This window comes from Agelaius phoeniceus, chromosome 5, assembly GCF_051311805.1.
Source record: "Agelaius phoeniceus isolate bAgePho1 chromosome 5, bAgePho1.hap1, whole genome shotgun sequence".
Classification (NCBI taxonomy): Eukaryota; Metazoa; Chordata; class Aves; order Passeriformes; family Icteridae; genus Agelaius; species Agelaius phoeniceus.
In genome coordinates this window covers 15889198-16030114 of record NC_135269.1, presented here as the reverse complement: position 1 = coordinate 16030114, position 140917 = coordinate 15889198, and the positions used below count along the sequence as shown (strand labels likewise).

The window sequence follows — 140917 nt, the reverse complement described above, 5'->3', positions numbered from 1 at the left end:
AGAGCAGAGGTGTGGCTGTGCCCGGGGCAGCTCAGGAGGTTTGCAGAGCCATGTGGGCCCAAGGGCTTTGCTGAGTTCATCTCCATGCAGCCCAGCCTCTGTCAGGTGCACAGCCCTGCCTTACACAGCACCTGCTCCCAGAACAAGCCCACTTATCACTGCAGGGCCAACCAGCTTCAGAGGCTGTGGAGGGGGAACTGAGGGAGGACATCAGCACAATCCATGCCTCACATGTGTCCTCAGTCCACAGACCAAGGTAAATCTGCCTCTGGCTGGCCACACCAGAATCCTACACATGGAATCCCAGCTCCTCACTTGGCACTGCCCACATCTGAAGCTGCAGCTTTGCCACTTATCTCAGCCCACGTCTGCCTCTGAAACCGGCTCTCCCTCATTCCCCTGGCACTGGGTGCTGCTTCCAGGTCAGTGTGTAAAATCACCTTCCCTCGTGGCATGATGATTCCTAATGGTGTTAAATGGAATGCACACCTGTGGCTGCTGTGGTGCAAACCAGGTTACTATGGTGCTGATCCTCCCAATTATTTTTGTACACTTGGCAGGCTTCACCATCCACCTGCAACTGGCACAGCAGCATCAAAATTTAATGGAGTAAAGATAAAGCCTCTAGAGGCAAATATGAATTACTAACAAGCTTTTCACAATGCTAGTGTGTGCCAGCCAGACATATTAAAGAAAGAGCTCAGGTTGCTTCTGCTCCTTCCTCTCCTGTGCCACTTAGGGATTTCTTCCACCACAGGCCATCATGGATATGATTTCACCTCACTAAACTTCACCATGCCCAAGGGCAGCTACTTTTTTTCAATTTACTTCTGAAAGGGAATCTATCTTAGAGCTGCATGAGGGATAGAAAATCTGCTTATCCAGTGCACACAGACAGATGGCACAGGATGCTGGTCAGAATTCACCTTGCTAAATATATGTTCATGCTGGAGGCCCTCACATTCAGGCTCAGGTCCATCAGGCACTCCAGTTGTTCTGGCATCCTGACCTCCTAAACAGGATTGGGGGTTTTCAACATCAGAGTGCTCCAAGTGTTTTCTTGTCCATACAGAAACTGCAGGGTACTGCAAGCTTGAGTTCTCCATACCTGTCACAGCCCAGGGTAACAGCCCTGTGTGACCACCTCTGCATCCATACCTGCACATACACGGCCTGCATGGAAAAAACAGCTGCCACAGGAGCCACAGGCTGGGAGAAAGGCTGACATTGCTGTGGTCACTGTGCTTGGGTCCTGGCCCCATCAGGCAACTCCAGATGTGCACCCCTGCACGTCCTGTCTTCGGCAGAGCCCTCTCTCATACCCTAACAAAAGAGATGCCTCAGAGGGCTCAGTGAAATGCAAATGTAGCTGGTTCAAAAAGAAAATGAAATTCTAAGGGTTTGCACAGGAAACAGCCTGGGGGCAGAGAAAGGGCTGAATGCTTTTCTTTGAAATGCAGAGAGGAAATTTTCTTTCTCAGGAAGAGCAAAAACCCCCCTCGGGGTGATAGTTTTGTTAAGGTAGCAGGAGAGTAACTGGTAGCAAAACCTATTCTAAACTGGTCCTGAGAAACCGTATGAGTTAAATCATCCCCAGTGTTTTCCACTGCATGACACTTTCTACTTTTTTCATCACTGCTGTCTTGAAATACCCAGGAGGAGAAAAATTTAAATGCACAGGGGAAGAAAAAGTCTATCAAGTCTTAATGAGAGCAGAAATGATGCAAACAGAAACCCCTCCAACATGATCCCAACGTGTCCAAGCACATTGAGTAAACTACCATCTGCCAATGTTCCCTCTTAGCTGGAGTCATTCATCTCTTCAGCTGCCTGTGCTGTGCTCCTTCTTGGTGGGTGAACCTCTTGCATACAAAACCATCAGACTGCAGAGCTGTCTGCTGTCTTCACAGACAACCATTCTGCCATCCTTAAAACTTTTTTAGCTTTGCCAGGCTGTCCTTGAGTGGATTCATCATACCCAGTACATGAGGAAAAAAATGGGAATGGGTTTGGTAACAGAAACTAAAGATTTGGCTTAGTCTGAAAAAGAGAGGCGCTGATCCAACCCGTGGGGAGCGTTTGCTGGCAGAGGGAGCAGCCAAGAGGAATATGCCTTGGAGGGGGCGCTGAATTCAGCAGGGACCAATGCCAGGGAGCCATGGGCTGTCCTGGCACATGGGGTGTCCCGGCACGTGTGCCAGCAGGGAAGCACAGCCCCTGTGCCCGGCTCCTTCACTCGGCACGGGGCACTCGCACTTCCCTCTCAGGCTCACTCGGTCTCCGAGCACCGCTGCTGGGGCGCTAATCGGGGACAGAGCCTCACACATCAGCCACACCTCCTGCTCTCATCCTCCAGGTTCCACCCCCACCGACCCCCTGACACTGCACATCCGCCCGTCCCCGTGTCACCAGAGCCCTGCTCCGGCTGAAGAACAAACAGACAAGCTGTGTCTGGCTTTTTTACTAATCAACAGACTAGTAAACATTTTTCCCCTATGTTTTTTTTCCTCCTTTGTACTCCCCAGACACCCAGTTTATACCACATGCTTCTGCCTGTGTACGTGTGTGCCAGCCCAAACCTTCCCCGTTCCATCCCTGCAATGTCTCTGTTGCTGTCCTGTGATGACAGGAGTGACAAATTCTGCCTATTCTTTCTTTCCAGCTTGTTCTGAGGACCATGCATGCTGAAAAATGCTGCAGAAGGAATGGAGTCTGTTTTATGAAATATCTCTATCATATGGACTCTTTGATAGCCATGAAGAAAGCAAACTCATAACTTTACACACAGGACGAAAGCATGAAAGATTCCCATCTCTTCTGGTGCTTTTTCACTGAGTGTGTGAACAGCCAGTGGTTTTGAGAACCCAACTCCTCCCTCATCTGCTACTGAACTGCCCAGGAGTTACTGGTAGTTTTCCAGAGATAACAGAGTGACAGTCACCCACAGGCAGGGCCTGTAAAAATGGTCATATTTGGAGCTGTGATATCTTTTAGGAGGCAGGGTAGAAAATAAAACAAGCAGCCTTGGAGAGGGGGATATGAGAACTGAAGCTTTTTTCCCTCCCAGCTTTAGTCCAGAGTGCAGAAGGAAGAGCTTGGTGCCCTGCTCTGTTTGCTGGAGGAGACAGGGCTTGGGGCAAACAACTTCAGGCTGGTGTTCTGTTGACTCCAACAAGCAGAGCAATTACAGCCATCCTCTGAAGTGTGGGAGATAAAGGTTATCTCCAGTAAAAAGAATGCTGATGTTTCTGGGTAGCCCTAGTTCACAGAGAGGAGTAGCTAAGCAAATTCCCTGTGGACTTTGGGAAACACAAAGGCTCTTCAGAATTTATGTGCTGATAAGGCTCCTGGGAAAATTTTAACTTAACATTTCTCCAGCTCTTTGCTTTCACAGAAAACTCTTGTGTATCTATGTGAAGAAATCTCAAGAAGAAAATTTAAAATACATACATATAGAATTTAAAATACATATATATTTCTTTTGTTTTTTACCCAAGTTTCACTTTCTACATGGGAAAAAAAGATCCAACTCCACCAGGTCAACACCAGGGAGATGACCTGAGTGACTGGGGAAATTAAAATATGATGACATGCCACTTTCCTTTTTTTTCTCTGCTGTATTTCATGTGTACTTTAGGCTCTCATTCTACCCTGTAGAAACTGCAGTTACAAAAGACTGAGTCTACTCACAATTCTCATGTGGCTGTGTATGTGGAACCATCTATTGAAAAGAGAAGTCAGTTGTAAGCACTTAATAATTGGATTTACATATTTCTGGATTACTAATACTTTTGGATATTCTATCATACTAACAAAATACATGAATAGACAGTGGTGTCTTCTAAGCACTGTTGATAATTTCTATTTCTTTTTGAGATGCTGCTTTGAAATCCTTTTCTGGATTCATCAAACCCTGGCTCCGAAGAGGAAGTGCACTGCTTTCTGCAGTTACTTTTTCCTCTTGAATTTTCTGGTTTAAATTCCTAGGAGCATATTTCTGCCTGACTGGCAGAATATCTAAATGAATAGCTCCTGGCAAAATGTAATCACTGACACATTAGGGGACAAGTTACTTTAATTGTGAAAACTAGCAGATATTTGTCTAAACAACACTATAATTGTTTTAAGGAAGTAAATACAAGACTGACTAGCTATGAAAGGCTTTTCATCTGCTGAAGGAATTTCTTGTATTCATTTCAGGCAAAGGCTACAGCAAGGATTCCCATTGAGGTAAATGACCTAAATAAGGCTAAGTACTACCCAAAGTAAAGAAGTTTACAAGCCCCTTAGACAACAAGGTTGCAGAAATGGGATCTTTGTCTTTGTGAGGGGTCATGTGAGCCAAGGAACATGGATTTACCTCCCAGAAGGGCTGGAAGCTACACAAGCACTGGAATTGCTTGTTTGTGTCAGTGAGCAGTTCCAAGTGCCTGTGGTGATCACATCCCTTCAGTTACTGTACTACAGCAGGGCTTTTGGGTTTGCCTAATGGTTACTTCCAAAGGTGTGTTAGTGGAGATGCCTTGTTAAGAAAATTTAAAACAAGTTGTTTTATATGCCTCTCTTTACCTGTACTGTAAAACGAATACAAAGCAGATGTGGACATGAGATGAGATTTTTCCTTCTGAGGAATAAGCTTGAATTGAATGTTCCAGGCACTTTCCATGCTGGGATAGCAGAACTGAAGTGATCCAAATTTATCTGCTTTATATCTGGAGCTCATTCTGAAACAACGTGGTCAGATCTTCCCAAGGTTTAACCACTGTCCCATCCTACAGCTGGTATTGCTTTGGAGACTCCTTGTCAGAGAATCTTTAGGAATTCAGCCCTGTGAATTCCAGCAAATGACAGATTTAGCAGCAAACTCCATCCCTAAGCTACTGACTGCTGGAGGCTTTTCTGTGCTCTGATTCTATGATTACCACCCTTCTCTTACTTATCTCTCTTGCTAGACCATGAAACACAGCGGAAATAAATAGTAACAGAGGCTGTCATGCACAATGCTAATTGTGCATTCAGTGCTTCAGAGGTCCTGAGGGATTTTTGCTTCATGATAACAATCTGCTTTCTTCCTCATTTGGCAGCAAATTCAATTACATATAAATGATCAACCTCTAAACCTTGACACAACCTTTTATACTGATCCTTGGTCCTGCTGTCTCGCAGATGGCCAAGCCTATCTGGAGCCATTTATTTGCTGTTGGTTTATATGTCTGCTGTAAAATGCTCTATTCCCTTTTTAAGAAACCTCAAGCTCCAAATCTTTGTGCTTTTGGACCATAGAGTCTATAAAACATCCTGGGTTTATGTTCTTCTGCACCTAGTGGATAGACACAATTCAAGATTAAAAAAAAAAATACACTTTCAGATAAGAAAAATAGTTGAAGCGTGAGGGAAAAGAAAGAGCAGTCAGTGCTTAGGTAAGGTTTCCAAAGGCTTTTTCAGACAGAAAAGTGATGAGCTTGAAGGGTGAACCAAAGGGAACTTAAATCTGGAGTTTATAAGAATAATTAAATATGGCAGGCCTTTCATATACATTAGTGACACTGTGAGTGAAATAAAAATCTGCTCCATGGTCAAAAGAGTAACTGGATGACAGAAATCATCAGTAGAGTTGTGATCATTACAAATACTTTGGAGCTGGGTATGCACAGCATACAAATATTACCCTGACGCAGAATTCAGGACAGGGTAGATTTCTCTGAGAACAGGGCAAAGCATAACTTAGGAGGAGGAGAAGATGGGCAGGGTGCAGATGGATGTAACAGTGAGACACCATTATGTAACATTGCTTGTGCCATGATTGTGCCTGGAAACCTGAGTCATATCCTGTGATCCCACAGCATAAAATGCCATGTCAATTTCTCAGAGGCATTCCCCCTAAAAAACTTTAAATCTCCATCAGCAGTAACACTTCCTGTTCCAGTCTGAGTTTCCACTGGCTTTTAGGTTGAAGCTACAAGTAGAGCAAAGAGTAAAAAACACCAGTTGGGAGAATAAACATTACCCTGGCACACTCTGAGCTGGCCAGCTAAAGAATTTATCGTACCAGAGCATAAATATGAGGATGAAAGTTCTCATAAAAACAGATTCCAAGAAAGCCATCCAACTGTATGGCTCTGATCTTCATTTTCTATCTGAAGGAAATCATAGATAAGTGCAAGCTAGGCATCTCCACTGTGGTTTTCAATCTTCATACCAGCTGCAAAGGGATAAGAATAATCAGGAGGCTCTGCATGCTCTGAGGAGGAGTGGCAGCAAAGGAGGGCTTATATGAAAGCACCCTTTATTTCCTGACCCAGATAGCTGCAATAGGTGTCGGTTATCCCAGAGCCAGTGAGGGCAGCACAATGTAAACATCAGAGACACACATAATTAATCACATAACTGAACGGCCTCAGTGGTAAAGGTACTTCACAATTACTTTTATAAGGGATGTTGCTGTTATTTCCTGCTTAAGATAGAAATATCTAGAACCTTTTGCAACACCAAATCACACCTAATAAGACATTTCACCAGTGAAGAAGCACCCTGGTCTAAATAAAACTCCCAGAGCCACTGTCTGAGGCCCTGAACAGCCAGAAGCACTTGGAATTTCTCTTTTCTCATTTCACTAGTGTCGTTTTGCAGCCTGAGGTGCCATCAGTTCCTTAAGGACTGGCCAACCCCAGCATTACAGAGCAGTCTTCGCAAGGATCACTGAGTCCCATTGATATGGTAACCTGACCTGATTCAATTTTTCACATCTGCTAAGGAGATCATGACAGAATTCATCCCAACAGCAGACCAGACATGCAGCAGGCGGGCAGCAGAGGGAACCTGAGCTGGAGGTGGCACTCCTAGCCCAGCTCCCTTTCCTTTGTTAGCCTGGGCACTCGGTGCTGCTATAAATATACAGCAGTCACTGACCTTGGCAGTTGTTTTGGCTGCAGAAATTCTCCTTTGCAGCTGGCAGGGGTTCAAGAGGAGCACATGCCTGCTGCCCCTGCTGCTCAGCTGGAAGGAATGACCTTCCTCTTGCTCTGAAGGTGCAGATCTGGGGCTGCCTTATGCTCAGCTAAGAAGGACTAATCCCAAGACAGTGACCCCACCTTCTTTTTCCCCCACCTTCTTTTTCCCCCTGCTACACATTCCTCCTCACTTTTCTGACTGAATCAGACTGAAAATCAATCGAATTTCTTTTCCCTCCAACAATTCACTTTCAGAGTGAAGGGAAAGAAAATGCACTTTTAGGAATCAACACATTTTTCCTCCATGGCAGACGTGTGGATTAGAACAGATGAGTCGAAATAACTTGTCTTTTTTCTTTCACTTAAGATGACCAGACAACTATAAATGTATGCTTTGTTTATCTAAAGGTAGATGAGAAAAATCCCATCATCAAAGTGTATATCCATCTTTTCTTTTCATAATTCCCTATTGAAAAGTTTCCTAAGCCAGCTGACCAGAACCCTCTAAAATTCTACTGGGAGGTGAGCAGCCCTGCAATCACTTTGTCCTCTCAGCCTGTATTTTAGGATTAGTCATATTGCCCTCAGATCACATGTCAGGTGCTGATATTCTGCCACTGAATGGCAGATGTCTGTGAGGTGCTGTGTTTTCTCCAGCTAAATTCCTGGATCAACAGTTCACTGCTGAGCAAGCTCTGGACGGCTTCTGTCACATGAGGTTTCAGAATCACAGCCTCATGCCTGGCAGGTCTTTCAATGAAGTGTTTTCCTTTGCCAAGGAACCATCCATGGGAGCAAAGGCTGCCCAAGGCCAGTGCCCACAGGCATTTTTCATGGCAAAAACAAACAGAAGAGGGCAGGGCTCTTTCTGCATTCCTTTAATAGCCAACATATTATACTGGGTATTTAGATAATATTACAGTTCACAAATGCTACAGTAAAAGGCAACTGAGATCTTCCCAGAAGTCACAACTGTATTTTTTTGTCATTTACTAAAAATGAAACAGAGCCCTACTGATTCTTAGAAGTGCTGCTGCTACAGCTAAAATCAATTTGAATTTTGTCAGAATACCACACTGTTATCAGTGACACTTAATATATGGAGCAATGTAATGATACCATAGTGGAACAGTTCCCTTAGACACATGTCAGGTGTCCAAGGTGGCTGGGCTGATCTCAGCAGGTTTTCTATGCTGAGGAGACATAAACTGTCCCAGAAAGAGGAGCTTGCTCTAAAAGACCAGCCTTCCTGGCTGAAACTCTTTTCAAAGTCTAACTGCACTGTCAAATCCTTTCTAGCACTGAGGGAGTTCTAGCATGGGCAGAATTAGAGGGAGAGAGACAGAGAGAAAGTGCAAAGAGAACAGGAATAAGCACTTGATGAGCATAAATCATCCATGCTCGTGCAGCTCATTCACTTGCTCTCTGGAAGTCAGGAGAGCAAAGACTTGTTTATTTCATTAAAGGTTATTAAAATTACCTTGTACAAACAGGGACAGATGTCAAGTTCTTTCATTCCATGAAGGATGTAGGGCTGTAGATGCCCTCTAAGTGTATCTCCTATCATAGGGCAAGACAGTCTAATGATGTTTGTGCAGCAATGGAACAACTGGAAAGAGAGTGGAATGTAATTACTTTTGTGGGTTTATTTGATTTGAAAGGTGAGCGCCACGTCCCCAAGCAGTTCCAGCAGCTGCAGTGGTATTGAACATCACTTGTGATATAATGTAGGCAGGCACAATATAATTTGAAATGTATTAAGCAGCATCACACTTCCAACAATTTAATTGAGGAATAGGTTTGCAGAAGTGAATGACTACAGGATGCATCAGCAAAAGTAAACAATAAGTTTAGGAAATCTCATCATTTTAAAGGGCTTTTAATCTACTCACTGATGAAGAAATACATGAGTGTGATGATCAGTGAAGGCAGCGATGAGAAGAGCACCAATCTGTAACTACAGGGATGACTTGGGAAAAAATGGGGGGTTTTACACCTATCCCATAATGTTTATTAATTGTGTGTCTTCAGTTCTCTGAAATTTTCAAAATAGCTCAGATAAGGGCCCCTATTTTTCAGGCAGAGATCCAGCCCAACCAGGCAGAGAAGCCACAGTGAAGTTATAAAATAATAAGACAATTCATGATCACACAAAATGCAGGTTTTTTCTGCTTACAGGATAGTTTTCATGCAAAATGCTTTACTATTTTTTAGAACTTTTAAAATAAACCACTTCTTGTTGCACTTTTGGAAGCTGGAAGCCCCTGCAATCCAACATGCATCCTTTCAAATGTATTAATTTTAATTACTAGTCCAAGTACTAATCAATAAAACTAAAATCCAGGCAGGAAAAATTTTTACCTACTTTCCTTAATGTGCTAAAAAGCAAATCAACAAACTGCAGGAAGCCTGTGACTTTCTGAATATGTCTCAGCATTAGCCTGCAAGTTTACAATGACATGGAGATTATGGGAGTACAATTTACACAGTAAATCTCTGGCACACGTCAAGGAAAAAAATTGTGGTGCTTATCTAGCCAGTGTAGCTCATATCAGTGCTGGGGCTGATTCAGGGCAATTTACAACATGCTACTTGCATGGGTTACTATTAATAAGAAGTGTCGGAATTACAGTGTCGGGCACAGAAGAGGAATTCACGGACACTAAATTGAGCTGAGTGAAGCCAATTCACAACCCCCACTACTTCTGCAGTCTGTGGAAATGTAAGCTTCTCTAGAAGGCAGCTCAGAGCACAAGCTTAATTTAGACTCACGTTACAGGAGAGGCAGAGAACTGATTTAGTGTTTCCCAGCCATCTCACAGGAAAAGGACTCTCCGTGCTTCTTTGTCCTGGACCATCCTGAGCTGTGTCTGGTATTTGCTGGGCACTTCACCAAGCCCAGTCAGTTGGCTAATGAACAAAAACACTGCTTCAAGGAAATAAAAGTGATAGTTTCCTGCTGATTTAATGAGCTGAAATGGCTCAGGAAAGCTTAGAGAAGCTTGTGGATCTGAGGGATAAGCAGGGGTGGAGGGCAGCCCTTTGAGGCTTGCCTGATCCCGCAGAGCTCAGCTTTGGACTCAGCTCTGCTGGGAAACATCACCCTTGGCTGCTCTCTTTGTGGAGAGAAATTTTATGTGGGCACCTGTTAGATCCAAATCAAAGATATTTGTTGCAGTAATCCTAAAGTTCCTGCCTCAGTTGGCTTTGCCTACAGCATTATAAACCAAAGCGGAAGCTTGGTTGGTTGAATGACTAAGCTATGTGTTATAGTTGGAAGGAGGAGATACAAAATGTGTCCACAGATATATTCCCTCACCTTTTGTGCATCACCCTCTAGGACCACTGCTGGAAAACATAACTCTCATTACTTCACAGAGAATTTTCACCTGTCCCTACTTCCAGCAATGATTTCTCCCCTTTAAGTCCCTCTAACCAGAGGAACAGATTTGCAGGGTCAGGTGAAACAAGCTGTGACTGAGGACACTCCAGGAGCCTCCCAGCATTCGGATGGAGATTGACACTGCGTTTGCCAACAGTTCACTTCCCCCTCCCCAGGAATCCAACACCATCAAGGGTAGGATGTTCCCCCACACCACCTGATTAAAGGAATTCTGCCAGATTCCATCAAGGAATCCCTGCCACTACAAGTCCCTTCTGTGTACAGTGCAAAGCTTGTCCCTAGACGCAGGACTCAGATGCATCAGTGGAGACAAACCTCCCTCATTACTGGGAAATGTTAAATAATAATGCTTTCTGGAAGCTCAGCTGTGTCCACAGCTCTTTCCACAGAGCTTGTGCTCTGTGAATGGCAGTGCTAAGGGTCCAGAGTGCAATATGGCAAAGGTTCTTCAGATAGCACTGGATGCTTCCCAAACAGGAGGGCGGTCAGTCAGCCTTGACCCTTAACATCAGCAATCTGCTTCAAAGGCAGTGGCTGCAAGGCTGTGACTGCTCTGGAGAGGTTTATGTAAACCACAGACAGGTTTCTGTGTAACAGGCAAAAATGTATTCAGTCTGCCTCCAGAATTACTTTTAACAAGGTAAATTGTGGGATCATGTAAGTAAAAGTCTAGGTGGGAGTGGGAGTGGTGAATCTGTTCTCCAGCAAAATTCACTGTAAGCAATATCCAGACATAGGTGTTCAAATAACATAACTTGGGAGTTCCTTCTCCCACTACAACACACATACAAGGAAACCTGGAATCAGCTCCTAAAGAGATAGCAAGTATACAGCTGTGGAACTGCTTCAGAAGTCATTAAAGGCCCAAGATCTGTTTCTATGTGAAGCACTACTGAAAAATCTACTTTAATACCATGTACTATTGTATTACAGGAAGCAACTCTTACTTATTACCTCACTGCTATTACACTAGTGCTGTACAGGACTACTACAAAAATCTTTGTACAAAGATCAATTGAAGTGCTACATACCAGATATGCCCCATTCTGTGTGTGGTTACAGGGGGTGATTGCACTGATGTAAAAAACTCTCCAGTATGAACACGACCTTGCGTCTGTGTCTGGAGAGGTGTTAGTCTGACAAGGTCATATTCATTCCTTCAGACATACAGGTAAAGCCACAAAATCCATACATAAAAATCTTAGGACTACTAAGTTTTCTGAACAGTTAACCAGTTCAGAGGAAGAAAACCCCATCCTTATTGTATGGAAATTCATCTATTGATAAAAAAATCATTGTCTGTCTGTAATTTCAGTTTCATATATTTTTGCTTGCATATGCACTGTTTGCCCCGTTTCTGTCTTGTCACTTTGTTTAGCAGCTGTAGGTTCTCCTGAACCTTTTAATGAGCCAGAGCTCATTAAATAAACAAAGTTTAGTTCTTACAAACTGAGTGCTATTACTAACCTAATTGTAAAACTTATCACCATTTATTTCCTCTGGCATCAAAAATATTCATTAAATGAGATAATCACATTTCACTCCTTTTGCACTATAGCCCTCAAGCTCATGATGTGTTTGCTTGGTTTTTTTTTAACTAACTCCATTCTAAAGCACTTATTATGAGTGTGTTATCTGTTTGCACTGTCTAATCTTTAAACAAAAATTAAACAGAAAGTTGGCTCACTGCCAAAAATAAGGAACCGTTCCTTCAAACTAAACCAGGGCAAAAGAAGCTTGCAAAGCTGCCACTCCAAGATAATTTTTCTTTATTGTGTGATGTATTTTTCCTCCAAATGGCAAATCCAGGTGAAGAAGCACAGAATTAACATAGGTGGACCAGAATTTTAATTCAGCATCTGCCAGCATTGCATGTGACAGCACTTAACAATTTCCAGCAGATTAAATCAATTCTCTGTAACTGCAAAGCTGAACATCTAATGCTTTTCCCTCCATGACATCCACGTGCAATAATGCTTAGAAAACATTCGTCCTGTAGGGCAAGGATCAGATCCACCAGGTCTAACACAGTGAGAAAATCTTCACATTGCCATCAGCCCTACATCCCATCCTGTGGTGTAAGGGTTCCTTCCCTTCCTAGGTTAAACTCTTCATGACTTAGGGCTACAGCCATCATCAGACCATGGCCATCAGAACATCAGCATCCTGCTGTGTGAAACAGTACCATGAACAGAGATTTTCGATTGAGATCTCTCTTTTTTTAAATCAGGTTTAAGGGTAGTTTTGGGGGGGAAAAAAAAAGCAGGGAAATCCTATCTACTTTCATTTTGGGAAGGTGATGGGACAGATGGAAGTAGTGAAGTATCTCAGACTTATCTATTGACATACTTTGTATACCACCCAAAAGTTGAAGTGATTAAAAGGTATGCACAAAATATATGTTGTAATTGTATGAAGGTTACCAGGCAAATTTATTTACACCGTGTCCCTTAACATTAGGGTTTGTTTTTCTGGAGAACTGCGCTGCATCAAAAATGCCAATGTTGCCAAACTGGAGCTGAACTTTGAAACTGTGACCTGTCACCAGGAGATTTTCCATGTGACCTTGGGGAGATCTTTTCACCTCTCTGTGCCTCAATCCTCCATCATCTGGAACAATAAGTAAGTAAATATTTAAAAGCAGGAAAAGGGAACAAGCTTCTTTCTTCTACCCACAGTCTTGCTCCTACCTTGTCTATTTCGATTGAAAGGACTTCAGGTAGGGGATTAAATACCCTGTGCTTTTAGCACTGCATGCAAAATGAAGCCTGATCATAAGAAGAGCTCTTGTAACCTGTGGTAAACAGACTGTCTGCCTTTTAAAGCTTTAATATCTTGCAAATAGGAATGGTACATTTCCCTCTCTAATTCCAAATGCTACTGTGATAACTGATTGTTGAAAGGTCATAAGGAGAGAGAAGGATCCTGCCCAAAGAAGACAAAATGCAGTGGTGAATGTTCCTCACAACAGGCACGGGCAGGACAAGGACCTTGGTTATGGTTCAGGAATTAAAAACTTTCCTCTGGTCCTTCCCTAATATCTCCAGAATCTTTTTATCTCCTTTCCTCCCTATTTCCTTAAATTTGAGCTGTGTATGTTCCTGTTGTGATTATAGAAGACAGCTTTTCTGACCCTTACATTTCATTGTGTAGTTATTATTTACCTCCAGCTCCCAGTGCAGCTGTAATTTCAAAGTCTTGAATTGATTTTCTTACAGCAAGCTGCTACCTGAAGTGTCATGTGGATGGCTTAACCCATTTCTTTCCCTGCAGGGGACCTTTTGCAAAAAAATGCGTAGAAGCAAAGCAGGCCACGGTTACACAGTGATTTAAAGCCAGCATGGATCTGTACTGATCTGTTGCCCAGAAAAGCATGTTTCATCCTTTGCTCACCACCATGCTCCCACCATCATTTGTTTGGCTGCTTGGTGAGCCATGGGGAATTAATCCAGTTATTACTAAACCTGGCAAAATATCTGGAAAAAAAAATCGATACAACTTTAAACCAGACGCAGCAACAGAATAAAAAAAGGGCAGCCATAGTCATAGGCAGGCAGGGCTAGGCTCTCTGCCTAGTCCCATTTAACCCAGTGACTTATTTGGGAGGACTCTGGAATCCACTGTTCTGTTTTCCCTCCTGTGAGAGAGACTAAATCATGTGTGATGGGGAACCTAAAGCTTTCTGGTTTCTTCCCCACTGGAACTAATTGCATACCATTCAGTGTTGTGCTTCTACTTTCTTCCTTTACGGCTAGGAAGATGTAATGTTAGATCACTAGATGAAACAAACTCTGTTTGCTGTTATCCTGTATTTTGCTTGCTTTGGTCCTGGAGGAATTCCAAGAAATCCCTTCCTTCTCTGCTCAGCAGCAGTGGCCGATTGTACACCCAGATTTTCAGTCTGTGTGTTCTGCGTGTATGAGGAAAAGGAAAATATCATCTGACTCTTATTGCTACTTACAGTGTCGGATTTGCTTCCTACTTTAACAAGGCATTGAACTACATTCACGCTTATTACCATCTTTAAGGGATGCCCTACTAGGATTTCGCGAAAGAGTGTGCTGGGTCTGGCCGAGACCGAGGGAGAGGGAGGAGGCGCAGTGGCGGTGGCTCTGCTCAGATTACACTCTTTGTTGGCCTGCCTCGGGTTACCTCCCTTATTCCTGCCGGGGCATCGCTCCGTGTCTCCAGGCAGGATTCGTCCAACCACCAAAAATCCAACCGGAGTCAGGCCCGGGGCAGAAATCAGCGGGCGCAAAAATCAGATACCCCTGACTGAGGAGACATCCCCAACTTGAGCAAGTTCTCCCCGAAAGATCAGGTAAAATGCTTTACTTTTGCATATGTTATATCGACTGCAGCGATTCTGGCCAAGCCTGCGGCTCTGTGACACCAGGGACCAACAGCCCCGTTGTTCCCTGTGGAAGAGGAGCTGCCGAGGCCACCAGTGTCGCACGGCCACCCCTGGCCCCGGCAGCATCGCTGCTCCCGGCGGCGCGCCCAGCGGTGTCCCGGGGACACAGCTCCAGGGACGAGCCACCAGCGCCGGCCCTGCACCACTGCGGGACCGGGGCGGAGCAGCGACATCCTTGAGGCTCCGTCCTTGGCGGGGATTGAGCGCGGCCGCCGCCTCCCCCCAGCCGCGCCGCCGGGCCCGCCCCTTCCGCTGCGGAGCGGTCTTTGCCTGAGCCCCGAGCCCTGAGCCCCGCTCTCCCCGAGCTGCTCCGGCTCGCCTTCTGTTGCGGAGCGCTCGTTGCTTGAGCCCCGCGCCCCTTCCGTTCCGGAGCGCTCCCTGCCTGAGCTCCGCGCTCCCCTCGCCGCTTCTGCGCTGCTCCCGCTGACCGGTGCGTACGGGGAGACCCCGCTCCGGGACACGGGGTGCTGGGTGGCCGCCCAGCCGGCCCATCACTTGATCCCGCCGGGGTTCGGCCTTGCCGCGCGCCGAGCATCCCTGCGTGGCCAGCGGGTGATGCCTGAGGTGGCCGGAGCCGGGCCGGGCTCCCGAGGGTTCAGGTTGGGGTCTGGAATGGCCGGAGCCGGGCGGCGGTTCCCGGGGGTTTGGGTTTGGGTTGGCCGGAGCCGGGCTGCGGGCTCTGAGTGTTGGGGTCTGGGATGGCCCGATGGCCCGAGCTGGGCTGCGGCTCCCGCAGGTTTGGGGTGGCCGGGGCCGGGCGGTGGCTCGGGGCTGGTCCCCGGCTGTGCTCAGGGCGCCCCGGTGCCGCCGTGGCCCCTGACTGCCCTGGCGCGGCCCTGGGCCTCGGGCAGCCTCGGGGGCCCGAGGAGAGGAGCCGGGGAAATCCCAGCCCGCTCCCTGCGGCCCGGCTGGCTCGTGGAGTCCCGTCCCGGAGCCCCGGTGTGCCGAGAGGTGAATGCCCAGGGCTCGGCAGCGCTGATGGAATTTCACCTCTGGCGGGCGGCTCTGGGAACGGCGGTAGCGGGGTGTGCTGCCAGCCCCTGGCCGGGCACAGGGAGGGCAGGCACCTAGAGCTGTGTGGGTGGTGAGGGGTGACTCGTGGCTTGGAAGGAGCCCCGCGAGCAAGGGCAGCGTGCCCGGAGCTGCTTTACGTAGGCTGTGGCAGGTGACTCCTCCCTTCAGAAAATGCCTTCAGCTCCCTCTGGCCTGCTCTGATCCACATCTTTCCGTCTCTCCTCACAGAAGACTATGGCCACCGTCAAGGACCAGCTGATCAGCCCCATTGCTGAGGGAGCCAAGGTCCCCAACAACAAGATCACGGTTGTGGGGGTGGGCCAGGTTGGGATGGCCGCTGCTATCAGCGTCCTTGGAAAGGTACGGCTCAAGGACAGCGTGCTCCCCAAGCCTGCGTGCTGTCGTGCTCTGCACTGCCTGTCTTAGGAAAAGGTGGGACATTTGGGAGGTTGGCACAGGAATGAATCATTAGCAGCTCGGGTAAGCTAGCAGTGACCTACAAGCCTGACCTCCACATTCAACCTCTCCTTGTTCTCTCACTTTTCTGTCTTTGTTTAGCAGTAAATGTCTCATTAGGCAGAATGATTTTCCAGGCTGCTGGGAAAATGTAGGTAGGAATGACTCCGCAGCCCCTACCAAACTTCTCATTCTCTTCTTAATTTTTTATTCTTCCCCAACAAAGCTGGAGTTTGCTTGGTGAGGGAGCTCTGCTGGGCAAAGAATGGGGACAGAGCAAAAATCTGGGTGAAATATAGGATAGCAATCAAGAGTGTATGCTTTTATTCTTTTAAAGAATATGTGCTCTAGTAGCTGAAAATACTGCTATCCCCTTCAGCAGCTTCTTGATTTCTCTTAAGCCCTTTTTCCTTGTTTATATGACTTTATTTTTTTTTTCCAGAGATGTGTTAGCTAGTTTTTAAATAACTAAAAACAGAGGGCTGAACTTGGAGGTTATTATGACTTTTCCTGCTGCTGGTTTGTGGGATATGTTTGTCAAATCTCATGGTGCAGTCTTTGAGCAAAGTAAAGACTTATTAATCAATGAGGATGTCTTGTACTTTGCACTTTGTTTTTAGAGAATATTGTGAATTCATTAAATTTGAAAAGACAGGTAGAAACTGCAGACTTTTTTTTTTTTTTAAAGAAGGCACCAACAGATATGCCCTGCACCCTTGCAGGGGCAGATCTTAAATCAGATAGTTCACAGTCCGATGAAAAATCTTGCTTGTATGAATAAACCAACTGTAATTTGTTTGTAGATGACCCTCCAGTGTATTACCCTGAGGATGCATGTTTTAATGCATGTTTAATTATATTAAAAAAAAAAAAGTAAGGCCTTTCACTTGCTGATATTCATGAACCCTGTGAGCAAAGAAAAACTGACAGAAGGAACAGGGCACAATGAAACTAAGTGCGAAACTGATGTGAAAGTGGCAAATAGTTTTTAAAACAAATAAGTAAAGAAGAAATTTAATGGAAAAACAGTGATAGCTCCATGTGGGTTTTTATATATAACGATTTTTAAGCACATGGTTGCCTGTCATGGTCTGAAATCAGTTGTTTTTGATGTAACCTGTGGGGGAGCCAGGTGATGTTACCACAAATTGAACCACAATTCAGCATTCATTTAATGCACTTCTCTAAGCAGGGTCAAACTGCCTTGTCAGATAGCTAGGCACAAAGTTTTACTGTTAATGAAAAGTATGCACCAAACCTAGAATAAGAACTGGTTTTAAATTCTTCAAGCATGGATGATGACATGGAGTTTATTTCTGTCAGGCTTCTGCTTTTACTCTTTCACAACTATAAGCTGCAGTATAAAATGTTTTCATAATAAAACCATCTGGTTCTTGTAACTGAATTATAATAATGTAATAGAATCATTTGGGCTGGAAAAGATCTCTTATGATCATTGAGACCAACCATTAACCCAGAGCGTGTCTCCAAGTGCCACATCTAAAAGTTTTATAAACACATCAAGGGATTGTGACCCAACAGCTTCTCTGGGCAGCCTTACCACCCTTCTGGTGATGAATTTTTTCCTCCTATCCAATCTAAACCTCTCCTGGCACAGGGTGTATCCTGTCCCTTGTTCCTTGGGAGCAGAGCCCAACCCCACCTGGCTGCCCCCTCCTGTCAGAGGGTTGTGGAGAGCAGTAGGGCTCCCCTGAGCCTCCTTTTCTCCAGGCTGAGGCCCCCAGCTCCCTCAGCCTCTCCTGATGCTCCAGCTCCATTCTCCAGCTCCATTCCCTTCTCTGGACACGCTCCAGTCCCTCAATATGTTTGTAGTGAGGGAATACAGGATTTGAGGTGTAGCCTCACCAGTGCCAAGCCCAGGGGGACAGTCACCGCTCTGGTCCTGCTGGCCACTCTGTTTCTGATACAGCCAGAATGCCTTTGGCCTTTTTGGCCAGCTGGGCTGGCTCGTGTTCAGCCACTGCCAACCAGTATGATGTGGGTTTGACTTGTGCAAAATGCTTGGCTCTAATACTGATTTCAGTTTGTTGGTGTGGTATTAACTGTATAAATTTGCTTGACGCTAAAACTTCCACATTAGTTATTTAGTTCCTGCTCAGTTAGAGACAAGTCATTGATGTTACCATACTGATTTAGAAATGGGAGCTAAATCTGTTCTGCAACATAAATATGACACAGTAGCTCCTGTAGAGAAAAATAGCTAAAGAATCCTTTTTCTCTCAATTTCAGTGTTGAGAAGGTTTGTTCTCATTGTATATTTTTGTGAAATGAATTGACTGATGGCATGTTGAAAGAGAACACTTATTTGATAATTAGACAATGTGTTCTTTCAGATATTTAAATATTTAAAACAGGCCCGTTAGCTGGATAGATTTAGAGGGTTTGCCACAACTCTGAAAGATGCAACTTTTTTCCAAAGATAATAACTAAATTAAGAAGTGCTTTTCTAGCAAAGGGTTGGCTGTGCACTCAAAGTCTCCACAAATGATACCTTTTTTGGAAAGTCTGAGTGGGTTTTGTGAATCTGTGCTATAGTAGCCTCTGACTTCATGAGATGCATCAGAACACCAAGATAGTGCTGGTTTATTTGGAGAAGAGATGCTTTCAGATGGGGGAAACATTTTACTTTAAAATGTAGTTTAGCTCTGCTCTGGGTTAACTTTAAAATGCATGTGAACTGCTTCATTGACTCCACATTTTGTTGTTTTTAGGGTCTTTGTGATGAGCTTGCTCTGGTTGATGTTATGGAAGACAGACTAAAAGGAGAAATGATGGACCTGCAGCATGGGAGCGTGTTCCTTCACACTCACAAGATCGTGGCAGACAAAGGTGCACTTCAGTTTCTTTGGTTTAATACTCATATTTTGTGACTTTGCTTAATAGTGGAGAATTAGTTGTGCAGTCCTAAAGAATTCTTAGGATTTGGCATTGAATAAGGTGAAGTGTGTGAGTTGGGGTGAGTTCAGATGAATACCATAATGGGAGTGGCTCTTAAGCTGGGCTCTCTTACATCTCTTAACAATTTGGGGCTTGTTTAGTAAAATTGATTTTAGTGAAACTCTATGTAGAAGAAATAGTAATTTTTTCATAGTGGAAATGAGAGTCAGAATGGCTAAATGGACTCTCAACACCCAGGTATTGATATATCAGGTCAATGTTAGGAGATGTTGCTGGCTTTCAAACTGATGCTTTGGGTTTTGGGTTTGAATGCAGAAGCTCCCTCTAACTCCTGTATTAACACAATGCTACTGGAATTAGTAGAGTTATTTTAAACACACTCTTGTATCTTCTCCCCTGTGCTCTGGTTAGACTATGCTGTCACTGCCAACTCCAAGATCGTGGTGCTGACTGCAGGAGTCCGTCAGCAGGAGGGAGAGAGTCGCCTCAACCTGGTGCAGAGGAATGTGAATGTCTTCAAAAACATCGTTCCTCAGGTTGTCAAGTACAGCCCCAACTGCATCATCCTGGTGGTTTCCAACCCAGGTAATGCACTCTTCTCCTAATGACATACAGATTTGGTTTGACAAGATAAAACATTAGTTGGTTCTCAGAAAATCTCTTCAAATACAAATTGTTGGAACTTAATAGCTTTTTGTGGACATCTGACAGTACAGACAAATACTCTGTACTTTCTGATGCTCTTTTTATTCAGAACTTGTCGTGTCCATTTTAGAAGAGTGCTTCGTGATAAATACTTAAGTTCTTTGCATACTTTGGCTTAAGCAGTAGGAAGTTTAAATTTTTTCTCTCTAATGGAAGCTTTTGTGTCTGGATAGGATAGGGCTGTTTTTCAGCATGAAGAACTTGCCCTATCGTTGTGGCTATATTTTCAGAAAAAAGCATTTGCATGCTGAAGCCTATGGTGAAACAAGGGCTGTCTGTACTCCACAGTTCAATTAAAACAGGAAAAAGAGTTAATTATGCATATTTGTCTGTTCACTTGCAAGTATCTCATTGCACTGAGACAGCTTGGATATTTGGCTGTCTAAAGGTAACTGTAAATATTCTGGTGTGCTTTGTTGGGTGTCCCTGTAGGGTTGTCTTTGCTTAATTCAACATCTGAAACCTCTACTGAAGAACTGTGGTGATGAAGTGACACTGCTTTTAAAGAAAACCTGGCAAAGTGGAACCATTGCATGCTCTGTTGGGGGATGAGTGATGATCTGGTGTACAGTCAGCCAGTATTCTGAGCAAATAGAGTGACTTGCAGCAGTTCTAAGCACTTACCTGAAAACCAAACTGAGACAAAGATCAGGCTGTTCTTGTTCTAGCAAAGCTGAATTCAGCCTGTTGACTTCTCTCCAGCACAGCAGCTGCAGGAGGAGAATTGCATGTTGCTTTTTCAGAATTATTTTTATAATCCTTTGTTTTCTCAGTGTGTGGAGTTTTGTCCACTAGTCTTACATAGTGAAGGTCGTTGTGAGCCCATGAGAAGGAGCTTTGGGTGTGTAACCTTGATGCCCTTCCCTGCCCCAGCTTAGGCTGTAGGGAACATGCCACTGGTGAGGTGTGAGCTGTGCTTGGTGCCTGAGCAGAGCAAATGATGCATTTCAGATGTGGGCACACAAATGTGTTCCCTCCTGAGAACTGCCTGGCTCCTCAGAGTTGGAGTCAATTCCTGCAGCATGGTTATTGCTGTTGCTTTGAGCTGTGAATTAGAGCTCTCTGCTCACATCCTTCTGTCTGCCCTACCTAGCTCTGGGTTTTTTCCTAAAACTGTATTTTTAGAAACACATGCAGCTAAAGCACATTGCTCATCTGGCTTTTCATGCTGCAGAGGTGGTAGATGTAGAAAGTGCTTAGTGCACAAATCAAGAAATGAAACTGAAGGAATTACCAGCTACAAAGGGTATGTAAATCTCAGACTTTTGGTTGTAAATTGTTTAACCTGTTGTTGTGGTGGTGAACTAGAAGGGAGCATTATTCAGGAAATTGCTGGAATGTTTTAGCCATATGAGATCAGTCCCAGTTCTGAATGCCCTAGGGCTTTAACTGTGATCAAAAAAAGTGTGTCCAACTTTAGCTGGTAGGAATCTAATCTCTAAAGACTTTCCTCAAATTTTCTTAGGACCCATCAAGATACTGTTTAAAATTTCAAGCACTGCATCCATTCCATCCCCCAAATTGCCAGATCCAAACTTCCTTGATCAGTGAGCATGACTGTGTTTTGAGTCCTCCTGATTGCCCTGCTATGCTCAGTAAGGAAATTTTGGGAGCATTTTTGGTGTGAGTGGAGTTTCATTTGCCCTGCATGTTTTTCCTTTCAGTGGATATATTAACCTATATCACATGGAAGCTGAGTGGGCTGCCAAAAAACCGTGTGATTGGAAGTGGCTGCAATCTGGACACGGCCAGATTCCGTTATCTGATGTCCGAGAGACTTGGGATCCATCCAAGCAGCTGCCATGGCTGGATCTTGGGAGAGCACGGTGATTCCAGTGGTAAGGAGCAGTTCTGATCTCCCTGGGAATGAGCCAAACCATAGCAGAGGTTGAGGCCTGAGGTTTCTTACAGGATTCTGAAGGAACAGCTGCAGCTGAGCTCAAGTAATTGGTACTTTGCTGTATTTTTATGAAGATTAGAGTTGAGAGAAGTACAGGAAATCCACCTATATTTAATAAATATGATTGTGGCTGTACGATTGAAGCCTGAGCTGAAAAGGCCAGTTTTGTGAGGCTGTGTTGTGAAGGCTGCAGCTTGCTTCTCTTTATCCTCAGTTTTTGGAGTACGATTCCATAGCCTTTGGCACAGTTCTCTGAAAGCAGTATCAGCACTTGCTAGGTCATTAGCTGAGCTTGTTATTCTAGCAGTCCATATCCAGGCTAACAAAATTATCCCTTACCTTATTTTGTGACTTTTCTCCTTGCTGTTTAAAGCAAAGATAGTTTTAAAATGAGAAATCAAAGAAATTTATCTGTCCTAATTCAGTTCATGTATTCCAAATCCGAAATGCTGCAGCAGAACATCTATGTACATTGTTACTACTTTATATTTTCATGCTGTGTATTTCTAAGGGAGCCACCTCTTCATTGTCCCATTGCATTTGATCTAAGTACAGTGTCTGATCAACAGCAGCAATTATTGTAGCCAGCTCTATACCAATGAAAGCAGAGTTTGGCTGAGCACATGCAGAGCTTATCCTTTGTCATTGTCACAGCTGCTTTTGCTTTGAAGTAACTCCACATTCCTGCTTACTTCCCAAAAACGGAGACTCAGCCTGCCTCTGAGCTTCCAGGATGCAGGGAGAGGTGCATATTCCTGTCTTGATAGTCTAAGTTTGCATATTGCTGCCCTCTTATTTGTGTAAATAAGAATAGACTTCTTGAAGGCTAATCCTACTGATTAGTGAAACTGCAAATGCTGCCATTTTGAGTAAAATCAATTCTAAAAGGCCAGGTAGCTAAAATATGCCTTTTTACTAGAATTTGATGTTTCTGACTTCAGAAACTTCCAGGCTCTGACTTGTCACATGTTACAAGTGACTTGTTTAAGTGCCAGTACTAAAACAGTCTCACGTTTGACTCCCAGAGTTCTGAGATTTAACTGTAGCTAAATAAAAATGTAAAACCTGCCTCAGCCATTGCTGTAGTTCTGGCTGCTCCTCCTTTGTTTCCAATTATTTTGGCTAGGAAAGGTGGAGGGGGAGTTGCCAGGTGCTGTTGGCACTGATGTCCTGCCTCTGTTGCAGTGGCTGTTTGGAGTGGAGTGAACGTGGCAGGGGTTTCCCTCCAGGAGCTGAACCCCGCCATGGGAACTGACAAAGATCCTGAGAACTGGAAGGAGATCCACAAGCAAGTGGTTGCAAGGTATGATGATCTGAGGGATAATGTGGATGGATGCCATGCTGACAACAGTTTGTCTGCACTCTGTCTCTTCTGGTGCAGCTTTCATGCCCTCTTAGGTAGAGGGTTGCTTGAGTGACTGGGGCTGCTTTTTTAAACACAGAAATGCAGGATTTCAGCTGGTAAGATTTGTTACCCTGCAGGGAAACAGGTTATTGCATAAAAAACCCACTTAAGTGCTGGAGCACTTGAGCTGTGAGTGCTTGTTTTCCCACATGGAGCTTCTTCAACAGGTAACTTTGTTCAAAGGGCACAAGCCCAAGAAAAGGTAGCATGTTTCTGTGAGCAGAGTGTTGGAATTGGGGAAAATGTTCATGGATGCAGGAGAGTTTGCATACAGCTGACTACATGTTGCTAAGTCTCTTGTGAAATGAGTATACACTCACTAGGATAAAGTATGTGCAGATGCTGGCTAAAAACCTCAGGATGTAGTGGTGCTTTGACTCTAAATGTTTGCCTATTCCATTGTGCCCCTGACTGAAACAGAGCTTGTCAGGTATAGGTGCCATTTTCTACTTAACGCTAGGATCTCTTCCTAGGTGGGAGCTAATTTTGTTTGCAGCTAATCCTATGAGAACAACAGGATTCTTATGCATAGGGGATAATACAGATTTTATGCTTTATCCTCTAATGTTGAAACACATAACTTGGACATTTTAATTCCAAAACGTACAGTGTGTTTCAGGAGTTTGAAAATTTTTAAATGGCTTACATTGACTGGTTTTAAGACTTGTAATGTGCAGTGACTTGCTTGAAGACATCTTAATGAAGTTGTATTTCAATGTTTCCTAGTGCCTACGAGGTGATCAAACTAAAGGGATACACAAACTGGGCTATTGGCTTTAGTGTGGCTGACCTCTGCGAGACCATCCTGAAGAACCTATACCAGGTTCATTCAGTTGCTACTCTGGTGAAGGTAAGAACTGGGGGCTGATTGGACACTCTGGCTCTTTTTTGTTCTGGACAGGCTAAATAGCCTCTATTAGCAAGGTGCTGAATGAAGGAAGCTTTGTAAAATACTACTTTAAATTTCAAATGGCAGCTTACTATTGCCCTTTCTTCTAGGCTGACCTCTTGTCACAAGTATGGAGCTGAAAAGGAAGTTCTCTGTGCAGAACTACCTTTGTGTGAAGCTTTGCTATGTGTAGCATATGCAGATTCCTTGAAAGGAAGTTATCAGTGTAAAAGTGGAAGAGTTCTTGGAGCCCCAGCTGTGATTGCAGGAGCCACTGTCCTTTTATAGCTGGTGTAACCTGCTGTATGTGGTCTGTACCAGCTCCACAACCTCTGCTGCAGCAAGGGTTCTGAGCTCCCTCTGTTGGCCTGTCCTAATCCTAATCCTAATCCTGTGTCTGAATCTTTTCAGCTCCTTGCTGTATAGAATTAAAGTGAGAGCGAGGTTTGAAAGTGGGGTTTCTGCCATCAGCTGTTTGGTATTGCCAGGCATTTGTTCTGAAACAGCTCTATACTATTTATTTTCTTGAATTCATTGTGGCTGAAATTTTTTCTGCAGGTTGTAAAACGATGGTTTTTGAGTTCTGCAACATAAACCAACCACAGATCTGTGATGACAGGCCTGTGTCTGATCTCTTCTGTTTGTGACAGGGCATGTATGGCATTCAGAATGAGGTCTTCTTGAGCCTTCCTTCTGTCCTAAGTTCCTCTGGCCTGACGAGTGTCATCAACCAAAAGCTGAAGGACGATGAGGTGAGCCAGCTGAGGAAGAGCGCGGACACACTGTGGGACGTCCAGAAGGATATCAAGGATCTGTAACTCCTGAATGTTAGGTTTCAGCAGTGTTGTAGAAAAACAGCATGTTGTTTGCAGACAGGGGTTCTACTCACTGTGTATCTCAATGGTCAACATGAAATGTTCTTCCAGACTTTTGTCCATGGTAGCTAAGCTTATGCTTGCTGTAACGCACAACCTTGCAAACAAATAAAGCGATTTTCAGGCGTCTTTGGTTCTCTTAGTGACTCTTTCAGTATGTAAATTATCTGCCTTACTCTGGCATTTTCCTTTAGTGTTTGTCATGGACTGCATGGAAGTGTAGACTTGATGTGTCCTTCTAAAGATTGGAAACAAAGTAGTAGGAGTGAATTGGTGGGATTTCGCTAGCACCACCTTGCTGTGAGCAAGCTACCACCACTGGCTTTTCTCAGTCCAGGTGCTGAGTAAGTGGAGTTCATTCCCAGACCTGTTTCTGATAGGGAACTTCATAGTTTTACTGATGAGTAGAGGAAATGGAATGAGCATTTGGCTCTGTGCCACCAGCCAAAAATATGCCAGCAATAAGGTTCTGTATGCCACTGGCATAGAAAGAGTCCCATAGATCCTTCCCTCTTCGGGACTAAATTCTTTGCTTGTTACTGGTGCCTAGTTCTTATAATTCAAAAAACAATATTATTTTCTATTTGATTATCCAAAATTCAAGGGTTTTTTCTGGACCTAGACTCGAATGTTGTGATTTTGGTTTTGTTTATTAGACAAACCAAGTTGGGTCTTAAATCTCTAAATTTCAGCATGATTGTTAAAGGCTTTATATACTTGGAGGGGGAGCAGATTAAAAAAAAAATCGTAGTTTATTTCTTAATCACTTACTGTTATGGAGTAAACATTAACCATAAAATAGAACTGCGGAATCTAAATGTCCAGGGGACAGACAGCATCAAATCCATGTGTCTTGTGGGGCCTGTTAGTTTTGTTTCATTACAAATGGTCTGAGACTATGCTGGAGCAATTTAAAGCTCTTTTCTATCTGCATTAAAATGCTTTGGATATTGGACTAAAACACTTTCACAAGCAGGTAGCTTAATTTTTGTAGTTCCTTTTAAAAGGGAAGATCATGCAAGTGTTGTTACATTGCAGGTTAACTTTGTGTGATTCAGTAAGGATCGAGTAGTTACTGAAATATGCATGGCATGCTGCTGGCAGCATTATTTACAAAGGGTATCCCAGAGACCTCGGGAGATGTTTTATTCTTAGTTACAGGCTGAATTCCAGCCTCCTTTGCCAAGAGGGGGAAGGAAATTATATTCTTTGCTTTCCTAGCTTGGTGTGGAGATCTTACTGGAAAGCTTTCCACGCCTGGATGGATTAAAGTTCCTGCTAGAAACTGTTCATGATCAGCTGGATTTAGGAGGTAAATGGCACAAGGTGCTACTCTTTTCAGGACACACCCATTAGGAAAATTCACCTGAGCACTTTTAGTACAGGAACGTTGCACAGTTCCTTCCTGGCTTTGTTCTTACGGTCTTCTCAGCAATGAAGTAATTCAAAGTTGTGTTGTGGGACCTTGCAGGATTCTTGAGTGATGTGCATGAAGAGGCATCAGCTGTCTCAAGGAACAGGGAGTGCTCCCTTTGCCCTTCTGGTGGTGTTACATATTGATTTTTGAAGGTCACCTGGCTACAGTAAACGGGATTTTTCACTGACTGCATCCTCACACATTACAATGTAGGGTCAGACCTTGTTCTGTGGTTGGCAAACAGATCCAAAGGGACATTTTGAGCATCCATGGTCCTGGTGCTTGAGCTGAGGGATTCTGTCACCTGCTGTCTGTCAGCCGCTTCAATCCCCTCCAGGTGCACCGGGGAGGCTTTTTTTGTTAGTGATCACAGACTTAACAAGATCCTTAGTGCCTAGACATTAAGCAAACAGAGAACTCATGAAAAAATCTGTTCTGTTTAAAGATGAAGTGGATACAGGTGAAGGAGGAAACTGAAGGAATGAAGAAAAAATTGGTTTGTGTGGTGAGAAGTTTTCTTGCACATCAGCAATTTCACTGTACTACCCTTTTTTCTTTCTACTTTCCTTTTTTTCAACTACTTTTGGGGATATGACATCATGAAGAAACATTCTAAAAAATTTAGGCAGCAGTGAATAGCCATCCTGGGTGTTATGCAGGATTAGTTCCAAATTGTTAAATAGGAATGAATATCCTGGGTTAGTGCATTTTAAGCTTTTACAAATAGGCTCTTCAGCTGTTACTTGCATCCACTGATGCTTGTAAGACCTATGCAAGTGCCACAATGATATTGTGATTATTTTCTCTTAGGAATCTTAGCACACACAATCTTTTATTTTCATTGCAGCTGCGTGGCTGTAGAATAGCTTCCCTGTGTGTGTTTATACAATACCAGCCTATCACCTCCTGTTACTTGGAGTCTATCCACAATTTAGTATTATATCAACTATATAAATTCCTAAATAACAATATTGCTATAGGACATCTGTGGGTTTTGATCCAAATATAATAGGTTTATGTTTTCTTCTGTATGCTTTGTTTGTTCAAGCCATTGATACACAAATGTTGCTTGTTTTATGTGGTTTTTAGCCACATTCCTGTGTCTCAAGAGGTACCTTGGTCACTCCTTGGCCCAGCAGAGACCATGGTGGTGCTGTTGGGCAGAGCAGTGCAGCTAGCAAGAAGAAATGCTTCAAAACACTTCAGAAAAGTGAGGACAGCCTCCTCTGTTCACTCACACAGGGTAAGATCAGTAATGTTATTTTAATTGCCATAAGGCTCTGGACCCCCTTGCATTTGCAGGTGCACAAATACTGGAGAGCAGAAAGTCAGTCTGATTACACCGCAAATGTGCATATTGACAGACAACAAGGGACTTTACTGACTTTTAGTGTTAAATCATGTATTTTTTTATTAGTCAAATGATAAAATTGGGACAGGAACTTGAAGGCATATTTAAACAGTGAGTGTTAAAACTAATACATAGCTGCAGAGGGATGAAAATGTTTCATAAATGTATTTTTAAGACTTGCAGTGCTGACGTGACTTTTATACCAGCTAACTTAGGACTGTGGTTTATGGTAATTAGGTGACTTCAGTTGCTCACTGAGTTCCTCTTACCTTGTGTTTACAAACTTCATGTTAGCCTTGTGCTGCAAAGAAATGCTATTTGCCCTGATTTACAGGTATAAGTCAGACCAATTAAGCCACAAACTCTCAGTGGATTGTGGATGCTGAAGTCCTTGCTGTCCGTGTGACAAGTAGCCCAGAAATACTAGGAGTCAGATCCTTATATTGTGCTCCTGTGGCCTCCCAGGGCAATGTCTAATTTTGGGCATTTCTTCTATAAACAATTCTCCCCTAATGCATGTGTGTGAATCCAGCCTTATGCAAGGCAAAACTTCCAAAGCCTTTCAGACTACAGTAGCCAGGGCCTTCCTAAAATCCACACCTGTGGTCCCTGTGGTGTACTACATTTTTATAAACTGCTCCTGACATACCATTGCTGTGTGAGCTGTTATTCTGTGCCAGCAAGGGAGCTGTGCCAATCATTAACTTAGAATGGTCTGTTGGAGAGGTCAGGTTCAGGAGGGCCGGATTTGCTCAATATCTGAAATGAATAATTTACCTGCAAACATAAGCAACAAGGACCAGGCAGTGGCTATGCAAAGTAAGATTTCTGAGTAAATACGTTCTTCTTTATGGTCTTAGCTTTAATAACTCTTCACCATTGTTAGGTATATTTACACATTCAATACCTGAGGTAAAAAATCCACAAAATCTGTCAAAATAGCATGAAGGTGGATTCCTACCAACACTGATTTTTGGAAGGAAATATTGATAATTCTTGTTTTGTGAGATACATTAAATGAATATACAAAGGGAAGCAAAAAAAAAAAGACCAACCAGTTTTGCTTGAGATACAGCTTTCTCTGTGATGCTAATTCTGTATCTTAGGCAATAAGACAGAAATTCAATGATTTCCAAAGCCTCTGTTCGCTCAGCAGCCTCCACCAGTACCAGATACTGGAATACTCTCCCAGTATCACCGGGAATCAGTCTAAGAACCACATCAAACTTGATTTTCCTACCCACAGCAGTGGAGTCCCTGATACTCTGACTGAAGATCAGTCTAGAAGAGTATTTGTTGAACTTCTGTTCATTTTTCTGAGCTTGTTTTTCCCACAGCAAATTGCTATGCAGAAGGAAATAACTTTAATGTTACTTCTGTACTAGTTTGATTCTGTGTGTTGCAGGGCTTGTTTGTTTGGTTGGGTTTTTTAAAGATAAAAGACAGAAGAATAAGGAGAAATATCTTATTTTTATATATTTCAAGTGCATTCAAGTCAGTAGAGTGGCTCTCAAGGAGGCAGAAAAGATGTTAAGACCACACTGACCTTAGCTCAAAAGCCTCTATTGCACAGAGTAGGATTTATGCTTAAGTGTTTTGTTGAAGGGATTAAATTTCAGTAGGTTAAATTTTAATTTTAAGGGTTATCATGGCATAACCTGTTTTTTATAAAGTCCTGACTATACTTCCACAGCTGAATGAATGGAAATGCCTCTTTCAGCACTGCACCTCTGTTTGCAGCAGTCTTTCAAAGCATAGGAACCTTGGTTTGCAGCCAGAGAGGTAAAATGATGCAGTGGTCATTTGCTGCCAGCCCTGACAACAATTCCTCCAAGGTCACTCAAGATAATAGCTGTAATAAGAATTCATACCTAGCCTGAGCATTTTAACATGAGAAAAAATGCCAACCCAACAAAAATAATAACCCCAAAAATCACAACAAGAAACAAACCTGGGAAGAGTTGACTTTGATGTAACAGAAAGGAAAAAGAACTATTGGAAGCAAAGGAGTCAGGACAAAAACAGAAACTTCCAGAGCATATGTTTACAAGAGCAAATAGTGACAGGACAAGGAGCAATGGCTTCACACTGACAGAGAGGAAATTTAGATTGGATATTGGGAAGAAATTGTTTCTTTGAGGGTGCTGAGGCCCTGGCAAGGTTGCCCAGAGAAGCTGTGGCTGCCCCTGGATTGCTGGAAGTGTCCAAGGCCAGGCTGGATGGGACTTGGAGCACCCTGGGATAGTGGAAGGTGCCCCTACCCATGGCATTGGGGTTGGAACTGGGTGATTGTTAAGGTCCCTTCCAACCCAAACCATTCTGTGATTTTATGGCATATTTAGTAAGTCAGGCTTCTGTCTCTCTGTGATCAACTTTTAGTCAAGGAGAAGATACCACAAGTTACACCAACATACTGACAAATTCCTATGCTAAATATGATAGAAGCACTGTGTTGACCTCAGGAAATGAATAATTACCAAAGCAAATACATGTGTGTATATCTTTGAAAGTGTTTGTGTCTTTGTACATGAGTGTGAATTATAGGTGGGGGCTTGGCACCAAACAGTAGAAAAGAGGCAAAACAGTGTGTTAGTCTTACATTTTATTTTTCAAGTTACAGCCATGTCAGACATCACACAGAAAATCTTGGTGTCTCTCAGAAATTGTTTGCATGTGCCTGTGCATTTATTTCCCAGTAGAATTAGCAGGATGTTTTTAGTCTCTAATGCCTAGTGCCCACCTGGAGATACAGACAGGGACACTGTTCCCTCTCTAAGAATGTGAGCTGTATGTCCTTCCTTTGTCAGGAGATCACTTCAGGTACCTGGGGTGAGGTGACTTCAAAAGGGAACATTCCCAAATCTCTGCTCACATGGGAAAATGGCACACATGAATTGTAGCATAGATTATACATTGAGCAGTGCTGTCCCTCAGAGGGATATCTGCTCATCACTGCATTTATTTTAAACTTTAAATAGGATGGTGGTATTCTCCTCTATATCCAAGTTGCAGGATCCAGCTTAGTGGCCAAGCTACTCTGGCATAATTTTCCAAAGCCAGTTCCAAAAATATTAACCTTAAACTTGCCCATGACATGCTGATATTTGCAGGATGGCTCTCATTGTCACTTCTGGATGAAACAGTAGAGACCAAAATATTCTGCAGGGCTGGGAATGTCAGCCTCTCAGACCAGCTGATAGGAATGTCTTTGGTTTGGTGTGTCCTGAAGTTCATGCACTCCCAAATTCCTAATTTAGGACAACACATACCGAGTGTCACTGAGAAAAACCCATTGTGTCCCATCAAATGTTTTGTAGCCCTTTCTGCCTCCTGGCTATTTCACAGGATTATTCTACATGCCTGTCCTCTAACTGGAAGAAAAATTGTCCATTTGTGGGAGATTTGGATCATTTTTTGGCCTTGCACAGCCAGGGCAGGAGTGAAGGCCATCACTTCTCAGCTGGAATGAGATGAAGTTGCTGCCAGGCAGGCAATGAGGGCTGTCCTAGAGCACTTCTGGGCCCCTCCCTGATCTCCCCTGGACTCTGCAATGACAAAACAACAGGGACACTGGAGAACTCATGTGAATGCCATCAGTGCCACCTACTGCTCTGTGTCACAAGTACAGTGTGTGTGCAGCAGTGACTGCTACAAACCCTGTCCTTCCCTCCTCTCTAATTTGACTCAATGTCTACGCATTTTTAACATCCATGTCTGATTTTTTCCCCCACAGTTAATTTAGGCAAACCTGGAAACCACAGTTCTGTTCAGAGCAAGCCAGTCCTAGACAATTATCTCCTCTTAAACTTCCACACATGGAAAGTGTCTCTTCCCCTACAGGCACCTTCTCACTTGCAGCCAGGGAGATTGAGGTTGATATTCCAAGAAAAAAAGGTTGTCTGGAGTGGTTCTGGTGGAAAGACTGTGGTATGAAGACAACATCCACAACGTACTTCTTGGGGTGATATACTGAGTTAGTTTCTGCAGAAAACTTTGCTCTACCCAAATAGGAGCTGGATCAAAGCGTGCAGACTAGACAACAGCCTAGAGGTAACACTTTCAAAATGAGATATAGGTAGAGCAGAATGCACACCATCATCCCCCATTGCTCTCTCCTGGAACTCTAGGAAATTTGGGAAAAACAATACACACACTCTGTATAATTCTCTTCAAAGACCTTGCAAACTCAGTCTTCTTACTGTCCAGTATTCTTGCAAACAAAATTATTTCGTTTCTGTGGGCTGAAAAAGAATTTGGTGGGGTAACAACTGGTGTCTGGCAGAATTGCAACACAGTGAATAATGTATTACCAAAGGGCATTTGTACAGTTTGTGATAAGAACAATATGAGAAGCTAGGCTGGACTCAAAACCAGCCTCACTGGTTTCCAGATTTCTGGGAAATATTTTAATCAATGTTGTATTTCAAAAACTAGTCTTTCTGGTATGTTTCCATCTCCCCACTTCAGCATCTGGCCTCTGTTTGGTGAAAAAGGAGCAAACTGGATGATCATAGTCACAACCTTTCCCTGCCTTTGTGACAAAAATGACACATTGTTCTAGTGGCAGCAGAGTGTCCATTTCAGCACTTGCACCTCACTGCACCTCACACGGAGGACAGCTAAAGGCTGCCCTTCTTAATGTCAGAACACAGCTTTTCTTCTGAAGAGCTTTTATTTTGTCTTACTATATGTGCACAGCAACACATGGCCTCCTTTATGGCCCTAAACCCAGATAACTCCAGCTGCACCCCAGATATCCCACAGTTAACCCTTGCAGACCATAAACATAATGAATAGGGCCCTTTGCCTGCTGGCAGTTAAGAGCATTTGCAGGGATGAAAGTTTCTGCATAATCTGTTGGAGCTTGCCTTTTCTGGGCACTTCAAATACTTTTCCCTCACTAACAGAAAAGCAGGAATTTGGGATGGCATTGTGTGAAAAAAACCCTCTTTCATTAAGACATGCAGATTGGATAAAATGAAATGTAGTCAGAATATGAAGGAATGCTGATGTTCACTGTGCTACTGAGCACTTTTTATCAGTTAAATACTCCATTATCTCCGAACTGCCAAAGGTGAGTTGCTCCCAGGTTCTCTCAAGGATGGCATTGCCAGTACTTGTGGAATTATCTAATGGTATCTGAGCATTTTTCTAACTCCTTTGCCAAGGTTTAAGAAATTATATCAGATTTTGTTAAATTCAAACAGTAAAAGAATTATCATCTTATTACAAACAGAAGCTGGAAAAACAAGACACTTAAGAACCTGAAAACCACAGATTATGTGAGGAGCTTGAAAAATTTGATGCTAAACTTTAGTTCATTGCTATAAAATTATTTGCATGTTTTTCAGGCTTTTGAATGCTTAGGGACATAGGTATGTCAGTGAACCAGTGCAACTGATTATCTGGCATCACTACTAGAGGGTTTTTTAGAGGGATAGAATACCTCTCCTATGAGGAAAGGCTGAGAGAACTGGGACTGTTCAGCCTGGAGGAGGCTCTGGGGTGATTTTATTATGGACTGAAGAGATACTACAAGAGAGCTGCAAAGGGACTTTTTACAATGGCCTGGAGTGACAGGAAAAGGGATGATGGCTTTGAGCTGAAAGGCCCTGGCACAGGTTTCCAGAGCAGCTGTGGCTGCCCCTGCATCCCTGGCAGAGTCCAAGGCCAGGCTGGATGGGGCTTGGAGAAACCTGGGATAGTGGAAGGTGTCCCTGCCATGGCAGGGCGTGGAATGAGATCTTTAAGGTCTCTTCCAACTCAGACCATTCTGTGATACTGTGGTCCCTGGAGAGGTAAGTGATGTGAACAGTTTTGATTTCAGCATCTTGAGAGCTGTGTAAGGACCTGCAGAGCACAGTGGCCCCCAGGAGCAGTGGGGATGGGGCCCCCACACCCACAAATCCATCAGCTTTCCCTCAGGGAAGCTGCAGCTCCTGGGATTTACTCACAGTGAGGGTGATCACGCTCAGTGCGGTCAGTGAAGGGTGCCAGGGGCTCACTGCACCCCTGTCACCTTTAAAATGAGAAGTTTGGCTGTTGTATTCATTTCCATAGGGTGAGGAGAACCTGTGGGATAGGGATGAACCTGTCAGCTCGTTTGTTCTCCACTCCTCACCTGAGATGGCCTTTGTGCACCCAGCAGCTTCAGGCCTCACCCTCAGTGTGAATGTCCCAGGAAAGGAATGAAACTGTAACTTGGGCAGATCTGATGTTCATAAATTAAGTGACCCTTAATGTATTACTGGTTTTTCTTTTAAATACTGTGGGAACTCAGCACATCCCTCTGACGTCCAGAGTTGCCGAAAACCCTCTCGGGGGGCTCGGAGACCCTGGCATGTTGCCCAGAACACCTGGTGGCTTGACTTTCATCCTTCCAGCGAATGGCCACCTGTGTATGAGGACATGAGAGCCACACGGGTTTGAATGGTGCAAGAATGATGTATTTACAGGGTGGAAATATAGATTTTGGGGTTTTTTGGTATAGGGGTTATGGAGACAAGATGGAGGAATCAGGGCGTGTCTCGTCCTTCTTCTTTCTTCTTCTTGTTCTCCATTTTCTGCTGTGATGTTGGCACTTGGGGATTGGTTTAGAGTAGAAGTGCACTGTCTAACATAGGTGATAGGTATTGGGAATTAAAAGTAAATATGATATATGTAGTTTGTAGTATATAAAGACGACACCGCCTTGGGGGCGGTCAGAGTGCTTGTGGCTGCCTTGCTATGCAGACCTTGGCTGGGCAGAAAGAAAATTTTGTAGATAAGAAATAATAAACAACCTGAAGACCGAAAAGTGAAGAGTCCAGACTCATTCTTTGGAGCGCGGGCTGCCTCAGAACCATCCCACGCGTCTTGGGACAGAGACAGACAGCTGACCTGAGACCTGGCGTCCCTGGGTGGGCACCTCCCAGGCACCGAGCGGGCAGCTCCCGAGCTGGACTTGCTCTGATAAGCCTCCTTGAGAGCAGCCAGAACAGCCTGAAGAAGCAGCAGCCACTCTCAAGACCATCGCACTCCACTTCTGCCGAAGAGATTCGTAGCAGACCAGTCCGGAGCGGAGCCAGAAAGCATGCCTGGATCCACTCTCCTGTGACCTGCTGGCCGGTGACCAGGAGCCTTCAGACTGCCCTGACGACTCAAAATTTGGTGAGAAGGTCAAAATCAAGAACATGGGGGGCACATATTCCCAAGAACAGTTAGGGATTTTGTCTGCCTTACAGGGCGTGGCAGAGGCACATCCCATGGCAATTTCAAAGAAAGAGCTTAAAGATCTCTTGTTATGGGTATGCTGTAATTATCCATACTCAGAGACGCGTCTGTTGTTTGAGGTGGGTTTTTGGCAGGAAATTAATAGGCATCTTTATCTCTTAGCTACCAGAAAGGATGAAACGGCCCTGAAACTCTTATCACCTGCACGGGTGATGTTGGAGGCAACCTCAGCGAAATCTAGGAGGCTTGCCAGACAACAGCTTGTTAGAAATCCCACAGGGGCGGAGGGAGGGGAGCAAAGGCCGAAACGGAGGTTGGCTCTAGTCCCAGTTGTCCCGGGGGAGACAACTCCCGAGGAAGGGGAGCAGGAGGAAATTTCATCACCTCCAATTCCACCAGCCCCAAAGTCCAAGGGACCCCTAAAACGCCCAGAAACCCCAGAGAATGCAGGGGCTTCGGGCTCCGACTCAGACACCATCTCAATCCTGGAAGAGCTCAGGGTTGAGACTTCCCCGAGCGAGATCGAGGGGTCAGACCGCGCCACTGTCGCGCGTCCTCCCGATTCGCAGGAGCCAAAGGGATGTGGGAGAGGGGAAACGGCAGAGTCGGGAAGCGGGGTCGAAGCGGGACCAGAGGGGGAGGGGGAAGCGCTCTCTCACGGTAGGCGCGGTCGCGCGGCGGCGGTGCTAGCTAGCGGGGGGGGGCATGGAGGCGGTGGGAGACATAGGATCTGGCGCGGTTTCTGCGGGCGTGGCACCGGTGGCGGCAGCGATTTCAAGCTGCACGATGCCAGAAGTGCACGCGGGGGGCAAGACTCGTGAGACATACAGGGAGGGCTTTCAGACCGAGGCCACAGCGTCAGACGCGGGGGATAAACCTGGCAGGGCAGCTGCAGAGCCCCAGCCGGCACCCGAAGGGAGACGCAGGAGGCGCGTGGTGATGACGCCGTACCCGGAAGTCGGGACGCGAATGTCTGATCGAATTGCGGCACGGGCACAGGCACAAGCCGGGAAGGAATTGCATGCGCCGGTGGAGGATGTGGATACAGCGTCGGAGGAGGAGGAGAGAGAATCAGAGACGGATCAAACTAGGGAGGAGACATCGGAGGTGGAACGGGACGGAGACAGTGACGTCAGTCTAGCGGAGACAGGAGGCGTTCCCGAGGGCGCGCGTGCGGGGAAGGTGCGGGCGGAGCGCAGTCGGAGGCGGGTCCGATCCCCTGTGATGACTAGGGCGAGGAAGGGGCAGTTTTGGAATAGCTCCAAAACTGTCCTATCCCAGAGAGACGGTCACGTATCCAATCTCCATTGCTAGCTCAGTCAAAAATCGCACAGTCTCAGTCTCACTCAAAATCGCGAGTGCTGCAGTCAGCCGAGCAGGAGCCGATCGAGTTTGTGACACCATCACGGTCGCCCAGGCAAATGACAGCGCCACCTTATGGTGGGATGAGCACAGTGCAGGGCATGCCAGACCTGTTCAGCCAAGCCACAACGCCATCTGGTGGCAGGACTGCAACAATGCAGCGATTTTTTCCAACAACTTCTAAGAAGAAAGCCACACCGAGAAGAACAACACCACCACAACAAATGGATTATCCTTCAACTTCGGAATTTCGTGAAGCTCAAGACACTTCAGATGAAGTACAACCACAAGAAGACATGAAACGAATCATTGCATCGGAGGGAATTCCAGCATGGATGTTTTCAGCAGTGGAAGCAGCAAAGAGTTTTCTGCATTCTTTTGATACATTCTTTTGAGCCAAGAGAGCACAACCACGAGAATTTCAAGTTCCTTTTTCTGATTTAGGAGCGAGGCCAAAGACCTCAAGGCAAAGAATGTGGACCTCGGAGACACCAATGACCTCCACAACTCCACTGTGCATGCAAATACCAATTTGCATGTTTCCAGTTTCCAGAGGAGGAAGAAGAAGAGCCAGTGAAAACAATGGATTGGAAAAACATCAAAAAAGCGTTGTTAAAAGGATTTATTGCAAGGTTCGGGAGATCTCATAATACCAGTGACATATGATGCACAGGGTCAGAATCCAAGGTGGGACAGGATGGGTCACGATGTGATCAAAGATTTAGCAAAGGCCATCAAAGACAATGGGCTGAATTCACCATATTTTAAGCAGCTCTTGAAGGGGACTTTCAATATGTATGATTTTACACCATATGACATCCGATGCCTTGTGTCAATGATTCTCACCGACATGCAAAATCTCATCTGGGACAGAAGATGGAGAAGGTATCTCACAGACTTGAGGAATGGTTACCAAGGCGGGCCAAAAGTGAATCTCACAGTGGCACAGTTAGCAGGGGATCCTCCAGATGACAATCCAGCAGAGCAAGCAGTGCGACTCCCCAGACGAGTGTTGAATGACATCAAGGAAGCAGTGCGAAGAGCGATTCTACAGATTGCTGCAGCAGGAGTTCCAGACGTTCCATTCTCAAGCATCAGACAAGGTCCCACAGAACCATATTCATCATTCATAGATCGACTCACACAAGCTGTGGATCGACAAGTGACTGATGAGGTGGTGAAGAGACCTCTCATGGAAAGTCTAGCCTTCGGCAATGCCAACCCGGATTGTCAGCGGGTCATCAGTGCAATCCCTGGATGGCCGTCCTTGGCAGAGTTAATGGAGGCATGCAGCAAAGTGGGAACACCTCAGCACGTTGCATCGATCGTGAGGGAGGAGCTGCGAGGAGAATGGGAAGAACAGATGAGAGGACACTCGGAAAAACTTTGAAGACAAAGTGCTGGAGAAAATGCTTCAACAGCAGAATGAAAAGATGGACAAAGTTCTCACAACCATTCAAAAGAAGAACAACTCATCGGGAGGACAATGCTACAAGTGTGGGGCGTTTGGACACATGAAGAAGAACTGCCCACAAGCATGTGCACAAGCGAATGCATGCACCAAAGATGGAAAGGCCACTCTGTCCACAATGCGGGAGAGGAAGACATTCTGTGAAAGAATGTTATTCTCAGACGGATGTGGAAGGAAATCCCTTGCCATGTCTGGGAAATGCCAAAAAGAGCGCTCAGAATCGTCAGCACATGTTGACACAAGTAATGGCGATGACACAAGAGCAGACAGGACAGTAATCGGAGAACGTCAAGCAGACGCCCTCAGCAAATGATTGGAAGGTTCTCTTTTGAAAGAGGCCAGCAATGAAGTTTTATATTCATACCTGGCAAGCATGAAAACATTGCTAGAAAGCAGGGAACATGAATATTTTATCACTTACATCAGAGCACACACATCACTTCCAGGATTCTAGCAGAAGGGAATGCTCAGGCAGACAGGTTGACAATGCCCATTTCACAAACCTTTACGGACATTTTTGAGCAGGCAAGATTAAGCCACGCATTTTTTCACCAGGATGCACAGGCGCTGATGGAATCCTTTTGTCTCACAAAGAGTCAGGTGAGGGAAATCATTAGTGCTTGTCCAGACTGTCAGCTCGTGCAGCCACCTGCTTCCACAGGAGCAGTCAATCCGTGGGGACTGCAAAGTCTTCAACTGTGGCAAGCTGATGTCACAAAATATCCATCATTTGGGAAGCTCAAAAATGTTCATATTTCAGTTGACACATTTTTGGGAGCAGTCTTTGCTTCAGCACATACAGGGGAAACAGCAGAACACGCTTGTCGACATTTTCTGTGAGCATTTGCATCATTAGGTGTACCTCAAGAAATAAAAACAGACAATGGCCCAACATATACAGGCAGGGTGCTTGACAAATTTCTGAAAAAGTGGGGTGTCAGACACACATTTGGTATTCCATACTCTCCCACAGGTCAAGCAATCATTGAAAGAACACATCATATCCTGAAATCCCTTTTGGACAGACAGAAAAGGGGGGAGCCAGAGGCGACGCCTCACATGAAATTGAACAAAGTGTTGTATGTGTTGAATTTTCTTAACAGTTCATTTTCAGAGCCCAATCTGCCAATCTTGAGACATTTTTCAAACAGCTCTCAGGCAAAACTGAGGGAGAATCCTTTGGTTTTGATCAGAAACCCAGAAACTGGACAAATAGAGGGTCCCTTCAAACGAATCACGTGAGGCAAGGGTTTTGCTTGTGTTTCCACAGAACAAGGTCTGAAGTGGGTGTCAGCGCAACACGTGACGCCATATCGGACACAAGAGCAAGAGAGCACTGATCCCGCAAGCAGAGAAACAGGCATGCAGACGGAAGAAGAGGCTCAAGCTGCAGACAACGACTCGGAAGAAAAATAAAAGAACAAGGACTTTGAGGGTTTTCCTTTGGGGTTTGAGTGACAAAAGTGGCAATGCTTTTCAACAAGAGTGAAGTCATGAGCTTCATAATGCTCATGTGCCTCATCTCTTCATCTGTTGCTTTAAGCAACGAGACAAATTTACCTATTGATCAACCAAAACAAAATGTTTGGGAGGCTTTAGCCCAGGCAGCAAATTTAGATAGTATTTGCCTGACACACTCAAGACCAGGGAGACCATTCTCGACATGCATGGTTGGATTGCCAGTGGACGAATGGCCAATTCCAGGACACTCTCCAGTTGAGATTTTGCAGGTCGTTAAAGATCCTGTGAATGAGTGGTGTTCTTGGACACGTCTCCTTCCTGTGGCTTCTACTGAACCTCAGGAATTGGAAATTTTCGGGTCCACGACAATGGAACTATGCATGAAATTTGAAATCCCGGATGTGACAAAAACAAATAAGACCATTGATGTCACTCCGAATCATGCTTTTTATAGAAATGCATCGGCTTGGTGCAAATACACCAAGGCGACAACCAGAGGATCGCTCCAAGTTCCAGTGCAATTGCCACAAGGATTCTTTTTCATTTGTGGGGACAGAATTTGGCATGGCATCCCTGCAAATGTCAAAGGCGGTCCATGCAGCATTGGGAGGATTTCAATGTTGTCACCAGATTCGAAATTATTGAGAGAACAAAAACATAAAGAGAAAAGACCCTTGCAACATTATAGTGCGGATTGTGATGATGGAGTGTACACTTGGGACAAGGCACGGAGAATTGCAACAGCAATTTTCTCACCTCAGACAGCGTTGGGGGTGGCCTTGACTCAACTGGACCACATGGGTTGCTGGTTGAGCAAACATGCTCAATCCATCTCTCTTGCGCTGAGCGACATGTTGAAAGACACAGACAGTGTAAGACAGGCAACTCTTCAAAACAGAGTGGCAATTGATTATCTGCTGCTTGCACATGGACGTGAGTGTGAAGAATACGAAGGAATGTGCTGCATGAATCTCTCAGATCACTCGAGGTCAATTCACGAAAATATTCAAAAGATAAAAGACAGTGTAAAGAAACTTGGTGAAATCACTGGGTCTTGGATCAATGGTTTGGTTGAATTTTTTGATCTTTCTCCTTTGTGGAAGGAACTTCTAAGAATAGGGTTTTATGTTTTAATAGTGCTCTTAGTCCTCGTGCTCATCGTGCCATGCATCTTTTTGTGTGTGCGGCAACTCTTGAGTTGAGTTGCAAAAGAGGTGTTTTTGGTGCAAACAGAAGGGGGAAATGTGGGAATTCAGCACATCCCTCTGGATGTCCAGAGTTGCTGGAAACCCTCTCGGGGGGCTCGGAGACCCTGGCATGTTGCCCGGAACACCTGGTGGCTTGACTTTGATCCTTCCAGCGAATGGCCACCTGTGTATGAGGACATGAGAGCCACACGGGTTTGAATGGTGCAAGAATGATGTATTTACAGGGTGGAAATATAGATTTTGGGGTTTTTTGGTATAGGGGTTATGGAGACAAGATGGAGGAATCAGGGCGTGTCTCGTCCTTCTTCTTTCTTCTTCTTGTTCTCCATTTTCTGCTGTGATGTTGGCACTTGGGGATTGGTTTAGAGTAGAAGTGCACTGTCTAACATAGGTGATAGGTACTGGGAATTAAAAGTAAATATGATATATGTAGTTTGTAGTATATAAAGATGACACCGCCTTGGGGGTGGTCAGAGTGCTTGTGGCTGCCTTGCTGTGCAGACCTTGGCTGGGCAGAAAGAAAATTTTGTAGATAAGAAATAATAAACAACCTGAAGACTGAAAAGTGAAGAGTCCAGACTCATTCTTTGGAGCGCAGGCTGCCTCAGAACCATCCCATGCGTCTTGGGGCAGAGACAGACAGCCGACCCAAGAAAATAGCATGGTTTTTTAGGTAGTGGATGATCTGGTTTCCTACCTACTGCAGGTAGTAAAAGCCACAGCTGCTCCAAAAATAATGGTTCTGGGCCAGGCCTTTTTTTTAGAAACTGGTGAATAGGGCAACTCAAGCCATTGAGACAAAATGACACTCAGCCAACAAACCCCTGAATATCCCTGGCCTCTTATCAGGCTCTTTTCTGAGACAGCTCCAGTTCTTAACTCTGCAAAAAGCGTTTCCTGCACCCTTAGGTTTTTTTCAGTGAGCTGTAACCACCAGCTCAGGGGTGGGTCTGACTGCCGTGAATGCAGAGAGGGCACAGATTGTGGAAGTGGAAGAGCAAGTCTTGTGGGGAGTAGGTACTCTTTAAGGCAGGCTCAGCTGTGCCATGCATTATGTATTATGTCTAAGAGACTTCTATGCTGATGGGCTGCCTGTCTCCTAAACTAATTGTCAGACTTGTTTTGCCTTAGGTGAGCTCAGAGCCTTTCCTCCTATGCCTGCTGCTGCAGTGGTATTCTCCACAGTGCTAGAGATGTCCTGAAGCTCACCTGGAGATTTGCTCCCTGCTGAACTGTGGGTTTTGGGCAGGTTGTGCTCTAAGCTCAGAAACAGAGCCAGCTGGCACAGCTGTCCCAGAAGCACTGGCTTCTCAACCAGATATGTAATATAAGCATCTAACAAGCAGGCAGCTGCTCCGGGGAGCTGTGAGGATCTCGGGCTGTGAGTTAGGGACCAACAATCTCTGTCAATGTGTGTTCAGTGCTTGCAGCATCCCAGCTCTGTGCTGGAGAAGACAGGGGCATGCTGTGCCCTGACTTGGTACTCACTAAGCTCCCTGGGCGGAGGACATGGGCCCAGAGGCCAGGAAAGACCTGTGGTATAGAAAAAAACCAAACAGGTGGAAAATCAGGGACAGGACTGCAAGGAGAGGCAGAGTGCATGCCAAAACGGGGGTAGAGCCTTTGTGGCTCTGTAAAAGCTGGCAGGGCTGCAGAGCTGCTAAAGCAGCCAACAGCTGATGCAGAGTCCTGGGAGCAGAGCTGGAGATAATTGTGGAGATAGGAGATGTAGTAAACTTAGGCTTACAGATGGCTGAACTGAAAAAGAAGAGTTAACAGCATTTAACCTGGCAAGGAACCTGAGAGACATCATGTAAAATGAGTGTACTCTAACTCCTGCAGACGGCCAGCAGGTAGGAAAACTCCACGGGTGTAAGGGGAGGGTGTGTCTGGAGGGGAGGACTCAGGGGCTGGACTCAAATCAGGTGGTGAACTCAAAGTGTCCTCCCTGTTGGAGTTGGCTCAGGGCGGTGCTGACTTTACAACCCTCCAATGTCAACTGTTCCTGAGGTGCTGGTGGAGACTGAATGCTGTGGTTCTGGAGCTAAAAATCCTTTTTTACCTCCTTCTGAGAGAAGACAAAGAAAGAGCTGTGGCCCCAAAACAATTGAGACCTTTCTCAGGTCAGTGTTAAATTCTTACCTCTCCCTGCAGCTGCTTCTCAAGCCCTGAGGATTTCACTGAGCCAATTTAATGCTGGTGGTCAGACAGTTTAAACCCATTAGCTCCCAGCTATCTGAATAATTTTCTCCTGGGATCCCAGCACACAGGCAGACTGCTCTAACCAGAACTGCAGAGCACTGCCACGGGACCTGGACTTTGCTGACTGCTGTGGCCTGCGTGGTGAGCACTCAGGGGCTGAAGAAAATGCCACTGGCAAGATCCCTGTCCATGACATCTCTGAATGGGCTTCTTCAGTGTGAGGATGAAGACCTGCCCGTGGAGGATTTGTTGCTCTTTGAAATTTCTTGGGAGGTTACCAACAAAGGTTTGTACCACACTTGGGGGGTTAGTATTGCTGTTTTCTCAGGAGTGGAGGGAGGGAGGGAGAGGATGGAGAAGAAAGGCATTCACAGGGAGACTGGAGAGGGCTGCAGAGCTGCTGGACGGAGAGAAGTGCAGGTGTGTAGTTGTGCATGCTGAGCGTGGGCTGCATCTGCCTGGGCTTGTGTTGGATGGGCAGAGCCAGGATATCTCTCTGTCTTTTTGTGTTCCACCACCAGGGAGGGAGGGGGAGGGGGGTTGAACATCTAAGTGATAAGTCTGAGTGTGCAGCTATCTAAATTGCTTTGTACATACTTAGGTTTTGCCTTCCATGCAAATTCAGTTAGGAATGTCGTGCATGGAAATGAGCTGTACAACAGAGATCAGATGCACAGCAGTTTAGCAGCCCCCCCTCAGCCTTCTAGAGCAGTGTGGAGAAGAGGCCAGGCCTGGAAGGGGAATAAATAAATAGAGCTGTGTACAGCCACTGAACAAAACCCAGGAGTCAATGACCAGCGGCCTTTGTGTGCCAGCTAAAACTCTTCTGGACTGCTCTTTGCAAACACAGGTGGTGCCAGACAGGGGCTTCATTTGTTCATTGGTTGCTGCTGGTCAGGCAGAGGGCACACTGCTTATTAGGCAAAAATCCTCCTGCCTCCATTTCTAATCCATTCATCAAATCATCCCCTTTCAAGTAGGTGTAGTTCTGCAAGCTTCCATTTTCACTGCAAAAGTGAGTTAGTATGAGTAAATGATTGACCTCCTGTGTGTTATTTTCCTGGCAGATAAATAGAGTTTAATCAGGAGAGGGGATCTGTAAACTGTTAAGAATTTAACTTTAAAGAGGAAATGTGTGTGAGAGGAACAGGCAGTACTGGGGGTTATCCCCATGGGGATGCTGGAATTACTGTTCTGTGATAATTTCTGCTGGTTTACATTGCTTTTTCAGGGTGGAGAGCCTTATCAATACCTAGAAGTGAGACAGAGTAGATTTGGCCGTTTGAATCCCTGTGGGCTTGTTTTTCAGTAGCTTCAGCCAAGCTTTTAGAGTTAAATTACTAAGGCCACAACTTGGAGCATGCAGCATTCACTTTTGCAGTGTGCATAATAAGTAAGTAATAAGTAAGGTTCTGGCAAGCAGATGGCAGCAGAAATCTAGGAAATTCTGGAGTTCTCACTGACTTCTCTGAACTCCACAGCATACATATTTTCTGAGTCATCTGGACCCAGGGGTTGTAGATATCACACAAGATTTTTAAGAGAAGATAACCCAATTAGATTTTCCCAGAGCATGTACAAAATGTAGTGAATCATTTAATCATCCACAGAGCTCTGGCTGACTTCACTGGAGCAAAATCAACTGACGCAGCTAAAATTTACTATTCACACATTTTGTGAGAGAATTAATATTAATAAAGTCAGTTTTATTCAGTGTGTTTAAAAATAAGGTGCCTTTGCTTACACCACTTTCCAAGCCCATATATTCAGACAGGGCTGAAGGAACATGGAATGGAAAGCAATTTCTTCATTAGAATCTGACCTTCTGCAAAGCTTCCATTAACCAAGCTCAACTAGAAACATCTGTGCAAAATATAATATATTATAATTTATTAAATTTTATAATCCTTTTTCAGCCTATTTTTCTGGTAAATTCTTGATACTAAGAGTTTGGGGGTTTTTTTCTATATCTTCCAGGCAATTGAATGTCTAAGTCATGTGGTGAGAACTGTTCCCTGGTGACCTAACTTTTATAAACAGTTCTGGGAAAATGATACAGCACTGTGAGAGAGAGTAGACAGCAAAATACAGGGAGAGTCATCACAGAAGATATATAAGCTTAGGAAATAATAGATTGTAATGTATATTCCTAGCTCCTTTAGCAGGAGGAATTGTTTATTTGATGAAATAAACTGACCACACAGAGATTTAGTTCTACTGCATGTTTTAGTGTTTGTGCTGCTGCACATGTTCCTAACATAGAGGGCAAGATAAACATTATCTGGATTTATTGCCTGACAAGCTTATTTTGAGCATTTAACATGAAGGTTTCTGTCTTCCTTTCTGGCAATGCAAAGGTATGTCAGAGGAGCTCAGCCTGAAGTTGGTTTGCATTTCTGAGGTGGCATAAAGCTGCTGCTGCCCACAGGAGTGAGTCCCAGTTTTATGTTAATTATGGTGCATCACCAGGTGCTTGGGTACATTTCCTCCTGGGCAAGTGCTGCTTCTTAATAATCCCTCCATTTCTCTTGTGGCACTGACAATCAGGCTGCATTGTCCTCTCTCCTGTGAGGAAGGTGATGGCAGAGCTCACAGGTGAATATCCATCCCCACACACTGTAACCAATGACTTTTACAGGAGCAGAGCTGAACCTCTTCAGAGCCAGGGATGGCAAGGGAGTCCTGCAAACCAGAGAATATCTGATTCTGTAGAGAGGGAGCAAGCATTCCATGGCATTTCACTGATGGTGCTGGTTGTTACTGCGGCATGAGGTGTAGCTGTAGGGAAGAAGATGGTTGTATGAACTCAGGGCTCAAAGATCTACAAGTATCCATTATTTCCAGAGTCTCATCTCTTCTTTGTCAGCAGCTGGAACAGGGGAGTTTTCTCTCCTTTTTTTTTAAGAAGGGATAATTTAAAAAGTGCTCTAACAAGGAAGAGTTTCTACTTCTCCATGTTTCCTTTTTGTATTTTTTGTCCTGGCTGCAGCCTGTGCTAAGTTACATCCTCTGACACAAAACATTGGCCTCTCAGTTACACCTCTCACTCTACTCTGTCTGAGCAAGCAAAGGTAAGGTAGCTGAAGGAGAAAATGGGAAATTAAAAAGGCTCATCTGCCAATGTCACTCTCCCTCACCTTTCCTCCAAGTCATGAGAGGGAACTTGCCACTTAAACCAAAACCAATATTGAAATCCTCTTGCATTGAAAATCCTCTGCCAAAGAAATAAGAAATGAGTAGGGTTTTTTGTGGGATTTCCCTCACTTTAGTTGGCTTTTCACTGATAGGCAAAACCTTATGTGAAGTGGATCTACAGTGTTTGTGTGGCAGAAGAGGAAAAATGCAGGCAGTGAAGGGTCCTAGTCCATTGCAGTGCAAAAAATCTGGTGGTAATCATGGGGGAGATCAGCATTTTTAACTCTTTCTTTCTCTCCTGGCCATCATGCTCTAGTAAAACGAGGCCTGGTCATACAACTGTGGAAAAAAGGATGGTTTCTTTCCTCCATAGCATGAAGACTATTAAAAGCTTTAAGTACAGGAGCACAAAAGAAGTGGCTACCAAGCTATGAAGATTTTGGGCCTGCGTTGAGTTTGTCTGTGGTGGGATTTCTGACACATTGGTTAGAAGGGCTGAGAATGTTCAAGATCCGCCTTTTTCTCTAGAAAGATGTCTTGAAAATAATTCCAGTGATATTTAGATTAGTATCCCTTGCTGTACCACTCACAGTTTTTAGATAGAAAGTAGAAGAATGCTTAAAAATGCTGGGCAAACAGCCAGCTTGTGTCATCATTCAGCTGTGAACAGCTTAGCTCAAGAGTCACTGGTAGATGAATCTCAAATATTTTTATTCCATCCCCATTGGAATGGAGACTGTGCTAAAAACAAAACTTGTTTCAGCTCTCCTTGGAGCAAAGATCTCAGTTCAGCCTCTCTGGTGAAAAACTGGACTTTTGGAAATTAAATCCTGAATCCACTGAAGTCAGTAGGACCAGCATTTTCCCTCCTCTGTGTCTTCCCATGATGAAACTTCCTTGGGAGAAGGTGATTACTGTAATTTGTGACACAGCTGAAGTAACACCCTTTGGGGAGTGGGGATGTGCTGGCATAAACTTGGCATAAGCACAGCCTCAGAGCTCTGTGCATTTATAGAGTGGGCTGGAATATCAATGTCAAATCAATTCCAAATGAAATCCTGTGCACTGGGGATGATGCACACAGAAATAGCTTCTCAATTGTGGACATCTGTCATAAGTTTCAATGGTTCAGTATTATTTCAGAATATGTTTGGAATGTCAGAATTTCAGAGAATGTGGAAATCTGTCTTCTGAGGAGTCCTGGCCACAAACATAGTCCAAAAACCACAGGAAAAATATCTGTTGGCTGAAGATGCTGGTTGTTTTTCACCTGACACATTTTTCAGCCTATTTTTATTCAACAAACCATCAATCAATCAATCAGATTCCAATGAAATGTTAGAAACAAGTTCAATCCAAATTTTTATCACACCTGTGCAGATCAAAGACACATTCTGAGGAGAACAGTGAAACAATTGATGTGAGAGTGATTGTGGCAGTTTGAGTCCCGAGCCTGGGCTCATGCTGCTCCCAAGGATCCTGTGGCTCTCATGGTTCTCAGGGAAGCTTTAATGCCTCCAGAGTGGCCTGGTGAGGACATAGCAAAGAAGCTGCAGAGCCCTGGAATCATCCTGATGCTCTCTCTGTGTAGCAAAGGTGTGTGAGAAAGGATCAGTGACAATCTCCACTTACTTCTGTCTCGCTTCCATAGTTCACTTCCTATTTCTCTCCCTCATTTTTGGTTTCTGCTGCTCCTTCATTCTGTCCTTCTGCAGTGTGGGGTGGGTAGGAGGACAAGCTCTAACTGCTGCTTGGATTTTAAATATACAAAAGAAATAATGCAGCAGGACTTGAAACAAGGAAAAGAGAAAATGCTGGAGTGATGCAGAGAACTCCTTTAGACAAATTCTAGTAGTGTTAGCATAGTTAAAAAGGTTTAGACTTTAAAAATAATTCTGTGGAATTTTTTGAGATAGTATTTTGGTTTTATCTTCTATTTTTTAAAGAGGTCAGTAAAAAGACATCAAACTTCCCTTAAATTAACAAAATCCCTCTTTCCCAAATATCTGACCTCTCCTTTTTGTGCCAGTTATTTTTTCCTTAAAGAAAAAAACAAAACAAAACAAACCAGGAGGAAGAATGGAAAAGAGATAGGTGGGGGAAAGAATTTTTGTTGATTTCCTTTGAAAGTTGATTTCATTTATTGGTGGAAAGTTTAAAAGCATGTTTTAAAAAGAAATAATAAAAATATTTTTATTTCAATGATGTTTTTAAATGACTAAAAATTAATATATTTGAATAAAGCATTTTGTTGAGCATCAGAAAACTAAACTATTCCTGTATCAACATTTTACTGCTAATTCCCCTTGTCTGTGATATTCCAAACCAGTTCTCTTGTTCTGATCTCTGCTGATTCTCTATCGGCTTCTCATTTTGTCATTTCTTGTTTGTTTTAACCCTGTTTCAAAGTACAAAATTTCAGAGGCAGCATAGAGAAACTTGCAACATTTTGGTACATCCCTGTTGTTTGGCAAGGTTTTCTGTTTATAGTATGACCTAAAACATTGTATTAGACAAGAAAAAGAAGGCTTACCAAATTGTTGAAGCAATTTGAGAATTCTGTGAGCTGAACATGTAAACCCTTACTCTGCTACTCAGTAGGATAGGTAATGTTTTGCTTACTGACACAGATATTTCCAAGGAATTCAGAGCAACTGAGCATATAGAAACTAGCTCTTAAAAGATATATAATCTGTTCCTGGAGTTTGCTATGGAGAAGTGTAATTTCAAAAATCAATACATTATTCTAGACATTGCTCTGTTCTTCTCAAGATGTCTTTTTTAAGTTATACCCAACACTTCCTACATACATAGTTTCACTTGCAGTTTCCCTCCGCTGTCAGTTAAACCTTATGCACAGACATGCTTTGTGAGTCATATTTCCACAGTAACAGGGAAGACAAAAGCAGGTCTGGGGGCCAGGTAGCACTGCTTTTATCACAGTTAACTTCTGAGGAGTTTTAACAGCCTGTAAAATGTACTCCTTGGATTTTATCATAAGTACTTTTTAGTGCATTTCAGGCAAATCAGTGCCCTGAAATGTTTTTTACCTTGCTGTGCAACAGATTATGACAGCAGAGCACGGCACACTCTCCATTCTTTCCCCCATAAGAGGCCTTCCATACATCTTTGGCCCTTTAGGGCACACAGGGATCCTAAGGATAACCTTGTGAAAAGAAACACTCAGATGCTGGCTGTGTGAAACAAAGATCCAGGCTCTGCGCTGCCCTTGAGCTGCAGATTCCCCATTTCTCTTGAAATCTGTGGCTGTGGAAACTCAGCTACGTTACCAATCCCAGTGTTGAGCCCTTTGCAGTGTGGAAGAGGCTGATCCACACTCCTAGGATGGGGGAAGGAGCTTTGCTTCACTCTAGGCATATACAGCTTTATTGTGGTATTTAGTGTCTTTCATCTTGCAAGTCATGTTTTCACTTTTTCCTGGATCACCAGGCTGCCCTGCACTAAAATCTTTCCTCATTCTAAGCTCTGTATCCCTGCCAATTCAAACCAGCCAGTTTCATGACTAAGATTTCTACCAAGCCTCATATTTATCTTATTTTGGATTTAGGCCTCTTATGCTCCTATGATGAATTTACCACCCCATAAAAACAGAGGTATCATCGTAACTATTGCTTTTTAGGTTGAATGTTCTGATTTGTCTCATATAATTAAAATTTTATGTTTATCTGAATCCAAGCTATTCAAATAGACTCTTTCAGCTTGAGCAGAGGAACTTGGAGGGAAAATACGGTGTTATTTATCTAAGATTGCTCTAAATCCCTGTCCAGAGCAGCCATGGAAGAATATGATGACTATAAATTAGTTTCTTAAGCTTTCTGGTCCTGCAGAAGGGGAGAATAATGGTGTTATGCATAGGTTTCCTTCTGCAATTCCATAGCTACATTATATGAAACTCTTGAACTGACAGCTTGATTTAGGAGCAGACATCTGTAAGGTTCTTGTCTTCTTAAGTCTTGAATTATTAAGGGTAATAATTTATTGTACTAATTCTACTTAGCAAGCTGGTAGATTGAAACTGCATTTTTTTTTCCTCTTTGTAAATACCTAGAATCCTGAGACATGAAAATATTGAGACCAGAGGTCCTTTCAGCATTCAAAACAAATGGGATATTTGTAGAGAAAAGGCATTTAAGTGAACAATTTATTTTCTAGGAGCATAATTAAAACTGTAGCTCTGTCATTTGGCTCTCCAGGGCTGCAAGACAGCAGGCTTTGCAGAAGGCTTTCTGTGTTTGTCAGGGGATGCAGTTTAATTAATCTGGAACTAATCTCCCAAAGTGCTGAGCAACTTCAGCTGCCGTATTGTACATAGCAGTGGCAGATTTTTCAGGAGAATTAGGTAACTTCTCAAGGTTTTTAATTATATTGAATATGGTGCACTGGCACCTCTGGATATCCCAATAGCTTTAAAAGGGTGAGCCTAGCATGCCAGCTCTCAATCCCTGGGAGTTTTCAGTGCTGGCTCCATAGGTAATTTTGATATCACTGCTGGACATCCCCAGAGTGCTGCCAATATTTCCAAAGCTTCAACATTCAGTGGAGAGAAAAAAATTTATGTAGGGGCAATCCCTTCTGTAGTGTTCCTTTTGCTCTTTGTACCTGTTGTGCTCCCTCTCTCCCACCTTGCTGGAGCTACGCTCATTGTCTCTGGTGTGCAGCAGCTGCTTGGCCTCAGGTTTTCTTTTCCCTCACCATCCTGCCCCCTTGCTGGACTCAAGCATGCCCTATGGCTCTTCTGACTTGGTGGCGGTGAAATTCCACTGCCTGGCACCCTGGGCACTGTAGCAAAGAGAGGTTTGCCCTGCCAGTGTGTGAATTCCAGGGCTGGCTATGGCCAACTCTGAGCAAGAGCAGCTAAGGGACTCTTGCACACCATGTGCAAGAATGGATTGATGTGTATTGACTTGGCAAGGGATGCTGCTGGATTCTCTTACACATTTGAATGGTGCATTTGCCTTTAAAGCAGACATTATTTTGGTGAAAGATGCTACAGACATTTATGTAGTCAGTGTAGGCTACATTCCCTTCAACTTTAACAACTCTTCAAGACTCATAATGCAACAAAACTCCTTATGCTTTGAGGATATTGGGTTAAGTCCATTTTTATAGGCACCAGTCAAACAAGCTCAGTTTGTGTGTCAAACAAGCTCAGTTCATACCATGTGATGAAAAATAGGTTTGAAAATTATAACTGAGGCAATAAAACAAAAGCAGAAGGCTGTGCTTGGGATGCAGCAGAATCAAGATCAGACATGAGAGAGTGGAAGTATGAGGCCCAGGATTTTAATCCCCCAACTGAACAGGGAAGCTCTGATACCATTTAAGAGACTGAACTTCTATTTATTTGATTGAGGCTGGATTTCACTTAAAGCCTACATATGTGAAGGGATTTAACTAGCAGTGTATCTGATCCACAGATGGATTGGAGCTTAGTACAGAGATCTGTAGCCTGTGCCCCTTTCTAATTTTTGTTTTTTGTGATCTTCTTTTGCAGTGGGAGGCATTTACACTGTGATCCAGACAAAAGCCAAAACTACAGCAGATGAATGGGGTGAAAACTATTTCCTGATTGGCCCCTATTTTGAGCAGAATGTGAAGACTCAAGTGGAATTCTCTGAACCTCCAAACCCTGCAGTTAAGAAGGCAATGGACACCATGAAAAGCCAAGGGTGTCAGGTAAATCAGATGTGTTGCTGCTTCCCCAGGGCAACAAATCTGACTCTGAGGAGATTAAAGTTTGGGTTAATGCTCTTGTCGTTCCACTTGACACAGCAGTCCTGGTCAATGTCACAATGGGAAAGGCTCGGAATCCACTGTTAGAACAGCAGAGTCAATTCATTAAAGGTTATTTTTGAGGAGGAACCAGTTCATCCAATTATGGGTTTTAACAGTCATTTATCTGCAAGGCTGCTTAACTGGATTAATGACTTATTTATCTGGTCTCTAAAGTACGGTGAGATTTTAGTACATATAACATGACCTTACCTTGTGCCCTTATTTCACATTCTTGCATGGGAATGAGAAGAGTGTTCCATTAGCTCTCAGATTTTCTAATGTAGCATAAAAATATTGAGAAGAAAACCAGAAAAGACTTGAGAAAAGTACTGTGGTGACAAAGGATCCACTTCCTCAGTTCAGTGCAACCAGCTGTCAGTTCCCTGAGAAGAGAGGCTAAACCACAACACAAGAAGTGGATTTTCTCTCTTTCCAACATGATTTTTAACCAGTGTTTTCTGTGTGATCTCATAGCCTTTCTGAGGCTCGGTTTCTCCAACAATGAAGTGGGAATAAACTTCTTCCTATAAAGGCTATCTGCTAAAAGAAATAGATTATCTGCTGTGTTGATGGACAGTTATTAAGCTGCAAGCAGCTTTGGTTACCTGAAAATGGGTGGAAGGTAACTCATGCTAAATTTAACCTCCTTTCTTGAAGTCCTTATCAGAGATGTAGAACTTGCCTATGCTCTGGCTCAGTGTTGAGTCCCTCGGAGATGCCAGTTTGCAGGAGGAAAAATTGTCTGCTCCTACTGTGTGCTGAACAGATGTGGAGAGCATCAGAGGCAGCAGCAGGGAAGGATTCTTACTGTTGCTGAGGGCATTGACACACTTCAGTATGGAAATTCCTGAAGTTCTTGGGTTGTCACTAGCTGTGGCACTGGCAATGTGTTGTCTGCCTTTGTAAGAGCAGTTGTGCTGTTCTTAGGATCTAATGCCTTGTTATGCAGATGTCTTTTGTTGGATGAGTATGTGCCACAGCTTGGGAGTGTTGGGGACACTGACATGATGCTTGAATTGTATGGGCCCAAACTGAAAGGTCCAATCTGCCATTTCTTATCTTTATCAGATTTTTGTAGGTCACTGATCAGGTTTTCCATGTTGCCTCTGTAACACTCCTGTGTCTGGAAAACAGCTAAAGACTTCTGGGGCAAATTGATTGCAACGCTTTATGTTGTTCCAGCAATGCATCCAATTTAATCAGCCACCTCTGCCAGCCCAACACGTGCATGGTGCTGCATAAGTATTCATATACAGCAGCAAATCTGTCCCAGGGATGTCAAATATAGCTTTGATCTCCAATAATGACGCTCTCGTTTCCAGGAGCTGCACTTATCCTATTAACATTTATGTCTGGGTTTTGCTTATGCATCACAATGGATGGTTTTAAACCAGGGGACCTAGGAATGCTTCCAGACTTCTCAGGTCAGGTGTGTTCCTTGCCACAACCTGACCACGTATTTAGATGAAGTCTGGGTTCTCTGCTTTTTAACCTCATTTTCCTGAATAGCAAATCTGGACAGTCTGAAATACATACATGAGGAGCTAAAAGGAGCAAACCTGCCTTTGTTATGCCTTCTACTTTTTGTGAAAACAGGCCAAAAGCTTTTATCTTATTTGTTTTCAAGACCTGACCTCTCTTCAGCTCATTGCAGCGTCAGGGCTGGGTTCAACCCCTGAGGTCCCAGCTGTTTTGATGCAGATTTAATGTGAAATTATTTCACCTTGCAGACTGTAGTGTGGGCCCAGCTGGGTTGGGCAAGCCAGTGCAGGCAGTGAAGTTGTGAATACACTTAGAAATGGTTATATATACCAATGGAGACAAAGCAGGAAAGCTGCATTTTTAGCCTGATGTGATTTTAGGTATTGAGATTTATTGATCTTCCACTTCTGATTGATCCTTCCACTCTTCCAAATGGAATTGGAATGATTCCCCTCTGCTTGGGAAGAAGGAAGAAATGTCATGGTAGATACAGGCACCAAGCATCAGTCCTACAAAACCTCTCCCCAGTAATCTAGCGTAGATAGCAAAAGACTGGAGACAAATATGACTGAAATAAACTGATAATTTTAAAATAAGAACAGAACTGGCATAGATACTTCAATAAGAAGACCTCATTATTCAAGCAAGTGCAGTCTTCCTAAGTTTTTTTTCTTTCATAGAAAAGAAGTTGCTATTGCAATGAAAATCTAAAATGAAAGACTTAAAAATAAAATGTTCCTAAAGGTTAGAGTTTCCTTTGCTTCAGTATTACTCTATGTATTTTGCAAAGAAAACTGCAAGTCCTGAGTTGTAGGACTGTGAATACACATTGTTTGTATGCTGTACTTCAGATGTGATGGATGAAGATTGTTGTGCTAACTGGCCTTTACACTCACTTTAACCTTTTCTTTCTATCCTTCTTATCCTTGCCTCTTTTCCATAGGTCTTTTTTGGAAGATGGCTGATAGAGGGCAGCCCTTATGTCTTACTGTTTGATATAGGATCAGCAGCTTGGAACCTGGACAAGTGGAAAGGTGAATTTTGGGAAGTCAGCAACATAGGGATCCCTTTTCATGACCGAGAAGCCAACGATGCTGTGATTTTTGGATCATTAACAGCCTGGTTTTTGAAAGAGGTACAGTTTTTAAACCTAGAGATTTGCAGACCAAAACTACCTTGGGATGTGGTTCCTATTCTCCAGTTTGAAAACCAAGATTTTTAGGAAGTTGATCTCAACATAAATCAAATTTGTATTTAAAACTTAAATGTTGACTGGTCATTCAGCTATATTTTTCCAGAAGAAGGGTAGTGGGGCTGCCTAGTGTGGAGTCTGAGTGACCGTGCTTGCCAGAGCCCCCTGACACTCTAGAAAGAGGTCTGTTCTGAGGAACTAGAGAGCACACATTTTTCTTGGGTTAAGGATTAGAGCTGATGGAAGTCAAGGCACATGTCCTCTTAAAATTGTACTGTTTTGTCACAAGAAGGAAAGCAAGAGTACAAAAAGCTTCACCAAAAAAAGAAAAAGAAAAGTTCTCTGGGGCTGGGATGATGGACATGATAATGCATGTTTCATGTATTTCTTTTTCTTTTCAGCTTTCCTCTCAGTTTGATGACAAGCCCAATATAATTGCCCACTTCCACGAGTGGCAGGCAGGAGTGGGTTTAATCCTGTCTCGATCACAGAAACTTCCCGTCGCCACAATTTTTACTACCCATGCAACTCTGCTTGGGAGATACTTGTGTGCAGCCAGTATTGACTTTTACAACAATCTGGACCAGGTAAGAGACATTTTTCTCATTCTTCTCTGTTTTTTTTAGCTAATCATCTACTGGCTCCCTTTCTGTTAATGGTGTTACACTATTTATTGTATTTTCTGTCTTGTGTGCTTGCTTATGACCCATAGCTGGTTTTTGATTCCAGAGCATGAGAATCAACATTTTGTAAAATCATGAAGTGTCTAGGCATGAGTGCCTTTGTCTCATCTGACAGGTCTGAAAGCTCAGTGGAAACTAGTGAAACCTATTCAGCTCTAGCCAACATCTAACCCTTCAGGTGTAGTCTCACAAAAGTCTTTCTTAATGTAAGAAAAAATAACCAATAGCCCTCCTCTTGAGAAAAATACCCCAGAATTGCAGTGGATCATGGTTGCTTTGAGTTTTTTTTCCCCCAGCCTGCTTCTTAATTTTTACAAACCATAGTGAGTCCTAATTTCAAGCATTTCAGGTTAGGCCTAATTTGTGACTGGCAAATGTAGGAAGTACTTTCTGAGTTCAAAAGACTCACATGTGTTTCTTGGAATGTGTGTAAACTGTCTGTTGATTTTGATTTTCACTGTTCTCTTTCCACTCAAAGCATAACACAAAACAATGTTTCAAGGACCCAAATGTTTTTAGCACTGCTCTCATCAGGGTACTTTGCCTGATCTGGATTTCTATTATGGTCACAGACAAGCCTGAATTCAAGAGGTTTTTGCATTCCAACACTTAGTGAAGGAAGAGGTACATAAAAGAACCACATTGTTCATGTACTTCCTTGGCTAAAATTAGTGAAGAAAATTACACAGTTGGTAATTTTCAGTTGGATGTTTGAAGCTTGACATGTTGGGGAGCTGTGTCTTCCAAAGACAAGGCCTAAGCAGTTGTATGTTGCCGGCCTGACTCAGAAACAGGGAATCATGGAATGGTTTGGGGGGTTTTTTTGGTAAACATTATCTCATTCTGACCCCTGCCATGGGAAGGGACACCTTCCACTATCCCAGCTTGCTCAGAGCCCCATCCAACCTGGCCTTGGACACTTCCAGAGATGGGACAGCCACACCTTCTCTGGGCAACCTGTGCCAGGGCCTCACCACCCTCACAGGGAACAATTTCTTCCTTATATCTGATCTAAATCTGCTCTCTGTCATTCTGAAGCCATTCCCCCTTGTCCTGTCACTCCAAGCCCTGGTAAATCATCTCTCCTAGACTCCTAAGTTAGTTATGGTGTTAGGTGCATTAATAAAGCAGCATGAACATCACAGTCCTGCTGTGTTGGAGTCCAGACACTCCTGCTCACTCATAGTCTCTCTGTGTGTATAATATAGAATGGTTTGTTTTGATTCTGGTTAATTGAGGGAGCTGCAAGCAGTCTGGAAAGTAGTCTTTTTTTTCTCAAAGCAGCTGGGTTTTTTTCTCTTCATGAATACTTTTGGGGGCCTCACCCTTGTCTGTGTACTCAAAAGGTACTCAAATGATCTTACATCTGACTAAACCTGCAGACTTTAATATATTTATAAACTAGTCACAGAATTAATATAATTTTTTTCTGTCCACACATGACATGAACATCTTTATCTGTGAAAGCACTGTCCATCCTTCAAAGCCTAACAAATCCCATTGGTGACCATCAGCTATATATGTCACAAATACAGAATTGTCTATTCAGATTTTATTCTAAGAATATGTGGAATGAAACATAATTATCAATTTCAAATATCATTCTAAATGGCTGTAAATAATATTTAAGGGAAGGAAATTGTGGATTTCTAGGCTGTAATGCTTTATACCCTCTGTGGGTTGACAATTAAAGGTACTAATAGAGGAAATTATGTCAAGCTGTTAAACCATTGTTTAATATTTCTATAGGATGCTAAAACTCTTCCTGGAAAAGTTAACTATCTTGGTGAGGGCTTCTTTGTCTGTGAAAAGGTCACCATGGCCCAAAAGTCAGTTGAGACACAAGAGCTTGATCTCGAATAGCATAATTAAATAACAGCTAGATCTTCAGACATATTCTTCTTGTTGCCTTCTAGCAGCAAACTATTTAGGTCAAACAAGCAATTTTCTTAGTGAAGAAGATTCTTTAGGGCTTCCTAATGTTTAATCTTTGGAGGAAACAATATTTTTTTAGAGCATTTCACCCCCTCCCACCTCAAAAATAGGTGGGTTTCCTGATTCAGTGCTATTGCATAAATATTTTCCCTTGAAGTATGATTAAGTTCTCATGTTTGACCAGTGTTTCACAGCTAGAACACAGTTCCCACCAGGCAGCAGCTGCCAGGATGTGTTGTGCCAGACGTCACAGAAAAATGGCTGCAGCACAGAATGAAAGTGTGTGACCTTATTGTGCCTGACACAATCAGGCATGTACAGCTCATACAGGGAAAAGAGGAAACCTCATGTCTTTGTTTCAACACAGTCCACAAAATGCTGAGTTAGGATGCCTGGTAGGCAGTTCTGCACTGCTCACACAGTGCAGGACTCTCCCACTGCACTGTCAAACCATCCCCATAGATAAGCAGGGCTAGAAGATGCAAGATCAGTAGAGTCCTGAGCTGTGGGCTACCAAAACTCCCTGTTCCATGAGCTGAGGGCACATGTCAGCCTGTAATCTTTAAGAGGACATTTTCTGGGGGGCTGCAAACCCAGTCAGCTTAGTAGAGGAAAGCTGTGGATGGCTGGAAGATGGGAGGGTGCTATATGGATGTAAAACTGTAATGTTGTGTGAGTCCTGACCTCTTCCTGAGCCATCTGCTCTTTGCCTCAGTCAGAGATGGGATCCTGGTTCTTAGGCAGTATTACAGCTTAGCAACTGGACATGGCACTCAGGGCTGTGCTTTAATTGGCAAGGTGGTGATTGGTCAAAGGTTGGACTCAGTGATCTTAGAGGTCTTTTCCAACCTTAATGATTCTGTGGTTAAGGTTTGAGCTCATACAATTTTTATATTCTTACAGTTTTAACTCAGTTCATCTGGGCTGGCTGGAATTAACCTGCCTCTGCTCCAGTGAGAACTTGGGTGTTAAACTCCTATCAGGTGCTCAGGAGCACAGTGGCCACCAGAAGTAACGCTGTTGTGTTACTATTTAGTGCATATTTTAGTACCTGGATTCACATTTAATTCACTCTCATCTTGGAGAAAGGAAGGGAGGGAAAATCAAAAGAACAAAATGGGGTGACATGTACAGTAACTGACAGTGTCTTTATTTTTATTTACTTTTAATTATTTGAAGAACCCTGGGTACATGACTGGGTCAGGGACTGCTCACTAAACCTATGGGTTATTGTCTTGAACTCTTCCAAACTCAACACTTCCTAATTTCAATATCAAGCAGGGTTTTTTATGAGTTTTAATTCCCAATAGAAGTTTAAGGACTTTTGTATATCTAAATAGTCCAGCCAATAGGGCATTTTCCCATTGTCTGCATGTCCAGTGCAGCTTTTACATTGGTGTGTGAGATTATGTTTGTTGCCAAGATACCTAAACCAAAATTGCTAAAATGTAGGAATTTCTGTGAAAAAAATCTCTAGGTCTGTGGAGCCTTTCTCTCTTCAGGAGGAACTGGCTTCTCAGCTGAAGATTAACATTCTCAATCATTGTTTTCCCCGTTGTTTGAGGGGACTGATTTAGGTATTTGCTTGTTTTGCATGGGGATTTTTTTCTATCCTTTCATGCCTCTAGAGTTTTATGAAAGGTGCTGGTTTATTTAAATTGACTGAGACACCAATGATCCAAACAAGTTCCTAGGTGAATAGACAGCTCATTTTGGAAAATTATTTAACCTGGAGAAGTCATCATCTGAAATTATTTTTGGGACCACTGGCCTGGTGTCATGGAGAAGTTTGTGTGGTTCAGCCTCTGATGCTTCTTACTAAAAAAACACTTTGAGTTTAATGGGTAAAGGAGAAGGAAAAAAAGGTCAGTCATAGTCTTCATTGCCTTTTTCCTTAGGTTGCCCTGCTGATGTGTAACGCTTCTGTTTAGAACTTGGAACATTTTCATTCAGCTCATGCAGGTGCAGCTGAATCCTGTTCGCAAAGTGGTGGAAAATCCTGTCCCAAGAAGTCTAAAAGGAAAAGTACTAAAAATCCCAATGAAAATGAATAGTCAGGAGCTTTTTTGCTGACAATGTCTCACTCCACTTAGTGCTGTACTGTCCAGTTTGTCACCGAGCTCACTGTTACACAAAGCTAATCCACTTTGTCAACAGAACAGCTGATGGAAATCTGATTTAAGCCAGGAAGTGTAAATTTCATTCTCTTTTGGCCTGGCAGAGCTATACCAGAATGAAAGCTCTCTTTACATAAGGCAACAGTCAATTGGAGGTAAATTTGATGTTAGCTGGATTTTAAGGGAGTGGTTCTTACCTAATTTAGACAGCAGCAGCCAGTGAGATAATGGTGGAAGCAAAAATGTTTCCATTCTACCTGTTAGTCCCTTAGGAATTTGAACTTCAAACCAGTCTCTGACTGTTCCTTGGTCCTGCAGAATCACTTTGAACTTGAGTGTACCACTCTTTTAAAAGACCAAGAAAGATTATTTCGTTCTCTGTCTAAAATCCTCAAGCATGAAACCTGTACCTTTTATTTGAATTACAAAAGATTTACAGTGATATTATCCACTCTTGAGGTAAGGTTTAAATGGTGAGGGTATTAAATGGTGAGTCTGTATTTTTTCTGCAAAGATGTTGTCATGTTTTATTTAGGAAAATTACATATATTAATTCCAGTTTGAATTTGTATTGGTTTAACTTCTGTTGGTTTTCACCATTCTTTTTTTTTTCATTAGGAGAGCATAGACTAATATCAGTATCTAGAGATTCTTTGTAGACTGTGACAAATAATTTGTCTTTCTTTCAGACAAGAATTTAAATGGCTAATATAATTCTTCCTCTTTTTCCACTCTCAAATGATTCTTGTGTTTTGGAAATACTTTACAATTCATCTTTAAAGTATTGAAGTAGGAATGGCTGATTTCGATTCGCTACTTCAGTGACTGTTTCCAGAAGAAACTGCTTAATATTCTCTTCTTTTTCACTCAAAGTTCAGGATGTCATGCTGGGAGGCTCAGTGATTACTGCTGTGCCCCCTAACATGTTGAATTTTAAGAGATCAATGGGATGTTATGCTCATTACATGGATCCATAGAAAATGAACCAAAGAATCCACAGAAATTAACCAAAATTTTCCCTCAGAATTGCACTGCAGCAAATGCAAATTTTACTCCAAAGCATTGCACCTGTGGAACATCTTCTTTTGCTTTGAAATTAGAGTGGCCTTCTAAAGGAGTAATTTCTCCTTCTAATCCTTGCCTGCTTGTAAATTCTAATAATCTACTTGCTTTCCACCAGTCAGGGAAGGAGAGGATCCTTCAATAAATTTACAGGGAAATGGATATTGAAGCTGTTGGCCTTTAAATATCACTGAAATGGTTGGACTAAAGGACCTTAAGAGCTTCTTCTACCCTAAAGGGTTCTGTAAACAGGTCATCTGACTTAGGTTTTTTTTTCTCTTGATGCAGCTGTGATCTGTGGCTTAGCTAGTGTTCCCATTTGCTGATAACAGCAAACAAACAAAAGCAGGCGTGACATACTTGATGGGAATCTCGCTTTGCTCTGGCTGAACACGAGGGGTTTGGAGCAGAGTTCACAGGTGCCTGAGCTGGGCTGGGCAGAGGGCAGGGCTCAGGGCTGAGCAGGAGCTTTGGGTTGGGGGTGAGGAGCTGCCCAGGTGTCCTGCTGGTTTCAGCATATTGTCCCATGCCCCACAGTGCCTCTAACTCTGGAGATTGTCAAAGCAGGCTCAGCTTTGCACAGGACTAGGTGGGTTAAATTAGTCACCTGCACTGTCTCATCAATTAATTTTCATTTAGCCTGCCCTTCAACTTGGCTAAGGCTCTTTTGTGAAGTCGCTTGTCTAGCCTGCTCAGAAGTGCACAGTTCTTACTCCACCCTGAGGTGAAAAGTCAAGGTCTTGCTTTACTGATTGGTGCTTGAAGCTGCCGGAGAGTGAGAGCAAATGAAATGTGAGAACCCCATGACCTCTGTTTGTACTTCCTAATAGATGTGGAATTGTGTACCTTTGCGAAAACATGCCAAAAGCCCCACAAGCATACACAAAATAAAATACTTCTTGTTTATAAAAGATGGGAAAATGAATAGCAATGAAGAAATAAGCACTGATATGTGTTAAATATGCAAAGCCTGTTCATGAAACCAAAGAAATAAAAGTTAACTAGAAATAAGTCATAGTGCTTAACAATCTTTTTATAAACCTTCCCCAGCAGTGTTACAGGGACAACAGTTATCAACAGTTGTCTTTATAATATCAACAGTATTCTTTATCAACAGTTGGTGAGCATGTCCCAGATTTAATTTTTAATCACGTTTTGTAATTAAAACCCATTCTTGCTGAGAAAGGAAAAAGAGAACAAAAGGCCTTTGAAGTTTGACCAGCTATTTGTTTGCTAGCAATTTCAAAAGTATTTTTAATAGAAAGCCAGATGTGTTCGAAAATACTTTCATAATTATGACTGTGTAGTTGTGCCCATCCCATTCATGTGTTTGTCTAGCATGCTAAAGAACTGTCCCATTTTGTATCTTTTTTGCACAGAATGTTTAGACAATCAAATATGCAGTTAAGAGCTGCTTGTGAATCAGTTTAGTGTAAGCCAAGGATGATGCTGAGACCTGTGGCACTTTAGGGAGCCAAATGAATTCCCCTTTATTTTTCTCTTTGTGTTCTTTCTACCACTTGATTTCTGTAGCAAATGAAATGAACATCCTGGAGAAAATATCCTTTGTATTTCATGCTCTAAAATTCTTGTGGGGAATGCAGAAAAGACGATATGTGAGGATACAACTGCGAGATGGTATCATAGTATTTAGCACATTATGTGGTAAATTGTATTTGGCAAATGTAGAAAAGCTCTTGATATAGAGGATCACCAATACTAGAATAAAGCATCTAGTGTCTTTGGAAGTTTTCAGCTGAGACTTTTCAAGAGTCTTTTTTTTTTTTTTTTTTGGTCACACTAGGGTGGTTAGATTGGCACTTTCAACTAACACAGTGGAAGCCACTTTCCCACTAGTATTGTAGCACTGATGCAGAATTAAAGCAGATAAAAGCAAGTAATTTTCTCAGCAAAGCAGTTATAAGATATCTATATCTACATCTGTGTCTGCACCTATCTAAGTGAAAATAAAATGGTTCACATTGCATCAACTTTCTCGCAATATGTTCTGTACCAGCATTAAGCTTTGCAGGACAGGTCACAGTCTAAATAGCTTTACTTCTGTCCAAGTTCTGAAGTGCTAAAAGCAGCGGGCCATGGCAGGGGTCACTCAGTCCTAACTATAGAAAGTGCTGTCTGCCCTGCCTGTGATAGGGGTTAAATCTATTATGGTCAAAGTTACACAGTCAAATGCAATCAAAATCAGGCTGTACAGCCTGCATTAGGCAGCGATCACGACAGAGCTCACCCAGAGTCATTGTCACCCTCCATGAAACTCACGGGCCACTGGGTGCCCATGCTGTTGACCTTAGGGGCTCAAGACTTCTGTTTCCAGAAGTGAGACATCATGGAAGACTAAGAGGATTGTGATTTAATTGAAAGCATTGACACCTTTTTTAGACTATGTTGTAGCGATTTTGCAGTGGACACCGTTAGTGAACATTTGAACCTTTAAGCGTGGACTCAAGGGAATTGTGCATTTTCTTTGCATCAGGATACCATAAGTTAAAAAAAGGGTAGCTGCAAGATTTAAAGGTGATTTAGAAATACTTGAGTGGTTGGAATGTCTTATCTAGCAGTTTAACTTGCATCTGCCTCTAAAAATTAAGGGAGTTCAAACTGAAATATAAGAAGCAGCAAGTAACAGTGGCAGAGCTGGAGGAAGACTATCTCTGAGTTCCAAAAAATATCTCATGTTCTGTTTTCTTTTTTCCCTTGGGAATTGTCACTGAGTCTTTATATCCTGCCTCTCCATTTCTCTCTCGCCTACCTGTGATTCCCACCATTCTGCCAAGTCCCCAGGTTCTGTCCTCATCCCCATTCCTATTTTCTTCTCTTCCCTTCAGCTACCAGCAATCTCCCTGCTCTCCCAAGTTTTCTCACAAGCCCGTGGAAGCTGCAACATGATACATTGCCAGCCAGCAGGCCAAATTCCACAGATCCTTACCTTTCATGGAATCATTAATCTAGATTTCCTTCCATGGCAGAGCTGCCATTCTTTGAGGAACAAGCAGGATCTGAGAGCTCTCCTGCTCTTTCAAATTCCTTGAAGTTGATAAAATTGTTCAAACACCAGAATGACAAAACAGCAGCATAATCACATGGTTCTCATTCCCTGGGGAAAAGGAGCCTAGCAGGAGAAACCTTCCACCTTCCGTGAGGGAGACAGTTTGATGGTCATGTCACACAGGTGTCTTTTTTGTTGGTTTTGTTATTTAACAGTTTGACATTGACAAGGAGGCTGGAGAGAGGCAGATTTACCATCGGTACTGTATGGAACGGGCATCTGTGCATTGTGCCCATGTGTTCACCACAGTCTCCCAGATCACAGCTACAGAAGCAGAACATATGCTTAAAAAAAGCCCTGGTAAGACCTGGATTATTTTTTTTTTACTGTTATTTCCTCAGAATGCCCACATATCCTTAGATTGAATGAGCATAATAGAGGCAGTATGCCAACATGAAGAGAAAGAACACATGCACAGGCGTGTCTGGCTATGCTACAGGGATTAACCAATTTTCCATGGATGTTAGGTTTTTTTTTTGCCAGGACTCCTCAACTTCAGGAATTTGGTCTGTGGCAGGGTTTCCCTGCTTTTAGAACTGAACCATGATAAGCTTCATATAGATAAAATATCTTCTATTAGGCCAACAAGTAGAGTTTGAAAAATAGTTCTGTGCCCAATAATTTGTCTGGTTTTCCTCTTGAAATTAGTCTCATAAAATATGAAGCTTAGAAACCTTGTCTTGTTCCATGCATAGATTTTAAGTAAGCTCGTGATCCCAGTTTGATGTGTTATCAAATTTCTCTTTAAATCATCTCAGTGCTTTATAGGGATAAACCCCAATACTCCATCTGCAGGTAGGCAGCATGAGGGAAAACTGCACAACAGTTTTGGAGACTATTTAGCAGGTGTGTTGGTATCTTGGTTATTTTAAATTAAACAGTGCTCAAATTATTGTTTTTGTTTGAGCTTGCTTTTTTGTTTTATTTTGGGGGTTTAGTTGTTTATTTGGGGGATTTTTTGCTTACTCTTTGTAGAGTTGTTGGTTGATTTGCAGTGCTGATTATAGTTTGGGATTGTTATCCTGGTTAACTTCAATGCTTCAAGCCACATTGTGGTTCCTGAACCCAAACAAAATGAACCTTTGCCTCATTCCTGACTAGCTGTCAATAGGATGGTGGATCTAGATTATCTTTTTCATTTTATTTTAAGCACAAAAGCCATGTCTTAAAAGCCACTGAAGTTCAGTCATTTAAACTGGGATATCTCTGAAAGGTCTTGATTTTTACAAAGTGCAGACACTCTGAAAATCAGAATTTTAAAGCTTTTTTTATATAGGCATGACACTTCTCCCCACCACAGCTACCATTGAAAATCATAGTCTGTGTTTTGGGATTTTAGGAGACTGAAATGAGTCTGAATCCAGTTTAATTTGGGGAAGAAAATCTCCAGACTGCTCACAGATAAAACATCAGTTGAAGCTGAAGAGAATTCCATGCACAGAGATTCACAGGCCTGAGCTTTTTGTGATTATTCTTGCAACTTTGAAGAAACCAAGTAAATATACTTAATGTTTGGGTTAAAAAAACTACTGACAGATGTCATGCTTCATGTTGATATAGCTAGAAAGAAATTCAGTAGAAATTGTCACCCCAAATCCTAAGAGATGACTCTAAGTGGAAAGTATGTTCTGATGGGAATAAGTACTTTAATAGTTTCTCTGAATCCAAGACCACAAATAAACTGTGCAGGAACCTATTCTCACACTATTTATTCTCTCTGAAGTTGTGAAATCTGCATAGACATTGATTTCTTGAAACACCCATCAATCCTTCAGTAGGTCATTGAGCTTGCTAAGGAACATGAATACTGAAAGCATGTGTGCATTTCTCCATCCACTTTAAAAATAAACCTTTAAAAGGAGGATGCTGAATTATCACAACTACATTTTATTTGCATTTATTGAGACAAAAACTTTTCAAATAAATTGTTAGCTAAAAATAACTCAGAAATGTGCTAAATTGAGCTGTCTCTGCTACTCCACTTTAACATCAAACTTGGATTATAATTTAAATTATAAATCTCATCACTTGGAGAAGTCCCTTTAAAATTTAATAAACCTGATTGCATAGAGAACTTTTGCAGTGGGACAAAGGCCAATTTACCAGTCTAAACCTGGCAGAATGACTGCTTGCATTATGCTGATCCCACTTGCTGCAGTTGTTATGTGATCAACAATTTATCAAACCATATTTGTCAAAAGCTTGAGTATCTTTGACGTATCCAGCAGGATTTTGTCTGCGATCATAAGTTATATTCTTGTGATTTGAAAAGTGGTGTTATGGGATTTCTAATGTTTTCACTCAGATATGGAACATATTTCTCATTAGCATATTCTCATTAGCAACTTTGAATCAAAATTCCAAGAGATTCAGGTAGCAGTTGAGTTCTAGATCTAGGCTTCCTATCTGTATGTATTTGATCAAAATCATAGATGGAAACTCTGAAAAAAGTACAAGTCAATTCTAACTGTTAGTGATCTATCAAGAGAAAACTTAATTCTGTGCTAATATTACTTAAATCATGACAGTTTCTTTCCTATAAATACAGAAGTTAAAACATTCTGGTTTGACCTACTTGGGACAATTTTTCACGCAAAAATATTATTTCATTAAACAACAAGAACAGCAACAAAAGCAAACCAAAAAAAAAAAATAAAACCAGCATAGGGACCAAACTCTCTTCCATCACTTCGTCCCTCACACATGTTCAAAATATTCCTGTGTGTTGAGCAGAAATAGTGAACTGGATTCTTTGGGCCACCACATCTGTCATGCATCTCAAAGCCTTAAACAAGAGATGGATGGAGCCCCAGTCCTCATGAAAGGATAAATGAAGCTGCAGTTAAACCAAAGGACATGGGAGTAGGTTATGCACAGGCTGCTGTTGGTGGGTGAGACTCTCCAAAACTCCCTGATAAATGAATGCGAGTGTGGAAAGAAGCCAGCCAGAAATAGCTGGGGAAGAGATTCTTCCTGTATTGGGAAGTCTTGGAGATGGCTGGAGTCTCAAAGCTCTGTCCTGCATGAGCCAGTTCTCTCACACAGAACAAGGAACAGGTCAGAGAAAGGAGAAGGTGTGTTATTGGTAAAGACAGTGGAGCATGGTTCTGCTCTGTTACCTCCCCCCTGAGGTCTTTGCTCAGAGAATTCTTAAGTGCTGGGCAGGAGAAGGTAAGAGCACAAGTTTTCTCCTCATGTTTACCAAGGCTGGTTGGTCATTGAAAACCAAATCTTAAGTACCTAACAAGTAAAGATTTCCTGGTCTTTGGTTTCAGAATTGGTATTCTAGAAACAGATCTATCAAGACTTTTGCTATTTCATGGTTACTACTAAAGGTTATATTTTCATCTGTTATAGTTTAACCTAGAGTGCTTCAGGACATTTTCAAGTGAAAGTTTAACCACAGATCACTTACATGGCAGGGAAACATATATATTGCTGAAGCAGACTGTAATTCTCAAGGAAATAATCAAAAATGGCTGTTCCATTTGCATAATGTCAGGCAATTATCATAAAGTAGTATAAGTCTGTTTCAGTCAGTTATGTTGCCATGAAATACATCTGCTGAGGAACTGGCCTTCCATTTCATTTTCATTCATAACCCAGTTCAAAGGACAGAAAATGGCATTCTTTCCATTTACTTGGACTGGATTTAGAGCAAGCCTTTGAATAGCTGCTGAGATCTACCAGGAAGGCTAAGAGTGACTGAATTTCAGTGCCTGTCCTCTGTGTATATCCCAAAACTCTACCTTTAAAATGCTGGAAATGAACAAATTTTAATTGTAAGATCCTTTAGAATCTTAGAGGAGAGCAGCAGTAAAAATGTAAAGCGTACTATTCCTTGGATGTTTTTAGGGGAATGCAACTGATTACTGGAAAGAGGCTGTTTTATAAAGGTTTCTTATATGCTCCCTTTTTTGATAAATCATCAGAAGTTTTGATAGAATGGACATCTTTTGTGCCATGCAGTAAACAAGGGCATAGCACAATTTCTGCTTCCAAGGGCTCTCAATCTGTAGTGATCGAGCAGGGAACAGTGATATCAAGGATAAAGAGGTAAAGGGCAAGTTGCACAACAAATGTATGGCTCAATGGAGACATTACTGGGGTCTTGACATGACAAAAGGGCAGGGTCTACCCAGTGCTGAGGACAGGTGAAAGCTGCTTTGATGCTGCAGACAGTGCAGAGCCGCATGCAAGAGCTTTGTGGAGGAAGTGCTGTTCCCCCCACCTGAATAACATAAATACATAACCTGTTCACATAAATCTGAGAGACACATTGGTTCTTTCCTTAAAGATTTCTCTGACTCTGAAGATGTCTACCTCTGCCTTTTCTCTGCTTTTCCAGATGTTGTCACCCCAAATGGCTTGAACATTAAGAAATTTTCAGCAATGCATGAGTTTCAGAATTTGCATTCCATGTACAAGGCTAGGATCCAAGAGTTCATTCGAGGTCATTTCTATGGGTATGCTTTTACTTTTCAAACATTAGCAATGCTTGTCCAACACTATTTAAAGCAAGAACCAAAGCAGGAGGACTAACAAGTACTTCATAGAGGAGTGTAAATGTTGAAACCAGCTTATTCAAATGGCTGTCTGGGATTTCTCAGTCAGAAGCTAAGGGAATTTTAGACACCAGATCTGACTCTACTTAACAGATTGTGATTTCATACAGCAGATCTTGATCTGTTTGTTATTTACCCAAGATAAAGTTAGTTAGATTAAGATAGTCAATTTAAAGCACAGCAGAAAAGCCTCACTTCCGTTTTTCTCTGGGGATAATAAGTTCCTCCAGAATAGAAAGCTGTCGTGTGTTTTATTTGATTGTATCTCGAGAAATACTTTGTTCTTGTCTGTTTTTTTGCTTTCAGCCACCTTGACTTCGATCTTGACAAGACCTTGTTTTTCTTCATTGCTGGGAGATATGAGTTTTCCAACAAAGGAGCTGATATGTTTCTAGAAGCCTTATCAAGATTAAACTTTTTGCTGAGGGTAAGAAAGCTTACACAGCTGTTGAAAGCATAGAGCTTATGCTCAAACTCACCATCCTGTGGAAGTCACCTACAAGAATTCCCTTTCAATACTCAGGTTTATAGGGAAGTAATTATGGAATATTCACAGTTTTCATAGGGCTCTCCTCCTGAACCATCAGAATATATGGTGATTTCACACAGTTTTAATTGATAGATTGGTTGTATAATTGAAAATAATTGATTACATAGTTCAAGAAATTAATCCATGGTTGCCTCCCTGGTTTTTAGAGAGAAGTAATGAAAATAGTATTCTAGAGTTTACCCTGATGGCTTACATATTATAATGGAAATAAAAGTAAGCCTTTAAAGCTGCATTTTAAAAACATCCTTTTAAGCAAATTCCTTAATTTGTTAGAACCTGTTTATGATCTTTTAAATCTCTGCTACCCCACTGGATGGGAATTGTTGCATTAAAATTCACAGAGTGACAGTGGTGTGGTGCAAAGCAATGGGAAGCCGTTCAGGTCTCTATGGTTCTGTTTCCTCAGCTACAAAATTGGTGCAATGTTTCTAAATGTCTTTATGGAGTACTTCAATGAAGATAAGAGCAAGGCCTTGTTAAAAATCACAGAGCAGAGCACTTACTACCTACAATTGAAAATGTCTCCATTGTGTCCCAAAGACTAATAATTGAAAAGAAAACCCAGAAAAAATGCTAATAATGCTAATTGGTTTTCAGTCATTTGGCAAGAATCATTTCGCTGTTGTCCTAGACTCTGTCCTTTGTACTCTTAACAGTTGAATAGTATGGAAAATCTGGATAAAAGTTATGGTACTGCTCTGTCAGCAGGGATGAAAGAATCACTAATGTTCAAAGCCCTAAGTACAATTGTTCTACCACCACCTTCTATTATTATGGCATTTAGTGCCTCTGGATTTTCTAGAAATTCTTAATCCCTTCATTCACACAGATCACCTCACAGAACTGAAGTATTTCTTCCACAACAGAAATCAGCTGTTTGGCTGTGCTGTGCAACATCAGCTACCTGTTAATGGCATTTTCATGGCTGTCACCTGTGAATGCTGGTAACGTGGAAGGTCTTGTGCGATAAGAGGGAAAGAATTGCCTGAGCAGTTATTGCAGCAATCTCTTACTGCAGCTAATGATTTATATCATAGAATCATAAAATCTTTAGGGCTTCAAAAGACTTCCAAGATCATTGAGTCCAACCTTTGGCCAATCACTCATTTGTCAATTAGACCATGGCACTAAGAGCCATGTCCAGCTGTTTACTGAGCACTTCCCATGGAGGGTGAATTCCACCACCTCGCTGGGCAGCCCCTTCCACTGCCTGATCACCCTTTCTGTGAAGTTCTTCCTCATGACATCCATGGTAAACAAGGCTGACAGAAATTAAAGGAAACAGGCTAGTTTTCCCAGGCTCTACAGAGCAGTGTACTGTTGTTTCTCCCAGAAACTGAGCCTGGATTTATTCCATTATTCTTCCAGTGTGGATGCCAACATCTGATTGGCTGTTCTAACAACACTTGCTCTGTAATTAATTCAAGAGGTAATTCCATTGGGAATAGTAGACTACCTGTACTAATTACAAGTCTGGAAATGGTGGTACTTCCTAAACAAGTCCCAATATTGTGCCTGAACCTAAAAAGTACATACCATTGCATGAAGTTGTTTTATTTTACAAAGACATCTTCCTCTGCTGCTTGAAAACCTTACTAAAATTTTGCAAATAAAATATGGATGTTGGGAGAGATTGTTAATGCACACTAGGATTGTAGCACGATGGACTTGGAACCCACTTTGAAGAGAGGGAAGGGAAGAACATTAATTAACATAAACATGATAGATGACTCCCATAGGTTTTTTTATACTATACATTTCCCTCTGTGTCAGTCTGAGAGAAGGCACACTATTGAATGGTTTTGTATCTAAAATTTGAAATGGAGGCAATTCAAAGTAATTTAATTTTTACAGCTCTGAACAGAGTTCACCCTTAGCTTTTCATTAAACAGTTGCTGAGAGGAGTAAAACCTCATTCATGCAGCAATGAATGGACCTGGTATTTTGAACCTTTTCCATGCACAGGAGAAACTAGCAAGTGAAACCACCTAGAAATAAAGGGTCAGCATTCACAGCAAGTGCTTTCTGCCTTTGAAATAGCTGGATGGGAGAGATGGCCAAGAAGTTACTTGTGGCTTTTTGCATGTCTGGTAGCTTCTTTGCCAGAGTTTCAGGTAGAAAATTGTTCTTTCTCTGCTGTAGGAATTCCCTCATATCATGCCTAGGCATACCTCAGATAGTAAACCAAACACTCACTCCTTTGAGCCAGCACAGTTTGTGTCAGGTGAGAAAGTGTGTAGGACTTCTATTTTTCTGCAGTTTATGTGCTCAGCCAAAGCCAAGTTCTCAAAACCATGAGAGCTCAGGAAGATTTGATTGCCCAAATTGAAACTGGGTGACATCTCTGTCTTGATCTCTGATTTGACAAAACTTTGTTTGTAGCAAAAGCTACAAGATCTGAGCCTTCCTGGAAAACCAAAGTGCATTTGGCGTTTCCTGTGACTAATTCTTAAAGTTGGCTGTGATACCCTGTATCAGATTTTTTATTTTAAATTGCTCTTCATTTCTTGTCATGTAGGTTCACAAGGCTGATGTTACAGTTATCGTGTTCTTCATCATGCCAGCAAAAACCAACAATTTCAATGTGGAAACCTTGAAAGGACAAGCAGTCCGGAAGCAGCTCTGGTAATTGCCATTCCCACTCTGGTACAGTCTGATGGGGACTCATGCAAACGTCTCAGCTGGGGAATGCTCCTTCTTTTTGCTACAACTGAGGATTGTGGGTAACTAGAATGTGTTTCAGACGTGAAAGAGATAGGAAAGATAAATAAGGTCAAATACTTCGTCTTTTAGGTCTGTTGTTTTTTTTTTTTTTTTGTCCACAGTTATTTTTAGTTAACTTGTGTTGTCATTCTATTAGCAAGTAGTACTTGTAGCAACAAAGACAAATGCTCTAGAAAATCCAGTATTCTGAATGTTTTCTGGATGTTTCTGGTACTCCCTTTGGATGTGCCACAGAGCTCCCACAAAATAAAGACTGCCTGCTCATTTTTCACAGTGAGCTTCTCTCACTGTGAGGAGTGAATAAATAAAGACTGCCTGCTCGTTTTTAACAGTGAGCTTCTCTGTGGGAAAAAGAAATTAATTACACATCTTCTTTTATTTATAAATATGGAAATTGCACTGTGTGATCCAGCAGATTAGCAGTTGATAATTGTCTATAATTTTCTATATGGACTACAACAAGCAGTGGCCATAACCAAGTAATGAAACTTACAGCTATAAAAGGAAAATTGTCACAGTCCTACTTATTTTGCAACTTTTCAAAAAAAAAAAAAAAAAAAGCAAAGCAGGAGCAGGATTAACCTTCACCTCACTTTAACTGCTGTGTGATTCTGTATCGGAAAAAACTGCTTTCAGCTGTTCTTCTCTGTGAAAAGCAGAAGACCCTCTGCATCACTGTATGCAGCATTATCATGGTCATAATCATAATCAGGATAAACCCACCTGCTAGCAGTATTTCATAATAATATCAAATGATTCTCAGGATGCCACAGAAATTAAAGACAAGAAGAGGTTGGCACTTATACAGGAATACAGCATTTAGAAATTAATATGTGAAGGCTGACTTGGGGTATAAAATCCTTCTTTTCCTCTGCTTGCTTCTGGAAAAGCAGTCTATCCCATCTGGGTTAAATTTTAGATATTTTGCATGGCAATCTATAAAAGTATAGTCATGTGGGAATGATCCTGCTGGGGTTTGGATCAGTGTGGCTTAACATTTGGCTGCTTCACAACTCACCCAAAATTGACTTATCCACTCTTGTGTCTATGTGAGCTGGGAAAGAGCACCTAAAAACAGGTATGTGGATTCCTAGCTTGGTAAAGTTTAAGATTTCACTTAACAAGTTTCGTTTTTGCCTAAAGTATAATTAGAAATCAGAAAGGCAGAAAAGGTTCTGTGAAGTGGAAACTTCACTCTCAGTAGATTCACTCAAACTTAGAGTGCACTTGCTGTTTTGACAACAGAACTTTTTGCCACGGGCAGAATGATAAAAATTACTCTTTGCATGCAGAACAGGGGTTCACTGGAGTTCTTTCTTAGCTAAAATATAACATCTGTCTGACATAGGCCTCATTATTGGCTTAAAACTTGGCCTGAGCTTTTCAGGAAGTTTTTTTTGTTTTGCAAACTAAGATAACTACCTTTAAGTCTAACACTTGTTTCCAAAAGTCTGTGAGTTGGGAAATAGGGCAGAAAGTGAAGGGGGAAGCTTGCTTTGAAAACCGCTATTTGTTTCATTCTTATATCTTGCATCTCTCTTCCAGGTCAAGAGAAGCTGGAGCTCTCTCTGTCCTTCATTAATGATCATGTTGCAGTACTTAGGGTCATATATATGCTCTTTTTTTTCACAGCTGGCATGTGGTCTACTGATCAGAGAAGAGAGCTAGAAGGAATCCCTAGTAAAGCCTGCCCCTGGCTTTCCCAGTGCACTCATCTGTAGGTGCAGGTTAAATCCTCAGCTCTGCTGGAATCCTTCAGCACAACTGCTGGCTGGATGAAAGAGCTTAGAGAACCAGACCTCTGTCTGCTTCTGCATCCCGGGTTCCATCAGTCTATCAGTTTAATTTCCAGCAGCAGGAATCTCTTCTATACTGTCTTTGTCCTGGACTCTCCTGTTTTATATGTATATTTATTTATCTTCTTAGGGACACTGCACAGTCTGTGAAAGAAAAGTTTGGAAGGAAACTCTACAATGCCTTGCTGAAGTGAGTGAATAAGTTGCTTTGCTCTGCCTTGCAGAGCCTCATGTTCAGGTGGCTTTACTTGTGCTGTTTCTGTGCTTTTGCTCTTCATGTAAGGGATTTTGACATCCATAGGAGGGCATGGTAGGAAGATATGGGACCATAAACAGGATACTTGTTTAACAGGCAAATCACAGAGAAAAAAAATAAAGGTTCCAACAGCTTGTAGTGGAAAGACTCTTAAGAGACACGGGGTTGTCTAAGTAACACAAAGGCTTATTCACTGTCAAAAACTGGCTACTTCAGCTTAAAAAAATCACCAGAGACAAAGTATAATGTGTTAGTGATTCAGTCATATAGTTTCAGAAGACAGTTGGAAGTGAATGACCCAAAGCACAGGTGAGATGACTGTAACTTCAGTAAAAACAAGCTGTGTCCAAAAAACAGAAGAAAGCAATTCTTTAGCTTTTTTTTCAAAAGCTAATTAGGAGATCAGCAAGTATGTGGGAGAACACAATATAGGGAATATAGAAGTGCCATGAAAACAAAGGAAAGGTTCATGTTGATATCAGCAAATTTCAGATCAGACCTTGTTGGCCATTTCTTCATTTTCTTTACAAAAAGGAATCATTTGGTAAAGGAATCATTTGGTAAAATTGGTTGCATGTTTCCTTTGCAGAGGAGAAATCCCAGACCTGAACAAGATTCTTGACCGAGATGACATAAGCATTATGAAAAGAGCCATCTTTTCAACTCAGGTCAGAAAATATGTTATTTGTGTAAACATCTAATCAAAATAATGAATGTGATGATGTAAAAGGATTGAGTATGGCATATAGCAATATGTGTGCATTGGGAAGAAGTTTTCAGCAAATACACTTCTCATCAGTAACATCTAAAATCAGCTCTGATTGTTTTCAATGAGAGTATGAGCCAAATGGACCTTTAGGGGAGTCCGTGGATATTGCTTCAGTCACATGCATTCCTAATTCTTTTGAGCCGAGTGTGAACTTTGAGTTGTTCCTGAGCCTGGATTTTTCCAGTTTTATTAAATATGTGAAATCAAATGCTAAGGAGATACAGCATTGACTAACAATCTTCAAAATTAAATGGTGGGCCCTTCTTAAAGTTAGTACAAATTAATTTATTTTGAGGTAAATTAAGCTTATTTACATCAATGACAAAATCTGCCGCTGTCTTCCAGTAGCCTTAGGAAATGGCAACAGGACTGTTTGCCAAGAGTTTGTCTGATTTATGGATTGCCTTTTCTGTGCTCAGAGACACTCTCTGCCTCCAGTGACCACCCACAACATGATTGATGACAGCAATGACCCAATCCTCAACACCATCCGGCGCATTGGGCTGTTCAACAACCGCACAGACCGTGTGAAGGTGCGTTCTGGCTGCCTCATTTGAGACCCAAAATGGGATTTCTCTGAACATTCTCAGTCTGCATCACTAGCATGGGGAGTGCAGTTAAATTCTTGATAGGTGGTATTATACTGCTAGAGTACTTCTCTCCTCCTCCCTTTCCAGGAATAACAAGTTGTCACTGCACAGAGATCCTCAGGTGCTGTTTAGCCAAGCTAATTTCCAGTTAGAAATCTGAGGTCAGAGAGCTGTTTCCATTGCTGCCTCCTGCACTGAATGAGTAGCTGCTAACTGCTGAAATCAAGAAAGTGCCATGAATCATTTGCACCCAGATAGAAAACTCTGACATGGAGTCACTTGCTTAAAACTGGAGGTCCAAAGTTTGAGCACAGACATTCCTGGAGTATTGATTCATCTCTTAAGAGCAACACCCTGATAGTAGCATTTTCTGTAAAAGATTAACCAGGGCTTTGAGCAGAAAAAATTCCTGTTCATGCCATGCTCATGTTTACATCACCTGTTGAAACTAAATTAGTGCAAATAAATCTTTTCCTTGTTTCCATGTTTAGTTTGTCAAACCACAGAAATTATCAGCTTCTGCTTTCACAGGTCTGCCAAAGTTGTTTTTTTCCTGGCAGTCTCTGATATTCTAACTATGACTATCTCAGCATCTATCTAGTCAAAGTTGAACCTAAAATTGCAAATTCTCCCTCTTCCAAACCTTTTCTTTAAGGCCAGATCCAAAGTACCTCTAGCAATAACATATCAGTTATTCTCAGTTTCTTTTTAAACCCATGGCTATACCTAAGTAAATATTTTCTTATACTTCCTAGTTGCTTCTTCCTGGCTTAACATATAAGCATTAACTCCAATAAATTCTGGGATCATCATATGGTAATAATACACAAGATGTAACAAAAGTAGGGGGAAGGATGCACTGTGTATAGATGTAGTAAAAAATGCCTCAGAATCAACTGTTTGAAGGCATTACAGAGCAGATAGGATATAACACAGCAGACATGATGATCTGCTTCTCAGCAGGTGTCAAGTTTGTAGAAATCTGTCATTACCACTGAAAAATTACCTCCTGCATCAACAGGCTTAATACTTAATAAGCTGAATACCATTTAAAAAAACTTCTGTAAACTTCAAATTGAAAGTAATTTTGAGAGAGGTACAACATATTCAGGCAGATACAGCTGGCATGTGAAAAATACCTTCAGCAATTCCAGTGAAATCACTGGGATCAACTAAGCTTGCAAAATGAGCTTACAGCCCATTTACTGATTGAGTACATTCATTTGTTTACTCAAGTGAGTAGCATGACAATTTTATTAAGAAGGGATAAAAGCACATCCTGAGCATGGAATAATGGCTGTGGTATGTTCATGCAGGGAGATAAACCCAGAGCAGTTTAAACCATTCCCTCACGTTTCAACCTCCCGAAGCTGACTGGGCACCACATACAAGGCACTTCTCAACTTCTCTGCTGCTTCTAAGCAGCAGATGTGGGGCAGTAACCCCAAGCCTTGCAGAGTCATGCAGATAAATTAACTTTGGTCCTTAGAGGTGTCTTTCAGCAAGATTAATTAGGCACAGGTTTGTGGTGACAGGGCTGTAATGTGTCTGCTTTCAAAATTCCATCCATTCTTGGGAGATCTGTTGAGTACAGTGAACATTCCTTTATCTCAGGGAGTGCTGTGAAGTTCAGAAGTGCTGTGTCTGTCTGAGGCCTCCTCCTAAAGAGACATCCCAATAAAATCATAGAATCATTTGTGTTGGAAGGGCCTTAGAGATAATTTCATTCCATCCCCCTGTCATGGGCAAGGACATCTTCCACTAGCCCACGTTGCTCACAGCCCCATCCAGCCTGGCCTGGAACACTTCCAGGGATCCAGGGGCAGCCACAGCTTCTCTGGACAACCTGTGCAAGGGCCTCAGCACCCTCACAGGGGAGAATTTCTTCCTGATATCCAATCTTAACCTGCTCTCTGTCAGTGTGAAGCCATTCCCCCTTGTCCTGTCACTGTCCAGGCCTTTGTAAATCCTCCATACCTTTGTACAAGAGACCAAATCTTGCTAAATGCCACAGCCTTAGGCCTAATTCTCAATGCATGTGGGCCTCCTTGGTGAAGAAAGATAAAGCCAAATACCTGTCCAGTGAAAAGGGGGTTCATCGTCAGTCCCATTTCCAGGACAAGAGTGCACATAGGCAGGATGTGTTGTAGTATGGGCAGTGGGGTAGATAACAGATGGATGGCCAAAGGAGGTGTTGTCCAGATACTTAGAAAAAGACCAGGGTGAATAAAGGTGCCTAAGCTTATTGATAATGGAAATATATCAATGATGGTTTTCTTTCACCTCTAACATAAGTTTTGAATATCCAGGTGATCCTACATCCAGAGTTTCTTTCTTCAACAAGCCCCTTGCTGCCCTTGGACTATGAGGAGTTTGTTAGAGGCTGCCACCTTGGTGTATTCCCATCATACTATGAACCCTGGGGCTACACTCCAGGTAGGAGTTTTGTACCCTTAACTAGCGTAGAAAGATGAACACCCATTCTGTTGATGCAGCCAGTTTCTTCCGAAGTGCTGCAAAAACTCTTTAAACTCTGTTTCCTCTGCCATGCAAAGGTCTTACTGCTGGCAAAACTGTCCCTGCAGTTTACTCTTTCCCATTCTAATACGTAATCTTTTGATTTTTTATGGCTTTAGAACAAGAAATAATTTTAAAAACTTAATTCTTGGTTGAAGGATTTTTAAAAAAGGTGTGCAGGAATGTGAATATTAAAAAAAGCAAGACAAGAAATCTGATGCTGCCATCTGACATAGTTCAGTGGATTTAATTCAAGATAACAAGTTTGAGAGAATTACGTAATACCATAGCTGTTATTTAACAGAAATACATGCAGTGGTAGTGAATCTCATTGAATTAACTGGAAATTTCTAAAAACGCAGAGAGCATATGGATTATGACTTAAAATATTCTCTTTGTCAATACTCATTTGTTTCTCCCAGAAACAAAGACTACTTTTTAAAGGTATATTTATAACTATTTTACAGACACCAGTTTTATTGTCATCTGAGTGAAAGCCATGTAGAAGTCTCTGTGCTTTTGTAAGACTAGAGTCTGCATGCTGGTGTAGGTTAGGCTCAGGCTCCTTGGCAAAAACGTTTTAAGGAGGGTAAGCAATTATCCTTACTCATGGATGTGACAGAAAAAACTACAAAACATCCATACATTTTCTGATTTTATAAAACTAGCTCCACATCCACTGTGAATGAAGTCCTGAGTTAATCATGGGGTTTGATGTTTTGGGGTGGGATTTTTATTTTGGAGGGGTTTTTTTCCTGCTATAGAGACCTGTTGGCAATCGAAATCCAAAGTTTGATATGCTCCTGCCCCGAAGAGATTCAGTTTTGTAAAGAGTTGTGAACAACTAATGAACGTAGGTGTACATTAGGCTCCAGTTTAAAATCCACATAGTCCTGACCATGTATTGGAGTTCTCTGTTTCGAAACTGCACTCCCAGAAAGTTTTCAGTTTAGCTGCTCTGAAACACAAACATATGTTTGCAAACACAGGGTGAATTTTGTTTTAAAATTTCTTTTTATATTTTTTCCAATAATCCACAACAAAACATTATTATAGTTTTCACTTGACATTTTCAGAGCAGCTTTATTGTTTTGGGACTTTCTGTCTGCCTGTTCTGTTTTTTTTTCCCCTCATAAAGGTGAAACCATTGCAGGTGTATTGTCCTGAAACCCTTTTTGCCTGTTTGTTTCTGCAGCTGAGTGTACTGTGATGGGCATTCCCAGTGTAACCACAAACCTCTCTGGATTTGGCTGTTTCATGCAGGAACATGTTGCTGACCCAGAAGCTTATGGTAAGAACTTTAACAGCATATCAAAATATCACCTCTGAGTTAGGAAAGCAAAAAGCACAGCAACCATGCTGTTACCCTCAAATTTGTGTTTCTCTAGGACAAGGAAATGCATTAGGGGAATATATTCAGAGCTCTGAATATCTTGTTAAGTTGAACAAGTGATTTGAGCTTTCATATTTATCCAAACCCTTTACGGGTTATTTTTTTTTTTGTCTCCCTTTAACCTTTTGTTTTCCATATTCTTCCAAATTCATCACTGCTCATATCAGTCTGGAGTCTCCCAGCATTTCCCTTTAGTGCCTCCAGTTATAATGCTCTAAGCCTTCCAAAGAAGCTGGGAAAGTCTGCTCCTCTTAATAGTATGGGATTTGAGACCAGTGACATGACCCTCCCCAAACAAACATTAAATTACCATGTACACTTAAAAAAAAAAAAAAATCCATGGAAATACAAGGAATCTACTTCAAATACTGATCTGCTCAGTTTCATGACTGGAGTGCCAATGTCTGGTATGTCAGGATGATTCTGCCTCTTGAGTCATCCTCTGCCTCAGTAGCTCCTCCTTTTAGGGTTGATCATCCCTGTTTTCCAACTGGTGCAGTTGTCACTAAAGCTGTGGCCTCCCCGAGGTACAGAGCAAGGCACAGCCCTCCCTGTCCTTTCCTCCTTGCTTAGCCAGGGCTGACTGGATGCCCCATCTATGGAAGTGTCCAAGGTCAGGCTGGATATAGCTCTGAGCAACCTGGGATAGTGGCAGGTGTCCCTGCCACAGCAGGGATTGGAACTTGATGATCTTTAAGGTCCCTTCCAGCCTGAACCATTCTATAATTCTGTGGTTCTGTGAATATTGAGTATATTCCCAAACTAGGGCCTCTTTCCAAGTACCTGGGCTTCTTTCCACAATCAGGCAGTGACAGCCTCACACTGCTGCTACCTTTGCCTGACCTAGAGGGAAGGGTTAGAGCTAGGTACAAAATCTAGATACACCTGCCAGGGTGAACATGTTCTTTGAGACCCTTCAGAGAGACCACAGAACCCAGGTCACTTGCTCTTCTCTGCCAAAACATAGGTGTGAGTTGTATAAATTACTGTGCTGGTCCCAAGCACTTCATTAAGGTAGTTTTGCATCTCTCATGTCCATTAAGAGAGCTGCAAGGTCTGGCACCCTCTTCTTCCCAACACTCTGGTTTAAGGAGGGTGGCAAAAATAAAGTATTAATCTCAACAATGTAGAGGCAAAGTTTACCTCTGCCCTCTCTCTGCCAGAATTGTCTGTTGAATGATGTATGTGAGTTAGCTGTCTCTATGGAAACACTTGTATTTCTACAGAAAACACAGCCTCTCTCCTACAGCCTGATTCTGGCCATCCACACTTGTGAATTCTACAGCAAGCTAGGAAAGCACTAGATTGATTATGTTTTCTTTAAGAAGTCAGTATTTTTAAAATTACGGGAAATAAAAATTATATATCTTTATCCAGAAACTCGAACCTTTTTGGACATACTTACACATCATCAACAAAACCTCTGAGTTTTGAAGAATTTGCTGAATTTCAGCCTGAAAAGTAGAAAAAATTAAAGTTTAAAAACAAATAACATATTTCTCTGCATCTCTCCATCAGAATGGTAACAAATGTTCCAGTTGTAGCTGTCTTGAACATTAAAAAGAGTATACTGCATGTAAATTTGTTACCTGACAGAAGGTAGATTGGAGGTGTAGGAGGTCAGATGCTATCTTCAGTCCCACTCACCTCGGCCTCCCTCGTGTCCCTCAGGGATCTACATCGTGGACAGGAGGTTCCGCTCGCCGGACGAGTCGTGCAACCAGCTGACCCAGTTCCTGTACGGGTTCTGCCAGCAGAACCGGCGCCAGAGGATCATCCAGAGGAACCGCACCGAGCGCCTCTCCGACCTCCTGGACTGGAAGTACCTGGGCAGGGTGCGTGAGAAAGAGGCATTAAAAATTCCAGGCTCATAGGCCTGGCCAGAGCCTTCAGCACGGTGCTGCAGTGTGAGGACACAGCCCTGTGCTGAAATTCCCTTCTCCAGGGGGATAAAGGCAGAGCCTGCACATTTCAGTGTAATCCTTCCATGCTCCAGTGGCAAGGAGAGACTGAACAGGTTAGAGCAGAATCCAGCCACAACCACCGAGCTCTTGCTGGTGCTAAACGCAATGTAAAAATCTGGTGGTGTTGGCAACACCTACACTAAGGAGGATTTGTGTTCCTAAGTCATCTGGACATTTTCAAAAATCCTTCCCATCCTCCATAAAATGTTGCTGGGCTCTATGGCTCCTCAACACTCCATAACTACCTCTGTACTTTAAATGCAAAGTAGTGTTCTTAATTTGACACAGGGCACTACAGTACCACCTATTCAGAAGACAGTAGTGAAGTATTGTTCTCAATTTTGCAGGACTAAAGAAGTGGATGCACATATATGAGTTTTGTAACTATTTTGGACCTTTTCCTACTCTGATACCTGTGTGTGAACCTTAGTATTTATATGGTTCCCAACACTGCATAAGATATAACGAGCTATTTTTTCTGTGCATGTGCTGCAAACTCAGGAATACAGTGGATCTAAAAATATTTTTGTCAAATTCTTAAATACCAGGCATCAGTGAACTCATAAATGTTACTTCTCTGTCACTGTTACACATGCTTCAGTGCAGTCCAAAGTGACTTTGAATGAGCCTAAAACTTATGTGTAATACATATGCACACTTAAAAAATGTAAATTTTCCTTGTTAAAAAAAACCAACAATTCTTTCCTGAGGAATGAAGAATACCTGTCACTCAATAGGAACTACACTGACCAAGACAAGTCCTAGTTTCCATTTTAATACATCTTACAGACCTTATTCAGTTTCTGCTCCAGACTTCTTTGGTGTGAATCTATCATGAATGGCTCATCACTTCACAGTACAAGCAGTGATATCAGCTGGATTCTGCTTATCTGAAAACACATTTAGCCTTTGTTCAGCACCATCTTTTAGAAGATAACTCATTTTATGTTCCTTTCCCTCCTTGCTTAAATCTACCCAAGATTTCTATGACTTGTAATGGCTTCTCTGTTTTGTTGCAGTATTACATGCATGCCAGACATTTGGCCCTCAGCAGAACATTCCCAGATAAATTTGAGATGGAACCAAGTGCTCCACCAAAGGTAAAGTCAGCTTTTGGAAATAAGTTCATTTTGTCTGCTTTACAAGGAGACAGGAAGAGTGTGAGGGAGAAGAGAGTTAACAAGTTTGGGTTTAAATAAAGAGAATTAGGAACTCCTAGTTAAAAGCTTAACAAGTTATAGACCCAGTCTCCAGTCAGGAGTATGCTGTTTTGGGCTGGGACAGAGTCAATTTTTCTCCCAGTAGCTGGGCTGTGTTTTGGATTTGTGCTGAAAGCAGTGCTGATAGCACAGGGATGGTTTAGTTCTTGCTGTGCAGGGTTTGAACAGAGCCAAGAACATTTCTGCTCCTCACCCACCCTGTCAGTGAGGGGCTGGGGGTGCACAGGGAGTTGGGAGGGGACACAGCCAGGACAGCTGACCCCAACTGACCAAAGGGACACTCCAGACCTTATGGCATCATGCTCAGTATATAAAGCTGGGGGAAGAAGGAGGAAAGGGGGATGTTCAGAGTGCTGCCATTTGTCTTTTCAAATCACTGCTACCTGTGATGGGGCCCTGCTCTTCTGGGGATGGCTGAACACCTCCTTGCCCATGGGAGGCGGGGAATGAATTCCTGGATTTGCTTTGCTTGTGTGCACAGCTTTTGCTTTCCCTACTAAACTGTCTTAATGTAACCCATGAGCTTTCCCACTTTCCCCCTTTTGATTCCCTCCTTGGCCTCTCCAGGAGGGAGTGAGCTGAGGCCGTGTGGGGCTGAGAAGCTGACCGGGGTTAAACCACAGCCTACTGGTATCAGAGCCAAACACAGGGGTTACCAGGTGGGACACAGGAACAGGTCTTCAGATGATTTGAACAGGTCTTCAGATGATTTAGACTGAGCTGGATAGGGCCATGACACTTTGCACCAGCTGAGGAACTGGCCCTTGAAATTCCTCTTGGAAGAGTGGCTGCTTCTCCTTTTTGCTTCTGCTAAATGCCATGGAGATGTTCTGCACCAACCAAATAGAGGGGAGTTGGGAAAGGATGTTCTAGGGAAAGCAAGGCAAGGTATTGCCTTCTTCTGAACATGGTATGTTGGCTGGAGCTGCAAGGGGTCACTTTAAAGGCACACCTTCAAACAGTTCTTGCCTGGTCCAGATTAGCACGAATTTAGGAAGAGAGGCTGCTCAGAACAATGTTACTTGGAACCAAACCTCAAAGAGCAGCTCTTTTTATTTTTTTTAGTAAGGAGAGAGGAGGTTCAGACCTAAACCCTTTGCTGGTTTTGCAGATGCTGACATTATAACTAGAAAACTGTTTTGAATGTTCAGATTGAAACCTGAATTTCAGTAAGCATATTCTGACTACAGAGTACAGAAGGATTTTGTCCTGTGCTGATTGTTTTAAGGCTCAGTAAAGGTAGCCATGTTTTGCAAAAAGTAATGCTGGAAGGGCAGGATGTTGTTTATGGCACAGGGTAAACATCTCTGTCATACAAGTGTGTATTTACTGGCAGAGGAGGACTGAGGAGGACCTGGGTTGAGAGAAGCTTAATTTTAGATTGCAGGGCAGGTCTAGCTTACATATGACTTCCACTGGCTTCCTCTGAAGTGATGATAGCCTTAAATTGCTGTTTAAAACCAATTGAGGAGCTCAGCTGACACATGCACCTTGCTTCTGTCCCTGCCAGACGGAAGGTTTCAGGTTCCCCAGGCCTTCATCGGTGCCGCCATCGCCCTCTGTCTCCCAGCATTCCAGCCCACACCACAGTGAAGCTGAGGATGAAGATGAGGATGAGAGATATGATGAGGATGAGGAAGCTGAAAGGGATAGGCAGAACATCAAGTCCCCCTTTTCCCTTGGAGCCTTGCCACAAGGAAAGAAGAAGCAGCATGGAGAATACAGGAACTGAACTGGTTGCTCTCCCCATCCACTCAAGCGTTTCTCCTGTAGGCTTGGCAAGCTTTGTGTTAAGGACAGTGTGATGTAATTAGGGGAACCTTAAATGTTACTTGAGCTACACTTTTGGAAAGCATAATATTATTTCACCTTGAAAGTAGTTTAAATTACAATTTTTCTGTGCCCTTTTGAGGTAGAAGAGATTTTTCAGGCTTAATAAAACTAGAGGATGAGACAATCCCCTCAGGAGCTTATACAAACTGCAGATCATACCTTTGTCTGTGGAATCAACTGTATTAATCATAGTCTAGACAAATAGCTACATTTTGGGTATCCCAAAGGAATTTCTGCTTCATTCATGTTTCCCCTTTTCCCCTCCTAAACTAACATGAACTTTAAACCAGAGCTCAAAAAAAATAGAGGAAAAAAAAGTGTTACACTGGAGAAATATTGGAAGAGTTTAAAAAGATACCCTGAAAAGAAAATGGTCTTTCTTTTTCCTGATGCTGTTTATTGTAAGCTTACATAACATTTTTTACAGCAAACAGAAGTGTCCTAATCCAGTGGTAAAACATACTTCCTGTGGAACAATATAAAGTCTTATGCAGTGGGCATTTGAATTTTAGAGACAAATGAAGTCATCTTTCTGACGTCATTTAGACCCACAATAAACAGCAGACCATTTATTTTCTGATTCCTCTGGTATGTCTCTTTTATTTTCATCTTGTTGTAGATTCTAAGTTTGTTAACAAACTGGTTTGGGAGGAAATTAATGTAACTTGGCTAAAGGGAATGACAGCATTTCCCTGAGTGGCACCTTCCCCTGAAGACAAGAAGCCACACAATGTGACAACATTCAAGGATCAGTAATTTCCATTAGTCCATGCTCTATTTCACTTCTTCCAGAAGAGACCTAATCCTAACAAATAATGCTAAAAAACTTTAAGATACACTTTTGAAAAGCACTTGAGACTTCAAAGTTCTTGGGAGATAACTGTTCCTCACAACAAGAGCTAAACATTTCATTTCCCTTGCAGAAAACTTTTAGAAGTATTTCAGCTCCTAGAGATGCAGAAGATACCTGAAAAGGCTCTTCAGAGGTTAGAAGAGGTTAGAGATCAATCTCTTGTTTTTCAAGTTTGTGCATCAAAAATTTCTCATCCTGCTCAAGAAAAGACATTTCCAGAACTTTATTCAGCCTGTCCTTCAGCAGGTGGGACAATGTAAGCTTTGGAGGTTTTTACCTTTCCTGTCAATCCCAGGGGAGCCTAGATGCCCAGCTTTGGTTAGGCTCCTACTTTTCCACTTAACCAATGCTTGATGACATGGTTCTGACTATAGGCCACTTAGAATAAAAGTGACAATGTGCCTATTTGTATTTTTGACCACCTAAAATCAGTTTTAAATCTGGACTTTTAATCTTGAGCTGATTTGGATACTTGAAAGAATATTCTCAGAAGTCAGGTTCCAGTTTTTATGGTAAAAACTTATTTGTAATTTAAAGGACTCACTATTTCTTTAGCCATTTAAAAAGTAATTCAACACTAAGTAATTTTTTATATAAAAGTGGGGAAAGCAAAGATACTGCAAATCTTTTCCTTCACACAGTTTACTATGTGGAGAACTGCATTTTGTGTTTCTTCCACAAAGTGCACCTCATCAGAGTTCCCTTAGTCAAAAAATGTAATGGCTGAGAGTCCCAAAGAAAGAACATATAAAGGGCATATTGATTGAAAGTTGATGTTTTCATAAATAAATTGAGAAATCTGTACTTATTGCTTATGTTTCTAAGCTCTGCTGTAGAGCAGGAAGGCTGTGTGTGTTTCAGCACACTCACATGCTTTGAGCACCCTCCTGGTGTTAGAAAGTGCTTGGATTTGAGGTAGGACCAATCTGAATTCTCAGATTCAGGTCCTGCAGTGGCCAAAGCAACCTCTGCCCCACGCCTTGGACTCGTGGACTCGTTAGCTCTGCCTTGATTCCAGGATTTACCATTAGTAACAAGGCAATTTATCTACAGCAAAACACTTCTGTATGTTGAATTTGTAGCATTGGAGGAACAGCTTCTCATTCAGCCACAGCAACAGATTGCCTAAATTAAGTGCCACACATTCCCAACACCTGACAAACTTGGTAGCAGCTATCTGTTACATAAGGGATTGTCTTCCAGATGGAAATCGCTGGGGTTTCACAAACAGCTCACCAGCAAGGCAGAATGTCTATTCTGTTTCATGATATTTGTGAAGAATTGTTTAAGCTTGAGACCTTAAATCAGGAGCACACACAAAAATCAGTCAGCTGGGAATAGGGTGGGTGCAGTTTCTGTATCACTGGGACAGGCAGAGGCATATAAATTTCAGGACACTGATAAACCAAAGGATAAACCTCTACTTTTCACTTTTCTAGTGGAAGGTGTCCCAGCATTTGGAACTGGATGATCTTTTAGGTCCCTTCCAAACTAGGCCATTCTAGGATTGTGTTCTCTGACTTCATGCTACTTTTTGTCTGAGCACAGACTGATGATCCTCTAAAACATGCTGGAAAATCACTTAGATGCACCTGAGATATTCCAAATATGCTGGAAACAAAGGGCATCTAAAACAATGAAAGAATTCAGGTGGATACCACTGGTCTTGAGGTGAAGTTCATCATGAATGTTCTGTCATACAACAAACACTGCCATTGGAAGATGTATCAGTGCTTAAAAATGAACAAAACAGGACAATTTGCTTTCACCAGTTCCTCAGTGGAGTGATACAGATTATAAACAATGACTGAAAGTGCCTCTAACCCCATGAAACAAATAAATTCCTCTATTCCTTCAGCTGTGTTTCTTTGTGTTGAGGTAAAGCATCATCATAGTTAGTGTGAGAGTTAATCAGCAGTATTATGAGAAAGATCAGGGGAATTTAACATTAAAAGATGAAGAGCATAACTAGAAGGTTGAAAAAATAAAACAGTTGCTTGGACACAGAAATCATGTGGCTACTCTTTAATTACATCAGAACTACAGAGGGCTTTCCAGTGAGACCACAGAACTACATAAATAATACATCCTTATCAGCACAGAATGATAATTAACAGATTTATGCATAATTCCAGTTCTGCAACTCAGAAAGAAAGAACAAAAAATACAATCACAAAGCAGTCTTTAATGAGGCCTTGATAATGCAAGACCTGTCCCCAAACTGTCTTTATGTGCTGGGACTTGCTCAGTGGGATTTTTCAGAGTATTTCTGCAGGAGTGGACTGGGGCAATAAGTGCTGCTGCCTATTCTCTGTGCTGACTGATACCTGCCAAATAAAAATTTAAAAGAAAAAAAAATCACCAGTTTTGCAGTCACAGACAGCTGGAATGTTTTTATATCTCACTGAATTTATTGACCATCAGCAGCCTACAGGGCCACCAGTGAAGTAGTAATGGAATCTGTCTTTATCAGGGTCCAAAAAGCTTCACTACTTAGCTGAGTGGAGGGTGGTAAAAGGTTTCCCAATGACAATTGAAAAACTTTTTAATGAAGTTGTCTAAAAAGACAGTTTTAATTATCTTTTCAGGTGAGCTGATGCCATGTATTTTAAATTTCAGATGAGACATACAAAGTGCTGTAAAGAAAGCAGGAACTTTACAGATGCTTTCCTTATCTGAACTAGTACCTTTTAATCCCTTTGCATTCAAAATTTTGCAATGTGAAAACACCTCACCCTTTGGGAACTTCAGTGAGAATGGATGAAACACTTACACAAATTATGCTTTCAGGTTCAAAGCTGTACAAATGTTAAAGACATTTAAAATAATTTCACCACTTTATTAGACTGTCTGTCAAGTAGCCAGGATGTTCACTGTTTTCTTCTTCCACTGTAAGACAAGACACAATGGGGAGAAATAAGTTGTAGATGAAGGAAAATTCAGCCAGCCAAAGTTTGCAGCTTTCAGATGTGCCTTAGGCACAGATTCAGTGCAGTGTGACTGCTCAGCTGAGAGAGACACAGGCAGCATCTCTAAAAACAATCATGTCTTCTCTCATTTTTAAATGTGGGAATTTTTCTGTTTGCTGAAGAAGAAAATCACAAACTGTGTCCAGAGGGGTAAGTTAGCACATGGCAAAAATAATCACGCTGAAGAAAATAATAGATTTGTTCTTCATTTGTGCATTGCCTCAGTCAGGTCTAAAATCAGCTGATCTGAAAGTGCATGGCTTACCCAGGTTTGACTGGTTATTTCCTACCACAGAGATGGAAATGTTACTCCACCTAGTTTTTTTTCAAACAAGCTGCCTGTTCTGCTTATCTCTCTCAGATATTTCACCTTTTTTTCTCTGTTGCTGTCCATCTCCCCTGCTACAGCAACAACAGGCAGGAAAATACCACTAAAATTGGAAAAATCCACCTTCAGCAGAGGCTTTTGTGGGCATGCAAATGACACTTTCACTGGTTTAACTTTAGAAGTGCTCACATATTTTGTCCAAAGCACTATGCTCATTTTTTTATTCTGCCTTTTTCTCTCTCCAAAATGCCACTGATTTTTTTTTTGTTGGTTTTGTTGTTGTTGTTGTTGTTGTTTGTTGGGGTTTGGTTTTTGTGGGGTTTTTTTTTTTTTTGTGGTGGTTTTGTTGGTTTGGTTTTTTTGTTTTGCGTTTTGTTGTTTTTTTGTTTGGTTTGGTTTGGATTTTTGTTTTGTTTGTTTGTGTGGTGGTTTTTGTTTGTTTGTTTTTTGGTTGGTTGGTTTTTTTGTTTTTTGGTTTTTGTTCAGAGTTCTGCCAGGGCAGGGAAGAGAGGGCTGAGCACAGAGACCCAGCTCCATTTCCCAAAAAAAAAAAAAGTCTGTGGTAGCTGAAGAGGTGAGAGAGAGATTTAAGGGCAGAGGACATGGAGAGCAAAGGTTTAGGGTCTCAGCCTGGTGATGTGAAACCAACAGCTCCTCTCCTGGGGTTCTTATGGATTCTTTTAGACCTTTGCACCAAATCCAGTAGAGGAATAAAATCTTCACAAGCAAACAATATGCTATAGAAAAAGTTACCCCAGAAAAGATTTGGGGTGAAAAATTCAATTGAAAAATAGCCATTCCCTTGAATCCAAACCAGTAAAACATCCAAAGAGAAAATTAAAAGCAGAATATACCTGCTGTCATTATGTGGCTCATGTTGTAATCTGTGTAAATGTGCACTCCTATACAGGGCTTTCTGTTAAACAATATCTCAGTTCAAAACAGACCTTCTAGATTAATTTGCTAGTAACTGAAATACTGAAATACCACTTAAAAAAAACAGTCAGAGTAAGACAAAACATGCTTTTACCTTCCTGTGCTTTCTGTAAGGAAGTAAGGAACAGCACAGCAGCTTCAGAAAGGGATAAAGGATGTGTGTTATGGCTGCGTGTTTCTAGAACGAAAAAATCAGAGATGCATGGTTTGTCAGTGTCTTATGGCATTTCTTTACTTTGTTCTTTGCTTTTTTTATTATATCTATAACTAGAGAGTCAAAGACAAGAAGATAGTCTCCTTCATTCTATAGCATTGTCTGCTCAAAACCAGCCTGATAATTAACACAAGAGATTAGCAATCGTTTTAAAAGGGAGGTTATTTCAAAATCCCTTAGAAGGTAAAAAGAACATTTTCCTTTTTTGTAGGTTCCTAACTTTTTTACAACATCCTGTTCCCTCCAGAAACCTTGCCTAGTGTGGATTGATGACATCTGCTTCTGTCATTTGTCGCTTCAGCACAATTAATAGCTTGATTTGATTCTTTTTTCCAGTGCAAAAAGAAAGTCAAAAGCACTGATGAAAATCCTACTTAGTGGCCAGGTCAGTCTGGAAATTATGTAAATGAAATCACACAGGTGCACCAGAGAGGAAAGTCAGCCTTTGTCATGTGCTGGTTGGAATGAAGGGACTAAAAAAGGGGGTTTAGTTGTTTCCTTGGCTGTGATTCCAGGAAAAGAAATCCCCTTCTATTTCCAGGGATTTCTGCCATAAGCTGGGGAGGTGGATGGGCTTCACAGCCCTGTGCTGATGGACTCACCCAGCTGCACTCTGTCATACAGGTCCTTCCTCTGGCTCTCATCTGCGATGAAGCGACGTCCCTCTACAAAAGCAGTGAGACAAGGGTGAAAACAGCCCCCAAACTTGTTGTAATTCCTACTTCATAGAGTCCCTAAAGTACTCTTTTCAATGTTGTATATGGTCAAGAGCCTTCAATCTCTTTGCTGGACTATGAAGTATTGGCTTTTAAATTGTATTTTTATTTAAAAAAAAAAAAAAAAAAAAAAAAAAAAAAAAAAAAAAAGGAAAAAACCCATCCCAAATCCCAAACTAACAAAATAAAATCACGCTGTTTCCTGTGCATCAATAAGAATGATAAAAACCTCACTAGGGAAGTAACACGATGCATTATTCAGTTGGAAGAATTTTTAAAAAATAACAAAAAGGGCCAAAATCTTCACTTTTATTAATAGAAATAATTGTATTAATGTCACTAAAACTTTCAGTTTTCTTTACAGTTGTTTGGAGCTTATATTTATTTTATTTTGCAGTTATTTATATTGTCTCCCTTTTGCATTTCTCTCAGGATTATGACCTTCTTTTTCTTTTCTCTAATTTACAGGGAGCTTTTTTTCTTCCTCTCTTTATACCTGCCCTCCCTGATATCTTTTAATTTTAAATCAACAATTCAGAATGCAATTTTTCATGTTAATATTTCTGTTATATTTGATGATTTGGATCAAAGGACAACATGTCTAACTAAGTACAGAATCTGAGGATATTCTGAGTGGGAAGGACCCACAAGGACCACTGAGTCCATCTGGGAAGTGAATGGCCTGTACAGGGACCAAAGGTGTGACCATGACATAATTAGCACCATGCAATTAGCACATCCTCCCTGCAAGCCTCAAAACTTCTACCCCCACAGCATCCTCAGGATCTTCTGCTTGTATGGAACCAAGGAATAATCCAGGGTGGGGAAAATGATCTCCTCAAATGGAAAGAGCTTGAGACTTACGTGCACCCTTCAAATACAGCATGGCCTGAGGAGTCCAGTTTCTCCTTTGAAAATGAGCCTTTATGCCAAATAAAAAAAAATTAAAATAAAAAGAGGGGAAATAGACATGAAAACATTCCATGCCATTGCTTATTAATGCAAATACTTAATGGCACCAAGCTGTGAGCTTCATGAGCTCCAGCCTGGGCTCACCTGAGGGGCACTCCAGGAGAAGGTGATGAAGGACGCTGCCAGGAGCAGTGCCAGGGCAGATGCTGAGGGTTTCTGCAGCCCCTGTGCACAACAGAGAACCACAAGGTGCAGGAGGAGTCTTTCACATCTGCACATCCTCCCAACTTCACATCTAAATGTGTTCCCAGCTGCTGCCTTGTCCCTGTCTTGCTGCCAACCTCCTCTTGCTCAGGGGGGGTTTCAGTGCACGCTGATCTGATCAGAGGATTAATCTTAAATTGAACTTTATTCTTTTTACTCAAATCTATTCCATCCTGGTGAGAGCTGCCATCAAGGCAAGCACCTTTTGTGGTCTTTTTTACAAGGACATCAGATCCTCCAGAAATGAGGATAATGTACAAACTAATGGGTAAAGATGGTATAGAATCTACCTTGATTTTACCAAACCATAGACAACAAGCAAATGTAGGGGGCTTGTCATTCCAAACAAACAAACAAACCAAGAAACAAAATCTCTACTTCCTCAGGTTAAAAAAAAAGGAAAAAATGTTTTAAATTTAGCATCCTATCAATATCAACCATGATTAAAACAAGTCACAAGACAGGTTTTTTTTGATTCTTGGAGTTTGTTCACTGATGCAGCACATGCAAATGGAAGCATTGAGCATGAATCCTCTGTGCACAAGTTGCACCTCTACTTGTTCACACAGACCATGTTGTTATTCATGTAGGGGTAACAGTGGTGGGCACCAGGGAATCTAACTGTATGTTTCACAGTGGTTCATTTCATCCTGGGTTTGAGAGTGAGAGGTTATACTATTGGTGTATTTTTAATACAGTTGTTTAAAATACATATAATATATCTATGTGTGTATTTCTTTTGGGTTATTTTTAAGGAAAATTTCTTAAGCCCCCCTGCAGTTCCTAAATATTGCACTCAAATGAAAAAGAAAGCATTAATTGCAAACTAAATGTTTGCTACAGACCAAAAAATTCTCACTTACCTTCATACTTATCTCGGTGACAAACCTTCAGTCTTCTTTCCTTGGGATGATGTGTCACAAGATTTCCTTCCTACATGGCCAGGGGTCCCTTTTTAAATCTTCAGAGTGGAGATGCCCTCCCCTTCCGTGGCGGGGCGGAGGAGTCTGAAGGGATCTCTTGTCAGCCCTGTAGATGGAGAAGCAGAAGGTCTGATGACTCCTGAGGGAAACCTGGAGCCTTGCAGGAAGTCCTGATTGAAATGATTGAAAGATGGATGCACTTGGAGATGCACCCCATTAAACAGGTGAACACCTTCTGAATACATCAGCATCAGCCCTGTGCATTTGCAACACTCACCTTCCTGCTGGATGATCAATAATCACAGCCAGAGTGGGTATTAATATGGATGGTGAGAGTTTACCCAGGATAATCTACAATAGATCAGATTAGCATCCATGGTGGGAGCTGGAAAAGCTGGTAAATTACTCACCAGCATCAAGAAAGAAGTGACTTACCCAGTGTCACTCATCGGAAGTTATTCCTTGCATACATTCAGAGGATGTAGTCTGTGGTTTGATTCTTTGATGATCTTTTGTATCTAGTTTTCTTGCACACAAGTGAAAGTATAAAGCTCAACAACAGCAACAACAAAAAAGACCCAAAATACCCAATAAATCCTGAAGTCCTAATAGTCAGAAACACTCTTCTGTCCCATGGATTGGCTGGAGTAAAAGTCTAGCTCATGGGCTTGAATAGGTTAAACAGTGGAGCAGTGAACAGAAAAAAGGCAGGGGTCAGGGAAGTAATTTCCATGAGCTACTTCTGGGTGATTTTTGGGCTCATTGCAGTCATGGAGAGTTGCTTTGGTCCTCAGGCAAAGAGTTAATCACACTGGATGCCTGGCCTTGCTTGCTCTGTAGCCAGGGTTTTCATCTCTCCTCCTGTACTTTTTCCTTTGTAAACTTGATGGTAGCAGAAGGAGAAGCAAAGCAAACAGGGAGGTAGAAATTTGCTGATTGGAATATTGGCCAATGGAAAGTTTACTGCAGCAGCCTCACAAACAGGGCCAGCCCATGGTGTGACAAAAATCCAGGTTAGGCCATGCATGTGACAAACACTGGCTCATGGATGTGGAGTTCAAGGAGGAGTGTGCAGACCGGCACTGTGAGCTCCTCCCTGCCACTGTGTGTCTGTGGACACTGCTCCAAAGCACATTATTAAGTGAAGGCGCAATTGCTGTCCAGCTTTTGTGGGGTATCACTCTGTTCCCAGCTCATGCCACACAGAATTGCACACTGAATATACAGAACTGCCATCAGCTGCTGCTTGTGCTGGTGTAGAGGCAAGAAACCAGGGGGAAGTTCAGGTTTTGGTCTCAAGCAGCTCCTGTGGTGGCTGGGAGCTGCTGTTACCCTTTTTAAAAGGCCATGCCCTGATGCAGCCTAGCAGAAGGGATTCTACTTGCATCTACTTCACTTGTGAAGTTTCTTTTCCCTGCTCTTTTCCCTGTGCTCTGACAAATCAGAGACATTTCTTGATGATGCTTAACCCCTAGCCTTAGAAGGGGACTGTGCATTTCATCCAGGAGTCATTTAGCATGCAGAGGCTTGGAAAAGGTAAAGAAAAAATAAAATACTCCCCTATTGCCTTCTGGAGTAACTTCAGATCTTCCTGTTATGCACAGACCACGGGGCTGGAATCAAAACATTCAGCTGAGCCTGTGAAAATCAACCCCCTGCCATTGGGGTTGGCAGTGTGCAGTATGATCTCTTCAGGATGGTTCTCCTCGTGGTAGGAAACGTGTCTGGCACTGAAAAGAAACCCTGCTTTTCCTGCCACTGGAATGAGACAAGATAACACAAAAGAAACAGGGGGGTAAACCAGCTCAGCCGCTCCCGTTGCAACTGGGGAGAAGAGGAAGAGAACAGGAGGCATGGAGAAAGATGTTACCACACTGGAGGAAAACAGCTTCAGTTTTTCTTGTGACCATTTGGCAAAATCTGAGTGACTCTGACTTGGTGTTGCTGGAGTCTCAGTCTCTCTTCCAAATCTGGCTGTATTCTGAGTCCCATGGGAATCCTTGTAGAGATTTGGGCTTGTTTGAGCTGCCTGGAGGGCAGCAGGGAGCTGAACTGAGCAGATCAAAATCTGAACTGCCTTGTTATGGAGACAGGTGACCACCAGCTCAAGAACAAAAGCAGGATCTTGACAGGATCATCTTAAATTAAATGGTCTTATTGCTGTACCATCTGATGCCTCAGTGCCACCATGGTGTCTAAAAGTCAGGAGTTTAGTCACAACCTGTAGCAAGAGACAATTGACCTTGACCTTTCACATCAGGTGAAATAAACCCAACCTGAAATTGCATTTCCATAATGGCTTGGGGCTTTGGGATTTTTTTTTTTTTTTTTTTTTTATTTTCCAATGGTTTTTATTTTTCCTTTAAATTGTCTGTGCCTTTATGACTTAGAGTTCTAAATCCATTTATTTTTACTATGACCAGTGACTCCAAGTTGCTTTGTTTTTCAAACAAAGTGTATTTCAGAACCTTCTCCTTGGAAATCTGTAAGGAGTCTGCTTGCAGAACAAAGAACTCCATGTTTGTCAATTCTACTTCAGGGATCAAAATTTAAGAGAATTGGCTTCTCCCTTCAAAGCTTTTTCTTACCATGATACTATGAAAAGGTGGCCACCTCACCCTTCCCAGAAATCCAAGCACTTCTAGGATGGTGTATGGGACACAGTTTATTTGTAATCAAGGACAGGAGGCCGTGTTTTGGGAAGGCAGTGCAGGTACTAAGAGTGTTTGCATTCACAAAAGAGCTCTGGCTCTGTGTGGGCACATGTGAGCTCGTACTCTTGAAAAACAAAGCAGCCTATAATTGGGTTATGGATCATAACACACCAAAAAGCTGTGGCACTTTGGGATGATGAGCTGTGCACCAAACACTCATTGTCAGCGCTGCCATTTCTCAGCTGATTCACCTGGAGGAGGAAGTGGCTCTGGCATGTAATCAATACCCTGAGAGAGAAAAGTAGAGGGAAGCTTGCTATAGCAGCAGGACCCCTTATTAGAAAGAACATAACCTATTCTTATTTTTTGAGATGATCTAAAGGGCACAGGCTGCATATCCTGACGCTGTAAGTGATACAAAGCTGATTTCTGGCATTGAAGTTCAGTGCTGAGGTGAGGGGAAAATGTTCTCATGCGCTGGAGTTTTAACCAATGGGGTCAAACTCACCTCACTGACTTGCATCACAGCCATGCACCTTCCCAAATATTTCCCTGGAAATATAGGATACAGTGTTGTATCCTGGTAAGGGCAGCAGTGCCCCATGGCTTGCTCCTGAGGAAAAGGTGCAGTTGGGGTGCAGGTGGTCCATCCTGACCGGTGCTGTCAAGGTATAAATCTCCCAGAACTTATGACCTTTGCTTTGTGCTTATTCTCATTTCCTTTGGGATTTTTTTTTCCTATTAGTTTGGTAACTCCCTGGGAAATCCATCCCACTTGTGTCTGGCAGCTGAGCAGCACCTAGCACAGTGTACTTCTGGCTCCTAAATGCTACTGCAGCATCATAAAAGGCTGTGAAATGTCATGGCAGAGCCTGCAAAGTAGGAAATTACAAAGCATGTTGCATTTCATTTGCAATAAGTTGCATAGTAAGGCAAGCTTTCTACCAGTGGCAAAGTCAAATATAGATTGCCCTGGAAGGATGTTGATTTGTTATCACTGAGAAACTCAGAGAATAGATTAGACAATACTTTTTTAGGAATCATTGCCCAACTGATCCTGCCCAGACACATGGTTATGAACCATATGACCTCTTCTTTTCGGGCTGGTTTTTTCTGTTTCTGTAATCTTTCAAAGATGATTCTGGACTTTAACCTCATATATCCCACTCAGACTAAGGGGAAATTTGTGTACAAGCTCCATATTTGCCCTGTAAAACCTGTTGACCAAAACAATCCAACTTGCAATCCATCAATACATTTTATGCCACACAAACATGTTTTTCAGTGCTATTTATTTTCATAACAGACCTTAATTTACAGAACCATGGAATAGTTTGCATTGGAAGACACCTTTAAAAGTCATCTAGTCCACCCCCCTACAATAAGTAGGGATGTCTTCAACTTCTCTGGGAAGGTGAATTTTCATGGTGCAGCTCTGAAGGGAAGAGATGCTCTCTGGTATAAGCCAGGTGCGTGATTAGAGGCCATCAGTTGCTGGCCCAAATTTATTTAACTATTCTGTTGCACATTCAGCACCACAATGTCTGTGGGTGCGTTTCAAGCACTGCAGATTTGCTGGAGAAGCTTTTTGTCTTTTCTCTAGACTGTATGAGAAGAACTGTGCTAAAAACTCTTGAAGTAGAGAACAAGGTGTAGAAAATCCAGTCTGTCAGAGAGGATGTAAATGTCTCACACAAGAGAGGTAACAGGGACTTTGCTGAGGACTAATGTGTGAGCAATGCTGCAGCCAGGTCCAGGTTCTACTGTTCTCACAAGTGTGTTTGTGAAAGAGAAGCAGCTTCAAGGGATAATTATAAGTAGAATTTAAATATTTTATGTGGCGTGAGGGGTGTTTGAAAGCATCAGGAAAGAGTAGAAATCCACAAATTTTTGAAAGGTGTAAGCATCTCAGAAAGAGTTGTTACTTCTGAAGTTCAGTGAACCACTGATGGGATGGCACAACAGTTTTTTTTCTCAGCAATGGACAAGTCTGAGGCGAACACCAGGTGAAAAGACCAGCTGAAAAACAGTTTTCTCCAGTCTGCAGGCTGGAAAGGAGACATGGACATCAAAGAATGGGCATTTACAGGGTAATTTAGCAGGAGCAATAGAGCTCTTCAGACAGGCAGGATCTACTACATGTCTTGATAATTCAATACAAAAAAAGGAATTAGTTAAGGGTCCTAATGATTTTTTTTTTCACAGAACTAAGGGCAGAGATGACAGTTAACAGAGAGACTATTTAATACACTATCAGCTCAAGAGACTTCAACACTTTCTTCTTTTCAAAAGTGGCGAGAGTGATGAAATTTATACAGCTCCCAGATTCCATGTTCTAACTCTCAGAAATTAGGAGAGATCTGCTCCTGCTTGAAATTTTGCTGTAGGTGGGAAAAGCAGGAAAGAACTGCTAATAGAAGTGAGAAACACCCCAGGAGCCAGAGTTTTGAACAACCTATATCACAACATTCCTTGCTGTTTTAAACAATAATTAGAAGAGCAGTGAGACTTCAAGTTGCACTGAAATTACAGGCAATTAATTTAACAGCAGCAGGAGAGATGTGAGGGGAAAAAAAGTAAAAAGGCCAGGAAGCAAGAGCCTAAAGCTTGATTAGAACCTGGTTGCAGCTGGTGGTCCCTCTCAGCTGAGGGCTGAGTGGCAGCACCTGTACCTTGTAAAGCTGATTTTCCAGCAGAAGAGCCCTCTGCTTATTTAAACGCTGAAGTTCAGGCAGCTCCTACTCCTCAGAGGAAAAGCTGAAGTAGCTGTGCTGTCTCCTTCAGAGAAGGAAGAGAAGCTCTTTTTCCACGAGCTAGTGTAAGGTCTTGAGCTGTGTTTTTTGTTGTTTGTTTTGGTCATTTTTTTTACTGGTATATTACAGAAAAAAAATCAAATATCCTTTAATAGAGTGTTACTTGTATCTGCTTGAGGGCTCTTGTATGCTATAAAAAAGTCCTAAACTAATTGCAGGGTATTTAAATTTTAATTTAAAGGTAATTCATCTATCTCTTTAGAGATAATACATCTGTAATAATGCACTATAAAAGACTGCTTCCACTTCCTGGCATTTGTTTGAGGAGTAAATCTTTTAAGCAAGACATAGTTAAAAAGTAGATTCTTCTCTACAATTGCTCTGAGCTTCTTTTTATTCTTATTTTTTGAAGTATTCATGTGGCTAAGGACATGTTCATTAGAGTAAATGCTACTACTTATAGAAATACTAGAAAAATAAACTTAGAGATCTTGCCTCTGCTTCTATAAACTAAGCTGCTGCCATGCAGACAGCCTGTAATAAGCTAGTTTAAATTAAACACTTAGTATTTATGTTTATTTCAATCTGTATTAATAAATAATTATATATAATTTTATTCCTTGCTTCAAAAGATCATATAAGTGTTAAGTACTAGTGAAACCTACTGCTGTTTTGGGGGAAAGGAGTTAATTTTTCTACATTAAAAGATGACTTAAAATCTGATTCTTGGGAGCTTCACCTAGCTTCATTTGGTATGTTATTATTATTTAATAATATAGCTCCCAGCTGATCAGTTCAGGTGGTTGCAATGTGCAGGGTAGATATGGGAAACTCACTGGGAATGAGGCTTTATCCCTGCAAAATGAATCTCCCCTGCCTTAGTTACATGCAAACATGCTTATCTTGTAGGAAATACCTTTTAAATGTTGCCTGGGAGACTAGATAACAAAAATACACCCAGGATGAGGTGCCTCTGTAGGGCATATTTCTTGTGTAATTCCCAGTGTGGCACCATGACAGCTGTCCCTGCTCAGTACAAGGAACACCGGATTTTGGAGGTTTTTTGGTCTCACAGGCTCACAGAAATGCTGACAGTCTTGTTGGTCTCATGGCTTCTGCCTCACCCCTGCCACCCCCAGTACAATTAATGTGCTTCCTTTAATTTAAAAAGTCCTCTGCTAATTTGCAGGGTCTTCAGTTTTTATTTTCATTCCCCCTTACCTCCCTGCCACAGTTATGGTATTTAAGAATAAGCAGTGAGATTTCAGGAAGTATTTCTGTCTTTCTTCCCCAACATTTCCACATCAACTTCTAGTTCCCTGGACAGCAAAATGTCCTGGCTGAAGGTTTCTGTCACAGCTGATAAGTGGAACGAGGGTTTTCATACCCCTGGATGCCAAAGCTCCAAGCTGGCTGCTGAATGGAAAAGTTGGCATAAATATGTGTGTGTTGATCACCCTGATTGGTGTATCTTGTGCCTATTCTTTCCAGATATTTGTCAAGAGAAGGGAAGTGATGAAGTCTTCTAAACATGGAGCTAAGAAACAGCGCCACAACCCAGTGGACAGCATCTGCAGGAAGATCAAATCCATCCAAATGATGGACCAAGTCTCCAACCCGGCCTTGCAGATACCAAAATTTCAGTCCCAGAACTTTGACAGCCCTCAGAGCAATATGAAAAAAAATGTGGAAGAAATACTGAAAGGGAGAAGCTGCAGTAGTGGTGGGAGCACTTGCTCGCCCTTGGTCTGCCCTGGCAGCGGCAGCGTTTTCTCTGCGCCCTCGCCGGGTCTCGGGGCCAGCTCCAAGCACCAGACTGCAAACAGAACCTATTCCATGCTGGAGGGCAGTGAGAGATCCAGCAGCTCCTGGGTGCCTTCTTCTCCTGTGGGGAGCTCTTCTCCATTCCACTTTGGAGCCAGGGAGGCCAATGCCCAGGGCAAGCCGTGTGCTTCAGCAAATGCTGAACCCCAAGATGTGCGGCCCAAGCAGAAGTATCTGACATCAAGTCCCAATTTATGTTTCTTCACATCGGAAAAAAAGCCAGGAAGTGCTGTGGTCCAGCTTCCTGTGCCAAGGGCATTTCCTTCAAGTGAAAGAGGTAAAAATACTGAAGAAAAACACTGCCTAATTTGGAATTCTAGACATCTGAACATTCAGTCTATGTAGATGACATTTATTTACCACTTAAAGTGGTAAAATGCATTTTAGTAGCACTCAAATCTTGTAAGACTGCAAAAAGAGCTGAGGCAAATCCTAAATTTTCTCTAAAAAATTGTGAGTGTAAAAAGGGAGTAATTAATAAGGCAAAAACTTTTTCAAATTTGCTAATTTGTTTTTGATTTAAGAGATAAAGATATTTTTAACAGTTTAAGAGATTGAGACTACTATTTGGCTAGTACTATAACATTTTTTTTGATAGCCAAATTTTATTTGGCTTTTAATTTAGCCTATGATTTTTCTTTTAGACTGATTTTTGAAGATACAGGCGTTTGGGTTTTGCTCTTAGTTTGGGGTGGTTTTGAGGGTTTTTTTGTTTGTTTTAGGGATTGTTTTCTTAAAAGCTTAATGATTTCTCAACAATGTATCTGGAGGGGGAGGGAAGAAATACCTGGTTTCTTAAAATGTCCTGTTTCATATGTTTATGCCATAGAAAGAATAACTGGGTTTTTCCAAAAATATATGTATAAAAGTAGATGCATGGAATACATCCCAGCTCAGAGGCCCCAGCTATGACCAGTTCCTGCTGTTTAGTGCTAAAAGCTCTGCTTTTATTGGCAGGGAAGCTGGTTAGCTGGTTTTGTTGTTTCAGTCATCTGGAATGAAAGTTACTATGAGCAAATAAAGATGGACAATAAGAGATTTATTCCTCACAGGAAAGAGGCAGCCTGTGTGGTACAAAGGTGACAATATGTGCGACATGAGCTTGATCTGTAACGAGAACCTGCTGACCACCATCTTCTGGGCATGTGACAGCCACCACACAGGTTTGCCAGGGTTTTTTTATTGCTCTTTTGTTCTCCTCTCAATGAATTTCCAAGGGTCAGACCTTGTTTTGGTCCCTGAGAGATGCCAGGCTCTGAGGTGTGTTAGGTGCCTGCGTTGTGGCAGATGTAGAATAAATGTGTAAATGTCTGTGCCTCTTTTGCGTGGTGCCTGATCATGGAATCATGGAATGATTTGGAAGGGACCTTAAAGATCATCTAATTCCATCCCCCTGCCATGGGCAGGGACACCTTCCCTTATCCCAGGCTGCTCACAGCCCCATCCAGCCTGGCCCTGAGAGCAAGGATTAGTATCATGCGTCAACTTTTGCTCCTCTTAAACTGAATTCCACAAAACTAGTAAACTGGATTTTTACACAGAAAAAACCAAAAACCCACCACTACTAAAAAAAAAAATCTCAACCAACAAAAGAGCTCTAAACTACTTTTTTTTTCCAGATTCTGCTCTAACTCAGTTCAGGAATCAGTTGCATGTCTGCAGCTCTTGAGGGCAGTTGGATCCAATGCAGTTCAGTAGCGTTGCCTTTCACAGTTTTTTATGGTGCCTTGCCAGGCTTTGGCATTTGACCTCTGTTTCTGCTTTAGGGAAAGTGGCAGTGTCCGAGATAATCAATTATTTGAGACATACGACCAGTCGGGACTCAGAGGACAGTGGTCTTGAGGAGCTCTGCAACAAGCTTGACCCAGAGCACAAAGATATCTCCATGGACCTGGAAACCTACCACGCCGTCATGGGAGAGTGGATTGAAGACCGTAACAGAAAATGGTAACAGCATTTTGATAAATAAGTTTTCTGTGGAAAGATGATGTTATAAGTGTCCCCTGTGGCTCTGGAAAGAAAGTGGTATTTGGACACCATGTCTACAACATTGGGTTTGGCTAAAGTTTTGTAAGTGTTACAAAGCTAGTAAGCAGCCTGGTGTCCTGCTGATTTTGTGACCCTTGATGCTCCCTTCTTTCAGGGAAGAAGGTGCTACGGAGAAATCGTCATCAAGCACGGAAGACTTGGAATCTCAAGTACCTAAAAACATCTCTAAAGGTGCAGAATGTTTTACTCTTTCTGTTCAGGAAAGTTCCACTTTCTTGCTCTATAACCAAAGCCCTCACCTCTTTCAGCTGACAAGTCACATGTCCAGATGAATGTTACCTCAGGAAGCCTGGAGGCCTTTGGGGGTGATGTGTCTAAAGGAGACATGTGAGTCCATTTAAGCAATTCTTTCTCAGAATATAGTACTCCTGGCTTTGAACCATTTGACAGGAATTCCAAGAGCCCTTATTTTGAAACACTATCCTTGGAGATTATTGCTCACCTCAGTCTGCAGGAGCTCTTGATGCGGTCACCTTCTTCTGCTCAGACTTGAAGGACAACCAGTATTTTATCCTACTTATATCTTGGTGCTTCTGTGTCCATTTGCCTTTTTAATCTGCAATCAGATGTTTGTCATGTCCTTCCCTATTTAAACAGGTTCCTTCCCTCCACCAAATTCTTAGTTGTCTGATGATAAGACATTGACCTGAAAGTCTGATCTTGCATCCTGTTTGGGGTTGTTTTTCTTATGACAGGGAGTTTGTTGAGGTGGGATTTTTTTGTTGTTGGGGTGGGGTTTTTGTTTGGGTTTTGTTTGGTTTTTGTTTTTTTTTTTTTTTTTTTGTAGTAGTAGCAATGAAGTCTGTGATTTGGACTGTTAATGGCAAAGCACTTAACAAAGAGCAGAAGTTTCATTTGTAGTTTATGCCTAGGCAGAAATCCAACATCTGCTCTCTAAAGCTTCCCTATAATTTTTCAGGATCTCAAAAGAATGATCCTCATTTAAGCTTTGGTTGAAAGCATGAGGTGGGAGATGGCTTGGGGTAAAAGAAAGGACCCAGAAATTGCAGAGTGAATACAGAAGGATCACTATTGATGAGGTGATTAGCAAAATCTTAAAGCACTCTCATGCAGATATCCAGCTGTGGCACTTTTTGACAGCAAACTCCAGTTGTAGGAAGCAGAAAAATGCTTAAAACCAAAAGTTCTTGATACCCATAAAACTGCAGAACAGACTTGGAGCTGCTCTGTTATCTCTGTGCAGAGCAAATAACTGGACACTGCAGCATCACAAGTCCTCTGTGGGCTCTCATCTCACCTCTAATCAGTGCACTAGGATGCTTTAAAAGTCTGAAGTAGATGAAATCACCTTTCTCACTCTTGCCTGGCTTTTTCACTGGGACAGGGAGACCTCTGACTTGATAACCTGCCTTGCGGATCTGCAGTACAACAACCAGAAGCTTCAGGAAGAGAGCACCAAGCTGAAGCTCACCCTGGAAGCTTTGGATGAGACCAATGGCAAGCTCCTGGCAGATAATGAGCATCTATGTCAACAATTAAAAAGGTAGGGGACTCTGATGGCCCCAGGCCTGCCATGGGCAAAGCTGTGATCTTCCAGCCTTGCTCTCATGCTTTTCTCTTCACTGTTGCTTCATCACAGAGGTTTTCTTGCCTTTATGCAACATCTGTAAGGTTTAGCCTCCTTGCCTGGTTGTTCTGCTCTGTCCCTCCTGGTTTTTAAAAAATCATTCCTCTCGGAGCCAGGTTCCCGCAGCACGTGGTGGTGTGGGGGCACACAGGGAGAGCCTCAGGCTAAAGCAAACAAACAATGTAACAACAACAATATATATATTAGAAAAAGGCATCATATTACCAAGATAAGAGCCAAGCACTGGAAGGCTTCCAATCCTAGGCCACATTCTTGTTGCCAAGCAGAGGGGAAATGAGTGTCCAAAAGCTATTTTGTTACACGTTTGGTGGACTGGGGTGAGTTGTGTCACTTGTTCAGCCTTTCTGTAGCCTGAGGACATATCAGTGCCATGAGTACAAGCCCATTTTGAATGGTGTTCATCTGGCCTAATTAATTGCACTGTGATATGGTTTGTTCAGCTGCCAAGCTGCTCCCAGGGTTTTCAGGGAAGATTAAGGCAAGAGTTCTGCAGGGTAACTGGCAAGGGATGTGTGCCCTTATGTGGGACCACCTGCTCTGGGATGCTCTGCAGGATCAAGTTAGCTTGGAAAAGGGCCTTGCCTGTTGCTTTAATACATGGTTTGGGGCTTATCAGATTAGGGTAAGGAAATGGTGCAGAACTCATCCTTGAATACTGAATTGAAATGGTTTCTCCAACTATAAGCCATGAAGTGTTGTAAAGATGAATTTGTGCTCGGGTAACCTGCTATATTTAACTGTAATGAACTAAATTTTTAACATGGCTTTGTTTGCATGCACCTGTCTTGGATGGGGTTTCATCCCTCACTGTAAGACTGGAAGAGTGATAAAAAGGAAGTAAAACCATGAGATTTGCTTCCTGGACAGAAATTGTGGTCTTAAGCTTGATTGTTGCTCTTCTGTTAAGTGTCGTGCCAAAAAATAAGTCCCTGGTGACTTCTAAAAATACTGTTTCAAGCCTATCTAAACAACCAACATTACCTGGCTGAAGTTTCTCTGGATTTGCTTCCCCCTGTGCAGCCTCCAGCAGTCTGTGTTGAAAATGAAATCCCTGGAAGAAGAGCTAGAGGAAGCAAGAAACAACCTGAACGTGTCAGAAGAGGAAAGAAAGCAGATTCTTTGCCACAACAGACAGCTAGTAGGTGCTCTTCCTTCTTGTTTCCCTTGGACAGCACCTCACACCTTGCTGTAACAGTGGTGTGGCTGCTCAGGCTGTTAAAAATCAGAAGTAGAACCTTCTCTGTGCCTTAGTGAAGGCTCATGAGCTGCACCAGCCTCAGCTCTCCCCTTTTTGTGTGTTCTCTGAAACAAAGGGACTCAACACCGCAGCTGTGGATGTGTTTGTGATCTGTTGCTTACATGCTAAAACCAACTCTGTTTTTCTCTTTTTCTGTGTTTGTTTGTTTTTCCCCATAAACTTGACCAGGAAAAAGAAAATCGGTCTCTCAATAGCAAAGTTACTTCTCTCCAGGAAGAGGTAAAATAAATAATTTGAAAATAAATAAAAAATAAACAAAATTAATTGATCTTGCCTAGCTAAAATTTGCCATTAAGACAAAATGTTTGTCAGACTTTGAAGCCTTTCATACTAAGTAGGTTATCAAAATATCTAACACTTTAAAAGGCTGATTTGTCATAAAACTTTATATCTTGAGGTTGCACTGTGATTTTTATTTTCCACTTGCTGGGTGAGTAAGGATATGGGAAGCATAGGGACAGACAAACTACTTCAACCCTACCACCACCTCTTTTCCAAGATTTATAGGCAAATTCCATGTATTTCTGGTTCCCACAGCTATAAACAGACAAACTCTATATTGAAACCATCTCCCTCCAACACTTTATCATTTCATATTCCCTTCTGTTTTCCTCCCTTAAATCCAAAGGAGTAATCTTGCATAGAGCTGTAACACCAAAAATAAGTAACAAAAATAATAAAAAAAAAAAGCAGTGGGTGGGATCGCCCATCACAGATGGATCCATTGACACTGGCCAAGGACCTACAGGAGGTTTTTAGGGAATGCAGCTCCATATGCAGAGAATCCCTAAGCTTGATTTTTATTCAGAGAAGAACTGTTCATTCTTTCTCTCTATTGTTTTGTTGGGGTTTTTTTACTGCATCAGAGCAAATATTTTATAAACCAGTTTTTGTCAGGTGATACAGTCTGTAAGCAAGCATTAAAAAACTTTATTTCAGACTTTTCAGGGGGAAATGGAGAAACAGGTTAAATCAAAGAAAAGAAAATCTTTCTTTACTTCTTAGTAAAGAAAATCAGCACCTTCAGATCAGTCTTTCTGCAAAGGTCCTTAGTCCAAATATCTATTAAACCACAGTTTTCTGAAAACAATTCTCATGCTGCAGGGCTGACTTTTCTTTAGCTCTCCAAGTCTGGCAGTGGTTATAAATCACATTTTGAGGGGTTTTCTCTTTTACTGGTGCTCTGGGTGGGAAAAGGAGCAGAAGCTGTTTTGGTGGGGCAAACACACGGAATGTTTGTGCACAAATGCTGGTACTGCTTGAGAGTAGGCAGCAGCTTAGGGGTGGAGATGTCATTTTTGCCTGATTTCTTCAAGGAGAAGCTGTCAATCCATTCAGCTGTGCCTAAACACTGTGTCTTGTTTAGATTATTAGGAATAGCATGGACACCAATGGGCTGCAAAAGAAGATTTTGGAGCTGTCTAAAAATGCAGCAGAGCTTCAAGTAAGCATTTCAAAGCTTCAAGTAAGCATTTCAAAACAAGAGGAATAAAAAGTCAACCTGGATTTCACTTGGGTCTAGCGAAGGGGGAGTTTCTGCTGCTGGAAGGTGAACAGTCCTGAACCTCTGTGTTGATGGACTGCAGTGAAGTGGTAGCTTGGACAGTGTGACAGCTTTCACCAAGGAAGTTCCTGTCTGGAGGCTAAAAACTAGGCTGATGGAAACAATCCACAGTTTCATTATTTCCTCAGAGTTAGATTTTTTTTTTGGATACCTTTCCCTCACTATTCAAGAAAATACATTAAGGTCATGCTTTGAGAGATGTTGCTGAAAATATTGGCCTGGACAGATGAGAGGAAACAAAAGTGACTGAAAGTTAAGAATGCTTTCACTCTTTGCTGGGTATAAGATCTGTACTCTGAAACAAATACCACAAAAGGTCTTCAAAGAAGAATTTGTTTTTTCTAAGTAAGGAACATTGATATTCTTTTTCCTTTTCTAGTAGGAAATAGGAACAAACTTTTATTATGGTCTGTAATGATGGCTGGGTTTACTTTTGATCTTCTCATTCTTCAGATCCAAGCTCGTATCTATGAGAGCACTGTGGCCAATAAAGAGGCAAGCATAATCCAGGTTAGTTTTTTTACTTCATTACTGACTGAAAACCACACTATCATAGAATAATTTGGGTTGCAACAGACCTTAATGATACCTTGTTCCAATCCCCTGCCATGGGCAGGGACAGCTTCCCCTGGCCCAGGTTTCTGGTCTGTACTGATGGGATGATTTGTAAAAAGGCAAGGCAGTAGTATTCACTGTGGCTCTTTGATTTCTACTCTTCTCCCACTGCAGAACCTGATCCTATAAATGGCTTCAAAGTAGGCGAGCTCTACTTTAGGACGTGCCTATGAGTCAGCATAATTAAAGGTTTCAGGATTTTGCTTGCCTTTTTTTTTTTTTTTTAGTCACAACCTATTAAAACAAACTTGCAAACTTCAGACAATATGTCCAGAAACTTCTAAAGGCTACTTTGTTCAGCAGGGAGCTACAGAAGGCCTTTCCCTTCATGTCTTTTATTGAATTTTTTTGTGTCAAATTAGAAATTGTGACTTGGAGCCCAATGGAAAAGCAAGTTTGTCATTTTATTGCTGAGGTGCAATTATCTAGGCTTTACTGAGGAGTGAATATTTCAGATGTTTTTAAACATGCCTTTTATACTAGAAAACAAAGCTAGAAGGCCATACAAATGTGCTGGCATTTCCTGGATTCATGAATTATGCAAAGAGCTTTCTATGCCAGTGGAGTTTCTACTTAGCAGAACATGCTATAAATCTCCTGATAAAATATTTGACTATTGGGCTCCCTGCAAAGTGACTGCAGGTGAATTCAAATAATAAAAAAGAGAACTGAACTTGAGTGTGATGGAGCTGATAACTTTGTACTGAGTGCTTTAATAGTTTTGGTTTTGTTGGTTGTTTTTCCAGACACAGCTTACGGACACAAATTTATTAAAATCTTTTTTTTTTAAGTAGCTTTTACTTTCTCCTACTTGAATGATTCAAAGCTTTTTGTGAGCTCTGTAGTATCATTTTATTTCAACAAGATTCTTAGTCTTTTGACTAAATGGGAATTTTGCAAGTAGACTGCTAGATTACATATGGATAAATGTGAGTGATTGGAATAATTTTGAAGAAACTGGCATGGAAACTTGTTGTCATTAGGATAATCTGGTTCTATAACCTCACTTTTTCTGCCTAGCTTTCTGTACACTTCATCTCTTTCAAAAACCTCAATGATTTTTAAAGAGAGAGTAGGAAGAACTCATAAAAGTGTGAGAGGACAAGAGCTCCTACTCTAATTTCCTATTTTCTCTTATAAATTCTGTGCTGTCTGTGCAGTGTCTTTTATTGGAATGGCATAACCTGACTGGAGCTAATTGCTAGTTGCTAAGAAAGGTGATGCTTCTATTAATTCTTCAGTCCTACCATGAGGGCTGACTCTTTTTCAGCCTTTCTGTTAGGTTGGGTTTAATCTACAGGGTGCTACACTCTAATAATGAAAGACAAGTAAACTTGAAACATTGCAACTTGCTTGAAGGGTCAGTTGGGATTAAAATTCATACTGGCATATAATATAGGTCATATTTTAAGTTAAAACTAGAGTATTTCTGTCTAGTTTAATCTACTGGACCTGAAACCAGGTGAGTAATATGTGAAAGTACAACACTTGGAAAAGAGGGTTTGTCTCCTTAATTTCAGAGTTTAGGTAGGAAAAGGTCATCTGGGTGCTTTCTATTAGTTAAAATTCAAGGTAATTTGTTGTATTCTTTTAAATTCACAACTATTTTTATGTCATGATCGGGTTTCTGCTCAAGCTAAACCATACATTTTACTGCTGTGGTGTAGGATGGAATATAATTTTTTTTGTTGTTCTTTTCTCAACAATCTCTGCAGAAGGAGCAGGACATCAAGGAACTCGAGTTAACCATTGTGGAGTATTCCTCAATCATAGAGGTACGGGCTGGGTTGGGTTTGGCCTGTGCTGATTCTGCATGGCAAAGTCAGCCTCTCACCAAACCCCATGGATGTTTCAGACACTGAGAGCTGAAAAAAATAAACTGCTGGAGAACGTCCAACACATGCAGCAAGAGCTGATCTCGTGAGTACTGTGGCCAAATCCCAGAAAATGCAGTTCATCAGAAATCCAAAATAGACTGATATGTATTTATTTTCCTGCTTCTTTTAGGCATGGGTTGAGTTTACCATTGTTGTATAAATTTAACAGCAATATTCCTGAAGGGACAAGCACACTGCACTGTGAACTGGAGCTTGCAGAGTCTTCTGAGGTATGGATTAAACCTTAATTTAATCTCTTCCTAGTTGTCTTGCATCAGCAGAGGCAGAACAAAGCTCATTGCCTGTATATGATTAGATAACTCTGGAATTTGAAGCCATTAATCCTAGCATGTAAACACAGAATGAGAAGGTTGCAATATTGTTCCAAGCACCTTGGAGAAAGTCCAAAGAATAGCAAACAAAATGCTTGTAGATATAAAATATTTGCTCATAGTATCCTAGAATGGCCTGGGTTGGAAGGAACCTTAAAGATCATCCAGTTCCAACCCCCCTCTGCTCTACCCAGTAAATCTGGAGGAGCTTGGGTCATGCATTTAGCTGGCAGAAGAACAGATAGATGGGAGAAGATATCAGTTTTCCAATATATAAAGGCTTTTATGCTGCAGAAAGTAAATGACAGTCTGCTTCTTGTGCTGCCTACAACAGACATGAACAATGATTCTTTTTCACTTGTGAAAGAGGACACTTCTTTTTCTTTGAAGTTGACTGTAGTGAGAAAGGAAATTCAGCATTAGAGTGAGCATCTTGATAAAGTTGTTGGGTCCTAATCTAATGTACTGTTAAGGAACTCTGATAAGCATCTCTGATGGCAAACCAAATATATTTAAATTAATAAAAGAAGTTATTTATGTAAATAGAAGATCATTATTAGACTAAAATACCTTAATCAGAATTATTATGACTACTTGTACAGTGCACTAGCTATTAAGCCAATGATTTCCAAGCTAATAATTGTTAAATAGAGTTTGTTATTACTTACCCATGTTGATGATCATGGACAAATCTTTTGTTCAGCTTTGAGGAGTAACTTTGAGGGTGTGCCCCCACTTGAGGGAGGGATCTCCACACACACCCTGCTAGAAGGGGTGTGTCAGAAGCCCTGACTTTAAAAAGTGGGGCTGGGTTTTTATGGTATAAAGTGATTGACTGTCAGATCTTTCCAGGCCAGCTGTGCCAGCTCAGTTGGGTCCCTTGTCAGGAGCTTCTCCTGCCACTTCCTCACTGGTGCCAGTTTTTGTCAGGAAATGTTGTTCTTCACATCCTCAGAATTTTTAATTTTGGGATCAAGGAATCAGGCTGGTCTTTGCATTCTCCAACACCAACAGCAGCATGATACCCCCCCTCCCCTTATAAATCCACCACTGATGATTTTTGCAAGGAGGCTATTGCTGAAGCTGTTTTACACCACTTTAGGCAGAGCATCAGGCTACAATTATGGTTTTGGTTCTGATTTTAAGGTGAGCTATTCTGTTCCCATTTCCTTAGACAATCCATGGGGTCCCATCTTCCCCCTGTGCTGCTTTCCTTTCAGATAGAAGCTGTGCAGCACAGCTGACAGCAGAGAGATGCTGCTGAGTGATTTCTGCTTACTTTTGTGCAAGGTGCATTTGCAAAGAGTTAGCACATACAGCAACAACAACAACAATGTACAAATAGATAAAAACTCCAGGCCCAGAAAGGAGAGGGAGGCTTGGCTAGGCAGCTTTGAGGAGTTAGGTATCATCCTATATTGCAGCTCCCCAGAGCCCAGTGAGTCATTGTGTTTGCCCTTCAAAGCTGCAGAGAGACACGATTCCACCGAGTCACCTGTAAGGAAGGGCTCTGCTTACTCATCACTTGGTAACAACTCCTCTGGATAAAGATAACAAATGACTGATTTCTTCTTGCCTACCCTGGCAGGGATATTTACACTGGATCACTCAGCAGCTTAGCTGGTTTGCTTTCTTTTCATTTTTTTAAATCCTTGTTGATGTGATAGTTTTGAAAAGTTTTTCCAAGCCTCAAGTTTTGTAGCTCTGACCTTCTGGTAAATACAGAGCAGGGATACGTCAGGAAAGTCTAAATGTCACTGCTGCTGGTTTAATAAGGGGATGTCAAAACAAACTAGCTGGCTCTTCCATCTCTTCAAAGATTATCAGGACCGAACGGGCATCCCTGGACGAAACACTGGATCGTGAAGTGCAGCTTTTGCTTCAGGGGTCTGAATATGCAGGAGAAAAATTCAAGACCATCATGAAAAACCTGGTCAGTAGCAAAGCTAACTGGGTAAGGATGGATAGATGCTGTGGATAAGGGTGCTGTCTTCGATCAGCAATTTAATTAGGAATTCTCCAGGCATTGATAATCTGATTGTTTGCTCCTTTTGGAAAACTAAGAATAGTTTGAGATTGGAGGGGGTCATAGTTTAACAAGATCACTTGGCACCTACTCTAACACTAATTTATATCCTGGGTAATTCTGGGCAGAGTTGTAGATGTGCACTAGAAATCATGGAGTTTGGGGAGGTTGTTTTGGGTTTTATTTTCTTTTTCAGCAAGAGGAAATCTCTGAAGCAGAGGAGCTTGTCATGGTTTCATTAGAATGGGTAGAAGATCCTGATGAGGACATGCAACAGGCCTGGGAAAGAAAACTTGTGGTGAGTAACTGTTTCTCTGAAGCATTTAGTGAAACAGTGGGGCTGTGCAAAAACTTCAGGTGGATATCTTGCTGCTGCATGCTGTGTGTGTTTATTACTGGAGATAGAGTGCATCTGTGGGCCAAAGATGGCTGCATGGAGAGAAACATCTTCTTTACTGGGGTTTTTTGAGGAGGAAAAGGATGATTGCTGTTCACTTACATGCTGTGCTCTTGCTGGCTTGTCTTGTGCAAGAACTCCTTTAGTTAAAACTCTGCTTGAAGGAAAGGGAAGACAAACCAGGTCAAATAGCAAAGGAGGCTTTATAACCAAATTTCCAAATCAAATCCTCCATAGGGTTTATTTGTTGTGAAAGGTGAAGAGTTGGGCTTTCACTGGGTATATTCCACAGGAAAAATGTCATCAAAACCTTGTTTTACAACTTAATCTTGCATAATGTATTTCTCCTACTCCTCGTACCTCTGGTGAGGCTTGCAAGAACAGACTTTTGCTCAAGGTACTGGTAAAAACATCTTCCCTATGTAGTGGCAAGTGCTTTTGAACACAACTAAATGCTTTTGTTCCCTCCTGCTCTCCCCTGTAACAGCACAATTTTTGACATTTCCATGCATCTTATTGGATGTGACTTTTTCTCTGACCTGCTCCTTTCTGCTGATCAGTTGTTAGGAATGCTCCAACAAGCCCAAGCTGTACATTAATGCTGTTTCCCAGCTCCCTAATGGATGTTAAACCCCACAATTCCTCTCCCTTGGGTGACAGCAGGTGCCACCAGGGGATGTGCTGCATGAGGTTGTTGCTTCTTTGGGGAGAGAGCTGCCCTTCTTTTTTCCTCTAGTGCTACAGAATGGTGTAGCTGGGCCTCTTCTGCCTTCCTGGGCAGGGCTGGAGCAATCACTGGGAGCCATCCAGTCCTGGAGCCAGGTTTTTTATAATTTTGGCTAAATCCTGAAACCTTCTCCTTAGAGAAGGTGCAATCCTCTCACTCTCTTCACCCAGATGTGACTTTGGGTAGACTCTAGCAAACTGCTGGCTTGTGAATTGCTACAGCTTTTTGATCTTGACTGGAAACCTCCTCCTGCAAAGCTGTCAGAGCTGAAAAAGGCTTGTGAAGTTACATTCACATTGGGATCATATTCCTGTTAAACATGTGAAGCTAAAATCTTTTGGTATAGGAGTTGGAGTTGATTGTGGCAAATGAATCCTACTCTGGCTCCTAAAGAGTGATGTATTTGGAAATTGAGTTAACAGAGGATCAAGAAAGAAAAAAAATCCTTTAAAAATAAAAGGTCCCATGGGGGATGAGACGTGACTTCATGTCAAAAATTATCTCCACCTAGACAGAACAAGCCAATGTGCGAAATTTTGTGCATGCAGCTGAACAGCAATAGATCAAAAAAAAAGGGAGGGAGATTCAAAGTAGCTTCTTCCAGCCTCAGAGAAAGTGCATGATCCAAGATTTAATTAGCTGGTTAACAAAAGTTTTCACCAGAAGCCTTGCCTACCATTTCCTGTGAAATTTATTATGGACATGTTCTGCTGGGGTTTAGTGTTTTCAAAGACATTTTAAAGGATATTAGCTATAAACCCAACCTGAAGTGTGCATATATACATATATCTAAGTATATATAGTGACATGTGACATCAAAATCTTTTTCACTCTTCTACTGCAAGATAAGACTGGTACATGTGCCCTGAAAAGCCTATATCCCTTAAGTGTCAAATTATGGTATTTCTACAAGTGAGTGCTGCCTGCCTTGGCTGAGGAACAGACCCTCAGGATGTGGGCAGTTGCACATGGTTACATCCCATGTCATCCTAGGAGCCCTATCAGCAAAAACTGCTTTTTTTTTTGCCTTTTTTTAAGCATGATACTTGATGTGCTATTTTTTTTTTATTTGAAGCTCATGAGCATCAAACTCCAACTTGCAAGCAGATAATGTGGTCTGTATTTGTAAGATTGATGTCTTCCCCTCAGAATTCCTGCAGAATCCCAGGAATATAAACTTCATTCTTTCCTGACCTCTGTTTGACTCTCATTAAGCATTCTTTAAAAGCTGAGGACACTCTTTCATATGTTCAGTTTAGAAAGGTCAGAGAGAGAGCACTGGATTCTTCTTCTCAGGACTTTTTACTGCAAGTCACTGTTCAGAGAAGTAGAGAGTTCAGTCTTACCTAACACTTAATTTTTACCCTTTTCCCTCCAACAAACCAGAGGTAAATCTAAAAGCCTTCATGGTGGGGGTCATCTCTGGCACAGATCATCTGCTAAGCATGTATGGCAAACAGGTTTTATTGGTTCTTGGTTATTTCATTAATTTTGCTGTAATACAAACTCAATTTGGACTCAGTGGACTCAGTTGTACATTGAGGAAAGGGCTGCAGAAGCCTAAATTATCAATTTTAGAGCTTCCTGCAAGATGATATTTATTACAACTTCCTCTTAAGAGCTATGGGTTTTGTTGCTGTATCTGGGCACCTTGCTGGTGGAGTTTTATCTTTACTCTGATAGTGTGGGATGTAGGTGATGATATTAATTGGTGGAGCAGGGAACTCAATTCTCACCATGTAAATTAAGGCTCTGGCTCTGTTCCTCCTCTAACCACATGGCAACTTCAAAATTCCACAGGTCCTCAAGCAAGAACTAGGGGAAAAAAGACACCTTTGGACCCAGAAACTCCAGCTTTTGGAAAAATGCAATGAGTCCTTAGAGGAGGATTTTATTCGAGTGGCAGACAACCTAAGGAGAACCAAGACAGAAGAACTTCACCTAAGGAAAAAGCTCTCTGCTAGGTACCCCTTCAAAGCATCTGTGTCTTTTTTGGGCAGGCGAGGTTGGGTTTTGGTTTGGTGGTTCTTTTGGTTTGATTTGGTTTTGGGGTTTTTTTCTGGTTGCTTAGCTGTTTAGTATCTTATTTTGGGGTGGGTTTTTTAGTAGAACAAAGTCTACTGAATTCTCAAGATTTTTTTTTCACAGAGGAAATGGTCTTCTGTTCTGGAGAGTAGATCTGGTTTTAGCACAAGGTCTGCACTGTGTGGGAGTTAAGGTTTGTGAGTGAACTGATGTACTGCCTTGAAGGTGCCTTTGAAAACACCAGGGAGACCACAGACTGAGCAGTTAAAGCAAGAGGGCACTGCCTATTGAGCAGGTGTAGCTCTTAAGAAAACCTGCTGGGTTTGTGTGAAGCAGGAGAGCTGCTAAATATCTGTCTGCAGGTATTTTTGCTTTGGGATACAGTTGCTAGGCTCAGGGAAGACATTATCTCAATTCCCCAAGGGTGTAGCTTCAATGAGTTGTCATTGAATATGAAATGTGACTTTTTTGGCATATGGTTCCTTCTGTGAGTTGTGGCCTTAGAAATAGGATCATAAAATGGCCTAGGTTGAAAAAGACTTAAAGATCATCCATTTCTAAGACCCTGCCATGGGCAGGGACACCTTCCACTATCCCAAGTTGCTCCAAGCCCCATCCCTGGGTTTGGGATGTTCCTAGGGCTTGGCAGCCCTGAGAGCTGATGCAGAGCAGTTGTACCATACTTTTGCCTGACTTATCTTCCACTGAACCACCTATTACATGCTCTCCCTCCACCTGGAAAAGAGCTGATAAAAATACTGATGGCTTGGTTTCTTAAAGCTGTCTCTGTATCAAAATTGTGATGAAAGCAATAACAATAAACCCCAACCCCCCCCCCCCCCCCCCCCCCCCCCATACCCCAAAAGAAAACCTGAGGTGAGTTAGAGAGGAAATGGGCAAGGGTTTCTGCAGTGGAAAAAAAGGGGTTTTATTGAAAGCCATCCTCTTTAGCACCAGTTCTGATGGCATCTGCTTGCTGTCAAATGAAATTCCCTCTCAAATGTGAAGAAATCAATCCATTGAAGGAGTAATAGCTCCTGGGTATCTTTTTCTAGAATGGCTGACTCTATATCCAACCGCTATTTCTCGAAAACCCATTCTGTTGTCCAAAGCGCAAAAGCTCCCCCCACTGAGCTCTTGCTTCTTGCCAGTTCTCTGGTGATTCCCCTGTGGTACCCAGCAATGTTACAGAAAGCCTTCATCCCCTTCCTGCTGTAAAAAAAAAAAAATAATGTCTGATTCCCTGGTGCTGGATCCTGGGGAGCTGCAGTGTGTGACAGCTGACTTTTGGTGCATGTCCCAGCAGCCAGAGTGTGTCACCTCCCAGGCCAGCCTGCTCTGAAATGTCATTAATGGGTTGTGGTTTGTGCTCTCTCTTGCTCCACAGCCAGCGCAAGGTAGAAACTGCCAAACAGCTACTAGAAGAAACTTTGGCAGGTGGCCAGGCAGAAGACCTGTGTTTAGAGCTGCAAAAAGCCAGCAAGCAGCTGGAGGATATCAGCGAGCACGTAAGGGGCAGCCCAGTTCCCTCTGTGTGGGGCAGCAGGAGATGCCAAGGGCCGCGTCCGACGCGCGGCTGCCCTGGGGAAGGGAATCGCGCGTTCCGAATGGTGTGCCTCCCTGCAAGAGTGGAACCAGCAGAGGAAGTAAAATTTGAGGGGGTGGTGACAACAGTTTGCTGATGAAAGAGGCAGCATTGCATATTTGTGGTGGCTTAAAAAAAAAAAAAGAGAAAAGAGGGGAAAAAAAAAAAGCACCCAAAAATAGCTTCCATACACAGTCCACCCCAATGTAAAAATGCAGAAGTTCAGAGGGAGCTTTATCACTTCCTGAGAAAGAACAGATGCAGTTTGGTTTCATTTACATGAACTGTAGAGCCTTCTTGTGCTAGCCAGGCTGCTTTATTTTATTTTTTTATTCCTTTCTTTTTTTCCCTAAATATTGTTTTGTGCTTAGGCGGAGGATCAAGCTGAAGCATTTCACTCTGCTCATGAAGAAGCAGCATCCTTGAAGATCAAGTTGGAGGAAGCCATTTCTGAGAAGCAGAAGCTCAGGGATGTGAATGCTGCTTTAGAAAGCACTTGCCAATTGCTTCAGGAGAAGGTGGAAGACCACAAAAGTGAGTAACTTCTGGAAATGTGCCAGCATTCACTTTTTGCATGGGCAAGTACTTCAGGGTTTAGTTACATCAAGGGGAAATAGGACTGTTCTGCAGATCATCCAGGAAAATGCTCTGTGGAGTCTTGCTTGTTGTTTTGGGATTTTCCCCCCCCCTTTTTTTTCTACTTTTCCTTCTCCTTGAAGAGATCTGCCACCATCTGAGCTGAGAAGCAGGTGGGATCCTAAGGGAGTGGGTGTTGGGATCCACCAAAGCTTCAGAAGCTCCCAACAAAACCCCCAGTCCTAGGAAGGGGGATTAGTAATTCCACATATGGCACAGGTACTCCTTTACCAAAAGTGCTGTTCCCCACCTTATATCTAACAAAGCCATCCCTCTTTCTTAAGCTTCCTGAACCAAACAGACTTGATTTTTGTATGTTCTGTGCTCTGTTTGCTGGTTGTGTTCGCTCTGTGTTTTTGACTAGCTGTGTGGTGTTAGGCTGCTCTCTTCAGTGGAAAGCAATCCTGTCACTGCCTTGTACACGTGCAACTTCTGCCACAGAGCCATGGAAACTTCGTATTGCCTCTTTCTGACTCACTTCCTGACATCAGCACCTCAATAACCTGGGCATTTAAGTAATGCAGAGGTCTGAATCCAGGACACATGACCTTTTTCTTTCCTAACCCTGGAGTCTGATAACTTTCTTGGAGAAAAGGGATTTGACTGATTTAAGCCCTCTGAATGTTTTGCTCTCAGGCACACAGTTACCATATATGCTCAACTAATATGTGTGCACTGCAAAAAACTCCATGTGAAGCCACAGTTTGTCTCACCAGAAGAACTCCCTTGGGACCCTTTGCTTTAGCTCTAAGGCACAACTTTGCACTGATACGGCAGAAACAGCTCCAAACTGTGCTTGCTCCACTCTGACCAGTGTTTTGGTGTTCGTGTGTGTGCTCATGCTGCTTTCATGCCTCCCACAAACCATGCAGCTGCTTTATTTTGCCCTTAGCAAGAGGCATGACAGTGGAAATAGTTTGTCATTTTCCATCTCTGAATAGATGAAGCGCTCCTGCAAAGTGAGCTTGAGTAGATCAAGCGAGAACCCCAGATACGTGAGACTGGTGCCACTGTGACTAAACCAACCACCCCACCACCACCCCAAAAAAAAAAGTCAACCCCCAAAGAACCACCACCACCCTGAAAATGACTAGCTAGGACCTTGGCTTTAAATTACTCCAGTTACTTGACAGAAATCTTTCTGTAGATAAATAAACTGGCAGATGTGTGGATAATTAGCAAAGCATTACGAAGAACAGGGCTGACAAACAAGGCTGGCACTGAAGAAAATAATAAAAATGCTTTATATTGGTTCCTTTAGAAAGGCAGACAGGTCTGGTGCCTCTTTTGACTGAAGGGCTGGGTTGTGGTCTCCTCCCCACCTACCCATTCCAACCCCCTACTTCCTCCCACCTGCACAGTAAGAGGGGGAAAATGCTTCTAAATACAAAGCCTGTGGACTTTAAAACTTCTGTACAGGATGTCAGGTGGAAAGGTCAAATATTTCTCTTCCCCCAAGCTGTAAGTGAAGGATCTGTTTCCACAGGGAACTGTGGCATCCTGTGGGGAAGCATTGCCCTTGATTTGCAGGTGAAGATGTCCAGTGTTTTCTCCTTCCCGTGAAAAAGCTGTTGCAGGCTTAACCAGACTAATGCAAACTCCAGTAAATTCTTATAAAGTGTAGTTAGAGATGCTGTAACATTGGATTGCTTGTTATCAAGTTGTTAGGAGCCCTGTTAGACTTGTAAATGTCTCTTCATAGCAACTGCTAATGCCCTGAGATGGGAACTGCTGCAGAGGCGTCTCTGTGAATTGCTGTGCCAGGTATGGTGCCCTTTGCTGGGACCAGGAAAGGTGGGCTTGCACAGGAAGGGCTCTGGTGGAAGGACAACACAGCTGAGACCAGCTGCAAACAGTTTGGCAGCACCTGGTATCTTCTTTCCTAACATGTACATAAGCTGTATGTATGAATCTGCACGTTATTTTCCTTATTCAGCCTTCTGGGAAAAATGTGTCAGGACTTACAGGTGTGGTGTTGGTCTTCACTGTGAGCAATTGTTGTGATTGTATCAAAAGGGGCTGAGGGAAACACTCCCTGATGCACTGGTGTGATTTTTGTCCCACTCTGCAGACAGGCTTTAAAACAAATGTTTAAAATTTCATAACGTAAGGTTTTTTCAGTACCCAGACACTGGAATAGGCAGTGAAACAGTTATTAACTTTGTGGCCCTCTGTGGAGAAATACATTGGAAATTACATAACTCTGGAGTGCATTGCTTTGAATAAAATTACTTGCTTCAACTTTGGGAGGGGGTGGAGGGGGAAACATTGTGGAGAGACTTTTTTCCCAACTGGTTCTGGTAAGGAACACTATAGCTCAGGATCTGAGCACTCTGGATTCAGCACAGACCAACAAGGTATTTAACAGCAAATAGAAGGTCCTGAAATGTCCCCTAGGCTGTGACAGGAGCATTAGAGGAGCAGAGTCAAAGCTGGGCCATCTGCACATGAATAAAACTTATTATATTTGTACATAAGGGTCTGCAGAATTTAAGGCTGAAGGTAGCAAGGGCAAACAGCTGCAGCATTTTGTAGTTGCAGTTTTGCACCTGATAGCGGCAAGTAGTTCAGTTGGAAAGATAAAGTTGCATTTTGCTCAGAATCAGTGGGGTAGTGCTCCTTCTCCTTTTTTTTTTTTTTTTTTTTTTGTTGGGTTTTTTTTTCCTTACCTGCCTGCCTTAAACTCTCTCTCTATTACAACAGTGCTGTGCAGAGTCAGAGTCTGACTGCGCTCTGCTGCCCACGGTAGCTGCACACATAAAAGGGAAGGTAAGTGTGCTTGCTGTGATCAGTGCTGAGCCTGTTAAAATGGGATGCTGGGTTTATTTGGGTGGGGGTTTTTCCCTTCATTACCTCAGGGAAATAAATAACATTCCTCATGAGAAACTTTGAGTTAAACATTCTTTAAAAATAATTTGAGATCAGTATGTGTGTATGTGCATGCAGGTGTTTACATGCATACAAAAACATATTCCAAACTTTATTGCGAAGCTGGGTTCCTCTGAAGCACAACACACACATGTGATAAATTGCTTCTTGAGAAGGATCAGAGTCTGAAGATGGCACTTCGTTTCTTTTCCATTTTTCATTGTTGAAGCAACCTTAGGTCAAAAACAGCTCTGCACGTGTTTTTTCAGGAGTCTTCTCAGATGCCATCTTCAGATGACACCTCTTGGCATGGCTGAAATAGTGTGTTTTGGATTATTTTCTTTTTTTTTTTTCTTTTTACCTCCTTCACAGAACTAAGTGGCTACTTTTGTTCTCCTCTCAGGCTCATCTTGCCTGGTTTTGTAGGATTTATTTCCAGACCTAGCTTGAACCAACACGTTTTGTTGCAAGTGCAAAGTTTCATTATCCTGCCTCTTCCTGTAACTGTTCTGCCCATTAAAGATATGAGCTCTTCTGCTTTTCTAGACAAAAAAGCCACAGAAGATGTATTTGTGTAACTGTTGGTGTTACATTATGCAGATGCCTGTGTGTGGGGGGAGTTGGTGGCATTAATGTATTCAGTGCAGTGGAACAGAAGCACTTCTTATTTTTTCAATTAGCAGCTCCACTGCTCCAAAAGACCATGGAATGAAGGACCCACCTCGTACTCTGACTTTCCCTGGGCACTGCCCTTGGGTGCTTCACGCTGGCACAACTCCCCTTTGCTAGGTAAGACCTGGTAGTGTTGGACATTTCTGTCTTTCACCTGAAATAGAGAAAGAGTTGACAGAGCAGTCTCAGTAGTGCTGAGTGTGCTGCTGGAATGTGGAGAATCTGTTGTGGGCTTTAACCTATTTCTGCATGTAATCCAGGAATGTGAACCATGATTACAGTGCTTGCAGTGAAAGGCCTGAAGAGGTGGCTGTCTGTCAACCTGGCAGACTGTTCCCAAAATCTTCAGGAACTATTGGTATAAATTATACATCCAAGTATATTCCTGACAGGATGCTTGTCAGTCTGGGCCCAGAGGGTGTGAGTTCTGTTCTTCCCATTCCCTCTGACTGGGATGTCCTGCTCCTTGGCTGCTGAGCTGAGTCCTGGTTTAGCAACCTGAGCAGTAACAGAGCTACTGAGAATAAAATCATAGAGCGAGAGAATGGTTTGGGAAGGCACTTTAAAGATCAGCTAATTCCATCCCCCTGCCATGGACAGGGATGTCTTCCACTATCCCAGGTTGCTCAGAGCCCCATCCAGCCTGGCCTTGGACACTTCCAGGGATCCAGGGGCAGCCACAGCTGCTTGGGGCAGCCTGTGCCACTGTCCACTCAGCCTTCTCTTCTCCAGGCTGACCACCCCACCTTTCCCAGCAGATTGTACTTGTTGCTTTTTCTGCACTCCTGAGTTGTTTGAACTTCCCTGCAACTCTGGAGCCTTGTGAGGATTAAAAGCAGCCACTGACAGCCATGCATTGCAGGGCTTCAGAGCTGCAGGGTGCTGCATTTGGTATTTCACACACAAGTGTTTCTCCCAGAAGTGAGCTGGTACCACACAGAGGCTCTTCTCACACAGAATATACATGTTCAAGTGTAATTCCAGGCATTATTGATGGGAATGGAAGCAAATCTTCCTTTGCTACATGTTGCCAAACTCTCCATCTACAGAACAAGTTGAGGCCACACAATCAAAGCCTTTCTTACCAAGATAGAAGTTGCCTCATTATAAATCTCTGCTTGATTGGTCTGCTTCTTGGTTATTTTAGAGTTACCCAACAACTTGTAACTAAATCCAACTTTGCCAAGGACCACCTCTCTTCATGCTTGTCCTTCTTACCAGATGCTCTGACCTTGGAGACCTCCTGCCCAAATAACCCTTCTGGGCACAGCTGGGACCAGCCTTGCAGGCAGAGCTCTGGCAGCTGCACCTTGGAGAGGCATGATGTTGGACATGTGTCCAGCTCAGATGTGACCTCAGGAGGATGCAGGTAAGGTGATGTAATAACCTTTTTGGGGTGAAAGGGGGGAAGAGTCAACAGGGTCTAGCAGATTCCATGTGCTGGATTCGACTGCAGGGCCATCCCTTAGAGGGAATACTGGACACCTGGTGATCAGCCCATGGGGATCCAGGGCAGCACTTTGCTTCTATTCACAGCTACCAGAATTCTTTACTGGAACTGCTGGTAACCAGCCAAATACCCTGATGGAGTTTCTATTTCATGCTGGAGAACTGAGACATGATTTAGGTGTTCTTGTCTATCTTCCATGTTTAACTCTAATTTAACAATTAACACCAATTTAACAATTGGTGTTCCCATTAGGTGCCAAAATCCTATTGGCTTTGAGGAAGTCACTTTTTTTTTTCTTTTGCAGAGCTTAGAGCAGGAATTCTGAGGTCCTTGCCTATCAAGTTGCCTCCTTAGATCTTTAAAATAGAGATTGAACTGCTTGAGATTATGAAAGCTGAAGTGAATTGCAGTGAATATTTTAAAAGATGAGGATGTTCCTGAAGGTGCAGAAGCAGGCAGTCTGCAGCAAGAGACTCAGCAGCTCTCAAAGCTTTTGCCACTGGTTTTCTGTAGAATAGTGCAGTGTGGAGGAGGTTGGGAAAAGGGCTGGTGGTGGTTCTTGCTGTTTGGGGGAGGAGAGATTGATGTTGGTGATGAATTTTTCCTTCCCTAAGAGACCAGCTGACTGACTGCACAGAGAGTGGTGACTTCAGTTGTTATGTGCTTAAGGAAAATGGGCACTCTATCTCTCTGTTGTTTGGGCAATATGCAAATAAAGCCTGTGTTGCCAGGTGGAAAATATGCTCTGCTGATGACTACACTGATGCAGACCTTCCTGTTTCCATTACAATGATGGACTCTTCACTTGCTGAGGTGAGTGCTGGCTCTGATGCCCGAGATGTGGTTTTGAACAGGCTCGAGCATTTCGTGCCTTGCTCAGACCCAGGTGCAGATGGCTCAGCTATAAATCAGCACTGCTCCACAGTGGATGGAGCTGGCACCAGTCAGCAGGGTGCTGTGGGGGGTGTTCCCTTCTGTTTGGGCATGTTTCTGCAATACCTTGGTTATAAAATGAAATGTCTTGATATTTTGTGTCTTGAACATCAAGACCCAAAAACTAGGTCATGCTTTTAGCTATGGAGTGTTTTAAATGTGGCTTCAAGGCTGGAGATAGTGCTGGTTCTGCAGTAACAATTGATTCTGCCAGGGAAGAACTGAGTGTTTTCACTCCTTTTCTCCACCTGCAAGGAGCCACAGGATGCTTCAGTTGGGAGTACTGCCTTTCTTTGCACTTCCTCCCACAGGCACCATATAACAGCTTAAAAATGCCATCTTTGCTGTAGAGGAGCTTTCCTTCAGCTGGTGTACTCAGCTATGCCTTCACTGCTGCCCTGAATCCTGCATCTAGAGCTCGAGCTGCAGTTCCCCTGTGGCAGCAGCAAGAGAAGCTGCAGCTCAGCACACCTAAGCTGTGCTTCAGTCCTCACTATTGAAGTCTAGACCTCAGCTCCACCACACAGGGCTCCTAATGAGCTTATGAACTCCTGTATTGGTGGGGATGGTGGAAGAATATTGATCAGTGGTTTCTGTAAATCTGGAAATAAGCTTTTGGGACCACAGAGTAGCCAGCCTCAGGGTGAACCTGCCTGGTGTGTGGCACCTGTGAGTACAGGATGGTCTGGTTGTAGTGGTAAATCAAAGCAGAAAGTGCAGTGTGGGTAGAAAGTAAGAGTGCTGGGGACTCTGTGGTTTCAGCACACGGGGGTAGAGCAGGTGAAGAACTCCCAGCTTGTGCTGCTATTAAGTGCCCTTAAAGAGGATCCTCTCAATGGTTCCTACTTTATCCAGTCCTTCTGGAAAGTCACAGCTGTGCAAAGGTGTGTGAAACATCTGTGCTTTGTTGCTCTGGGGCTTCCTGTAATTCCAGCTGGGCTCAAAAATGTCTCTTTCCATCCTTGTTATCACTTTTTAGTATAAGCTTTGCACATGAATGTTCTGAAGGGGGGAAATGAAAATGTTTAAGCTTGGCCCAGAGAAAAGGCAAATGGGCTGTGCCCAGTATCTGTTCTAAACACTGGTATGTAGGAAAAGTTGCATATCCTTATTCAGTACAAAAAGTCTCCCTAGTTTTCTTTGGAGTTTTACTACTCTGCAGTTGCAGATGTATTTGAGCAGATCAGCTCGTAAGTAACTCTATTTGTGTCAAATCATTGTCACCATAGAAGTTCAGGGGCTACTTAATAAAGGAGCACTTGAGAGCCAAGTGAAACTTGGGCTTTTTGTTCTTGTTTGGCTTTATAAATGTGGAAGTTGTACCACAGCCTGAAAACCAGACAGGTCTTCCAAATGTTAATGATTGTTTGGGAGGAGTTGTACACAACTGTGGCCAGAATTCATTGGCTGAGATAGAGAACCCTTGGATTATTACGCTGGAGGGATGGACGTGGGAAAAGTGATTAGGGATGGGCTTCAGGATCTTCTTTGGCTGTTCTTCATCATTAAAGGACTGTGCCATTCTCCAACACTCTGTGCCAACAGATTTTACTGTGAGGGTGGGGAGGCCCTGGCACAGGCTGCCCTGAGAAGCTGTGGCTGCCTCATCCCTGGAAGTGTCTAAGGCCAGGTTGGATGTTGGTCTGAGCAAGCTGGGATAGTGGAAGATGTCCCTTGGACATCAATGTTGGAACTTTGATCTTTAAAGTCCGCTCCAACCCAAACCATTGTGTGATTCTATTTTATTCTAAAAAATCTAGAATGTGGTGTTTCTCTTTAATTAGGATTTTTTTTCCTGTTATGTGGAATCCATGGGGGCTTTTCTTCATTGCAAACAGAAATCACTGACCACGTGCCCATCTGGTCAGGTATAGGTAATGTAGCATAATGTGTCATTTCAGTTCTAGGTGATGCAAGGGCTTTTCTATTTGCTTGGGTGCTGTGTATTAGTTTTAAAAGCCCTTTAGATTTCTTTTCTTTCTAACATGATGGTATTCTCCCTCCCCAATACTTCTGCAGACCCAATGGCCAGAACAAGGCAAATGTATTGCTGCACTTCCTCAACTTATGAGAGAATTCAAATAACAATAATAAAAATAGCCTAAATTTGCATTAGGGGAAGCATCCACCTGGCTGGGCCAGGGCTGTGCAAGAGCAGCCCAGCTCTGACAGGGCAGGGAGGAGGGAAAAGGCACTTCCTAATGCTGGGAGCAGTTGGTCACTCTTAGGAATGACCAGGGCCCTTGGATACCTCCTGTTCTCATTTGCTGGGTTTCCTGTGTCCTCTGAGGGCATTTCAAGGGGGTAGGAAAGATACCAGAACACAGGCAATCACTTGCTGATGTGGTTTTTCTGTTGTTTCTCCACACACACTTCAGTAGTGCTCTTGGGTGCTTGCTGTGTAGGGAGCTGTTGTTTGCCCTCCTTCCTTCTTTTCTTGGAGAGAGCAGGAGGTTTGGGCTGGTTTTGTTTTCTGTTTGGTGCTTTTCTTCAACAGTGGGTGTAATTCAGCACAAGTCATTACCAACTTAACCCTTTAAAGCTCATCAGTTCCCCCCTGTATCTTCAGCCATAAAGAGAGACCAATCCAACAACTGAATAAGCAAGCTGGAGCTTTCCAGGGTGAAATGCAGAAGAGGGATATTGCACAAATAGCACCTCCCTCGAAATTCAAAGCCTCAAGAGGATATTGGTTTTGTCTGTGATGTGATAAGGCTCAGGTCCAAAACCACACTGTGGCAACTAGAGGAACATGAGCAAAACTGCCAGCTTTTAATTGCTTTGTTCCTCTGCTGCTTGCACACCAGGGAGGCTTGAGGCCTCTGAAGGGGCTGGGTAATTGTCAGATATAACATTGATGTACAACACAGCACACAAGTGTTCTGAACCATCTGCTTGCTCGTGCTGTGACTATCGGCACTTTTATATTTACCTAATGAGTCTGATCTCTACAGCCAAGTGAAGCTCTGTGCACCTCATTTGTAGGTTTTGGGCTCCAGACCCTGAAAATGGATCTCTCCCGATGCACAGAGTTAAGATGGAGCAGGGGTGGTGCAGTAACATGTTTGTTGGTCATTGTAGATGTGACTTAGGAGCCAACCACAGAGTGGGGAACAAAAACACCTCTCTGAGTACAACATTCCTGAGATGGCTTTAGACTAGTGGGTGAATCTGTGAACTTACCAGCTAGTTCTTCACTGCTGGAGTAGTTTAGGTGCAGCTGGGAAAGTCAAAGTTTTGACATACAAGTTTTATACTGGCATTGATCTTCTGATACTCGCTCTTCTCTCTCTCTGAAGATTCACCATGAGGAGTCAACACCACCAGCCATGCTGATTGCATCCAGGTCAGGTCTTGTGCAAGATTTAAAATACTTCATTAAGATCTGTATCCTGTGGATGAGTATCTGAAAGGGTTTTGTTTTGGCAGTGATCACTTACCATCAGCCCAAGAAGCTCTTGCATCCTCAGTGGAAAGCACAGCACTGGTACCAGGTGAGTCCTTAACCTGGGACACTGGGAGTCTTGGATGTGCCCAAGTCTGTGTGTTTACTGAACAAAGAAAGCTGTGTTTCTGCTGTCTGGTGTTGCAGGCTGCCTTGCTATGGAGGAAAGCTCCTCCAAGGGCTTACATGAGAGAGGGGAAGATGTGCCAACTTCTGTGGCAGTGGAGACAAGCAGCAGTAAGGAGCCAGCTGCTCCCATGGCAGGTACGGTGGCTGCTGCACTGCCTGTTGCTCACCCTCGGAGGAAATGGTTTGCTTCCAGCACATCTTTGAAGTGAGGAAGCTGAGTAAGAGCAACAACATGAGAATTTCTATTTTTGCAAGTGTTTTCACTTGCCAGTGCTCTCAAGCCTCTGTGAAGCTGAGTTGGAATAAAGTTTTTTACCCCTCTTACCACAGCACTGCAGGCAAGGGAGCATGAAACAACTTTGTGAGACCTTGGGCCTTGCTCAGCTGGTAAAACAGTGAGTGGGTAGAAAATTCCAGACCATTTTGACAAGAGAAAACACATTTTTGTGGGTTTAAACAGTTATTTAGTTCAGCAGTGCCACTAAGCACTTTCCTCTCATTCAAGGCTGTTGCACCAGAAGCTGGGATGGGTCAAGAGGTGAGATGAGGGTAGAGGCATTTGAATATTGTCCTGTCTTTGCTAGAGCCATAAACACCCACCAGATTCTTACCAGCTCTCATGATTTTCTTCCACTGAAAAACTATAAAATCAAACCAAAACTGGAGCATCTGTACACACTGTATATAAGCTGATTTTGTGAAGTTGATCTGAATAAGCAGTGCAGAATACCTATGTGTGTTTGTTTATAATATCTTTTTAATCTTTACCTCAATATAAGACTACAGCTGCTTGTTTGGTTTTGTTGCTTTCCTTGGTACTATCTTCCTGAAATCTAATTCTGTCCCATCATTTAAAAGCAGTTTCTTTCTACTAATTTCCCTCTACTGTTAATTTTCATATGTGATCCAGGTGCCTTTAGCTGAGAGGAAGCAGATATGCAGAACAAATTTAACGACGTCTCAATAGCTTTAAAGTCTGAGAGTCCAACTATCTGTTGCATATCTCTGAAAAGAAAGTGTTCCTAAAATGAGAACTGATAAATCTCCCCTTGCAGGCTTCCAACTTGAAGCTGGAGTTTTTCTGGTTTTTGGGTTTTTTTCTTTTTTTGTTTTTCTCTGTGCCATTTCTTTGGCTCACATCTATGTGACTGCATAAACAGAGAAGAAAACAAAATATTCTAGATGTTTTTAAAGGTATAAATACTAATTAAAAGCTGCCTCTTTAAACAGCAAACATACCAACAACAAAAAAAAATCTCCATGCTGGTAGCAAAATAATAAAATTTATTTATCCAAGGGAATATTACTGTAACTCCTGCATCTTAAACTATAGGAAGTACATTATATTCTCAGCTGTAGACATATAACACTTCTTATGGGGATTTTTTCCTATCTTAGTTATTGTACTTCTTCCTATGTGTCTTTATAGTGTTCTTTGCTGCCTCCTCTCTTTCTCAGTGGTCTTTCATGGCATTTGGTGCAGTTTTTTAGCTTGGTTGGCCCATGGCTAAAATGATGGGTGTTGGAAGCTGGGTGTGCTTTATTAATTGTTACATTTGGATTTGGGAATGTTTTTCACAGGACCAAGTCAGATCACAAGGGAATCCTCCCTGGCCACGGAAGAACACAAGCCTGTGTTTCAAAATGTTTTGAAGCAAGACCTGGTAAGAGTGCTGGTGACAGTGAAAAGCCCAGCTGGGTTGGCTGAGCAGTGACAAAGGAGGGGAGAGGCCCCTCCAGGGGTGGTGTGGCTGCTCCCTTGCTCTAACTGCTCTGATGTGCCCTTAGGAAGAGGACCAGGAAAAGAAAAATAACAAAGAGCGGAGTGAGGAAGCACTAGCTGTGGTTCCCAGCAGGAAAGGTAAGGGGGTTTTGCTGCACACCTTCATGTTACTGGAGCACAAGCTAAGTCCAGAGCTGTGTAGAGAGGTGCAGGAGTTGCCTGTCCCACACCAAGTGTGATGTTTTAGGGCTTGGTACTTGCAGTTGGAGATCACAATGACTAGAAGAACAGTGGTGTCATGCAAAATCTGCTGCTCTGATTTCTGCAGATACTGATCTAACCAGCTTCACATTCCTCTAGACAGGAGGAAAATTCTTAGCTGCAAAGGAGTTGGGATATTTGAAACAGTTTTGGCACTCCTGTTCTCCCCAAAGATTTGTAAAAGAAGCATTTCTGTGCTATCCATGATATAGAGGTGCAGGATGTTGTTTCTCCTTAGACGTATCTACTTTTCAAATCAACTCCTCTTTTGCCTTTGGAGAGCATTAAAAGCTGGTGAGGTAGTAAATTGCATAACATCCTGAAGCAAAAACCTTCAATTAACCATTTCTGTGCTAATAAGATGCCAGCTGAAGTGCCTGAACAACTGATTTTCGGGGCTTTGTACAGGTGGCAGTGCTGTGGTGCCTCACAACAAACAGAACCTGAGGCACATGAGTTCTTTTCAGTGGTGAGAGCTTAACACTGGAAATCTTGAACAGGGGGTTCTGTGGAAGCTTAAAAGTCTCTCACAGGTTGGTTTGGGGAGGCTATCTTTTCACTTTGGTCTGAAAATGGGTTTTTTTTGGTCTCTTCTCAGGGAGTTCACCCACTGCAGGTGGCGTTAAAGGAGATAAAACCAAGCAAAATGATCCGTAAGTGTTTCCACTTTCAGTGATCACCTGCAGGTATGAATTTAAAGCCACAGTCTGTTCCATGGCTCTTTTTCTTCCCCTGCAGTGACTCCCCAAATGAGAAGGAAGTGGAGGTAAGTCTCGACTGCTTGTATCCTGAAGTATTTCAGACATCAGATCTTGTAGATAAACTCCTCCTATGTAAAAAAATGATCCAGCTTAAACTGGATGTATTTCTGTAGGCTAACTTCTGAAATCTCTTTCCAAGCCTAATGGAAATTTTTGCAGGAGATGGGATGGAGAAAGGTGGAAATCTGTAAAATTGAACAAAGACTTGTCACTACTGTGACATTTGTTTGCAAGCTTGAAGGAGCATAGCCGTGACCTCCTCCCAGGCAGAATGTGCTGATTTAAGACAGTTTTGTCAAAAGGCACAGATGGCACATTGTGCTGCTAGGATGTCACCTCTTCTGGCTGCAGAACATTCCCACCATCACTACAGATGGGAAGACCTGCTTTAAGGAAGTGGGTTGTGTTCCCTTATTCTTCTGTATCTCTCCTAAACTTTGGTCACAGGGTATAACCCCAAATGTCATATCAGTGACCAAATCTACTTAAACTTCTGCATCACTTGGATTCCTCTGAAATCTTTTCTCCCATAACAGGCTGAATTTCTGAGGCTGTCTTTAGGTTTTAAGTGTGACTTGTTTACCTTGGACAAAAGAGTGAAGCTTGAAGAGAGGTCCCGAGACCTGGCTGAAGAAAACTTGAAAAAGGAGATCACAAATGCTGTGAATATGTTAGAGGTATGGCCAGGGCTAGCAGGGTGGATGGGATAAGTAGATGTGAGTGTCTCTTAAAACAGCTCTTTAAAGTGGGGGTGTGTGCATGGGGGATGCATGATGAGCAAATATGAATGAAGGTCTGGGGCAATGCAGTTGAATTATGAGAGATTATGAAGGGCTGTTGAATTATGAGAGATTACGAAGGGCAACCCTGATCCAAGTGTATTGCATGCTCAGGCAGCAGGGAATTTTTCTGTTGCACAAACATCTGACCCCTGCTTTAGCTGCTTTTATGCTCCAGTCTCTGCCCACTGGAGCTCTCTATCCAAGTTACACCGATTAAGGATGTTGATGTGGGCCTGAATGCAGCTTCTCAGTGTCATCAGGTCAACCTTCATTCTCTGTTAATAATTCACACCAGTTTTCTTACCAATGTGTGCTCTTAGGCTTTAGTTCCTTTGTGTGAAGAAGATAACCAGGCACAGGAGATCATTAAGAAGCTGCAGAAAAGCCTGCAGTTCCTTAGCCAATACGCAGCTCGAGTTGCCAGCAGAGCAGAGATGTTGGGAGCTATTAATCAGGTAACACTTTCCATCTAAAAATACTGTGTACAAAGCTAAAAGCTTCTAGCTGCAAAGGGATAGCCACATCTTGCTGGGCTTATGGTTCCAGGATTGCATTTGGGAATCTGGTGTGTGTAGTGTAGACTGGTCAGAACAGCTTAGTCCTGGCCTTCTCTATGTGTCCTTATAAGGAATCCCAGGCACTGAGAGCAGCTATGCTGCACTAGAATTGTGCAAAAACCCACAGCAGAAATAAGGTTCTGGTTGAAAAAAACCAAACAATAAAGACTTTGCAGCAGTGAGATGTACAGAATACCAAGCAGTGTGGTAACAATGGCCTTGATGCTGCAAAGGTGGTTCTGTACCTTATGGAAAGGGCAGCTAATCAGCAAAATGACCAGGTCCTGCTCAAATGTGAGGTGTAGTTGTGTATAATACCCCAGAGCAGCATAATAATGACTTGGCAATACCAGCAAATGCATGGTGGCAGCTGAGACTGCAGATCAGAGGAAGTGATGATGATAAGTTGTAAGAGCTTGGCAAACTGAAGATTGATTGATTGATTTTACAACAAGAGTGATCCCCAGAGAAATGAAACCTGTGTACCATGTGCCAGGACAGGGGTTGTAGTGAAGCTTTGAAAAGGAGGATAAAAGTGGGATAGCAGAGGAGAGCAGATGCTTGAGGGGGAAATCTCCAAACATGAGGCAGTTCCTGAGAGCTGCTGCTTTGCCTGCTCCCTCAGGAGAGCCGGGTGAGCAAGGCTGTGGAGGTGATGATCCAGCACGTGGAGAACCTGAAGCGCATGTACGCCAAAGAGCACGCCGAGCTCGAGGAGCTCAAGCAGGTCCTGCTCCAGAATGAGAGGTCCTTCAGCTCCCTTGGAGACAGAGGTAACCAGGAAAAGCCTCTTTCCCCTCTCTAGCACCTGCCAGGCAGGCCCTTATAGCTGCAGAATAGTCATATAATCTACAATCCCTCCGCATCTTTGGTGACAGAATTATACAGTGGTTTTGTCACCTCTTCTAAAAATGGGGGGGGGACAGCCATCTATTAACACTATTAAAAGTAGCTCTCTGAAATTAAACTTGTACCTAAACTGTCATGGGTCTCAGGGTGTGTGTGGGACACCACTGCAAGCACACAGGAATGTCCTGGCTTTCAGCAAAGTGCATGGCATGTGCTGGTGATAATCTTATTCCTTGTGAGCAGTAAGTTTAGGTGCATGGTCACAGTAGCTATTTCTAGGTAGTTGAGCTTTGGCTGCTCTCTACAGCCTGCACCCTTTCTACATGGGAAATTACAAACCCCTTAGGTGCAGGAGGCCTCTATTTGTAAGCAGCCAGGTTTGCAGCCAGTGTCGTGCACTTGTAGCTTTGCCAGGGATGTATTAAACTCTTCTGAAAAATAGGGTATGTTTTTTTAAATGCCAAAAGGGAAGTCTTCCACACCATAAAATCCTTGCAGGAGCCTTTTGGATTGCAGTCCTGACTGCGAAAGACAGTCCTGTGACAGGAAACTACTTCAATAATGGAATGTATTTGATGATAGTGACAGAAGTTGATGCTTGCGGAGGATGGGTGATGTGTAAATGTTATGAACTTATTTAATGAAATAGGAAGCTTTTTCCTGAGACCTCATTTCTGCTTTCTGAGAGTGTTTTGCTAAACAAACACTGCAGAAAGTCAGACCTTAGGCTGCAAATTAAACTCACTGCACTCCTGTTAGCAGCAAAATCCTACTGTAAAGCTCTGATGTCTGATGTCTTCACAGATGAATCTATGAATAAGAAGCTACCAGGTCCTTTTAACTTTAAGGTAATGGTTCCAACATGAAATTTCTATTTTTTTTAAGTGTATGTGTGGGGTTTTTTTGTTTTATGTGCTGGTGCTCTGCTGCATGCTTGACTTAGTGCTTTTCTGTCACAAATATAGGCTGGTGTCATCAAACACGAGGATCTACTTTCAGGCACCCCACCAACCTTCTAAGTGGTCCCCCTTAGAAGATGGAAAAGTGGTTGGGCTCTCACTCACTGGTTAAGAAATATTGTTCATGTGTGGTTCTCTTGGAATTAAAGGAGGGTTTAGCACAAAAATATGGGAGCAGTTCAAACTGCTGAGTGTAGGAATTCCTGTCAGCCAGGTTAGGGGAATTTAGTTACCTTCAGTGTTGGTATTTTGCTAGAAGCTGTGCAGCCAGCCTCACTCAGATGGGCAGAAAGCACTTACTGTGGAAAGATGCTGCTTGAAAGAGCTGATTTGATCTGCACTTGAGATTGGATTCTTTGTGTTACTTCACGCTAGGTGTCAGCATCTCTTTTCAATATAGCCTGTACAAACCAGATGGTATTTTGTGTGCTCTGTGGGTAACCCAGTTGTGCCTTGCTAAGAGCCAGTAATGCCTCTTATTTGTGTAGCCCTCGTCAGCCCTGCGGAGAGTTAGCATTGCAACAGTGCCCAGGAGCGCTGGGATTGCAGGGATTGGGGTGCCACTGGTAAGTAGGGCTGCTGGAGGGATGCTGAGGTGCTTCACCTCCCCAAAACTGGCTGGGATGAAGCATCAGAATGCCAGTGCAGTAAATGTGGCAAATTTCTCCTCCAGGCACAGTTCCATGAACCTGATGGGGATGAACGGAGTGACAGATTCAGCAGGCGATCAAGCAGTTGGTAAAGTCACCTGGGCTTGTCTTTGAATGGAGCAAATATTTTTCAACTCTAGCTGTGCCTGTAGTAAGCAGTTTATGGAGCATCTTGGGTACAATAATGTTTAGGCTACACCTTTCACATTATTTTTATGTGCTATAATAGGTAAATGAGCCTTGTGAGCTCACCTTTTTTATTTATTGAGCATTGAGAGCTTTAAAAAAAAATCCCACAACTTTCTTACTTTAGAACTAAAATGTGAAATCTGAATATCTACAGCGGATGGATCTGTACTTTTGTTTGATTTCATTTGGGGTTTTTTTAAATGGTCCTAATTTTGAGGAATTAAATTTGTAAGTTATTTGTCTGTGGTTAACCAAATAAGTAGGCTGCTGCTAAATTTCTGATTTTCTGCTCTCTATCTGCTGGGGAAAATCGGACAAATGTGTTTAACACCTGGCAGGGGCAGGCTAGGAGTGAAGCAGAATGAGAAGCGCCCTTCACTGCAGAGGTTCCTCAGCACCTATTCCTGGGCAGAGTATGAAGAGGAGCCTTTTGAAACCAAGTAAGTTCAGCAGTAGCCTCCTCCCAGGTATGCTGGTTTAGTTTTTAATGAGCTTTTAATTCACCACCTGGTCAGGGCTATAAAGCCAAGCTGTTGTGAATTTGGCAAAGCTTTGGAGCTGTTGATTCTTGTTTACAGGAATGAGCAGTTGGAATCACCTGCTGAAGTACAGGAACAACCAACTAGGAAGGAAAGTGTCTCTGAAAAAGGAAAACACCCACCCAAATGGACCCTGGAGTCAATGTAAGTTTCTTTCACAAGTTAAAGGCATGTTTGGGAGGTGCACTTGAGAAGAGGGTTCAAACAAAAGGCCAGGACTTTCAGTGCTTTCTAGGAGCAAGATTTCTTGCTGCTCTTGCAAGGCAGCTTTTGTGAATCCTCTTCAGAACCACTGTGAGGAACAGGGAGCATAGGTGGATGGCTGAGCTGGCCAGCTTATCAAGAATTTGCTTCCTTGACTGTATTTTAAACTCAGAACAGTTTAGCTCCCCCTGCACAGCTCCCAAAACAGTAACAACCTGTCATTCTTGATGTTTGTGAGATCTAGTTTACTCCAAGGCTGGGTGGGGTGGGAAGAGTTGCACGTTTTGGGGAAACCCTGAAGGGCTCTGTGCTTTCCTGCCCTGCCCAGGTACAATTCGATGTCAGCGCGGGCGTCCCACCTCAAGGCTTCCTTCTGCAACGCCAACAAAACCCTCTGGGCGTCCATGTCCATCCTGGTCCTGCTGGCTGCTCTCACCAGCTTCCTGGTGGGGCTGTCCCTGCAGAGGCCAGCAGATGCAGCCCCTGTGTGCAGTGGGAATGCCTGGAGGACGCTGCAGCAGCTGCTGTGGCCCTACATAAGACTGCGGCACTTCGGCCCTCCCCCGATGTAACCCCGGCTCTGCTGCCGGGGCTGTGCTCTGCAGGACAGGAGCTGAAGCTGGCCTTATTTAAGGTTACTTGTCTGGGTTTGTTTTGTTGGGTTGTGGGTATTTTTGGGGGGACAGATGAAGTTTTTTTCTTTAAAGCATGACTTGAAATGAAAAAAAAAATTTCCTATTCTGACAAAAGTCATCTTTAAAAGTAGCTAAAAGGATCTCAGCTCTACTGAGGTTTACAAAAGAACAGCAGTTTTGAACGTAACTAACAATAAACATGTCTAGGTGGTCTGGCCACAATTGAATAAAGAATTTATTTTGCTTGAACAAAGATAAAATGTTTGCATTTCAGAACCTGTTTCAGTGTTTTTGAATAGAAAAGGATTTAAGACTTGAAATGTAACTTTATTGAAAGCTTTTGATAATAAAGTTTTGAAGGAAAGCATGCAGTAGTATCTAAGAGTATGCTAAGACTCTGGTAGCGAGGAGCAGCTGATACACAGAATCAATGAACAGGCAGCCAGCTCTTTCCACTTTATCCATGGCTTCATTGCTGGCAGAATCCTTTACCATATGGTAGAGTGTGGAGTGAAATTCAGACTCTTCTTCCAGCTCTTCTGAAAAAGCTTCACTGGTTTCAGTGAGCTTGAGGTGTTGCACTTTCTCACCATCGAACATCAGCAGAGACCAGTGGTTGCCTTTGGCAGAACCTGCCGTGAGATGTTCACTCACCTATTGCAGGAAGAAAGGCACTGAGGTGAAGCCTGTGTCATTGTCAGAGCACAAATTCCAATATTTGTGTGTCCCATGCATTTAACCTGAGAGTGAGACAGCCACTGCAGCTCTCACAGTGGGCTGTGCTGCCTTTGTCCAGCCACACGTGGGAGTGTTTGGCTGGCTGGGAGAAGTTTTAACCATGTGTTTTAGTTCACAGGTGGAGACAAACCAACAGAGAGGTTGCTCATTGCCTGCTTTGCAGCAGGGAGCAAGAGAAACCCTCCAGGCAGGAAGAAAGTCCCAGCTGTTCTTTAAAAAGCTGGCAGAGCAGATAGCTGATTTTCAAGGGGCCTCTGGAGAGCATGAAGCTCTGTCACCCCAGCTCTGGCTAAAGCCTCCCTTGGTGACTTTTCAGTTCCATTTTCCTTAGCAAGTGTCTTTGTTGCTGAGCCTTGTGTCCCCTGAGAGCTCTCAGGTGCAGCCTGTGACACTGAACTGAGGCAGGGGCTGAAGCCACCACGGGTGAGTTAATTGTTTCTAACTGGGGATGGGGTCAGTGCCAGCCTGCCCTGGAAGTCTGGGACTCCACAAACCTTGAACACAACTTGCTCTGGCCCTGCTTCTCCATTCCACTTGCTGTGAGCAAAAGCAGCTGAGAGCAGAGCCATCTGTCCATAGGCCTTCCCTTCTGCCAGGGCAGCCTGCAGGCCACGATACAAATCAGACAAACACATCTCTCCATCTCCCTGTGCTGCAGCAGTGCCAGAGCCTGCTTTACTCAGCCCTGCCTCTGCTGGCAGCACAGCAGCTCCCAGGGCAGCAAAGGGTGACCTGAGGGAAAAACAGGGAAAAGCCACCAGGAACTCCTCTGTCACTCACCTTCCTGGGCACAGGGACATACTTGGGAGAGTACTCTGCTGGGAAAATGTTCACTCCAGCTCTTTTCAAAGCTGCTCTGAGGGCAAGAGGACTCATCCATTTCCCTGTGATGTGGGAAAGCACCTCCTCCTCTTCCACCACTACTGAAGACAACATACACTGATTATCCTGTTGTACAAACCAGTGAAAGCAACTTATGGTCATGGAAGCTCCTTTCTGGTTTAGGCTTCAAATATTGATATTTTTGCTCTGCTGGGTATTACCCACATCATCTGCTACTCTGGGCTGTGACCTTTCAGCCAGCCTTGTGTAGGAATCAGAAATTACACTGGTGTACTGATTTATACACCAATGAACAGATGGGTAATCATGAGTAGCTTGAACTTTGGGAAGAAACAAGGAGCATGAGTAGTAGGCTGCTAGAACTCCCTGTATTTCTCTTGGTAGAGCTGGGAGGAGAGGGGAACACTTTTCAGCTCTCTAACAGGTGGGACAGGCTTGAATGCAGCAAGGCAAAACCAGCAGCAAAGCACTGACTGAAACTTTCCAGAGCAAATGCACATTTCTGCTATGTGAAATGTACTATTTATCGTAGTAAATAACTGAAATTAAATAACCAGTGCAGTGCTTGGAAAGGAAGAGAGATTCAAATTACTCTTGTAGAAGCCTCCCAAATTCTTAATCAGGGACAATAATTATGGGGCTTTTTATCTGCAAATGTTTGATTAAAAAATTACTGACAGTACCTTAATTTGTATCTGAATGGTTGCAAAGACTGCAGTAACTGTGAAGAGTCCTTCATCCACACCAGTAGGGTGCAATTCCCAGGCCTGATAGGGCAGGTTCAGGTGAGCATCCTGGAGAAGGGCTACTGTATAAAAGTCACCCATGCTAAAGGTGATGCTCTTTTCTTCTGCTTCATAGGTTATCTTGCTGATGCCATCAGTTCTCCACCATTGGCCTGGACAAAGAGGATGGAAAGATGTACATGGAAGGCTTCTGGCAGTAATGCTGAAGTAAAACAAACCAAAGAAGTAGTAATAAAAAGAAAATGTAAAATCCCCAAATCAATTAACATTCAAATCCCCAAACTATTTCTGGGCTCCAAACTGGCCCTTATCTTTACAGCTGGATTGTAACAAGAGTCCAACTCAGGTATAAATTCCACTATTCAAATTTGAAATAAATTTTTGTCTTAAGTTCAGACCTGCAGGATCCCATCGGGCTACAACAGGCACTTTAAAATAAATCACATTATCAGGGAGCCTCAGGGTTATCTGTACTGCTTCCTGTGTGCCATCTTCAGCCTTTCCTGGGGAATATGGATACACCTCCAATCCAACATCCAGCAGCTTTGGCAAGAGAGGAAAAGGACAGATAAGGGGTTTATCAGAAAATGCAAGTTTTTTTCTTTGAGTTCATCTAACACTGCAAAGCTTTTTAACACCCATTGAAAATGGTTTGCTAATACTGCACCTTTCCAAGCTCAGCTTTGGAGGCAGGAGAAGAGCAGCTACCAGGAGGCCTTGGGCCCTTCCTGTGCTGCTGCAGGCACCCTCAGGGCAGGGCCCAGCGGGGCACAGCCATTCCTCACAGAGCCTAGCCTGGGAGCAGGGGAGGCAAAGGCAGCTGTAATCCCGCTGTCCCCACAGTGCCAGAGGGAAGGGGAGGTCACAGGGGCTGGGAATGAACATCCTGGGCCTCTTCCCCTGCCCACAGTCCTGCTCTCTGGGTTTGGCTTTTTGGGAATTTTGCTTATTAAAGGTTTCCAGCTTCAGTGCCCTCTGTGGGGTAGGGCAGTGCTAGAGGAAACCAGAACCCAGTGCCCACAGTCCTCAACCAGCCTGCAGAGCCTGGAGCTGAACCAGCAGTGGGTTTTGGTACCACTGTGCTTCCACCTTTCACACGTGAAAAACTGATGATTTGTAAACCTTGCCTGGTCAGTTTGCTGTCAGGAACTCGCGTGCAGTGCATGTGACAGCAGTGACAAACCTCAGGAGCAGCTCCTCAGGGCCACCAGGGCTGCTCCCTGTCCTCCCTCACCTCCACCATGGTCCAGTCCCCGACGTCCTGGGCCTGGGGTGGCAGCTGCAGGGCAGAGATGTGGAACACGCCCCCCACGGGCACCAGCTGCTCCAAATCCACAACCTGAGGCGCCTCTTCTCTGCCTCTCGGCTCCTCCTGCGGCGGGGCCTCCTCCTCTGGAAAGTGCAGCGGACAGCAGGAGATCAGCGGGGGCTCAACCTCACCGGCATCGCCCTGCGCCGAGGCTCGCTCAGCGCTGGGAGTGCCTCGCTCTGCAGCGCTCCGGCCCCATCTGCTGGCGCTGCTCGGCATCGCTGGAACCGGGGACAGCAGCGAGCCGGGCAATGGAAACACTCGGGACTGGGGCTGAGCTTTTGGATTTGGAGTTCCAAATGCTTTCCGTGGGAATAAGGTTTTACTGACAGAATGAGTCCATCGTTACCCACAGAAGAATTTCACAAGCACAATAATACCATAGGTTCTGGACAGGTTTAGTAAGATTCTATTGATATGAAAAGAAATTAAGCAAATCACATAATATGTCAAAATAAATAAAAATAAGGCACCAAAAGGTCATGGGCTGAAGGTGAAAAACATATGATAATTACGAGGAGCAAGAGGGATTTAACATGAAATACAATTTTCAGATAACAAAGATAATTGTGCATAGGAAAAAAATACATATATATAATATAAAATAATAAATTTAAGGTTTCATGAATTGGAAAATGTTACTGAAAGGCAGAAACACTGTGGACAAAAATGGCTGTAAATATTTTCTCTAGAAAAGCCAAACAACCCATAAACCATCACAAGGGATGGTACAGGAAAAGTTACTGTTGTCAGGAATCAAGAAAATAATGTTCAATACTGTAAAAACACCTACTGCAATTGTTATGAAATTTGCTCTGAGAGAATGAGACCAAATAAAAAAATGGCAACTCTAAAATTCTGTGAATTGGAGCTAAATTATGTCAGTATTTTGCAGTTGTTTTATTTAAGTCAGTACTACAAGAAAACTCACTCTGTTAAACCAAAAAACGACACCACAACACTGGAGAAATTTGCAATTCATGTGGGACAGACAAACAGTTTTATTTCCTAGAATTAGGCCCTCTTTTAACAAGGTGCAAGAGCAGGTATCTCACTTACAGCACCCATTTAATAATACTCAGTACCACCCCATACTGCACCAATGCCTACCATGATACGCATTGGAATCATCATTTTCTGAAGAAGTCAATCTCCCCAGAGCCTGGCAGATTCATAAAGATTGTGTGTTTCACCCATAAATGTATGTATAATAATATACATATCTATAGAAACATGATAAACATGTACATAAGCATGTACATATTTAAATAAATAAAAATGTTTAAATAAATGTTTAAATAATGTTAAATGTTAATGTTAAATAAATGTAAATGTTAAATAATGTTAAATGTTAAAATAATGTTTAAATAAATAAAAATAAGTATAGGGACAAACTTCATTTTCCTATCTGTCCTGTTATCTCCCCTCATAATTTAACAATCATTAATAGAAATGTCAACAAAACCCAAGTGATATCAAAACATCCCTGTATTTATAAACTTTGCTCCATACACATGGAGATACTGCAGTGTTTCCATGGATCATGGAATGGCCTGGTTGGAAGGGACCTTGGAGCGCAGTATCACTGTGCCAGGCTGGTGGCCGGCCCGGGGGCAGCGTGCCCGGGCTGGGGCCGCGGCTCCCGCTCCCTTCCCACACTCGGCAGTGGCTGGAGCTGCCTCCTCCCGTCCCTGCCGCTGCAGGCCCCCTGCTGCATCTGAACAGTCAGCCCAAAGCACATGAAAGATGCAGGCCTGGTTTTAGAAGAGGAGGTAATAACAGCTATTTTGTTATTCTCCAGTTGAAGGTACTGCCCTATATTGTAAATGAAGGCAACCCCGACGAGGGGAGAGAATGATGCATTGGACTCTATCTTATCAGAAGGCTAATTTATTACTTTATAATACTATATTATATTAAAGAATACCATACTATACTATACTATACTAAAGAATACAGAAAAGATACTCACTAAATGCTAAAAAGATAATGAAAACTCATCACTCTTTCCAGAGTTCTGACACAGCTTGGCCCCAATTGGCCAATGAGTCAAAACAACTCACACCAGAGTCAAATCAGGCAATCACTTTTGGGTAAACAATCTCTAAACACATTTCACATGAGGACAACACAGGAGAAGCAAATGAGATAAGAATTGTTTTTCTTTTTTCTGGGGCTTCTTGCTGCCTTTCAGCGTCCCAGGAGAAAATCCTGGGCTAAGGAATCATGTTCAGGGAATGTGAATGCCACAGCCCTACTCTGGAAGAGCAGTACAAAATACAGGGCATAAAAAAACCCAAACCAAAACACAAACATGAGGTCATCCATATTACAGAATTCTGATGCTTGCTTAAACTTAAAAACTGTCAGGGAACATTTCTCCCACCTCTCCTGTCTGCTACCTGCTTTATGTTCCCCAGCATGGGGTTCATCACTGTTTCTCTGTCATTTGCAAAGGGCCACATCCCAAGGGCCCCAAACCCAATACCTCCTTCCCTCAACTGGACTTGATGATCCATATGGGTCCCTTCCAGCTAGGAATATTCTGTTCTGTGATTCCAGCACAGGTCCAGTGGACAAGAAGAGGCTGTGTTGAAGCAGGATTTCCTTCACTTCTGGGAATGATGAGATAAACCTCCAATGGGAAGGAAATACAGGATAAACCAGATGGTTGGTATCCTACACACTTCCTTTGGGAAGACAGACCTGAGCTGGGAAAGGTCAGCCACATGCTCTTCATTTTGTTTCCATGACCATAATAACATGGAGCCACACTAGGTGGTGCTGCAAAGGGAATTTTATCCATTAGTTTACAAACTGAGAGCCTGAAACCACTTTGGAGAAACAGATATGTACCTAACTTCCCATCTAAAGAAAATGTTTAATTTTCCATTAATAAATTTAGGAAACCTGTAATGAGAGCTGGCCTGAACTTGCTCAAGGGATTTTCCTTTCTAAAGGCAAAGGCAATATTTTGTTCAGTGGGTTGGATCCAAACAGTGAATAATAACCTGAACTGCTCAGTTTCACTTCTTGTGAGAAACTCCTTTGAAATTACCCTATTTTGTGTCCAAAATATACATCCTTTTGAGCATTACATGGTTTTATGGAGCAGATTTGGGCAAGGGACTTAGAGGGAGCTGGTCCTGTGTGGGACTGGTTCAACTGCTCCCACCTGCTCTCCAAAACTGGCTGAATTTGGAAGGATCATGGAATCATAGAATGATTTGGGTTGGAAAGGACTTAAAAGATCCCAGTTGGGCCTTCCTTGGGCAAAGCCAAGCACAGAGATGGGGGAGGAGACACTCCACTGCCTTGCAGCCTCCCTTATTTGTTTGGATTGTGACAAGATGATTTATTTTATCTATAAATATCCCTCTGGCACAGGGAATAAATAATGCACTGGATGATATTTTCCAGATGGTCTCATAGTCCTGGGTGAGGTGATCCCCTGGCATCATTTGGAGAGGGAAGAAAATGGGATCTGCAGGCCCACACATCATTGTGCAAGTGACCTTAAAATAATTCTCTGTCTCTCCCTGCTCTGAGGACAAAGCAGGAAGAGTCCATTCCATGCATCTCATGCATTGTGATTCTCAGGTTGAGACACAGCACCCCTCAAAATCCACATCCTGCAAAAAAACTCTCAGGCACACAGGTATCAGTGGCTTTTCTTTTCTGCTTTTTTGCCTCTCAGCCTTTCCTTGATTTTTCTTCACAAAAAATGTTTTTTCTTCTAAGTGGGGGAGGGATTTGAGGATTAAGAAAATGAAAACTTCGCTGCTGTTCCTTATTATGTTAGGGTTCTTTTTGGTTTTTGTTTGTAATTTCTCACACTTGTTTCACCATGAAGAGCTGTGCAAGGCAGGCATTTGAAGTCACCACTGCTGTTCCAAACACCTGGTGTTTTTCCAAGGCCTTTGGAAGGGGCAGCCTGACCAGGCAGCCACTGGACCATGCCATGATTAGCTGCCATTAAATTGTGCAGGTGAAGTGATCTGCCTGCTGTGGCAGGACAGGCAGGATCACCTGGGGTGTTCCATGGAACTCCTTGGCTGCGTTCCCCAGGAGCCCCGTGTCATTCCTGCAGGGTGGGACAGAGGGGACGGCTGGAGCTGCAGAGCTGGGAGCTCTAGGAAGGGCTGAGGGGCAGTATCCCCTCAGGGATAGTGCAGGACCAAGATGTGTGCAATGAGATGTCCTGTCCCTGCACCTGGGATACCCTCTGGACACGCAGGGATGCTGAGGAGGTGCTCTTGCAGGGGTCAGCAGGTACAGAGCAAGCAGATCAACTCCCTAGGCAGACTCCTGTGGGTGATGTTACCCCACAGAATCCTGTTGGAGCAGGGAGGACAGCTGGGTTCTGGAG

General features: G+C 42.7%; 6 protein-coding genes across 9 annotated transcripts; 4 read left to right on the top strand and 2 right to left on the bottom strand.

The window, feature by feature from the left end:
• The first annotated feature begins 14473 nt into the window (after positions 1–14473).
• LDHB (lactate dehydrogenase B) lies at positions 14474–25059 on the top strand. 2 transcript variants are annotated; one of them, XM_054631268.2, is made up of 8 exons: positions 14474–14674; positions 16010–16141; positions 18970–19087; positions 19568–19741; positions 21526–21699; positions 22947–23064; positions 23893–24016; positions 24706–25059. In XM_054631268.2, the coding sequence occupies exons 2-8, from the start codon at positions 16016–16018 to the stop codon at positions 24871–24873; spliced, it is 1002 nt and encodes a 333-aa protein (XP_054487243.2). In that variant the 5' UTR covers positions 14474–14674; positions 16010–16015; the 3' UTR covers positions 24874–25059. The 2 variants fall into 2 exon arrangements, with proteins under 2 accessions (XP_054487243.2, XP_054487242.2); XM_054631267.2 differs by lacking the exon at positions 14474–14674 and adding an exon at positions 15004–15197.
• Positions 25060–35476: 10417 nt separating this feature from the next.
• Positions 35477–40977, top strand: LOC143694099 (uncharacterized). The gene is made up of 2 exons (XM_077178391.1): positions 35477–35570; positions 39014–40977. The coding sequence occupies exon 2, from the start codon at positions 39213–39215 to the stop codon at positions 40404–40406; it is 1194 nt and encodes a 397-aa protein (XP_077034506.1). The 5' UTR covers positions 35477–35570; positions 39014–39212; the 3' UTR covers positions 40407–40977.
• A 1802-nt stretch (positions 40978–42779) lies between these two features.
• GYS2 (glycogen synthase 2) lies at positions 42780–83541 on the top strand. Of its 2 annotated transcripts, XM_054631913.2 has the most exons (16): positions 42780–42900; positions 51265–51446; positions 53971–54162; positions 54621–54806; positions 63239–63383; positions 67432–67549; positions 67955–68075; positions 70717–70823; positions 72849–72908; positions 73564–73642; positions 74163–74276; positions 76643–76769; positions 78046–78141; positions 79915–80078; positions 81227–81307; positions 82938–83541. In XM_054631913.2, the coding sequence occupies exons 1-16, from the start codon at positions 42780–42782 to the stop codon at positions 83157–83159; spliced, it is 2115 nt and encodes a 704-aa protein (XP_054487888.1). In that variant the 3' UTR covers positions 83160–83541. The 2 variants fall into 2 exon arrangements, with proteins under 2 accessions (XP_054487888.1, XP_077034108.1); XM_077177993.1 differs by lacking the exon at positions 53971–54162.
• Positions 83542–86943: 3402 nt separating this feature from the next.
• SPX (spexin hormone) lies at positions 86944–91321 on the bottom strand. Its single transcript, XM_054632179.2, has 6 exons — positions 91316–91321; positions 90333–90413; positions 90141–90198; positions 89163–89225; positions 88441–88524; positions 86944–87002 (listed from the first exon to the last, which is right to left on the bottom strand). The coding sequence occupies exons 1-6, from the start codon at positions 91319–91321 to the stop codon at positions 86944–86946; spliced, it is 351 nt and encodes a 116-aa protein (XP_054488154.2).
• A 6474-nt stretch (positions 91322–97795) lies between these two features.
• Positions 97796–133279, top strand: IRAG2 (inositol 1,4,5-triphosphate receptor associated 2). The gene is made up of 40 exons (XM_054632180.2): positions 97796–97840; positions 98274–98883; positions 99659–99769; positions 100373–100553; positions 100750–100826; positions 100904–100982; positions 102001–102159; positions 103285–103402; positions 103691–103741; positions 104889–104966; positions 105540–105596; positions 107417–107476; positions 107557–107621; positions 107709–107808; positions 109730–109864; positions 110133–110234; positions 112861–113024; positions 114473–114593; positions 115042–115204; positions 117009–117070; positions 118010–118075; positions 118855–118963; positions 120068–120215; positions 121028–121109; positions 124529–124575; positions 124659–124723; positions 124822–124938; positions 126385–126467; positions 126592–126664; positions 127386–127440; positions 127526–127553; positions 128085–128225; positions 128651–128785; positions 129513–129660; positions 130541–130584; positions 131184–131261; positions 131369–131433; positions 131873–131974; positions 132113–132217; positions 132606–133279. The coding sequence occupies exons 1-40, from the start codon at positions 97796–97798 to the stop codon at positions 132847–132849; spliced, it is 4473 nt and encodes a 1490-aa protein (XP_054488155.2). The 3' UTR covers positions 132850–133279.
• On the bottom strand, positions 133219–137529 carry LOC129119938 (dynein axonemal intermediate chain 7-like). Of its 2 annotated transcripts, XM_054632182.2 has the most exons (6): positions 136474–137529; positions 135638–135782; positions 135177–135391; positions 134431–134598; positions 134145–134252; positions 133219–133566 (listed from the first exon to the last, which is right to left on the bottom strand). In XM_054632182.2, the coding sequence occupies exons 1-6, from the start codon at positions 136765–136767 to the stop codon at positions 133291–133293; spliced, it is 1206 nt and encodes a 401-aa protein (XP_054488157.2). In that variant the 5' UTR covers positions 136768–137529; the 3' UTR covers positions 133219–133290. The 2 variants fall into 2 exon arrangements, with proteins under 2 accessions (XP_054488157.2, XP_077034504.1); XM_077178389.1 differs by lacking the exon at positions 134145–134252.
• Positions 137530–140917: the final 3388 nt, after the last annotated feature.

What these genes read in the sequence shown, in the direction of transcription:
- LDHB (XM_054631268.2), top strand. Translation starts at nt 16,016, where the DNA reads ATGGCCACCGTCAAGGACCAGCTGATCAGCCCCATTGCTGAGGGAGCC. An exon ending in CAAGATCGTGGCAGACAAAG is followed by an intron (nt 19,088 to 19,567) that starts GTGCACTTCAGT and finishes TGCTCTGGTTAG; the next exon opens with ACTATGCTGTCACTGCCAAC. An exon ending in AGAGCACGGTGATTCCAGTG is followed by an intron (nt 21,700 to 22,946) that starts GTAAGGAGCAGT and finishes CCTCTGTTGCAG; the next exon opens with TGGCTGTTTGGAGTGGAGTG.
- LOC143694099 (XM_077178391.1), top strand. Translation starts at nt 39,213, where the DNA reads ATGCTTTTCAACAAGAGTGAAGTCATGAGCTTCATAATGCTCATGTGC.
- GYS2 (XM_054631913.2), top strand. Translation starts at nt 42,780, where the DNA reads ATGCCACTGGCAAGATCCCTGTCCATGACATCTCTGAATGGGCTTCTT. An exon ending in ATTCGAGGTCATTTCTATGG is followed by an intron (nt 67,550 to 67,954) that starts GTATGCTTTTAC and finishes TTTTGCTTTCAG; the next exon opens with CCACCTTGACTTCGATCTTG. An exon ending in CTCTACAATGCCTTGCTGAA is followed by an intron (nt 72,909 to 73,563) that starts GTGAGTGAATAA and finishes TTTCCTTTGCAG; the next exon opens with AGGAGAAATCCCAGACCTGA.
- SPX (XM_054632179.2), bottom strand. An exon ending in TCTCCTGGAGTGCCCCTCAG is followed by an intron (nt 90,199 to 90,332) that starts GTGAGCCCAGGC and finishes TTTGGCATAAAG; the next exon opens with GCTCATTTTCAAAGGAGAAA. An exon ending in GCTGTATTTGAAGGGTGCAC is followed by an intron (nt 89,226 to 90,140) that starts GTAAGTCTCAAG and finishes CTGCTTTTGTAG; the next exon opens with AGGGACGTCGCTTCATCGCA.
- IRAG2 (XM_054632180.2), top strand. Translation starts at nt 97,796, where the DNA reads ATGACAGCTGTCCCTGCTCAGTACAAGGAACACCGGATTTTGGAG. An exon ending in AGTATTCCTCAATCATAGAG is followed by an intron (nt 107,477 to 107,556) that starts GTACGGGCTGGG and finishes TGGATGTTTCAG; the next exon opens with ACACTGAGAGCTGAAAAAAA. An exon ending in AAATGGACCCTGGAGTCAAT is followed by an intron (nt 132,218 to 132,605) that starts GTAAGTTTCTTT and finishes TGCCCTGCCCAG; the next exon opens with GTACAATTCGATGTCAGCGC.
- LOC129119938 (XM_054632182.2), bottom strand. Translation starts at nt 136,767, where the DNA reads ATGCCGAGCAGCGCCAGCAGATGGGGCCGGAGCGCTGCAGAGCGAGGC. An exon ending in AGCCCGATGGGATCCTGCAG is followed by an intron (nt 135,392 to 135,637) that starts GTCTGAACTTAA and finishes CTCTTTGTCCAG; the next exon opens with GCCAATGGTGGAGAACTGAT. An exon ending in ATGTCCCTGTGCCCAGGAAG is followed by an intron (nt 134,253 to 134,430) that starts GTGAGTGACAGA and finishes CGTGGCCTGCAG; the next exon opens with GCTGCCCTGGCAGAAGGGAA.